The 121,896-nt window shown below is 39.7% G+C and overlaps 1 protein-coding gene across 2 annotated transcripts; it reads right to left on the bottom strand.

The window, feature by feature from the left end:
- Positions 1-8,683: 8,683 nt before the first annotated feature.
- LOC136875767 (uncharacterized) lies at positions 8,684-70,530 on the bottom strand. Of its 2 annotated transcripts, XM_067149356.2 has the most exons (4): positions 69,334-70,530; positions 53,792-53,953; positions 39,253-39,404; positions 8,684-9,075 (listed from the first exon to the last, which is right to left on the bottom strand). In XM_067149356.2, exons 1-4 carry the CDS (start codon positions 70,205-70,207, stop codon positions 8,965-8,967), a joined length of 1,299 nt encoding a protein of 432 aa, XP_067005457.2. In that variant the 5' UTR covers positions 70,208-70,530; the 3' UTR covers positions 8,684-8,964. The 2 variants fall into 2 exon arrangements, with proteins under 2 accessions (XP_067005457.2, XP_067005458.2); XM_067149357.2 differs by lacking the exon at positions 53,792-53,953.
- Between the last annotated feature and the right edge of the window lie 51,366 nt (positions 70,531-121,896).

Raw genomic sequence — 121,896 nt, 5'->3', positions numbered from 1 at the left:
TCCAACATTAAGATAGAAATAGTAAATGTTATGACCCTGACAGGGAAGGCAGAGGAAGTAGTAGATTTCATGGAGAAGGAGAAAGTAGAAGTGAAATAGAAAGGTAATGGAATAAAGAACTTGAGGAAAAGATACACATTATACTGGAGTGGTGGCCAAGAGACAATAAACTGAGTGGGACTAATCATTTCGAAGCAATTAGAGGAGTATGTTGAAGTGGTAGAATGTGTGGGTGACAGAATAATGAAGATTAGACTAAAGATTAAGACTGAAGTGATGGACTTCAAACAAGTGTATGCTGCACAGACGGGAAACAGGGAAGAAGATATTGAAGGATTCTTGGAGAAAGTAGAAAGAGAAATTTCAGGTGTGGAAGTGGTTATTATGGGAGATCTGAATGCACAGGTTGGAAATGAGAGACAAGGAAACAAAGAAGTCATTGGACCTTATGGATATGGGAAAAAGAATCGTGAAGGAGAGGAACTAGTGGACTTCTGTGAAAGGAAAACAGCAGGAAAATTACGAGATATGGGTGGGGTAACAGAAGAACAAAATCAGTAATTGACTATTTTTTGGTGGAAAGGACAAATCGCAGGAAGTTGATGGATGTGACCGCTTTACGAGAAGCGTTTGATGGGGACCATAGAGTTGTGGTGGCAAAATTATGGTTGGGAAAAATGGAAAACTAAAAGAGATAAGAGAAAGCAAAATAAAAGTATGGAAATTGAAAGACAAAATTGTACAGGAACATTTTCAGGAGAGATTGAAGCAACAAATCCCAATTACTGAAGTGGAAAATGTAGGAGTGGGCCAATTTTAAAAAGGCATTTCTTAGTGCAGCAGAGAGTGCTTGTGGCAGGACATCCACAAGAGTGAAAGAAAAGGAGACACCGTGGTGGAATGAGGAAGTGAGGAAAGTGGTGAAAGAAAAGAAGACAGCCTGGCGAGAATGGAATAGAGATCAAACAGAAGAAAGCAAAAGGAAGTATCTCAACAGCAAACGGAGATGTAACAAGGTGGTAGGAGAAGAAAAGAAGAGTTTGGAAGAATTTGCACAAAAAGTGGAAGTGGATGTAGGTGGCAGTGTATGGACTTTAAGAAGTAAGAGGACAGAAAGAGTTATCACAAAGCTAGTGAAAAAGGAAGATGGGGAATTTTTAACACCAAAGAGAAGATGGAAGGAGTATTTTGATAAGCTATTGAATGTGAACAACTTGTGACGTACCCACTTGGCCCACAGATGTTTGACAAAATTATAACGTGGCGGGTCACTTTAATATTAAAATAAATAAATGATATCTCATTGTTTCTCCATAAACAATATCCCATGGGTGGCCAGCCTTCAAGCTTATGGCTTGAAAACGAAAGTTGATAATTAATAATAATAATAATAATAATAATAATAATAATAATAATAATACGTAATGAGACTCAAAAACCTCCCAGGGGTAGGGTGATGGGACACAAATTATTAAGTACACTAACTTGGAATTTAAGGATCATTAATAATAATTTCAGAACATACAAATTAAAACAGCTATTTATTAGGATGAAAAACGTGACATAACGGCGTATTAACGAAATCTGAACTTACGGAAGCAAAAGAAAAATTGAATGAAATTAACTCTAAGAAAATGAACTGTTGCGTGAAGACTTGCAGTAACTTATGCCATAAGCTCACCATATGTAGACTCTGTTGTATAGAAGCTGATGATGGGTGGATCTCTCGTACCGGCTGCCTCATCTGTTGTTGGATTCCAGTCCTACTTATGCTTTTCCTGCCTTTGACACTTTACTCCTTACATAAAGTCGTAATAAGTCGTAATTTTAAGTGCAAAACCACCATGGGTTATGTTCATGGAGAGAATACACTTGTATTCTTCCATATTACAGAACAGTAGCATAGCTAAACTCATAATAAAAGCTCTCCTCCCCTATACTAGTCAAAACCGGTCTCCCGTTGACTACCTCTCGTCATTGAGATAACAATTCCCAATGAGAGTAACTTTTGAGTAGTATATACTCAGATGCGAAGTGAACTAAGTTAAAATCTTCTCCGATGTGCAGATGTAGAATCGTAGTAAGAGTGTCTTCCAAGAGTCAGCATAAGAATGTCCGAATACGAGTGACAATCTGCTTACGAGTAAGAATAAGAATGTCCTCTCCAGCTCTTGTCTACGACATATATAGGTTCAAAAGTCTCCTTCCATCAGCCATATCACATGGTCCAGTAAGATTCGAGGTCTCATCCCTTCTCCTATGTATTGCTGTGAATCCATCACGTTGCTTCATTATGTTCATTTACATAGGCTGAACTTTCCCGCTGAAATAAAGCGTCAGGTAGCGAAGTTCAAAAAGTGGGCGTTTATAATGTATCAACTGTCTCTTCATGAGGTGGAGAGGGTAATATCTCTCGTAAGCTTGATGACGTACTTTTCCTGGAAATGGGCTGAAATTAGCCTGCTGACTCTGGTCACCTCACAACGGCTATTGGAAAATTTACTGCAAGTTATTAATATGAATGATGTTGAAATACTTTACCCAATTATTTGTTCGTTCAGAATACGTTATAGCCGCGATGCAAAGAAATGAAATGATGATTGAAATGGATGATAAAACCATATATATATATAAATTTAAAATTGACCTATCAGTGATTAAATATATATATATCTTATCGATTAATTATATAGTTCAATAATTGAAAACATGCAGTGATGTTCCAAACATCACAAACTGTACAGGGGAGATAGCGGTACAAAAGATGAAGATGGGAAAAGCAACAGGGATGGATGAAATGAGTGTGGAAATGATAAAGGCTGCTAGACCTGTTGGTATGCAATGGTTGTACCGACTACTAACATGTATGTAGAAACACAAATGTGTACCAGAAGACTGGAAAAAAAAGGGATAATAATACCAGTGTTTAAGAAAGGGGACAAAAAAAATTGTGGTAACTACAGAGGAATCACACTTATATCGCAGGTAGTTAAAATATGGTACTGGAAAGGATATTAGAAAGAATGAATGAGAAGAAAGATTGAAGGAGAGTTACAAGAGGAACAATATGGCTTCAGGAGTGGAAGATCTACAGTGGACCCAATCTTTAGCATGGGACAGCTGATGGAAAAGAATTGGGAATATAGAAAGGATCTGGTCATGACTTTCATAGATATAGAAAAGGGATATGATAGTGTCCCCAGAGGGAAGGTTTAGGAAACCATGGTTAAAAAGAAACTGAAAAGAAATGTTAAAAATGGTGCAAGCAATGTACAACAACTGTGTTAGCAGAGTACTGACCCCAGTTGGAAAGACGGAATAGTTTAGGAATAAGACTGGACTAAGACAGGGGACTGTGCCCTCACCTCTTTTGTTTATTATGGTCATGGATAAAATTGTAAAGGAAACAAAGGGAGCCTATAGAGATAAAGAAATGAAGATACTGACTGCTATTTGCAGATGATGTTGTGACCTGGGGAAAGAAGAGCAATAACAACTAGATGTACTGAATGAAAAAACTGAGAAGTATAGCATGAAAATCAGTACAGAGAAAAGCAAGACTATGGTGATGTCGAGAGGGGAAAGGCAAGGAAAGGGCACTGTGAAAATTGGAAGTCAGAGTCTGGAAATTGTGGACAGCTTTAAATACCTAGGAAGTGAATTAATGCATAATGCTAGGGTGGACATGGAGATTAGCAAGAGGAAACAGCAGGGTAATGCATTCAACCAAAGTGTAAGAAAACTTGTTTGGAGCAAAGAAGTACCAAGGAAACGTAAAGAGATAATGTACAAAATGTACTATGTACCCTTACTGACTTATGCAGCTGAGACTTGGACTTTGACTAGCAGACAACAGAGTAGAATTCAAGCCAGTGAGATGAAATTCCTAAGAAGTATGATGGGAAAGACAAGGAAAGACAGAGTGAGAAATGAAGATGTTAGGAAGGAAGTTGGATAGGAAAGCGACATGAGAGAGTTGAAAAGAATAAACTAAGGTGGTTTGGACATGTAAAGAGGATGGAGGAGAATAGACGAGATAGTGGAAGGAAAGAGGAAGATGGAGAAGTACCATAAATACCCCGACCCAGCAGGAGCTGGATAAGGGGAAATGATGATGATGATGACAATACCCGAACACAAATATATTCCTTCCTCTGAAACCATTTGATATACAAGGTTCAAATTTAACATTATGGTTCCCCCTGTATACTTTAGGTTTTAAATAAAATGTGGTTTTAAAATAATGCACACCTAAGAGGTTTTGACTGCTGGGGGATGGGGGGCTGACATAAAAATTCATTTATTTCCAACCGTTTGACATATGGGCTTGAAATTTCACATGCTAAGTTGTCCTATATGTCTTATATTTTGAAAAAGAAGTGGTATTACTGTACTGTAAAACAAGGGGAGGGGGTGAGGTCTTGACAACATAAATATTCATTTCTCTCAAACCATTTGGCATACGAGTTTGAATTTTCACATGGCGGTTGATCTTATACAGCTTAAACAAAAAGTGGTCTTAAAATAATACACCCCTAAAGTGTTTTGACCGGGAGGGAACTGCCTGAACAAATAAATATTCGTATCTCTGAAACTGTTTGAGGTTAAAATTTCACATGATGGTTGCTCCCATATGATTTAGATGTTAAATAAGAAAAGGTCTTAAAACACGACTTATGACAAAATTATTCATCCCTCTAAACCATTTGATGTATGAATCTGAAATTTTATAAGAACTTAGGATGTTGTAGATGTCAAATATGATATAATTCAAAATATTTCATGTATAAGGATTGGGATCATGTAGAAGTTGAAGTTGTAAACCTAACTCTCCACAACAGCCAAGGTACTCGACCAAATTTCCGACACCTTTTCTTTATTGCCAAAATTTTTTGTGTGTGTGTAAAACTCAGGGGTTTAACTGAAATAATCTTCAACTTGATACACAACTGGAGGAACATAGTTTGGGACTGTATACCATTAATGGTACCTACAAATTCTTGCAGACATTGAATGTCTAATATTTAAACCTCTCAAATTACTAATCACTTTTCACAAGTTTAATACATATAACAGGCCTAAATAATAAAGAGGTTTCATCTCAGTTTTGATCAGAGATCAGTGCTGCCCGTTATATACACTAAATTCTATGTCTTATATTTTAAATAAGAAGTGGTCTTCAAACAATACACCCCTAAGGAGTTTTGACTGGGGGATGAGGAATGATGACAAAAATATTCACTGCTATGAAATCGTTTGAATTACGAAGTTAAAATTTCAAATCGTATCCTAGGTGTTAAATAATGAAAGTTTGAAACAAATTTAACCCCTCATAGAGCTAAATGGGGGTTAAGACCCGACAGATATATTCATTCCTTTCTCCCAAACCATTTAACTTACAAATACAAAATTCCAAATAGCCATATATATTTTAAATCCTAGTTGTGAAGTAGGAAATATTTTTAAACATTCCACTCCTAAGGTGTTGAATGGGGTTATCTCCACAAACAAAATTATTCATCCCTCCAAAACTGCTTGGTGTACAAATTTGTAATTTTACGAGAAGGTTCTTCGTTCATGTCCCAAATGTAAAATATCATACACTTCAAAAATATTTCTTATCCATTATTCTGAAACAGTTTCAGGCATGATCTTAAAATTTCTATGTCCTAGGGGTTAAGAAATATTTTTTTAAACATTCACCGCCTAAAAAAACATTCATCTCTCCATTACAGGTTCACAGGTTGATCACTTTTACATCCTAGATGTTAAATAAGATAGGGTATAAAAACATTCCAGTTCTTCTGTATGGGGTTCAAATGTGTGTTGGATAAGAAAATTAATAATCACTTCTCCAAGACCGTTTGATGTATGAACTGAGGGTGTATTTTATAGGCTCAGTCGACAGTTGGCTCTCCAAAATGCAAGACTTTGAAAAATAACTTTCAATTTAACCCTTTACCGCTCCCCATTTAAAGGCAGATGCCCGGCCGTAATTACCGTGTTTTCTGACAGAGTCCCTTAAATCCCAACAGGCACAGCAGGATACATACCACCCTTTAAAAGAAAATAAATAGAAGTCAAACAAATAAAGATATAAATGTAATTTCTTTTGTATTTTGTTCCTAGATGATTAATGCATATAAATGTGTACTCACCCTAATTCTGAATATCCACATTTCGCTCCTGATGGTATTCCAAAAAGCACCTCGTCCTGCACAGTGGTAGATTGCACTGCTTACATTTGAATGTTGTTTGTTTGCCTCTCCCAGAAGCTGCCCTTTTTTCATTTGTAAACACAAAGCACACACTTTGACACGACCAGGTATCTTCACAAGAGAATGAAATAATTTAGGGGTTGGACAGCTGATGGGTAAACTTCTTTTCCTGCCCGTACGTTTGTGGGATGTGAAATTCCCAATCAGCTGTTGCACCAAGTTGCGCCAGAAGTTCAGCTGTCTGTTTCCATGAGTTGTGAGAGTTGTTCGGTTACTCATATCATAAAAAATGAAACTGTTCTAAACGCATCCATTGATCACAAAATGAAAACAAAATTTTCACCATTTTTTAGACAATCGCCCAACTCCATAGTATTCTCTTTTCTGATCACTAATGTCCACGCCACCCATATGTTTTGTGTAATTTATGACAGCACGAGGACATGCAATATCTATTTCTTCATTGCCTTTACTGGTTTTTTGTTTCACTGTACCATCATTCACAGAAACTGAATTTTTGACAGCATAAGATCAGTATGTTTATCTTGCCAGACTGTTGTTGTTACACCCTCATTTTGCATTTTCCTACACTCTCCCCGCTTGAGTTTCAACTGTGCAGGTTTCCTAAACTGATCAGGCCAACCCTTTCTATTTACCCTCGTTGTCACACAACTATACGAGTTATGGTTTAGCAATAATTTCATCAGTTTTGCAGAACTGAAAAAGTTATCAAAGTAAATGTGATGCCACTTTGCTCAGTATGACTCTGTCAGGTGTAAAACCACCTGCTCTCCTAATAATAAATTCCGGTCCCATGTTTCTTTCTTCCCCTTGTAAATCTCCCATTTCAGAAGGTAGCCATTTCCACTGTCAGTAATACCCCATGCTTTGAAACCCTATTTGGTGGGTTTCCCTGGGAGGTACTGTTTCAAGATAAATCTTCCCTTGAAACCTATCATAGCTTTATCTACTGCAAGTTTCCGGCCAGGTGCGTACAAAATTCCAAATTTTTCAGTAAGTTGCAGAGCTGGTCTTGCTTTGTACAGAATATTTTAATGATCACCTTGTGGTGTTGGCCTGTTTACATGGCTACTTAGATGTAAATATTGCCCAAGTTTCCTAAACCGTTTCAGTGTCATTGCCTGCCTTACTAACGGGCACACGCAAAAGTCTCCTAGGAAGCAATCATCTCTTTCAGGTAAAACAACCAATCCCATATAAATTAGAACTCCTACATATGCCCTTATTTCATAAGCGTTAGTGTCTTGCCAGGTAGTATCAACAGTGCCAGTTTTCTTTGTAAATATTCGGCATGAATATTCGTCTGCTCCACTACTAGCTCATAAAATTCCGATCCTACAAATAATTAAAAAATATCTTTTTCAGAACTCCCGGAAGGTAAATCGTGATTTGGATCAGCATTGTTTTCCTATATTTTCAATTCATCAAAATGAATATTGTGACTCCAGATAACACTACATTTCTTTGTAGCCCTGTCCCTTGATCTTCACATAATATTTGTTCACGCTCATGATTCTCAGAACCATTATCACTACTACATTCATCAGAATACAATTCTGAACCGCAAATAGAAAGTTCACTATCTTCACTAACTTCTAACATATCTTCAATTTCGCATTCTTTCATACCTTTCGACACAACTCTGTGATTAGACGACATGGTGTGAACTTGAACAAGAATAATCTCTAACTGAAAGATGATGTTTATAAAGTAGGCCTGCTTGGGAAATGCATACAGGAAATGCTGTCAAGAAGGTCCTGACAGCTTGCTCAGTCAAGAGAATACAGTGTGGTTTCACAAGACCCTTCAATATTTCTCTCAACACACATCTAATGAACGCGAGTGTGACGAGCGCTTTGGAGCGTTCAGCATGGCAGGCGGGTGATAATACTTGAGCGCTCTGGAGCGTTAGGGACGGCAAAGAGTTAAAACTGTAGGAAAGGGTAGCTTGCAAGTTTTATATTTATAGATAATATTGCTGCGTTACCACATTCTTGTTTTATTTTCTCGAAAACTGAACTAATAATTTAAGTATTAATGTATGCTCCAGGAAGTCTGGTAAACCTTCTTTGATTTGGATTAAAGGAGATGACATCTTTCCCCGTGATATGTAAATGTTCTATTCTGCTAATATTCAAGTAAAGAGGCAGAATCTACTACAATCACTTCACAACCCCTTAGAACACAATAAATAAAGTTGCTGGTTTCACATCCCACTTACTTCTTTCACAGTTCTTGGAGATGCTGAGGTGCTCAAATTTTGTCCTGCATGAAATTGGGCTCTACCATCTGAACCACTCTGCTTGGCCCTTAGAACACATTTTTGCAAACTGAACTTGACACCTAGCTCTCAACATCACAGCAATGCTATGCAAAAGATAGTTTCTTTCACCATATGAGGTAGGTTAGTAAGGGAAACTGATGAAACTCAATCTTGATAAAGATAACAGCTATGAGGAACACTATATTTCATTTTAAAAATAGGCAGTTGTGTTACAAAAATACAATATATTGGCACAGTTTAAATATATTTATCACAAACAGATGGTAATATGTTGAAAAAGTAACATAATCCACAACTTATTCACGTAACAAAGAAACAATCCAGCTAGGAAAAATTAAAATCTCTCAACTTGAACTTTGCATATTCTAAAAGCAACATTTGCAACAAAACATCACTCAATAATAATGTAAATTAACAATGGAGTCTTGAAAATATAACAACTCAATTAAATATACCAAGGCTTTTCAGAGCACACTCAGCTGCAGCATTCTTGGCCAACTTCTTCTTGTTTGAAGGTGAGTCAGGTACGAAGGATTCACCTTTAATTGTCACCTGCACATAGTAACAATACAGTAGCATCAGAATAAAACTGTTTCCATTACATACTTAACAGAGATAAACTAACATTCGTTTAACTGGTATCTGAAGGACCAGGAAATATTATTAGAGCACTGCTTTGAGTTACATCAGTAGAGCCAAAAAGTAACCCAACTTTAGTTGGCTCTGAGTTGTTATGTAGCCAAATTCTCTGCCTTCTCTATGTGAAAGGGAAAATTAGGCTCAATGTGTTCTTCTATGTTCAGCGACTGGTATATTTTCAATCAATCAATCAATCAATCAATCAATCAATCAATCAATCAATCAATCAATCAATCAATCAATCAATCAATCAATACTGATCTGCATTTAGGGCAGTCGCCCAGGTGGCAGATTCCCTATCTGTTATTTTCCTAGCGTTTTCTTAAATGATTTCAAAGAAATTTGGAAATTTATTGAACATCTGCCTTGGTAAGTTATTCCAATCCCTAATTCCCCTTCCTATAAATGAATATTTGCCCCAATTTGTACTCTTGAATTCCAACTTTATCTTCATATTGTGATCTTTCCGACTTTTAAAGACGTCACTCAAACTTATTCGTCTACTAATGTCATTCCACGCCATCTCTCCGCTGACAGCTCGGCACATACCACTTATGATACAGATGTTGATTCCCATAGGGAATCTGAATTTTTGTTCCGAATGAGTAAATTTATAATACCATTACAAATGGTCCATTATTGGACATTATAAATTTTCATTACAGATGTTGATTCCCATAGGGAATCTGAATTTTTGTTCCGAATGAGTAAATTTACAATACCAATACAAATGGTCCGTTATTGGACATTATAAATTTTCATTACAGATGTTGATTTCCATAGGGAATCTGAAATATTTTTTCCGAATGAGTAAATTTATAATACCAATACAAATGGTCCATTATTGGACATTATAAAATTATATTATATTACGGGACTAGCTGCTACTATGCTGCCGATTACGTAATGACCTTGCTAGCACTTTTAACCGTCAAATTCTTCAGTTTCAACTGGTTACCAAATTTACCCACAAATGAAATATTATTACACTAGTCTGAATCAAACAAACATGTTCTCAGCATAGCGACAAGTAGCAGCACGCCTCGTAAGGTCATTGACAGCAAGCAAAGAGCAAGAACATGTTTGTTTGATTCAGACTAGTGTAATAATATTTTGTTCGTGGATAAATTTGGTAACCAGTTGAAACTGATGAACGTGACAGTTAAAAGGGCTAGCAAGGTCATTACGTAACCGGCAGCATAGTAGCAGCTCGCCCGTAAGGTCATTGACAACAAGGGAGGACATATTGTTTGGTTCAGACCAGTGTTATGTCATTTGAATTTGTGGATAAATTTAGTTCAAACTGAAGAATTGGACGGTTAAAATGGCTAGCATGGACGGACGGGATTAAGAGGAGGAAATTCCGATTTATATGAGAGGTGGTGAGGTGGTGATTATTGTTTTAAGAGGAAGTACAACTAGGCAACCATCCTCTATATAACACTAATCGGAGGGAAAAATAGAAGGGATCCGACACTTCGAAAAATGAAGGTATCGGCCAAAGGAAGACAAGGGCCACGAAGGGCATGAAAATGAAAGACTCCCTAGCCCTCGCAAATCTAATAGTGTCGGGGTCTCAGAAATATAGCAGACTTAAAGAAAGGAGAAATTTTCAAGAAGAGAGCAGAAAATATTTTATGTTCAACATGGTGACTAACTTAATAGGTGTTATTTATTTATTTACAAATTGAAAATGATTCTATTTCAAGTGTTTTATTAAATGACAACGTACAGAAAATATAAATTTAGACACAAAGAAACATTTTATTTCTTTTTTAGATGTAAATAAGAACGTAAGTTCCAAGAGCAGAGCAGATTTAAAATTTTAGCATACAGTGACTAATTTAATAGATTTTATTAATTTATGATTTGAAAATTTCTATTTTAAAGTCTGTAATAAATGACATAGTAAGTAAGTAAAAGTTGAAACACAAAGAAATATTTTAACAATTTCAAGATTTATATATAATTGTTCTGTTGATAAGTATATTTGTAACAATGTATGAAGTCCAAAGATTATTGATGTTTTGGCACCGCTGAAGAAGAGAGTAGTTAGCTCTCGAAACATGTACGGTAATTAAGTATAGTAAAATATGTAAAGTACTGACAAGGCGGGAAAGTGTTCTATATAAATTTGAATATAGGTCAATAGGACAGGATTAACCAACATGGAGAAAATAATTAATTTTGGCTAAGGCTTGCGCTGCAGTATGCGGCATGTAAATGACACCTGCCCTTGGGGACTAAACAATTTATGCTGATTAATTTGCATATATTTCTGTGCGGTTTTGGCATATGAACTTTGACTACAACCGTCCATCAGTAATTCTATTTATATGATTTGTTAATTTGTACATTCTAATATTTTTGCCCTTCAGGTTTTGTGATTTAGTCTTTGTTTGAAAGATGAAGATTGTATCATTCCCCTTGCTGTGTACTTCAGGTACCTTTTCTCAATATTTTGAAAACAAGCCACTGTCTAAGTAGTTTTCTTGAACTATGCTCTCGCCCTCCCTGATCTACTACATTTATTCTGCTAGTTTATATTCACTTAACTTGATACCCTTTTAATATTTTCTTGTTTTGTTTTTGGGGTGTCCTGATAGCGTAAAATATTGTATCTCTGCACAATTCTGGTATTCCACCCTACTGGACGAGTTGACCGTGCGGTTAGGGGAGCGCAGTTGTGAGCTTGCATCCAGGAGATATAGTGGTTTTGAACCCCACTGTTGGCAGCCCAAAAGACTGTTTTCCGTGGTTTCCCATTTTCACACCAGGCAAATGCTGGGGCTGTACCTTAATTAAGGGCATGGCCAATTCTTCCCACTCTTAGGCCTTTCCTATCCCATTGTTGCCATAAGACCTATCTGTGTCGGTGCGACATAAAGCCAATTGTCAGAAGAAAAAAGAAAAGAAAAGGTATTTCACCTATTTTACAACAAACTTTATAGTTATTCAGTGTTCATTAATTAGAAGTGTTTCTTCGATACAAAATACATTCATGAATGTTAAATAATTTAATGTGCCATGTTAATATCACCTTGTGATCTCCCTGTACTAGTGTTGGCTACTGAATGTATTGATTCGTTCAACTGTGCGAGTGAACTGAATCACAGCAACGGCGAGCTCAAGGCACCCAAGCCAGCAGACAGTGCAGAGTGGCTCACTTGTAGATCAGGGAGACACAACACATGGTTTATTATTGGATCACAGAACACTGATGGGAAGCTGGCGAACACTTGTGTCTTCATAGCAGACTCCTGCTCTCAGTTCACTTGAACATAACACACTCAGTTACTAGTGAAAGTGTGTTCAAGATAAGGTTCTTAAATATAAACCTAAAATAATTCCTGATGCACGTTATCATGTTGCCTGTTATTCTAGTAATTCAGTACAGAAAATTTCTGAGAACTGCAGAAAACCTTAAGTTGGTAAACAAAATTTGAATTGTGTCCCCATGTTATTATCATCATCATTATCAACATTAACTATATAATTTATTAATAAGCAAGTATTGATGTACTGGACACTTAATTTTCTCATGAATTTATTCTTCTTCTTATTATTTTTTTGACTGACTTGGTTGGTATTTACAGTAGAACCTAGATTATACATTCCCGGAAACTATGTTTTCCCGTATTATTCGTTCAAATGACGTGGTCCCGCAAGCATCCTAATTAAATCACGTTGTAAAAATCCTGCATTATCCGTTCCTCGCAGAAACGATTTCCCGGATCAAACATCCAGATATTTCAGTCCCATCAACGCTAAATCCTCGATCACACGTTTTTCAAGAAAGTGTATCTCACGAAAGGACGACTACGGCATAGTTACGGATCATGATGTTAACATCCCATCATTGCGGTAATTTGAGGAAGTAGCCTACTGTAGTGGAAAAGCGATCGGCGGTGAACTTGCATAAGGGACCATCTTAGCATTGCATTCGGCTCGTACTGTTTAGAGAATCCTTGGAAATCATAAAGCAGAGAGTGTCTACAATTGGAAGCAAACAGAGCGCATTTCGGCAGCTCTGCTAGAAGACGGAACGAGTTTCTTCAAATATTCGTACTTGCAAAATGTCTACATTATGTCCACGGTTAATTTTTTTTTTTCCCCGAGTGTTTCACCGAACAGATTTTTGGCACTTCCCTCAGGGCACTGTATAGTCGCTGGGCTTTCAGGAAGGAATTGAAACTGCTCCTTCTTAAGCAACACCAAATACAGTAGAGACAATACACGACACTTACGGATTTCGCCTTGCTAAAATGGGAGACAATTCGACGGTGGCGCTCCTAGTGACTTGACCTGAACAAATTGCGCTAAATTCAAATATCAATGGAAATGTATATACGGAAATGGATAAATAAATTACATCTAGAAATAAAAGTGGTATTGAGATATTAACTTCAAAGTTGCTGAAGCAATTCTGGATAAATGAATGAAGAATTATTTAAAAGGTTATTATTCAAAGACTGAAATTAGACATATAAACAAGGTGTGAAATGGACTGCTGTGAAATGGCTTGACCTTTCATTTATGCATTACTTTTTTAGCTTTAGCATACCTGCCTGAAATCTTATGGTTGGATTTGTCTTTTTTCCTCATTTAGAAACATTGTATCACCACATTAAGACATTTGTCAATAAAACTATCGGCACATTCCTTACACATATGATGCAATGAATTAACATTTAATAGCCTACTAACAGAAAGAAAATCTATAAAATCCCGGCTTTAATCTGAGAAGAGGGATAAAAGAAAGAAAAGTTTGAAAATGTTGTCGATAGTGATGCTTTGAGGAATATTTACGTACAATTAGAGTAAAAATGTAACATACCCTTGGCTGTATAGTCGAGGATTTTTAAAGTCGCTGGCCTGGAAATGATCTGAACAGATCTTATAATTCTTATACAAGCGTAACGTCCCTTCTTTCTTGTACACTTTCTCCAAATCGCTTCTGTGACATTTCAAAACCCACAGATCACACCTACAACAACACATCGGTATTGAAGGTTAACTGCTGCACTATAGAATAAAATATGTGTATTATATTTTAAGCCCGTTAAAACATAGGTCGAGCAGGTCAGAAGATTATGAAGTACTATAAACATCTCTGTCACTGGAAGAATATATATGCAAACACAATATTACTTACATGTTCTTATCACGAGGGAACCTGAAGAACGACCGCGCATTTTTCTCTACTTCGTAATTACTGCAGCCAAACACAGCACATACCTTTCCCCTCATGGTGAGAGGAGATATCAAGAAATGACACATGCTACTATTTAATAATGCCAACTCACTGAAAACGCATAAATAACACCAAAAACTTCACACAAAAATACACGTGCTCTTATGACAGAATCACTACCGTTCAGGTCTATCCGCTAGAGTGAGCTCCAATAGCTGTCCCTCGATATCTCGCTCAGTGTCGCGTATTGCCTCTACTGTATTTGGCAACACAAATTTAGTATTTCAATATTATCATACGGTATACGATTATATTATCGAGACCAGAACAGATGTTGCACTACACAGGCCTATATAAAGTCGAGGGAGGTTTTGGGATTGCCTGTTGCTGTTTTGGTCCTAATATTAGATTGGGAATTTCACGTGTTTGTGTCAAAATATTACAGAAACCGCAGTCATTTTATTTGCGCACGTTGCATTTAAAAACTTTGTATCATTTCGCACTCGTACTGACTTGTACAGCGAGCGCGCTTTCCAGCTGAGCTCAAGGTCACGAATAACCGTAATTTTGGAAGTGTTAATGATAATTTTTCTCTTTCCAATTTGATTGTGATTAGTGACAGGCAGAATTGGGCGTATTTGATTGAAAATAATGCATTCCAGAACTTGAGAATCGATACTTGCATTCGAAACCAATATTCTCAGGTCCAACATAACCTTTATGCAGGATAAGTTCAGGTACTAGAACATCTTTTTTTTTTTTTTTTTTTTTTTTTTTTTGCTAGGGGCTTTACGTTGCACCGACACAGATAGGTCTTAAGGCGACGATGGGATAGGAAAGGCCTAGGAGTTGGAAGGAAGTGGCCGTGGCCTTAATTAAGGTACAGCCCCAGCATTTGCCTGGTGTGAAAATGGGAAACCACGGAAAACCATCTTCAGGGCTGCCGATAGTGGGATTCGAACCTACTATCTCCCGGATGCAAGCTCACAGCCGCGCGCCTCTACGCGCACGGCCAACTCGCCCGGTACTAGAACATCTAGAATCTAGATAGCCAACCAGGGCACAATTCAGTCAATGCTTGACACGATAACATTGACGTGTAAACTGGTAAACTGCGGAAATGCGATATACATATTTCAGGTTGTAGTGGGCTATGGATGTGTGCATTTTCATTTGTAGATGATAATCAAAGACATAATTTATGTTCAAAGTTACTATTTCTGTGTCCCCCTATTGGGGTGACACATGGATATTTGGTTGGCGATGCAACAGAGAAAGCGCTCATCATCACCCCAATAGGGGTGATGGCATTTTCTCCTTTTTGCTGTGGAACACTGTCTTTTGTGTTGTGAGCTGTTGGTTTATGTGCCTTTCAATGAGTTTCTTGTAATTAACAGTTTTGTGACAAGAATTTAATTCATGTTATATGTGTTTCTGTGTCGAGTAAGCCATCATTACCAATAAAGAGATAGAAAAACTTGAAAAGGGTTTGAGTACTGAATCAAGTGATGTTGACATTTCGGATTTGCAATGCGAGGGCACTTTTTCTGAGTTGGAACAGTAGTTTGTGTAGTGAGGATACTAGTCAAGAATCCGGTGCTGCATCATGTGATGATTCAACCATATTACCAGGCAGTGACAATTACTGGGGAACATTCTCAAGTTTGCAGAAAAACTTTTTATTCACGCATAGTCCCGGTTTAAAATTTCCTCTGAGTGCTAAATCTCAAGCAGTTGATTTCTATCGTGCGATAGATCCTGACGGTATCATCAATATGATGGTGCATGAAACAAATGAAAATGCAAGGAATGTGTTGCAAGGGAAACTTGTTTAGGCAGAGTAGATTCATTCAAAATCAAGTCAAATCAAAATCTCTTTATTTGCAGATGAGGTGTCTACCTCGGTGGCAAATGGTACACTAAAATACATTATTGTCAAGCACTAAATTTTAAATTAACAAGAGAAGAAGAAAATTTTCCTAGAATACAATATTATACAATTTATGCTATCAATTTTTTCTATTAAACACACAGCTCATCCTTATAAATTTATATTGTTTACAAAATTCTACTTATAATATCTCCTGTACTCACAAACATAGTCGACTCATATATAGTATGTGGAATTACTTTAAATAATACTATACAACTAGTATAAGATTAAAATTAACATTGCATTTATTTACTTATTTATTTTTTACCCATTTTGGAACCTAAGTAGCATAACGACCTGCTGCGTCTTAACCAGAGCCCCTTTTGCCACCACTTTTCAGAGTTCCTGAAGGGCCTTCACAGCTACCGTAGCGGTCCAAGGGCCCTTGAAGTCCTCACTGTACTTCACCCCTACAGGCAGTTCCCTACTTCGGCTGTCCAAACTCCTTAGACCAGGGGATGGAATTAATTTATTGACACACATTTTTTATTTAAAATATCCTGCACTGATCGAATGCCCTCTAACATTTCATTTATTTTCTCTGTTGCTGTTTATTCTCTTCTTGAATATCTGTACAGATTTTGGAAAAGGATCAAACACTACCCCTGGTAAACTGTTCCACTGCTTCAAGCCCTTCCCAATGAATGAAAATGTACCCCAGTTGCTTCTGCTAAAATTCCTTCTAATTTTATATTTGTGGTCAGTTCTGTCGATATAATTATTTTCCAACTGAAGCCTCTCACGGATTTCTCCCCATGCTTCTTCTGCTGTATAGGCTCTATATAATCCTATAAGTCTAGATTTCTCCCTTCTCTTACTTAAAGTTTCCCACCCAAGTTCCTTTAACATTTCTGATAAACTACTTTTTCTCCCGAAATCCCCTGTTACAAATCTTGCTGCTTTCCTCTGCACACTATCTATTTCTTTTATTAGGTATTCTTGGTGAGGATCCCTAACACTGTTTGCATATTCCAATAATGGACAAACCATATTTAAGTAACTTTTTTCTTTTAATTCTTTGTTGCAACCTTTAAGTAGCCTCATTATGACATGTAACAGTCTGTATGCTTTCCCAACAATGTTATCAACATGACCTTTCCAGTGCAAATTACTTTCAAATCTCACACCTAAATATTTGCACTTGCCATCTTTTGGGATAACTACCTCACCCAAAGTATATTCAAATTCAGTTTTAAAGCTCCTGTTTGTAAATGTTGTAACAGTTGATTTGCCTCCATTAACCTTCATATTATTTTCTTCAATCCATTGTTGGATACTCTCAAGGTCCCTTTGTAATTCTGAACAATCCTCAATGTTATTTATTTCCCTATAAACAATTATGTCATCTGCATACAATCTTATTTTTGATGTTATATTGTTCCCTAAATCATTTGTGTATATTAAAGAAAGTAACGGACCGATTATACTACCCTGTGCAATTCCCTTCCAAACATTCTCTTCCTGTGATATATTATTTCCTACTTTGACTTTCTGAACCCTTGAATTTAGAAATGTTCTTATCCAGCATACAACCCTTACGTCCAATCCTATTCCCTCCAATTTCTTTAATAATATTCCATGTTCCACTCTATCAAAGGCTTTGGAAAGATCTATGGCTATGCAGTCTAACTGGCCTCCTGAATCCAACTGATCTGATATGTCCTGCTGAAATCCCACCAGTTGTGCCTCACAAGAAAATTTCTTTCTAAATCCATACTGGCTCCTCACGAACCAATTTTTACATTACATATCCCTCTGATGTACTTTGCTATTAAACTCTCCAGTATTTTACAAACTATACTGGTCAGGCTGATTGGTCATTAGTTCTCTGGTTTCTTTTTATCACCCTTCCCTTTATAAATTGGTATTATTATAGATTCCTTCCATTCCTTTGGTATTACACTATTATTTATGACATATTCAAAGAGAAATTTTAAATAAGGTACTATGTACCACCCCATTGTCTTTAATACCTCCCCAGTAATTTGATCACTTCCTGTTGCTTTTCCTTAATGAAGCAGTTGGATTTCTCTGAAAATATCTTCATTTGTGAATGAGAAGCTTCTTGTTTCCCTACGTGTCTCTCCCTCTCTATCTTCTGTTACAGTTTCCAACTCCTGACAATCTTCTACTGAATCTCTGAATTCCCTACTAAATAGATTTGCTTTCTCAGTATCTGTTAAATAATGTTCACCCCCTTCTCCCACCATTGTAGGAATTTGGATTCCTTTTCCTTTTTGATTCCTAATATATGAATACAACTTTTTCCATTTCCCTTTGTGGTCATTACCCTGTTGAAGTATGCCTTGCTTCCTTTTTCACTCCATTCAGTTCCCTCATTAGCTGTTTTCTAGTTTCTCTATTCTCCCTACCCTCTTTGATTTTCCTGTTTACTATTCTACATTTTCTTTTTAATTTTCTTATTTCCCTTGTACAATAAACAGGGTCTGAGGTCATTTTACCCTTCTTAAAAGGTACAAATCTCTTCTCTCCTTCCCAAATGATTCATTTAAATTTAGCCCAAAGTGTATCCACATTACTCCCTTCACTTATCCAACAACTGAATTGTGATTTAAGGTTAAGTCCCAAATGCATCAACTTTAGTTTTTCTGTATAATTTCTTGTCTTGTGTGACCCTCTTATTAAGCATTTTTCGTACGAGTCCTACACCCATTATTACAGGCTTATGGTGCCTCTGTGGATCAGCGGTAGAGTGTCGGCCTCCGGATCCCAAGATAGCGGGTTCAAACCCGGCAGAGGTAGTCGGATTTTTGAAGGGCGGAAAAAAGTCCATTCGACACTCCATGTCGTACGATGTCGGCATGTAAAAGATCTCTGGTGACACATTTGGTGTTTACCCGACAAAATTCATTAAATCTCAGCCATAGACGCCCAAGAGAGTTTCGGTTTACTCGGTCTGCCATCTAGTGGGGGCCTAGAGTAAAATGGAACGTCGAAATTGACGAGCAGACAGCCAGATGGCGTCAAATTGATATGTCTGCACACGGTAGCTGAGGCCATATGATTATTATTATTATTATTATTATTATTATTACAGGCTTATGGTCACCTATTCCTTCAATTACCTTAGTTTTATCAACAATTTCCTATGGTTTAACCAAAAATACATCTAGCAAGTTATTGAGATGAGTTGGTTCTTGTACTACTTGTGTAAATTAGCTTATTTGCCAGTTTCTGTTCATGGGCTTCACTTGCAGCTCCATTCCATTCAACTTCAGGCAAGTTTAGATCTCCCCCAATTATTACCATATCATTATTATTGTTTTTATGAGTATAATCTACTATTTTCTCAAATATTTGCATGTCTCTTTCCTCTTTTCCAGGCCTATATGTTCCTATAATTCCCACCTCCTCCATATTATCACAAACTAATTTTATCCCTAATATTTCATCCCTTTCATCAGTAAACCATTCATGTGAACAATAAGTTTCCTTCACAAGAATAAACACTCCCCCTCCCATTTTATCTCCTCAGTCTCTACGACAGACTGTATAACCTTCTGGAAATACAGGGTGTTTACAAATGAATATCAGAGTTTTAATGCCTTATAATATTGAATACATTCAACTTACAGTTATAAATTAAGTGTCAAATGAAAGAGCAACTCAAACACTTTTATTACGAACTTTACAAATGTTCAATGTGACTACCATTTGTTACACGGCATACATCAAGTCTATAGTCGAGTTCTTCCCAAACGTTATTAAGTGTGTCTTCAGTAATCTCAGCAACAGCTGCTTCAATCCGGTTTCTTAATTCAGGAAGGTCAGCTGGTAGCGGAGGCACGTACACACGATCCTTGATGAAGCCCCAAAGGAAAAAATTGCATGGCGTTAGGTCGGGAGAACGTGGAGGCCATGCCAAGCAAGTCCTGTCATTGGGGCCCTTGCGTCTATCCAGTACTCGGGTACAGTGACGTTCAACCAATCGCGAACGTCGTAATGCCAGTGAGGTGGCGCACCATCTTGTTGGAAAATGAAGTTCTCTGGCTCATTTTCTTCCAACTGAGGGAAGAGCCATTGCTCTAGTGTATCGAGGTAAGAAGTACCAGTTACAGTACGTTCACCATAAAAGAAAGGGCCATAAACCTTTCGCCGGGATATGGCACAAAAAACATTCAGTTTAGGGGAATCTCGTTGCATTTGTACCAATTCGTGAGGATTTTCTGAGCCCCAGATGCGCACATTATGAGTGTTTACATGTCCACTAAGGTGAAAGACCGATTCATCACTGAAAACAACACGATTCATAAACTCATAATCATGTAACAACATGTCGTTTGCGAAGTTGGCACGTAATCTGTGGTCTGCCGGCTTTAGAGCCTGTAATAACTGTAAACGGTAAGGACGTAGCTGTAAGCGTTTTCTTATAACTTTCCAAACGGTCGACGCAGGAAGTTGTAATTCATGACTAGCCTTCCGGACTGATTTCTTTAGGCTACGAGTGAATGACTCTCACTCGCTCAACCGTCTCTTCACTTAATCTTGGTCGTCCCTTGCTCTTCCCTTTACTAAAGCAACCGGTGTCTTCAAACGTATGATACCATCTGCGAATGTTATTATCACTTGGAGGATCACAACCGAACTTAATGCGGAACGCACGCTGCACAGTAACAACAGATTCTGTCTTTGCAAACTGCAAAACACAAAAAGCTTTCTGTTTACTAGTCGCCATCTTTGCTACTACCGCTGTCTAGCGGATTGCGGCGAAACCATTGCACGTACATGCTCACTGGTGCCAACAAACAAAACTGTTTGAGTTGCTCTTTCATTTGACATATAATGTATAACTGTAAGTTTAACGTATTCAATATTATAAGGCGTTAAAACTCTGATATTCATTTGTAAACACCCTGTACTTCTCTATTACCCACCCCTTCTTTCAACCACGATTCCACTCCTATCACCACATCAGTCTCATAAGATTCCATCAATGTACCAAATTTTAAATGTTTATTTACTACCCTCTGACAGTTTACGAAGAGCAATTTCAGACCCCCTTCCTCCCTAAAACTTGACTGTTGCAATTGGATAACATTTGACTCATGAGTTGAGAACTTCCCTGGAAGTCGACTGATATCAATTGTGCTGACATGAAAAAGTACTTAGGCTTATTGATGTGGATGGGCTTAGCACAGTTTCCCAAACTACATAATTATTGTTCAAGAAAGAAGAGACTGTATAAAAACTATGTTGGGGGTCATTTAATGAAGTAGGACAAGTTCTAACTGATTTTGCATTTCTGGCATTTCAACAGTGAAGCAAACCAAGATCAAAGCAAGTTGTACCTCTTGTTCTAAAGCTCAATAAGAATTTCAAGGACCTAAATGAGACACAAGAAACAATGGTCACTGACGAATCTATGATCCCCTTCAGGGAAAGGTGAATACTTTGCCAGTTTATTCCAAATAAGGTGCATAAATATGGGGTGAAGGTATTCACACTATGTGAAAAGGATGGCTACATCAAATGTTCTGCACTAAAGGGACGACTGCTAACCCAGGACTACTACATGCTACAGCTGATGTGATGGAACTTATGGATCCTTGTTTGGAAAGTGGATCAACTTCCTTTGCGGAAAATTTGTTCACATCTGTTGATCTGGTGAATAAACACCTGGCACTCACCTGGTTGGTACCTTGCGGAAGAATTGAATTGGGCTTCTGCTAGGTCTAAAAGAAAGAGTCAAGAAATGAGAAATGGTTGCTAAGGAATCATGGAATGGTATCTTAGCACTGAAATGGATGGACAAACAGAGGTTTATGTGCTCTCAACTAAGCACCAGTTAGAATTCGTATCTTCAGGAAAACGTGATAATAATAACACGAAAATTTTCAAACCATCAGTAGATATTGACTATAACAAAGCAAAGGCTGGCGTTGATGTATCCGATCAGCTATCGTCCTATACTGTAAAACATTTGTTCGGAAAACTGTCGGATCGTATCAGAAGGTAGCAACGGAACTACTAATTTAAATGAGCTTGGTAAATTCGTGGACTGCATTCAGAAACTATCAAACAGGGCCAAACCTGCAGAAAATGTCCATCACTACCTTCAAGGAGAAATGTGCTCTTGAACTGATGTGCTTGTCAGATGAAGTAGAAACACCTTGTTACAATCATGGTGTCCATCTCCTTGTGGAGATAGAAAAACTGAAAAAGGCTGGAAATTCCACATGGAAGAGATACTGCAGCATATGCTACAAAGAGGCTAACGAAACTGAAGGTTGAGAAGCTGCAAGGAAAGCAAAGAAAGTAACAAAATACTGTAAACACTGTTCAGACAAAGCATTCTTATGCAAACCACACTATGAGTTGGTTCACAAGTGATGTGTATCTTGCCAAAACTGTTATCCTTTCATATCCTAAGTTCAATGACTAGCATGATGTATTGTCATCTGCGTTGTTTTCTTTTGTAATTTTAATTTTCCTTTGAACAATGGAGCACCGGGGCGAGTTGGCCGTGCGGTTAGGGGCACGCAGCTGTGAGTTTGCATCCGGGAGATAGTGAGTTCGAACCCCACTGTTGGCAGCCCTGAAGATGGTTTTCCATGGTTTCCCATTTTCACACCAGGCAAATGCTGGGGCTGTACCTAAATGAAGGCCAAGGCCACTTCCTTCCCACTCCTGGGCCTTTTCTACCCCATCGTCACCATAAGACCTATCTGTGTCAGTGCGACGTTAAGCCAAATGTAAAAAAAATGGAGCAATGGTCTAATATTAATAATACTTTCTGAAGTTACGTAAGAATAGTTTGTAAGAATAAAGCAAGAATTGACTTCAACACACATTATTTTCCTTGCCATTAATAATTTAATTCTGATGGTTTGGGGTGACAAATGTCAGTGAAATTCCACTGCCTGTTATGCAATGCACAATGTACTGAGAAAGGAATGGACACCGCGCTGCACTCTACGAACATCTTACGTGAACAAGCAATGCAATACAACAGCGAATGGTAGCGCCAGTTTCGCATGAGAGCATAAAGTTGAGAGGCCTGGACACAGTACCATATCACCCCATGAGGAGTGACAAACAATATTTTGTATGAGCGTCCATCACCCCACAAGGGGCGACATAATCTTCAACGTTTTAAAATGAAAGGTAAAATGTTGTTTATGGTGGAAGATACTACAAAAAACAGAAGTAAAGCAGTCAAAATAAGTCTAGAGGACAAGGAATATGAGTAATATCCAACGGTGCAATTTACGAGTTTTTTTCTGGTTGGATTTATATCACGAAAAATTTAAAGTATTCTCAGCTTTTGTATATTTTTTACTTTTACGTATGTTCAGATAAAATACTACAAATGGCAGAAAGTTGAAATACTTATCTATAGTACTTCTAAACATGCTGCATCTAAAGCTATCCTGTCGGCTTCATCATATCAACATATGCCATCAGGAAAGAAACAATTTCTAAAATATTTGCTTCATTGTTGATGAGTGAAAAACAAAATTCATAAATATTAGAGAATCTCAAAACCAAATGCAGTAATGAATAGTCACCTGCTTATTCTTCAATGTACAAAGTTTCAAATCCATAGGTTTTGACCTTCCGTCGGGCGCAACCGATCTAATAGGCAAGGGTCACACACTGCATCCCTTCTCTTGCTTTCTATTGGGTAGCGCTACTAGCACTGGTGAGTAGCTGCGTCTTGTTTATTGTTGTTTGAAAACATCCTTCTCTAGTGCATGCTATGACCATAGCAATCTCCCAGGGACACTGTGCCCGATTTTGGAATATTATGTAAGGAATGATTTTCCAAGATTTATTGATTAAAACACGTTATCTTGCTCATTTTATAACCAAGCAATGTATGAATATATCAATAATTATATAAACAAGTATGTTTCGTAAGCTGGACTATCAAGCACATTGTGCCCGATCAAGAAATTAATGCTTCTGTTTTTTATTTTTTCACAGGTTTTATGCAAACATGTCCAAGAAAGTTTACAATCTGACCAATCCTGTGTATCTATCCGAAATAACAAGTTATTTAGAAAATAATGACGATGAAGACTTCTTGAATGAGGAATTTGGAGAAGAAAGTGACATCGCTTCAGAGGATGAAGAAGAAGAAGACAGCTTTCGTGGTTCTGAAACGGAGCAGGAGTGTGAGGAGACTGATGATGAAGATTTACATGCAGTTACCAATTACTTTCTGGGAAAAGATCGAATTACTAAGTGGAGTGATAATCCACGAGATACACAAATCAGTACATAGAAAGCATCAAAGATAGTTTTTCCAGAGAAAGGGACATAAAAACCATGGATGTTATAGAAATTAAGGCTTTCATCAGATTACTGTACCTAGCAGGGGCCTACCTGAGGAAACAGGCAGAGTCTCGAGGAACTCTGGGGGAGTAATGGGGATGGAATAGAAAAATTCGGCCTTGTGATGAGTATTAAAAGGTTTAAGACTCTGATGCGTTGCTTACGTTTCAATGATCGTGATACTAGAGCAGCAAGAAAAGCAGAAGACTGGCTTGCTCTAATACGTGATATTTTCCCCACGTCCGTGCGCAACTGCCAGAACTCTTATAGTCTAGGGGAAAACATAATTGACAAAATGCTTCCCGGTTTTCTTGGTAGATGCCCTTTGCGACAGTTCATATCGTTGAAACCAAACAAACATGGATTAAAAATGTACACTCTCGTTGATTCAAGAATGTTATATTCCTACAATTTGGAAATTTACTATGGGGAAACAACCTCAAGGGTCTTTCCAGTTTAGTAACAAGCTAATTGAAGTAGTTAGATTGGCTGAACCCTTATTTGGTTCGGGTTGTAACAACTGCGGATAACTGGTTCAGAGACCTGGAGCTTGTCGAGGAAGTAAAACCGAAAAACCTGTCCATTGTTGGTTCTCTGAAAAAAATAAAAGACAGTTGCCACTTCCTCTCAACCACTGATAGCATCCTCCCTTCCAAGATGCCAGTGAATACTTTGCCTGGTATACTAATCAATGAGATACCTGGATAGTTGTTGCAATCCTTCCTGTTCCCTTGCTTATACATAGGTGTAATTACTGCTTTTGTTCCAGTCTGAAGGTACCTTACCAACAGTCCATGTTAATCTTACTACTGTATGAAGCCATTTCATCCCAACCTTTCCACTATACCATTTCAGGTCTAATCTCATCTATTCCTGCTGCTTTATGATAATGGAGTTTATTTACCATCCGTTTCACTTCCTCAAGCGTAATTTCATCAACATCATTTTCCTCCTTTCCATGAGCTCCGTTGTTTGCAACACCACCATGAAGATTTCCTTTTACATTGAGAAGATTTTCAAAATATTCCCTCCACCTGTCCAGTGATTCCCTGGGATCTATTATGAGTTCACCTGAATTACACAAAACACTGTTCATTTCCTTTTTCCCTCCCTTTCTTTATTACTGTCCGGAAAGGTTTCCCTGCCGCTTGACCTAGCCTTCCTAGGTTATTACAAAAATCTTCCCACGACTTCTTTTTGGATGTAAAATAAAAACCCTCTAATATTGTCAACATACGCGAAAATATGTAGGGTAAAAATTAAATGCTATGAACTCGGGAGCCTAATTCTCCAAAATTTTGAGTTCTCAGACAGAAACGTACTAGGGAAAAAATGTTGTTGTTTGAGTCATCAGTCCATAGACTGGTTTGATGCAGTTCCCCATGCCACCCTATCCTGTGCTAACCTTTTCATTTCTACGTAACTATTGCATCCTACATCTGCTCTAATCTGCTTGTCATATTCATACCTTGGTCTACCCCTACCATTCTTACCACCTACACTTCCTTTAAAAACCAACTGAACAAGTCCTGGGTGTCTTAAGATGTGTCCTATCATTCTATCTCTTCTTCTCATCAAATTCAGCCAAATCGATCTCCTCTCACCAATTCGATTCAGTATCTCTTCATTCGTGATTCGATCTATCCACCTCACCTTCAGCATTCTTCTGTAACACCACATTTCAAAAGCTTCTATTCTCTTTCTTTCTGAGCTAGTTATCGTCCATGTTTCACTTCCATACAATGCCACGCTCCACACAAAATTCTTCAAAAACATCTTTCTAATTCCAATATCAATGTTTGAAGTGAGCAAATTTCTTTTCTTAAGAAAGCTCTTCCTTGCTTGTGCTAGTCTGCATTTTATGTCCTCCTTACTTCTGCCATCATTAGTTATTTTACTACCCAAGTAACAATATTCATCTACTTCCTTTAAGACTTCATTTCCTAATCTAATATTTCCTACATCACCTGCCTTCGTTCGACTGCACTCCATTACTTTTGTTTTGGACTTATTTACTTTCATCTTGTACTCCTTACCCAAGACTTCATCCATACCATTCAGCAACTTCTCGAGATCTTCTGCAGTCTCAGATAAAATAACAATATCATCAGCAAATCTCAAGGTTTTGAATTCCTCTCCTTGGACTGTGATTCCCTTTCCAAATTTCTCTTTGATTTCCTTTACTGCCTGTTCTATGTAAACATTGAAAAGGAGAGGGGACAAACTGCAGCCTTGCCTCACTCCTTTCTGGATTGCTGCTTCTTTTTCAAAGCCCTCGATTCTTATCACTGCAGACTGATTTTTATACAGATTGTAGATAATTCTTCGTTCTCGGTATCTGATCCCTATCATCTTCAGAATCATAAATAGCTTGGTCCAATCGACATTATCGAATGCCTTTTCTAGATCTACGAATGCCATGTACGTGGGCTTGTCCTTCTTGATTCGATCCTCTAAGATCAGACGTAAAGTCAGGATTGCTTCACGTGTTCCTACATTTCTTCTGAAGCCAAATTGATCTTCTCCCAACTCACCTTCAACTTGTTTTTCCATTCTTCTGTAAATAATACGTGTTAAAATTTTGCAGGCATGAGATACTAAACTAATGGTGCGGTAGTAGGGAAAAATTTATAATTACAGGGAAAAAATATGTAATTGTAAAAGAATCCAGGCTCTTAAGGTATCACCCTATGGTATTTTGGGCAAAGTTATGTCATGAAAGTCATAAGATGACCAGCTGAATCTAGCAGTCCCTGGAAATGCATCTAATTATTTTTAACCCTTTGAGCCGGTATATCAGATATTTGAAACTCAAAATCTCCTGTTGGGTTTGTATGTTGGAAATCTTCCAAAGATATCTGTACTAAGAATAGCGCATGTTAATGTAATGGGCTGTGTTGAGTACAGTAACAGATGGAGAAAGGAAAGACAACAAAAAGCCCACTTCTTTTTTTGTAAAAAAAGCGCCTGTTTCAATAAAACTATGCCTTCATGAGGTGTTCACTCTAAGATGTGCTACAAGGAGAGTAAAAGTTTAATACGAGAAAATACCTACTAATTCTACATTTCCAGCAATTATTATTATGATTATGATATGATATACCGGGCGAGTTGGCCGTGCGCGTAGAGGCTGTGAGCTTGCATCCGGGAGATAGTAGGTTCGAATCCCACTATCGGCAGCCCTGAAGATGGTTTTCCGTGGTTTCCCATTTTCACACCAGGCAAATGCTGGGGCTGTACCTTAATTAAGGCCACGGCCGCTTCCTTCCAACTCCTAGGCCTTTCCTATCCCATCGTCGCCATAAGACCTATCTGTGTCGGTGCGACGTAAAGCCCATAGCAAAAAAAAATTATTATTATTATTATTATTATTATTATTATTATTATTATTATTATTATTAAATGGATCAGAGAAGTAAGAGAGGATCTGAAGGAAATAGGCCTTACAACAGAAGACGCCACAAATAAGATAAAATTGAATACAAAACTCAAGAATACAAACCTCCACTTTACCCTTACACAAAACAAACCAACAACATGCATATTTTCAACTGAGGAAAGGGCACGAAGATCGGAGCGTCTGAAGAAGTAGTGGGAGGACCGCAATGCCCGAACGATCCCTTCAAAGAGATCTGAACGATGGACTGACTAAAGTGATCCTATGCGGTCATAAAAGAAGGATTAGAAGAAGAAGAAGAAAGTGGCTTTATTGTGGTGAAGTTAGGGCTCCCGGCCCTTTCTTACATTTAACCACTTCATGTACATAAATGAGTACTAATTTACATAGGTTGCGTTTCGATGCACAGGAATTTCTAGTGTACAGCCTGACCGTATATTGAACAGTAGTAGTGAACTAAGGTAGCAAAATCTGGTAGATAGGTAAGGAGGAGTGTTTTCAGAAAGTACTTGATACACCAAAGTAGTTGCATAGAGGCTACGTCTGTCATTCAGTCGTAACCAAGATAACTGTCTACAGAATGGGGATACATGGGTATATGGACGTATGTCGAATGCATACCTGATGCATGCATTTTGGGCACGTAGCAGTCTCATGCCCTGCTCATTATTGATATCAATATAAACTGTATCATAGTATTTGAGAATTGGAAATAAAAGTGACTGAATGAGCTTTATTTTCAGGGACCAAGGAAACATATTTTTAAACCGCTTCAGAGGATGCAGGCTTTGATATATCTTTGGCAGACTTTTCACCACATGTTGCGACCAGTTCAATGTTTCGCTTATAGCCACACCAAGATTCATAACTGTTTCAATGGAATAATGGTACTGTTTAGTGTTACAGGAGGAATTTCGTATTGTTTTAAGACGTGTAAGTTTTTCGAAGTGCCAATGATTATTGCTTGTGTTTTAAGAGGATTAATTTTGAGATTGTTACTCAGTGCAAAATTACTTATGAGACATATCTGCGTTAACTTGTCATACAGCACTCTGAATATTATCAGTTCTTGAGTAGTAGTAGATCTGCAGATCATCAGCATAAAGATGATACTAGCAGTGTATGAACGATTTGGCAACATCGTGTATGTAAATTACAAACAGCAATGGTCCAAGTACAGACCCTTGGGGGTCATCGGGGGGTTTCTTGAGCCACTCAGATCTGTTATTATTTACTGTGACACACAGACAGCGATTTTTGAGGTACGAAATGAAAAAGTTTATTGCCATCTTGCTGAAATTTAATGAGTCCAATTTTGAAAGAAGCAGTTGAGGAACAACAGCATCAAAAGCACTAGAAAAATTGAGTAGAACCAGTACAGTCACTTGTCAAGTGTCCACTGCATGTTGGGTATCATCAATTACTTTCAGTAAGGCAGTAGTTGTGCTGTGTCCTTTCTTGAAACCAGATTGGTAAGGGTCAAGCAGTGAGTGGTTAGTCAAGTACGTAAGGACTTGTTTGTGTACCAAGTGTTCTAGTACTTTGGAAAGGGGTGGGAGAATGGATATAGGGTGATAATCTGATTGTAAACTAGGAAAATTCTTCTTAAGAATGGGAATGACGATACCATACTTCCACACAGTTGGGAATATTCCCTCTATGAGGCAATGATTAAATATATGTGTCAGAATACGTAATATTGAACCAATAATATTTTTTATGAAAGATAATGGTATGTCATCATTATAATACCAATATAAAGGGTCCGTTATTGAACATTATACATTTTCCAACTAACTCATTCCTGGTTGCCAGAGTTTTACCCCCGTGTGCTAGGTTGGGCTCATCAGTTGGTGCCTAGCACACCTACCAAGACGCATGGCTAGTGCATACTGTGGAGGCCACTGCGTAGGCTACTTGGAGCCATCGGCAGTGCCAATGCACTTGAGACTTTGTCTCATTACCAAAAATTGATGCCTGCTTAGCCATCAGATGATATAGATGTTGATTCCCATAGGGAATCTGAAATATTTGTCCCAAATGAGTAAATTTATAATATCAATATAAATGGTCCGTTATTGGACATTATAAATTTTCCAACTAACTCAACTCCTGGTTGCCAGCGTTTCGCCTCCGTGTGCTAGGTTGGGCTCATCAGTTGGTGCCTAGCACACCTGCCAAGACGCATGGCTAGTGCATACCGTGGAGGCCACTGCGTAGGCTACTTGGAGCCACCGGCAGTGCCAATGCACTTGAGACTTTGTCTCATTACCAAAAATTGATGCCTGCTTGGCCATCCGATGATACAGATATTGATTCCACATGGAATCTGAAATATTTGTCCCGAATGAGTGAATTTATAATACCAATATAAATGGCCCCATTATTGGACATTATACATTTTCCAACTAATTCCTGGTTGTCAGTGTTTCGCCCCCGTGTGCTAGGTTGGGTTCATCAGTTGGTGCCTAGCACACCTACCAAGACGCAAGGCTAGTGCATACCATGGAGGCCACTGCGTAGGCTACTTGGAGCCACCACAGCAGTGCTAATGCACTTGAGACTTTGTCTCATTGCCAAAAATTGATGCCTGCTTGGCCATCAGATGATATACATGTTGATTCCCTAGGAAATCTGATTATTATTATTATTATTATTATTATTGTTGTTGTTGTTGTTGTTGTTATTATCATCATTATTAGTATAGTTAGTATCATGGTCATTATTATTAGTAATATCATTATTAGTGTATGCTGCTTTCGTAAAATGAGAATTCAGATCATCAAGTGGTATACTGGGTGTCTACTTGGACAGGTTGCGACTTATACCCATCTGATGCAAATGTTTCCATATTAGTGCTGGACTTCCCCTGTTTATTATCTCTTGAATATATTTATACTTGCTGTTACGAATTAATTGCTTAACTTTATTTCAAAGAATACAGTAATTTCTGAAATCACTAGTGCTTTCAGTTCACCTAAATCGCCGATACCATGCATCACGATTTGCCATGACCGACTTAATTTCATTTGTTAGCTAAGGAGACGAAGGGTGAGAAACTCTCATTTCTTCTTCGGTGCACATTTGTCATGCAGTCCTAGTATTAATGACTTCAGTCTGTCAACGTTATCATCAATCTCATCAGTCAGTAGAATGTCATTCCATGGCAGTTGATGTGCTTCATTTTGTATTACCTCAGTGTCAAAATGCTTAAAGTCCCTTCGCATTACGCACCTGGTTTTGTACTTTGGTACCTTGAGAGAGTAACATAAGTATATGAGACTGTGGATCGAAATACCTGGTACAGCAAGCTGTCCATGTTTTACCACTTTCTGCGGATTGTTTGTTGTAATATGGTCAATCAGTGTGGGAGACGTGTCGTGGTGGTGGTGGTGGTGGTGGTGGTGGTGGTGGTGGTGGTGGTGGTGGTGGTGGTGGTGGTGGTGGTGGTGGTGGTGGTGGTGGTGGTGGTGGTGGTGGTGGTGGTGGTGGTGGTGGTGGTGGTGGTGGTGGTGGTGGTGGTGGTGGTGGTGGTGGTGGTGGTGGTGGTGGTGGTGGTGGTGGTGGTGGTGGTGGTGGTGGTGGTGGTGGTGGTGGTGGTGGTGGTGGTGGTGGTGGTGGTGGTGGTGGTGGTGGTGGTGGTGGTGGTGGTGGTGGTGGTGGTGGTGGTGGTGGTGGTGGTGGTGGTGGTGGTGGTGGTGGTGGTGGTGGTGGTGGTGGTGGTGGTGGTGGTGGTGGTGGTGGTGGTGGTGGTGGTGGTGGTGGTGGTGGTGGTGGTGGTGGTGGTGGTGGTGGTGGTGGTGGTGGTGGTGGTGGTGGTGGTGGTGGTGGTGGTGGTGGTGGTGGTGGTGGTGGTGGTGGTGGTGGTGGTGGTGGTGGTGGTGGTGGTGGTGGTGGTGGTGGTGGTGGTGGTGGTGGTGGTGGTGGTGGTGGTGGTGGTGGTGGTGGTGGTGGTGGTGGTGGTGGTGGTGGTGGTGGTGGTGGTGGTGGTGGTGGTGGTGGTGGTGGTGGTGGTGGTGGTGGTGGTGGTGGTGGTGGTGGTGGTGGTGGTGGTGGTGGTGGTGGTGGTGGTGGTGGTGGTGGTGGTGGTGGTGGTGGTGGTGGTGGTGGTGGTGGTGGTGGTGGTGGTGGTGGTGGTGGTGGTGGTGGTGGTGGTGGTGGTGGTGGTGGTGGTGGTGGTGGTGGTGGTGGTGGTGGTGGTGGTGGTGGTGGTGGTGGTGGTGGTGGTGGTGGTGGTGGTGGTGGTGGTGGTGGTGGTGGTGGTGGTGGTTTTTGTTTTAAGAGGAAGTACAACGAGGTAATCATCCTCTCTGAACAGATTAGTGGAAAAGAAATTTAAAATAAAAAAAAACAAGATTATTTATTCAACAAAGGAATTTAAAAACGCAGTACAAAATAAAACAAAAACAATTATAGAATTAGGCCAAAAAAATTACTAATGAATCAAAAGGGAACGTGCGTTCCCTGAGTAACCGTAACGGTACACTTGTAATTTATACATCCTTGATAAGTCCACTGTCACACATAAAGCGGATGACAAGATAAGCAGTAGTCGCGTCATCGGCTAGTATGCGTTCGAGTGTTTCCTGCAGGCCGAGGCTCCGTCTTAGGCCAGAGAGATTGGCGCACTCTGTGAGGATGTGGGCCACGGTGAAGTCGGCACCACAAGAACACACTGGGGGGTCTTCCCTCTTTAGGAGATAAGAGTGCGTAGATCGTAAATGACCTATCCTCAGCCAACACAATACTATGGACTCTCTCCATGAAGGTCGGAAAGAGGACCGCCACACGGTAGTTGTCTTCTTAATTGCTCTAAGCTTGTTGGCAGTTCGGATAGCTAGCCACTCCGATTCCCAGGACGCCAAGATGGTTCAACGTAGCTGACAACAAATATCCTTAGTAGGTACATTGACAGGTCTTGGAGGTAAAAGTACAGCTTCCTTTGCAGCTTCATCCGCAAGTTCGTTTCCCGCAATCCCAACATGGCTTGGATGCCATGTGAAAGTGATTATGGTGCCAGCATCACTTAACCTGGCTAGAAGGTCATGTATCTGCTGTACCAGTGGGTGCTGAGAGAAACAGGTTTTAATAGACTGCAGAGAGCTTAATGAATCGGTTCACATAAGAAAGTGGCTTCTTTCGTCATGCAGTGCAAACTGCAGAGCCTCTAAGATGGCGTAATGCTCTCCAGTATACATGCTACATACTCTAGGAAGTGAGATCTTCATGCTCATATCATCAATGACGAAAGAGCAACCAACATTATCTCCAATTTTAGAACCATCCGTGAAGATACGTCTCGCAGCCAGATATTGGTGAACGAAGTCCTGGAAATACCTCCGATAAACGGAGGAATCTGTGTTCACCTTGGGTCCCTGGAGCAGATCTAGACATATATCCGGTCACGGAACCAACCACGGAGGTACTTCGCTAAGAGTTGTTCAAGAGAACCACGAATATCGATATTCAAATCATGACACAAGCTATCAATTCGAGATCCAATCGGCTGTGTGGCATTCGGCCAGTCTTGGCACCTCTGGTGGTATTGGGTATGATAGATGCACTGATAGCTTGGATGTAGTGGCATTTCACAAATTTTAGTAGCGTACGTGAGGAGTAACTGCTGCCTCCTTATCCGTAAAGGTGGAACTTCCGCTTCAGCGAGTAGGCTGGGAATGGGGCTAGTACGGAAAGCTCCCATTGCCAGCCTAACTCTACTATGGTGAATACTGTCAAAAAGGCTCAGCGTAGATTTTGATGCTGAACCATAAGCCGCACTTCCATAGTCCATTCGGGAGAGGACGGTCGCCGTGTAAAATCGTAGCAGTACCGCACGGTCAGTCCCCCATGAAGTGCCGCTGAGAAACGTAAGTATGTTAAGTCTCTTCATGCAGGCAACCTTCAACTGATGGATGTGGGGCTGCCATGTAAGTCTCTTATCAAAATGGAGACCCAGGAATCTGCAGGTGTCAACCACTGGTAAGACACTGTTTCGCAAGCAGAGCTCTGGTTCGGGATGCACAGGCCAACGTCAACAGAAGTGTACAACTGAGGTTTTCGCTGCTGAAAATTGAAAACCATGTTGCAGGGCCCATCTGTCAACTCGGTTAATAGCTTGCTGTAGCTGTCTCTCAGCAAACGCCACCCTTCCGGAGCTGTAACGTAGAGCTAATTCGTCTACATACAGCGATGGAACGACTGCGGGCCCAGCAACGGCAACTATGCCGTTGATGGCGATTGCGAACAGCGTGACACTCAGTACCGATCCCTGAGGTACTCCATTTTGCAGAACGTAATATTGAGAAAATGCATTCCCTACACGGACTCGAAAGAGACGGAGGGACATGAAGTTCTCAATAAACGTTGGCAAATTTCCCCGAAATCCCCACTGGTGTAGAGTGGAGAGAATCCCATATCACCAGGTAGTGTCGTAAGCTTTCTCCAGGTCAAAAAACATGGCGACTAGGTGTTCCTTCCGGAGAAAGGCCTCCTGATTGGCACTCTCCAGTCTGACCAGAAGATCAGTGGCAGACCGACGAGAGTGAAAACCACACTAGTAGTTAGACAAAAACCCTCCTTTTCCATGGCCCACACAAGACACCAGTTAACCATCCTTTTAAATAGCTTACAGAGGCCATTCGTAAGGCATATTGGCCTATAACTATCCAGAAATTTTGGCTTGGGAATTAGTATCACAATTTCCTCACGCCATTGAGATGGAAACACTCCCTCACTCCATATTCCGTTGAATACGGTGAGGATATCCTTGAGGCAGCTGTCACTCAAATGCTTAAGCATTTGATTATGGATTTTGTCCGGTCTAGGAGCCGTATCTCTGCATAGCGTGAGTACACTCTGCAACTCCTACTCCGTGAAGGGCACGTTGTAGGGATGTGAAGCACTAGAGGCAAAAGACAGATGGTGTGCCTCTGCTTCGCGCTTAATTGGAAGAAATGCAGTCATATCTCCTAGAGCTGGACGTATCTGCGAAATGTGACGCGATGTGGTCAGAAATGACTGAAGGAATCGTAACTATATCTCAATTAATGGAGATTCCGGGTAATGAGGGCACATTCTGTACTCCGACAATACGGCGGAGTTTTGTCCACACTTGTGATGACGGAGTATGTGCCATGATGGATGACACATACTTTTCCCACGTAGCTTTCTTACTTTCTTGAATAAAAAAAACAGGCCTTTGCGCGCAGACGCTTAAAAGTGATATGATTGGCCATCGTAGGATTCCGATGATAATGTTTAAAAGCCTGTCGGCAATCACGTATGGCTGCTGGAATTTCGTCCGTCCACCATCGGACCTGTTTCCGGCGACGAATACCAGATGAGGAAGGAATTGTTTCCTCTGTAGCAGCCAAAATTCCAGTAGTAATGGAAGAAATGTGGTCGTCAACAGACTTCAGCATATAATCAGCCATCACTGCGCGTTTCGAAAATTCTGGCCAATTTGCCCGCCGAAGTAACCAGCGCTTGGGTACTTCAGACTGTCTTTGATTCAGGAGAGATAGAATTATCGGGAAGTGGTCACTATCACAGAGGTCGTCGTGTACTTGCCACCGTAGCAGGGGAACTAGCGCACGGCTGCACAAAGTGATATCCAGGTGTGAGAACGTGTTATGTGCGCTGCTGAAATGTGTCGGTTCCCCTGTATTAAGCACGCAAAGATCAAACAGGTTGATCATTCGCTCGAGCATCCTCCCCCTAGAACAGGAAGACAGAGAAGCCCATAGTATGTTACGAGCGTTCACATCTCCCAGCATGAGGAAAGGAGGAGGCAACTGAGTGCTCAAATCTTGTGCACAAATTTCAAGGTCGTAATCCAGTGGAATGTGCACTTTGCAAACCATTGTCATTACTGGCAACGGAGTGTGAACTGTAACTGCATCTAGCTGAGTACGGAGCGGTACTTCTTCGCTGAAGATGTCGGAGCGAACTAGGTACAAACGCCCCCAGTTGCCGCTCCATCCACAGCTACTCTGTCTTTGGAATAAAGACGATATCCTCTCATAGTCATGTCGTGTCCAGGTCTCAAACAAGATTCCTGTAGACAGACTATGGAGGCCGCATAGACGGATATCAATTGACGTAACTCAGCTAGGCGACAGTGATAACTACTGCAGCAATATTGCCACTGTGTGGAAGGTAAAGCTTCGGATTCAAAGCAATTTCTTGCCCTTCGTTCGGTCCATTACCTGCCAAATTACGCCGTCTTTGTCGGTATCATTTTTGTCACACTCACCATCTATGACAATGAGTGGTTCAGTCTCCATTGTCTCCTCAGAAGAAGGAGGCGCAGTGACTGGACACTCCACGGACGGTGATCTCATTGATCGGGAACAGTGGACCTTCTTCCTGGGAGAACTAGGTTCTCCAGAAAGTGATCGAACAAGGAGAGCGTCGGGGCCTCTCGCTCTTCCCCACTTTTTCTGTCTTTTTTGGAGGAGAGCCAGCAGATGGCTTGCCGGATTTCTTCCAGGATCCTGTGACCCCCGATTGAGTTGGAGAAGGCTTCTTCTCCAATTTCTTAAGGGAGCTCTGTGGCTTCACCTTCTCCTCCTTTATAATCTGGACATTGGAAGGAGGGCTGGACTTTCCAGCCCTATTTGGGGAAGTCTTTCCCCCCGCCCTGTTGGGGGAGGACTTCCCAGCCGAGCATTCCTGGGAAACAGCCTTCCCAGACAACGTCGGCAATAACGCACTTTTCGGTCCTTGTGCTTTTGAAACTCCAGTTTCTTTAGCGATTATCTTTTGTTGCTGGCTTTGACTTATCGATGCGTTTTCAATACTGCTGTTCTGTACAAAACTCTGTGGAGTGGTCCGCACGTTTGCGACCTTTTCAACAAAGGAGATGGAGAACTCCGGAGCAGCCATGGTCTTGAACTTCCTCCGGACGTCTGTGTAAGATATCTTTTCCAGCGTTTTTATCTCCTGGATCTTCTTCTCCTGCTTGAATGTGGGGCACTCCTTGGAGATTGGAGCATGCGCACCCAGGCAGTTGACGCACACAGGTGGTGGTGTGCAGTCAACCCCAGCATGCTCGCACTTCCCACACATTTTGCAGGTCGTCGAACCTGTACATCGCAATGTGTGGCCAAACTTTTGACAGTTATAGCACCTCACTGGTGCCGGAATATATGGAGGAACAGTCAGACGATACATTGCCACTTTTAACCATTCAGGTATGGTCTCGGCGTTGAAGGTAAGGATGAAAGCACCCGTATCGAGTAGCTTATCACCCACATGCCTCTTCAACCTCTTCACGTCGGTTACACCCTGACGTGCTAGGTACTGGATCATAGTATTATCAGAAGACTTAACCAAGTCCCTGTGGAATATAACTCCCTTGCAGGAGTAAAGGGTTTGGTGCTTTTTGATTTTCACCTCTACCTTTCCGAATAACTTGGCTTTAAGTAGCCGTCTGGACTGTTCAGCCGTAGATATCTTTATAAGTACGGATCCATTGCGGAGCTTGCACATCTCGTCGACTTCACCAGCAACAATTTCTTCGATGGAAATGCTGATCATGAAAGGACATTCATCAAGAAAACTCTAACCATCGACCCTGGAAACAACCAGGAATCGAGGAAGACGTTCGTCACTTACATAATCCACTGGAACTGGAGTATAAGGCTTACGTTTCTTACCAATTTTCGATGCTGTTTTTGAAGGGTGCCACCCTTTGGAACAGAAGAAATAGAAGAGAGAGGTTCCCTTTTTGGTCCCACGAGTACTCCGGAAATATGAGATCGACCTTCGGCAGAGCCAAGGAGATGTACCGAAGGCAAGGCTATATACTCCAGAGGGCACCCGGTATCTGGAGCGGGTCGCTAGGAACTACTCACCCAGTAGCCATGCATCACCTCGCCACGACCCGAAACTTGTGATTGGGGGAGGATATAACCTCCGTACTAACTTATTCTAGTTAAAATTGAAATAATAAATAAAGAGGTTCAACCTATTCAATACTAAAGAATAAGAAATGCAGTGATTACATTCTTATTTAATAATAAGTAGAAGTAGTACCGGTTTCGACCCTAGTCCAGGTCATCATCAGCCGATTAAAACATGAAAAACGATGCATAGGAAAAAGAAAATAAAAGATCAAGTTCACTCCGGATCAGTAGAAGAGGCGATATAAAAATGACGGGGGTAGACACTGTAAAATTCAGAAGAAGTAAAATGTAAGTCACTTAAAAGAAACAGTGCGTAATTTTCTGAACGGCAGTATGGCACACGCAGTGTTAGGCAAAGTCTTATAATGTTTATGAAAAGCGGAGAACGGTTAAATGAGCTAGCTTGTATACACTGTCAGGCACAAAGTCATAACATCTGAGGCCATAACTATTTTACTTTTTAAGTCGCTATGACAATATATAGCGCAACCGTCCCCTACACGATTTAAACGATCTAGGCAATGTAATGTTTAAAGAGATCATATTTGAGCGACTGCTGTAACCATGTCTCTTTTACACAAATACAATGCAAATTACTGTTTCCAAATAGTGCCTGTATTTCGTCAAAGTGACAAACACTGAAAATATTTTTGGTGGGGAGCTAACCTTTCCTTAAGAATGTCTCCTGCCACAGCTGGTGAGGAGGGGAAGGTAGGGGTGAAGGCGGTTGGCAATGAAGAGGAACGGGGTCAATGACATCACGGACATTCTGTTCGGTATAAATAACTGACTCATTTACATTAGCCATTGTCAACAGAAAAATTCAAACTACTCACCCTAGTTGTTTCATAAGCACCTCCAGAAATATTCCAACAATCACTTTCACACACACTATCACTTCCACATACACAAACATTACACACTATTATATAACTCATTGTTATTTTCCCAGTCAATCTCGTGCTCGCTCACATAAGGCTTATTAATTGTGCCATGCTGCTAATAAACACTTTCTGCCTATTGTCCTTCAAAACAACAATGTGGCCGTCCTGTGTCCACATCCGCCGGAGCCCAAAGTGATCACACAACTATGTAATCATTTAAATTATTTTATTTCAGTTTGACATTACCATTAAAAAAATATATCCTTAAGATTATTTAGCAACAACTTACACTCAAACTTTTCTGGAAAAATTTATACCAATAGTTAAAACACCAGCCAAATTTACTCAACCCCTTAATTTTTGTACAGGTATATCTACAATGAAATCAGCAGCAAATTTCTGGCTTGAAGTATTTCATAGGTAATTTAGATCACTATCATACTTATTTAAAGAATACTGCACCAATGGTATCTTACCTTCATCAGGAAGCCTGGAGAATGTCCAGGAAAGTAGCTTTCAGTAACAAGACTAAATTCTGGAGATCCCCATTTCAGCTTCTGACAAAGCTCATGTAGGGCTGTCACAGGAGTCTTGCCTTTCAGGGCAAGAGATAAAAAATACAGCTTGCCTGAAAATGCAGATATTAAAAGTTTGTTATTTATAATTCAGTCCAGTACAAACACAAATTACATAGGAATTTTGAGAATTGGACTCTAATACTAGTCGACACATCATTTAAAAAAATAACAGTGAAATATACACTAGCAATTCATTTCTTCTAAAAAATTTAAATAAACAGTGAAATATACACTAGCAATTCATTTCTTCTAAAACATTTAAATAAAAATGAATTAATGTTATTGGTTTTTATGTCCCACTAAGTGCTTTAATGGTGTTTGGAGATGCCGAGGTGCCAGAATTTAGTCCTGCAGGAGTTCTTTTACATGTCAGTAAATCTAATGGCATGAAGCTGATGTATCTGAGCACCTTCAAATACCACTGGGCTGAGCTAGGATTGAACCTGCCAAGCTGGAGTCAGAAGGCCAGCACCTCAGCCATCTGAGACTCATCATTTAAACAGAGTACAAGAGTAAAAGCAGGTGTATTCATATATAGTGTCTGTTAAGTCGTCAGTTCACAGCCTGGTCGGATCCTCAAATAGCACCACCAAAGATTACGCAGTTATAGGCGCTAAAATGAGACCTACTAGGCAAGATGAGGAGTGAGGTAGTGTTTCACTGGACCAGAAAGGGATACTGAAGCATGACTGGCTCTATTGAGTAGTACTTTTCATAACATCCAGACGCACAAATTGTGATTCAAATGCCATTACTCAGCACCGTCCATACCTCAGCAGCTTGCATAATTGCCATAAGTGAGACTGAGACCAGTGGAAGTTACAATTTGCTCTGGCAATACTGCATCCATCAAGAAACAGCAACAGGTGCATCCTATACAATATCTACTGGTAATTCATAGTTGGATTCTTACAAGTAAGAGTATCTGACCAGTATGGCCTCAGGAGAAGCCTGGTGCAGATCTTTTTCTAGTAGACAACCTGCACATCTGTGAGTGGTGATGGTGGTGATTATAGTTTTAAGAGGAGGTACAACAAGACAACCATCCTCCTTATAACATTAATCAGAGAGAAAAAATTGGAAGGGATCCGACACTTCAAAAAATGAAGGTATCAGCCAAAGAAAGACAAGGGCCACGAAGGGCGTGAAAATGAAAGACTCCCTAGGCCTCGAGTGCTCTAATACCATAATCTATTAACTTCATTTTCCGTTGTTGATTCTCTTATTTTAAGTTCTAAAACATCTTATTACTAAGTTAAAAGGTACTGTGGTTTGTAAAACTTGCGTCAGTAGGAATTTAGAAATAAATTATCATGTCTTGATGTACAACGAAACAGGTGTGAGTCGCATGTTTTGAGCAAACAAATATAAAATCTTGTGGTTTACTCAGGGTCAAGTTGTCTGGGATTGATGTCCCATTATCTAAAGTGAGAATGTTCCCTTCTTCATAACTGCGATCTGTTGGACCGTGTCAGATTATTTGCTGTTTTGGTCTGTCATTTGTGTGATTGTTGGGAGCGCGCTGTAGTTTTAATGCTCATTGTTTAATTCCTCTGGTTCGGGGACTGGGTGTCTGTGCCATCTTCAACAATAGAATTCATCTTAGGGAGGGCTCCTCCTCACAGAAGCAGAGGTCATCTGAGTGTCAACTCGAAAGAGCTGCACCTGGCCTCTCCTGAAGCCATAGGTTATTGTTATTGCCATCAAAGAGGAAAACTTTACAATAACCTGGGTATTCCACACAATGTACAACAGTGACTTTCTAGCTCCACCAGTGAACTTCATCAGCTGATGCATATTAGTATTAGTTAAAGGTGATTAGTCACATCTTCGTACGCACAAAAATCATGAACTTGTATTCAGTACTGCCGTAATGAAACAGTGTGTGTGTAATATTCCACCTGTGGCTACTTGCTGATGGATGCAGTATTTTTGCACCTGTCTCTTGGCAAAGACCAAAGCAAAATGTACCTTTCACTGAAATCTCAGTCTCATTTATGCCTGCCGATTTATAAGTGGTGCTGACATGGAAAATGCCGAACTGCCCCGGGCATTGCACAACCGGGGCAGGTAAAAAAAAAAAAAAAAGTTTTAAAAAAATCCAAAATCATCGCTGATCTGTGTTTAGGGCTGTCGTCTAGGTGGTGGTTCCTTATCAATTTTTTACCTATTCTAATCTTTAATTACTCTTCCTATAAGCGAGTATTTGCCCCTATTTGTCTTTGTGAATTCCAACTGCATCTTCATATTATGATCTCTCCTACCTTTAAAATCTGAGCTCAAGTTTATTCAACTAATGTCATTCCACACCATCTCTCCAGCTCAGAACATACCATTTAGTAGTAGCTCGCCTCCTTACTCCAAAGTCTTCCCAGCCCAAAGTTTGCAACATTTTTGTAGCACTACTCTTTTTGTTGGAAATCCTGCAGAAGGAATTGTGCTTCTTGTAGCAAGTAATCCTGATGTGGGTCCCATACACTGGAATCATACTCTAACAGGGGTAATACCAGAGACTTACACGTCCTCTCCTTTATATCCTTATGATAGAGCATAGGCTGATATGGATATGTGCCAAATATTACAAGCGATGGATTAGGGGGAGCAGAGAAAAAGTGCCAACTGCAATAGCAATTCACATTTGGCATGCTTTATTCCCACAAAGAACACTTGGCACAATATATACACTGTCAACATGGTCTCAGCGGATGTTGCTCTACATAGACACACATCTGACAGTCAGCTGTGCGTTCACTGCATGGAAAGAATGTAACTGTGTGATTGTACGACAAACTGAAGCAATATTAGTTTGGACTTTACAGTACATTTGACAGAAATTAAATTATACTTAAAATTAAAATACTTAAACAGAACCAATTCAGTGATATTAAAATAGAAGTTCCTGCAAAAACTACACAGATTAACTTTAATAATTGAAAAATATATTACATTTATCCTATTCAGTGAAGTTTGATATATTTTTAATTTTCTAATTACAGATTTAGTACAGCATTTTACAAGAAGACGTCCGTATGAGGCCTTTAGTAATTGTCCATCTCTTGGCATCACATTTCAGCTTAACAGATAATCCTTCAGCAGCGGTGGAAGTCCTGATTTTTTAAGAAATAAAATGGGTACATGAAGAGGAGGAAGATATTATAGATGAAATTACAACTCTCAACATCATGGGTGATTCAAAAAGTGATAATTGCGATAGTGCCACACCACTTGTCAAGATGAAACGGACCAGTATAATCAAGAGGGCAGCGGATTGTCATATCGTCCTTTACCTAAAAGAATGTCAATGAAGCCATCTGATGATTATCTTAGAGATGCAGACAAAATATATAATGAAACAGCCATGTGCAAAGGATGGTACTTTTGAAACATCTGTACGGTAAGCACCAGGACCGGTGACTGACGGCTTAACAAGGGTGACGTTTACATAAAATCAGCTTCATGGTCCGTATCGCACTTCAATAGATTCACAATTAAGTATTTATTTATTTTCCACCTAGTCGATAAGATTGCAATTTTTAAACTCTAAAACAACTAACACACTTCGGTAATACAAAGACGACTCAAAACAGAATGGAACTACAAAAATAAGCCCCATACAGCAACAAACTAACTCGGAACTTGTGCAAGAAATTTGTAAAGTTCGTGCTTGAGGTGGTATTGTTCAAAGTGTATGGGCAATTCATGTAAAACGACAGCTTGACCCAAAGAACTTGCACTTATTTCAAGTGCTAGTATCATGGCTTAAGCAGTTCTAACATCAGCACCAGCTTGTAAGCCATAAAATAATGCTCAAGTGTTAAAGAAATATTCAAGCAATGAAAGTAACTTGGAGAAAGTGATGTCTACCTTTATGCAGGTAAACCAGCTAATTCAGCGTGTACAACTGAATCCATCACAGGTCGCTAACGGAGATCACAGTTGCTTTGATAAAAGAGATGCATTCAGGGTGAACGCTAGAATTCAATGGAACTAAACGCAATCCGGCCCTAACCCATACATGTATGATAATGCCAATTTTAAAGATGGATGACATTTTAGCACCTCTCATTTATGAACTGGTTGTGGAACCAACTGGAAAATGGACATAAACTTGCAGAACATATCAGAGCTTTCACTGGCTGTATAGTACACATGAATAAAAGAGATCTGGACGCGTTTCTTCAAGAAGTGCTCTGGCTAAATATGCAAGGCGAAGCAAATGTTCTCCTTTCAGTAGACTCATGGACTCCGAACAAAGATGATACACTTTATTCTGCTTGTATTGGGTCAATGCATAAGTTCGTGTGGTATTCCGTTGTTTTAACTAAGTTTGGAGTTTGTGTGTTGTGAAACACAGGTTTTCTCGATTGTGAACGTATTATATGTGTGTATTTCAGACAAACGGATATGGAATGTGTTGAAAAAGTGAGCATTTCCCACACATTTTACTCTTCAAGTTTAACCGAGGATCCAGTGCATCAGGAGCTGCGAGAACAATTTGTGAAGAGTATGGGAATGACACAATTGCTGCAAGAACAGCACAAAAATGGTTTTCCCGCTTTCAAGCAGAACAGTTTGACTTATGTGATGATCCACGTTCTGGAAGACCTTCATATTTTGACAAAAAGCACTTGAATGAGTTGCTTCATGAGAATCGTCAAACAATGCAGGAAATGGCAGAAGTTTTTGAATGTGATCAGTCAACTATTGTACGCCATTTGCATTTGATGGGTAAGGTACAGAAATTGGGTATATGTGTACCACATGTGCTAAATGACAGTAACAAAAATCAACGGGTAAACATCTGTTCATCATTGCTTGCCCGGCACCGGTTGGCTTGTGATAGGCACGAAGCATTCCTTTTGAACATTGTCACCGGTGATGAGAAATGGTGCCTGTTTGTCAACATGAAGAAGAGGAAAGAGTGGCTCAGCCCATCAAAAAAAGCAACTCCCTGTGCCAAGGATGAATGCCTCTCCAAGGAAAATCATGTGTGTATAGTGTGTATAGTGACCAGCTAAAACGGCTTGCCATTGCTACTGACAACAAAAGACAAAGACAACAACCAGTCTTATTGCTCCATGATAATGCTCGTCCACATACAGTGCAATTGACCAAAGGTGTGATTGCTGAACTTGGCTGGTAACCTCTTCCTCATCTTCCCTATTTCCCTGACCTTGCCCCCTCAGATTTCCATCTTTTCCGCTCTCTTTCTAACCACATTTAGGGGCAAGTGTTTTGTGACGAAGCTTCTCTTGACCAGATTTCTTCCAGTCAAAACCAAAACAGTTCTACAGGCGAGGCATTCAACTGCTATCTGAATGTTGGCAGAAGGTCATAGAGAGTGGAGGTGAATACATCACTGAGTGATTGTGATCGTGAATTACAGTGCGTGACCGTGACAGTAAAACAAAATAATATATAAGAACCGCATGAACTTATGCATTGACCCAATACTCCTGAAGGTGTTACTTTTCACAAAATGTACAGGACAAATTTGACCAGCAGATGTGTTCTTCATATACTGTTTTACTTTCACATGACATTAATTTTTGGCATAAAGACTATTGGAAAATGGCTCTGGTACATCCTTTACCAAAGACTAAATTTCTAGTAATTACAGACCCATTAACATACTGTCAATAGTAGCCAAAGGACTTAAACACATTGAGCATAATTAAATCATAACTTATCTCAACAATAATAGCTTACTAGATGCACACCAGTCACGTTTTTGACACAATCACAATACATGTATTGCTTTACTAAGCGTGACAGAGGACACGAGTGAGAAGCAACAATATTTGAATTATTGGACTTCTGCAAAACATTTGACTGCACAGACCAAGAGAGTTGTTCCTATCCACACTTTATTGCCTAGGTTTCTCCGACAGCACTCCGAGTTGGATGGGAGCCTATTTTCATGGATGTTAACTACATGGCCTTAATCACAGTACCTTTTCATCATGGCAGCATGTAAAGGCAGGTATCCCCCAAGGATCAACCCTGGCTCCTTTGCTGTTTTCAGTATTTATCAATGATTTAGCTAAACAACTGATACACTGCTGACGATGTACAATTATAGGCCTACATCCATGCAAAACCAGTAGATGTTTTGATGGCAATTAAGCAAAATAAACACAAATCTTGAAGCAGTACGCAACTAGTTTTCTCAGCATGGACTTATAAACCTGGACAACTCCTAGACCATAGCAATTGCCTTACCAAGAATCATTTCTAACCATGACCGCATGTCTTTCCCTGACGTACAACTTCAAAACCAAGTTTTGCCTTTTAGCCACAGTATAAAATATCTGGGAATAACCACTGACCAGCACCGCTCTAGGTTGGACCACACAATATCTGTATATAGACAAGCTTTTGCAAGGTTACAAACATTAAATAATTTCAAATTTACTTTTCTTTTCAGTCTTGAGAAGAAACTAGTCAAAACCACTGTTCTTCCAATATTTGACTATTGTGACTCATAAATAGAACTTCAAGATACACTACACCGGGCACAGAAAGCCAGCATGAGATTCAAATATAACTTGAAATATTCTGATGCTGAACAAAGATGGTGTTTGCTTCAAATACATTTGTAGTTGCTTTCCCAGACTGAGTATAGAAAAATCAAAAGCAGGTATTTTTGATGGCCCTCAAAGTCATAAACAATTCAAATTTCACAAACTGTGTCACCAATACTGAAGCTTCTGTGTGGTGCAGCTTTGTCATGGTTATCTAGAAATTCTTGGGTAACCACAAAGTACACAATTATGAGGAACTGGTACAAAACATGCTCTAAGAATTTTAAAATGTGGGTGCTAATATGATCATAAAGTTGCACTATCTCCATAGCCACTTGGATAGATTTCCAGAAAATCTTTGTGATTTGAGTGAAGGACAAAGGGAAAATATTCCTTCAAGACATAAAGGTGATGAAGAAAAAGTATCAAAGGAAATGGGATAGATACATTATGGCAGACTATTGCTGGAGCCTACAACATGACCTTTTCTGTTTTGCCAGTTGTTTTACGTCGCATTGCCACAGATAGGTCTTACGGCGATGATGGGACAGGAAAGGGCTAGGAGTGGGAAGGAAGCGGCCATGGCCTTAATTAAGGTACAGCCCCAGCATTTGCCTGGTGTGAAAATGGGAAACCACGGAAAACCATTTTCAGGGCTGCCGACAGTGGGGTTCGAACCTACTATCTCCCGAAATACTGGACAACATGACTGTCCTGATGGCCAATATAGAAGAAAATCATATACGGTAAATTAATTTTAAAGCAATAATTATGATATTTTTGTAAATATACTGAATACAATGGCTTTAGGAATTTCATCTATATAACCATTGTTTCGTGTTGCATGTGATTTTTTAATAGCTTTTACATCATATTTTTTGGCTTTTCCAAGGTTTTCACGGAGGTATTTGTTATACTTCAAAATTAGAGCCAATTTGGTTAAACCAATGCAATATTTGGAATCTGTTGACAAAGTTCCTAAAATGACTTTAACCCTTAACTCATAAGGCACGTACATCAAGAGGTCTGGCCTCTCAGACATGCAAATAAATTTTTGTGTCAAAAGTAATGTCATTAAGTTATGATTATTATTCTTATCTTACATGGTGTCACTGTTTATGCAGTGTTCATAGTGTTGTCCTAACATGTGTTCTGTATTTTCAACCTGAGTAGTTTTATAAAATGCTAAAATTCTGGATGACATCAGAATTGAGAGGAGGGGAGGGGAAGAATCTCCATAGGATCAAGTAAAATGTTGATTACTTATTGCCTAGGTTTCTCTGACAGCACTCCGAGTTGGATGGGAGCCTATTTACATGGATGTTAACTACGTGGCCTTATTAGTCAAAGGAACTATACATAACAAATATGACTAAGTTCAATTCCAAGTTTAGAATACAGTAACACTCATTTTGTAGAAATACAGACATTTTTGATGTCTGTGTTTCCACAAAATGAACTGTTTATAAATAACTCTAGGCACATAAAATTATAAATATTGACAATAAAATTTAAAATGATCTAAATTCAGATTAGAGGATGTTTTACACCCTATTACTGTCCTTTAAATAGCGAAAACAAAGTAACATGTTACAAACATTCATAACTTATATCCTATAGTAAAAATGAACTAATCGAGAAACATGTCAGTTGGGAAAATGAATTGAGAGTCAAGATATTAGAAAAGAGACAATAGTAAAAACAATATTATTTACACTAACTTTTTTAAATTTTTTTTTTAAAAATTTGCTTTACGTCGCACCGACACAGATAGATCCTATGGTGACGATGGGATAGCAGAGGCCTAGGAGTGGGAAGGAAGTGGCCATGGCCTTAATTAAGGTACAGCCCCGACATTTGTCTGGTGTGAAAATGGGACCCACAGTAAACCATCTTCAGGGCTGCTGACACTAACCTTTATCAATATCACAATTTATTTTAAATCTGCAGTGTTATCACTTTCAGCTTTTCACTCAAGAATTTCAACAGCACACTTCTTGCAAAGTTTCTTGGTGCATTCAAGACTCACTGGATTCTTGCAGGCAAAGCGCTGGTAGCCAGTTCAGATATTGAATTATGATCACTTTCAGCAACGTGTAATTTGGATCTGTATATGGCCCTCCCACATCACTGAGGTCTTCTCTAAACATCCTTCTGTATACTGTTCGTACTTAGCCACAAGCACTAACCTTGGGAACGCCACTCATTGCCACGACACTACACTACACTACCCACAAGGTCTGGTCTGTGTGACCGCCACAAAGCTGAATACCTCCCACTGCTCAATGTAGATTGCAACTGACCTCAACAATGCAGAGAGGAGAGGTGCAAAGAAGGCAAACAGCCAATCAACCACTACAGAATGTTGATTTGAGAAATTGAAGCAGTCACAGAGACTGTGCCTCATGATTTAGGGGTTAATGTGATTTTTTTTTTTTTTTTTTTCCCATAACTTCGGTAAAGTTAGTTTTGGAAGACCAAAGAGCCTAACAGTTATAAATTAACTGAGTCGAAACTGAAAAGAGATGGTTTCAGATATTACAAACAAGTTAATGTGATCAACAACAAAATGTGTAATTCTAACGTAAGTGCTCTGTTATTGGAATGCTGAATCAGGACAAATATTTCATGCTCCCTATGGGAATCAAAATCTGTATCAACAAAATGTGTGTTGACCAGTGTCATTATTACTTATAACCGAAGAGATATTGCAGAAAGACAGTTCATAAATTAACATAACTTACACTTTCACAATGAATATAGAAGAAATTTTTCTTTCCCTGCTTGTAGACCATAATCTAATTGAGCTTCTATTGAAACACTGGAAGGTAAAAATCCTACAAGCCTGTAAAATTTACTCTGTATCTGTGACAGCCACCTTTGGTCCAAGAGGTACTGGGTTTGATTTCTGACTGGATAATTCCTCTGGCTCGGGGGGTGGATGTTTGTACCATCTTCAGCATTAGAATTCATCTTAGGTCAACTCAAAAGACCAGCACCAGGCCTTTCCGGAGGCCACACACCATTATTATTATTATTATTATTATTATTATTATTATTATTATTATTATTATTACTAGGGACCACATGTCAATTTCAATTCATCCTTCCTTGCTGCTTCCTCTTCCATTCTTTCCAGTATTCCTTCATCACTGCACTATCCTTTATTCTCTCCTCAGACCACTTTGGACCAGGTTTCCTTTTCATTCTTTTTTGGAATCCTTCCTTTTTTTTAAAAATCTCTCTTACTATAGTTTTCTCTTTTCTTATTTTATTTTTGTAATTTTTTTGACCTCTTAAATATTATTATCTGGAAATGACACCTTAAGTTTGGAAGTGCCATTTTTATTTATATTTTGATAATACATAATATAACAACTGTTTTCCTTAAAACCAGAAGTCTCTAGCTAGAAAACTGAGCATTTGCTGCATGTTTAACATTGTTAGTTTTTTTTAACCAAATTTGTTAGTATGCATTATCTGTCTCAAGGAGCTTTTTAATACACTGATAATGGGCTCTGGAGACCTCTGTATTACTGTGGCAAACAGAGACTGATGGGGGCCGGAAATTTTTTTTCTTTTTACACACGGGCAATATGTGCAGCTTGCTGTATTACCTGCTGAATAAACTTTAAAGTATGTGCAAGCATGTTATGGAGTAGTGGGATCGTAGATGTTAGTGTCGATAAATTCGTCCACTTGCACGCTCTACACGTATACAGGGACGTTCTTACATGCCAAGAGTCAATATACCAGATGGCGCGCACATGGCAACGTGCCTTGTGTGATGACAAAATATTTCTTCACGATTTATACGCAGATTCATTATCTGATGTGCCACAAGGGTGATGAGTCCTGAGAATTCTTGTAGTTTCTCAGCCAACAGTAGGTGGCGGGCTATGAAAACTCTTGTTTTTATGCACCATTGCTAAAAATTGGTGGTAAGATTATAAGTGTGTAAGAGTGTAAGGCAGCTATCGTTGTATCATTCTTCCTTTAAACCTTTATGTAGTTAAGAAAATAATATCAGAAATGTAGCGCTATGCCCTGGAGCATCAGTGCAGATGTCAACTTGGTGCAATTTCTGATGGATACTGATATTTGTGATTAATTATGTGCAGACCAGTTATCAGATGTACCGAGTGACAGTGAATTAGGCATTTCTAATGATGAAATGAAATGTCGTATGGCTTTTAGTGCCGGGATATCCCAGGACGGGTTCGGCTCGCCAGGTGCAGGTCTTTCTATTTGACACTCGTAGATGACCTGCGCGTCGTGATGAGGATGAAATGATGATGAAGACAACACATACACCCAGCCCCTGTGCCATTGGAATTAACCAATTAAGGTTAAAATCCCCGACCCGGCCGGGAATCGAACCCGGGACCCTCTGAACCGAAGGCCAGTACGCTGACCGTTCAGCCAACGAGTCAGACTGCTGACTATAAATACACTGGCACTACAGTTCTGCATTTCTAATGATGAACGGCCAATACTAAACCAGGAGTGACTGTAAAGAAAAATCCTTGCTTATTTGAATACAATAAGTACATGAAAGGCACAAACAGGCCATTCCTACTACACTATGCTGATAAATAAATAAATAAATAAATAAATAAATAAATAAATAAATAAATAAATGTAATCAATTAATAATAAACAAGCAAACAAAAACAGGTTAGAAACCCTTGTTTAGGCTCCATCATTAATGTGCAAATGCACTGACAGTGTTGTTGATGTTACCTTAATGTAGTCTAAGGTTCACCTAACGCATGGTGCTGAAATAAAAAAAATAGATATTTTTCAATACAACATCATGCCTTTTCCTTGTCCTGTAAAATCTTGTCGCATGATTTAAGGTACTTTTTTTTTTTTTGAGTGTGTAACATTTATAATTCATTAACAGAGTAATTTGGACTTGTACTAGAAGCCCACATTTTTTAGGAACTATCAAGAGTTATCTTGGATATATGAACATTTGAAAAGGCATACAATTATATTATAGATTCACCTGATATTCAATTGAAGGGATACACTCATAACTGGGGTCACTAATCTTTGATCATTAAAAATTCTGGCTAAATGAATTTGCCATCAACTAAATATCTAAGGACACAAAAGAACTGCCCTTTGCAAGTTGTAATAACGATATATCGCTCACTTATCTGTTATCAAACAGCTTCTATTGAAATACTGGAAGGTAAACTAGCCTAACTAGCAAACACTACTTGCCAAGCAACGAACAGCAATGCTCTCTGCCAATACAAGCAGTATACTCCCTAGAATATACATAGGCCATTTCATAAATCAGGGCAAAGGTGTTATATTATTCAAACATGTGCAGCACAGTAAGTGTGGTATTATGCTGGAAACCCAGCACATATTACCAATGGCCATCAACAGATCACGTCAGTGGGCACAAGTGGTTAAGTGCTAGTCCCCGACACACTCATTATGCATCTAGCTATGCTCCGAGATGCAAGTAAAGTACGAGGATGGCCCAGAAAATAATGCACCACAATTTTTTTCTCAGACCCCAACAATGGTACGAATGCAAAACTTTTATGTTTTCAGAGTGAGCGCGCAAAGTTTCCGTTTCTTCCAACAGGCAGCATACTTGCAGCAATGGTTCAACATGGTGTCTGTAAGTGATGTATGTTACAAGCAGCGTGTCGTCATTGAATTTCTCACTGCGGAGCAAGAAACAGTTGGAAACATTCATAAACGTTTACGTGCAGTTTATGGAGCATAACCAGTCGACAGAAGAACGGTTAGTCGCTGGGCACAGAGGGCGAGGCCATCTGAAAGCGGTTCAGCAGAGCTCTAAGATTTGCAGCTGCCGCGGTTGTCACACCTGACAATATGCAGTGTGCTGATGTACTCATTCGTGAGGACCGACGCAGAAAGACTCGGCAGTTGGTGTGAGAACTGCCAATCAGCAAAGGAAGTGTAGGTGTAATCATCAGTGCTCTTGAATATTGAATTTTCACTACCGCATTGTAGTCTAAATCGACTTTCAACCTATTAGGTCGTGTTACGTACATTTAGTACGTGTTGAAGAGATGTTAAGTACAGAACAAAAATGGTCAATCGGACACCAGTGGGATTCGAAACCACAACCTCATACGAAACATGACCTAATAGGTTGAAAGTCGATTTCGATCGGTGCTCTTGATTATGCAAAAATGTGTTCATGATGGGTTCTGCGCCGTCTTACAGAGAACCACAAAACTCACAGAAAAAAAAAACATTTCTTCTGAGTTGCTGCAACGTTTTAAAGCTGAGGGGGAAGCCTTCTTGTTCCCAGATTGTGACAGGTGATGAAACCTGGGTTCACCATTTTGTGCCCGAAACAAAATGGCAATCGATGGAATGGCGCCATCCTGACTCTTCACAGAAGAAAAGTACAAAGGAACTGCTCCTGCTGGTAAGGTCACTGTGTTTTGGAACTATGATAGTGTCATTGATGTGATGTCAAGAGGCACCACCATTAATTCTGAGGCATATGTGAACACATTAACCAAACTCAAGAAGTGCTTCCAGCGACTTGGACGCCATAACAACCCAGGTGATTGTTTCCTTAAACATGATAATGCATAGCCTCACGTTGGAACACATCATAAAACAGGGTTGGACAGTGTTACTCCATCCACCCCATAGCCCTGAACTAGCTCCCTCAGACTTTCACTTGTTTGGGCCATTGAAGAATGCCATTCGTGGGAAAGATTTTGAGGATGACGAAGAGGTGATTCGCACAGGGAAGAAATGGCTTTGTGAACAGAACAAGGAGTGGTACCGCCAGGGCATACACGCTCTTGTATCTCACTGGAGGAAGGCCATAGAACGGGAAGGAGGTTACGTGGAAAAAGACGGAGTGTAGAAGAAACATCATTCTTTCTTGTGTATGTTTCATTGTGTTCAATAAATAATTGTTGAAGAAAAAAAAGTGGTGCATTAGTTTCTGGCCTACCCTCATAGAACAGAGGTCATATGAGAAAATTGCAGTTAACGGTCATCCCCACGATGACACAAACCAACATCCACAAAATCATTTGGTGTATGACAGTCAAGATATTCCTGAGTGCTACACCATCAATTCCCAGTACTACTGCATATTTCTGCAAGGACATCTGCATTGTACACTTTGGCAGAGATGTCCAGCACAGCTGGACAACGATCCATGGTAACGCTAAAGCCCACACTGTGGCCTCCGTCATGGACCTTGTACAGCAGTGGAGCTGGGAATTCTTAGAATACCCTCCTTACTCAGCAGATCTCAGGCCATTGATCTCGTTTCAAAACTCAAGAAACCGTAGAGAGGTGGTGGTGATTATCGTTTTAAGAAGAAGTACAAGTGGGCAACCATTCTCTATTAACATTAATCAGAGGGGGAAAAAAAGAGGTCTGACATTTTGAAAATGAGGGATGCACTTTGCATTATAATGATTTACTGGTGACAGGTGGTACACACTGATGGAACCAACACTGCTGATGGTATTTCAACGCCATCACCATTGCTGGCAACAATGCGTTATGCCTTGGGGGAATATCTTGTAGGATGTTACCTGTATGTAATGCAAGTTTGTACATAATAAAATACAACAGTTCATTGTACTGTATGTGCACATCTCTTGACAGCCCCCCCACCCCAGTCGTTAGCTCTTTCACTCCTACCCCATTTGATACCAGCACCGAGATACACACTGCCTTGCTTTTCCAATGCATATCACGGATTTCCCATGATGTAGCATTATCGGACACTATAACATAGTTGCCATGACTTATGAAATGACACCTATATGTAGGATTACCAGGAAGTAAAGAATGCAAGTAAGGCACACATCCTTCTGGATGAACGGCAGACTTATCTGGGTTAACTACATTAGACTGGAAGCAAGTAAGATAATATTTACCATTAGGTCCAGTCAAAAGACAATTTTGAACAGAATCTGAATTGTTATGGCTCATACAGCGGGACAGGATTAGTACAATTCTCTGAGGCAACAGGTCGGTATGAGGCTTCTTCTCACGTGTCGTCAACTCTGAGGAAGCAGAGGTTCTTGCAATATCCGGTGCTAGAACAATTCACAGTCGTGAGTGCAATGAATATATGGATATTGTTTATCAATGGAGTTATGAAACACGAGAACACATTTAAATCTTTAATGAAATGGAAACTACACACTTAAAATGACAGTGAAGGCATTTGAATTAAAAACCAAACATGCCATGTTACTCCTACTGGTGACAAGAAAACTCTCTACTAAGTTCACTGTTCTCTCATGGCAATGTATACAAGACGAGCTTATTAGTCTGTCCCTATCAAACGAATGTGTTTGTGAGTTGTGTGCTGTTCTCTTTTGTGTATTATGGCTCAGTTTAGAGGGTGTTCCCAAACAAGCATGAAGTAATCAGGGGTGGAGAGTACACCCCAAATGAATTCTAGGATATAAATTTCATGGTTTTGATCCATACTAAATTGTGATCACAATAATAACTAAACTTATGTCGTAATAGTCCACTTTTTCAATACTATATTATGCAATGTTTACATTACATTTTTAATCTAGGAACTAGTTTCAGCCTTGGGGATGGCTATTATCAGCCTAAATACAAAACTGTACATACACATCTAATGACTAAAACAAATGTACAAACACATACAAATGACGTTAAAAGGTATCAAAAGCATCTGGGATGAACTATGTGCACAACATGTAAAATATATGATGAAATTAAAATAAAGTTCTAAAATCCTTAGATGCGTTGTGTCGTATTAAAATGTTTCATTAGTGCTTCCTGATAAGATATCTTGAAAAATGCTGAAAAGTTCCTCTGCTGGAAATTGTCAATGGTTGAGTCAAGGACAGCACATGAAAATATGATTGCAGCTGGTAGAAATTCGCAATTCAGTGCGGCGTCATGAAGTTAACCTAAATAAATGATAGACAAAAATTAATGAACTAAAAGGAGAGAGAGAGTGCCAATCAGACAGTACAGGTTATACGAGACCTCCCTTTCATTGCGGCAGGTGATGTGTGGCCTACTGTTGTGTGCCTCATACTAATGGGGAGGAGTTGAGACTGGATCGTGAGATTCAAAGGGAAACATGGAAAGGGAGAGGGCGGGGAAAGGAAAGGGGAGAGAGGGGAAGGGGGATTAAGGCAGGGCCGAAGGATATGGGGAAAACAGATGGCTGCTGAGGAAAGATGCTGTGAATATTGTGATATTGTTTGATATTCAATAAATTAGATATTAGATTATAGTGATTACCCACATATAATCTTTTCCAGTTTGATACAAATTTCGACTGATGGTAGCTTGCACCTGCTTTCCTATGAGAGCAACAGCAGTGCTTCAGCACTGCATGAGAATAGCATTTGAAGCTAGTCAGTATGAGCCTAGAGCGGTAGTGACACAACAGTCCCTCGACCAGACTCAAGAAAATTCAAGGAAGCCTGGACCTTGCAGTAGCATATTACTTTGCCTCACCTCCTTACTAACATACAAGAAAACTGAATTTGCCATTGAACAACTATATGAGACTTCTAAAACACTCCCTAAAGCAATCCTACTGACTGAAAATAGCCTATTGCAGCATATACTGTATTACTGATCATTATTCAATTTTATTCCTTATCGTGTAGTTTTAATTTCAGAAAATCTAGGAGGTTTTCATAACATTCATCAGTGCATCAAATTGTTAGCATTGATGATGTTGTTTAAAGGGGCCTAACAGCAAGGTCATCAGCCCCTAATGGTACAAGGTGCAATGAAAAGAAAATTTAAAAATGTATCCACTGACTGGAATCCAGAACGAATGATGATGGAAAAAAATGATAGTGAAAAAAAAAAAAAAAAATCATCAAATCCAATTCACAATGTCTAAATAACTGGGATGCTGCTTAATATCTAAAGAGGTCCAAAATCCAGATCACCGGCCCCTCATAATGGTAAAAATCACTGGTAAAGCAGTATCATGGTGTTCTTTCTATAGTGGTACTAATCACAGGTAATGTAAACCCATGGTATGGCACCACTCACAGGTAACACAAACCCAGGGCGTTTCACACATAAGGGCACCACTCACAAGCAACGCAGACCCACGGTGTTCCTCACATAGTGGGACTAAGCACGAACGCTGGTATTCCTGTGGTGTTGCTCACATAGTGGTACTAATTATAGGCACTGTAAATCCATGGTGTATGACACATTTTGGTAACGCCCACAGGTAACAAATCCCATGGTGTTCTTCACATAGTGGTACTAGTCACAGATGCCAGCCAAACCCATGGTGTTTCTCACAGTGTTACTAATCACAGGCAACGCAGACCCATGGCATTTCTCAGAAAATGGCAGCGGAGACCCATTCTGAACACAGGGGAACTGACATATTCCAGTGCAGCGTTATGGCACATGAACATTATTCTGTGCAACCGAATGCCCCCTGCCCCCACCTTGGTGGAATACACATAGTAGTACTAACCATAGACAACGCCCAGACCCATTGAGTTCCTCACATAAGGGTACTACTCCTAGGTAACGTAGATCCATGGAATTCTTCACAAAATAATTGTTGAGCCACGATGTTCCTGACATAATGACGCTAAACACAAGTACTCTCATGGTTCTAAAATCATCATCCCTTGGTCTCCCCTTTTAGTCGCCTCTTACGACAGGTAGGAGATACCGTGCGTGAATTCATCTGCGTCCCCCACCCACAGGGGGTTGTGTATTTGGTCTGCAAGAGCTATTTTATTTCTCTCAAGTCTGACGGCAAGCTGGTTAGGACCCCCCCTATCCGCCACGTGGGAGTATCACCTCTCCCCCTGCTACACCAGCGTAGTAGGTTCATGGAATTGTTAGCATTTGTATAGGAAATGTAATTGGTAAATTCTGTATGTTTATCTGTAAGACTAACAAGAAAGTATTTTTTTCCCCAGAAAATTGTTACAAGTTAGGAAGAAAATGTGTACTACATTCTTTTTTTTTTCCTAGGAAATTGAATTCTAATACACTTGGCAGGCTCTATTTTTTAATAAAACTAAGCATTTCACTTTCCTCTGACTTGCTTCTCATTTTCTTCTGCTGCATGGCCCCTTAAGAGACTGCATTATAGTAAACAGCCTATATGTTGATCAAAGGTATCAGCTATAAGCTTGACAAATTTGACATGGATCAGTCACGGCAGTTTTTAGATGGAAGAAAGAAGACAAATAGACCAGCATTCAGATTTATATATTTGTAAAGATTTTATTCAATTAAATATTATAAAGAAAATAAACATTTTAATATTCTCACTGTTTCAAAGATGACATTCAGATAGTGAAATGCAAAAGAGGGGGAGGAGGAGGAGGAGGAGGAGATGCTATGAAATAGCTCTTCCATGTGTCTCTGCTACAATACCCTGTTCCTTTCTGGCTTATTTAACAGTGTTTAGATAAATATTTTGGAAGCAGTACAGCAGTGGTTCTAAACTTTAGTGGGGCTGTGCCCTCTTTGCATCTGTAAATTATTTCACACCTCTCTAATGAATTATTGATTTACAAAAGTTCTACTTTTCTGTTAGGGTTAACATCTCAAAAAAGTTGTATAATGATTTTAATACAAGAAAATAAAACAAATGACCGTGAATATATTATGGAGGATTCTACACTCCCTGCAACTAACATCTCAAACTACATCATTTGATTTGATGGTGTAAGAACAGAATTAATGACTAATGAAAGGCACTGCTGAAAAAAGGTGCTGTGAATATTGTGATATTGATATTCAATAAATTAGATACCGTACTAGATTACAGTGATTAACCAGCAAATAATTTTCTTTCACAAGTTTCTTAATGTTTAGTTCGAACTGTGATATGCACACACAGATCACTTTCAACAACTAGCCATGCTCCGTCCTCTGATTTGATGTAAGCCAGCGTATAAAACCCACATTCACATAGATATGTTGATAGAAATTGCACAACACAACTGAAAAATAAAGTAAAAAATAAAATTATTTCCTGTAAATTTGTCATAAATTCGTATTTATCAGTTGATTTATTACATGTAGAAAAAGGTTTATGTAAAAAAATTTACTATACTTCATGATAAAATTTATTGTATTTTGTAACGTGTTCAAATCGCTTACCTTATTTTTCTTCTATGCTCAAACCCAACGCATCGTTTCGCGACACGAACTGTCTGCCTTCACGCCTGCCACTTGACTGTCTGGACTGTTTCATCGCTCCACGCGAGGCCCTGTGACGTCATCGCTTCTCGCATGTTCTACGGCGACCTTGGTTCCGTATATATACGGGCTGCATGTGCTTGTTCGATGTTCAGGTGTGGATCAAATGTTGTGATAGGTAGTGGAAGCTCTGGAAGTGTGCGCGGCTGGCCCGTGTACATACTGGTTTTAAAATTTCTCCGTTCAATGTACTGGGTGAGCAGACTTCATATTTCTTCTCATATTAACATTCATTCTATTTTGCCCTTTTCTTCGGCTTGTTAATTGGAATCCGAACTTTAGTCCTTTTTTTTAAGGGCATTACGAAATTGTCACTCTGGTAAAATTCTAACTCCGAACTTGAGATAGAAAAGTGAATCGAGAATGTGGACTGGACTCGCGATGTGTGATGTGTGAACTTTGCCTTCCATTCATGTGATGTGGGAGCTTCGCGGCCTGATCAGTACTCTGTCTCCTTATCCCTCCTGATTTTTCTTCTTTCTTCGCCTCATTGCCCTCCTTTTGCCTTTCCCTTCCTTTATTATTTTGTCCTTTTGTTTACCTTTGTTATTTAAGATGGTGTATCGCGGTCTGCTAACCCTTTTATGATCTATCTACACTAGGTAGCTTCGATGTTCATATGTTTTCCTATATGGTCTAAGCTGAAACACGAATCTGGGGGATTGTGGTAGTATCTTGCAAAGTACTCCTTTTTTTGTATTGTAAACCTCTCTTCAATTAAAATTACTGCCAATTGTTTTTTAACTATCTTATTCCGGTTCATCAAATGGCCCTCCTATGGGAGCTTGTATGTAAACAAGAACATTGATTTGCTCAGGTTTAACCTTTTCACTCGAATTTGTACGAGTCAAGATATGTGTAATTCATGGGGCATTTACCCCTTGGTTGTACCTCAAAGACAGTTGTAATTCTCGGGGTTTTTATCCCTTGTTGTAACCAAAGATAATGTTGATTTTTACGGGTCATTTTACCCTTCGTTGTAATTGTGTGTGCCTATCTAAACTAGATTATTGACCATTGAAATAGTCCCTCGTGATCTGTTTTATATCTTTTTGGTGGATCTATATTTTGTATTTTTGAAAACTTTGTTCAATATATATGTTATCTTTAAGAAAAAGAATTCTGTGCTTTGGGAGTTCTCTTTTCTGGTATTCCTTTCCTGTGATTTAACATGGCCCACCATTAATGTGTGTTTTTTTTTTAATGTTCCGAAGTACGGCTTTGTGTATTATGCCTTCCTCTGCGCTCCGCTCTGCTGAGTTTATTGCCTTGTGAGTTAGAACTTGTATACTGGAGCATCCTGCCTCTTACGCATTGATCTTGAGTTTGATACTTGCGAAAGCCGTTTCTATTAACGCTCGGCGATATAGTGGAATCGACCTTTCATTTTTGATCTCTTCTAAAAGGGGATCGGTAAGCTCTGGCCAGAAGTGTGTAACTTCATGACATTTTACAACAAAAGTGTACCTAACAATTTTTATAATTTTTTACATATTTCATTACACAATTCAAAAACACAAATTCCAACGTTACTATAAAGCATAATAATTTGAGGTATAATAATTTTAGGAACAACTTCTTTTTCAATTTAGCAGTGATGAAAAGTTTTTGTAGTAAATTCTTTTCTTTATCATTGCTTACCACGCCTCCCTTGAAATTCTCCAATGCCTCCCCAGGGGGGGGGGGGGCGCACCCCCCAGGATGAGAACCTTTGCAGTACAAATATATTATCACAATGATGCCATGGTTCAAAACCTTTACGACTACATCACCCATGCTGCATGAATCGGATTTTGAAACACTCCAAAGATAACTACTGCGCTGCTAGTAACCAGAAAAGGCTAAGTTATCACAGATCTGTCTTTTTAAAATTTATTTAACAATTATCTATGAATATATTCTTACAGGTACGCAGAAATGAGCTTCTCAGCAGCTGAGAAGAAATGGATGTATTAGTAACGGCAGTGATAATGAGAGTGGTTGTTTGTGAAAAGAGGGAGATGGTGGTTCTCTCCCTCTGTTATGTTGCATCCTTTTCGTCTCGCAGACCAGTCAATGTGATTATATGTATACCTTTCTTTCCCCCATTCGTGGTATTTGTCTTTTTGTCCTTGTTTTCATGTTTGTCTTTCCTCTTTGCACTCAGACCTGTCCCTGCATTTAACTGTCTACATACACGTTCCTTCCTCGTTTGTTACCTTCCTATTACTAATGCTATTAATTTGAGCTGCAATGGATACATATTTCAAATAATCTATCCTTTTTTCTTATGAAATCTAGATCTTTTATTTACAGTATTCTAGTAAAGTTGTAGCCTAAATCAATTATGATTGTGGGAAACTGATGGAAAATAGGAGACTGCTAAAAATCAATGATGGCACATCACTTTGTAAGGGTCCACCGGTATCCTACAACAGTCTTTTCTAATACATGCTTTAAAATATATTATTTGGTTTTCTTAACACATAAGTCTCCACTATCTGTTGCAGAGATTTGAAAGAGTTTATTTATGGGTGCCAACGGCCGTAGCCGTGTTGAAACACCGGATCCTGTGAAATCTCCGAAGTTAAGCAACATTGGGAGTGGTCAGGAGTTGGATGGGTTGCCATGCGCTGTTGGTGGGGGGTAAGGGAATGGAGGAGCGGAAAGGAACTGGCCACCCTACCGCACGTAAACTCTGGCTCAGGAACACCTCTGCGGAGTTTCAGACCTGCTTCGGGCAGAATAACCCTTACCTATTTATGGGTGGAAACGAATGAATACCAGCCCCCTTAAGTACAAGAGGAGAAGTGTAAAGTCTACAGCTCAACCATTCTACGACATCAAAGAAAAATGTATTGTAAACTAATATCTACTTAATGACTTAATGACTGATGCTAGAGGGACAATACACTTGAGGTTTGTCAATTTCAGTAAAAACTTGGCATGAGACATACTTTATTAATGAAGTATATCTAAATGCTGTAAAGGTTTCGATAAGTGTCTTTAGGTGGTGGTGGTGGTGGTGGTGATTTTAAAAGGAACTACAAGTGGCCAAAACCATTTAGAAAGCTGGAATTCATGAGCACCAGGGCACACAAATTAAATTATAAGGAATTTATTTAAGTTTTGGATGATTTTTGGAGATGCCAGGGTGCTGGAATTTTGTCCTGCAGGAGTTCATTTATTCACCAGTAAATCTACTGACCTGAGGCTGACGTATTTAAGTACCTTCAAAACCACCAAACTAAACAGGGATTGAACTCACCAACTTGAGCTTAGAAAACCAGCAGTCTAACATCTGAGCTACTTAGCCCAGTAAGTAGAAATAAATTATAAATTTGTAGTGAAAGAAATGAAGAAAATTACACAGGAATCACTTAGGCAGCTCAAGGAAACCTTGATGAGAATGCAAGACACCACACCAATATCAAAGTCTTAGTATATTAAGAATGGACAATAAACAGTTGCACAAAAAATCTGCTTTTAAAGGGAGTGATTCCTCTAAATCATTTTACGAAACTAAAAGGGGCAACAGAGAAATATTTAACAAAAAAGATACCAGTAATCTCAAACTCAAATATAACTCTAAAGAAAAAAACCCAATCCACTTCTAATGAACAATCTACCACAAGAACTTCTGATTTGAAAAGCACTTTTGCAACAGTTCATAAAAATTATCTTCAATTTGTAAACACACAGTAGAACCTTTGGTACTGAGGGCATGGTCAGAACACAAGACAGGTTGGATTATCAGAGCAGCAATAATATCTACAGTAATACTAATAAAAGTACATACAATAGTACATACAATACAATAATAAATAGGCATACCTTAAACACTTAAGAATGAAAAAGTCAGTAATGGTGTTTGTCTGATAGATGACATTCAAGATTTTGTTGCAATATCCTTCCATTTCCTGATCCTTATCCACAAAGCACCATAAGTGTGGAACAAGTATTCTATTCAATGTACACAAGAATTAAATCAAAGTCTGCTTGCATGGGATACTTGACAGGGAGATTTGTAGTTTTCATCAAGTCTTCTTTATCAATATCATCTGCACTCTGGATAACAGCTGCAGTGATCTGACCATCGCCTATTCCTTCTTCTGTTGTGTAGTCAACATCAACGTAACCATCAACATCGTTGGTTTGAACATCAGCTTTCTTGATTTGCAAATCTTGGACGATTGCCTGTGTAAATTCATCTTCATTTTGATCAATTTCAACTGTCATTCTCGGCTAGAGTTTACACCATGATTTTTCATTTGTGGATGCCTTTAATTTTTCCCAAGCCTCAGCAACTGTGTAAATATGAGGGATGTTTCAGAAGTCATGACACTACATTTTCTCTCTTGAAAAAGCTCCAACAAAGGAAATTTCCTAAGTAAAATTTGAAAATGTATGACAAGGACTTTTAAAGGTGACACCACATAGGGGTAGGGTTGCAGGAATCCCTGGTAAGGTAAAAGGACAAACATGGCATATTGAAATCACTTTATTTGTTTTATTCTCGTGCAACCTGTACACAATTTTTTGTATGTATCTTACAAGCTGTTTAATATCCTTTAAAGTAGCCATCTAGGTTGTCTATGGGTCACTGCCATCAATGAGGAAGGCAGAAAATACCATCGGCTGCACATGATACGTCAACATATGCTTCAAAACATCAAAATGCTTGTACGATTTTTATTAGTTGGCAAAGCGATTCCTATGCAATAGCTATTATAACCCATCTATCAGCAACATTATGAAGTTCAAGTAATGCAGTTTCAAATGTATATATTACACAGCATCCTTTATATTAAAATATTTCATTGCCTCACACAGGTTGCTGCCTTCTTCCGTCTTCCCCAAAATTGATGCAACATATTTGCAGTGGTATGTCCTCTTTAACTCCGCCATTGTTCGGTCCCAAGTCCAGAATGAGAAAGGAGGAGGGTCGGCTGATCTGGCACCCAGCTGTAAAACTGCTAATGCCAAGTGTTGGGCGGTGGTAAATAACCTGAGTCCCTAAAGGGACCTACGGCTCTGGGAGGATGAGCCCCTTAGGTGGGGTGATGGTCCCCTCAGTGGAGGAAATGACACTAGAATCCATCACTTGAAGACCCAATGGCAAATAAGCGAAGGAGGCGGATGAAGTCATGCCAGATGGACTGGCTGTGAAGGCGCTACTCACCGAGCTACTCAGCCCAGTACGTAGAAATAAATTATAAGTTGGTAGTGAAAGAAATGAAGAAAATTACACAGGAATCACTTGGGCAGCTCAAGGAAACCTCAATGAGCATGCAAGCCACCACACCAATATCAAAATCTTGGTATCTTAAGAATGGACAATAAGCAGCTGCACAAAAATCTGCTTTTAAAGCTCCTGATTCCTCTGAAATCATTTTATGAAACTAAATGGGCAGCAGAGAAATATTTAACAACAAAGATACTAAAACTAATCTCAAACTCAAATACGACGATAAAGAAAAACACAATCCACTTCTAACGAACAATCTACCATAAGAACTTCTGATATGAAAAGCACTTTTGCAACAGTTCATAAAAATGATCTTCAATTTGTAAACATACAGTAGAGCCTTTGGGACTGAGGGCATGGTCAGAACACAAGACAAGTCGGATTATCAGAGCAGCAATAATATTTACTGTAATACTAATATAAATACAATAGTATATACAATACAATAATAAATAGGCATACCTTAAACACATAGGACTGAAAAAGTCGGTAATGTATGTCTATCTGATAGATGACGTTCAAGATTTTGTTGCTATATCCTTCCAGTTCCTGATTGTTATCCACAAAGCACCATAACTGGAGTCTGGGGCAGTCCACTGCAATCTTGGTGCCTAACCCTGCACGTCTCATCTCACATGTGCCACAGAATATAGCTTTGAGACCATAGTGTGAGGGTCACTTCCTGGCAAGTTGTGATCCTCCTTAAACAAATCTACGCCAGTGGCACTTTTCCTGCTACTTTCTTCACTTCGATCAAATCCAACAGAGGATGGTGGAGGCAGGTTTAGGGTAAACTGGGAGCCTCTAGTCCGGACCTGCACATTGGTGGCAGATGTCTGATGGTCGTCTTCATGAGACCCGGTGGCTACTCAAACATCTGGTCCTGCGTGTGTGTGGGCAGGCCTATTTAGGACCACTGCTGCGCACCCCAAATGGAGAAGGCCCTTGAAAATGTGGGCTAAACATCAGAAGTCACCCTTTCGCCTGGCTGGACAGCTGCACCCAGCAGGTGACCCCACACACGGTTGAAATATGGCACATGAATGTAAAATTATAACTGGATCCTGGAATGTCAGAACACTGCTTGATAATGACAACAGTGACAGACCGGAGAGAAGAACAGCTCTCATCACCCATCAGCTTGCTAGACTTAACATAGTCGTTGCTGCACTGAGCAAAACTAGACTATCAGATGAAAGGAAGATCATTGAGTCCGGATCGGGCTATACTATCTTTTGGAAAGGGAAGGAGAATGAAGAGAACCGTATTCATGGATTTGGATTCACAGTTAAGACAAAACTGGTAAATGATTATCAGCCCACTCCCACTGCATTCAGTGAAAGGCTCATGTCACTCCGTATACCACTCTAAAGAGATAGGTCCATCACACTAATCTCTGCATATGCCCCCACCCTGAAAGCCGGTGAAGAAACTAAGAACCATTTCTACCACCAGCTGAACTCCATCATCACCAAGATAGCACCATCAGACAAACTGCTACTGCTTGGGACTTCAATGACAGTGTGGAAAGGGATAATTGGTTGTGGGAAAGTGTAATGGGCAAACATGGTATTGGTAACTGCAATACCAATAGTCTGCTACTTCTCGGCCTGTGTGCAGAATATGAGCTGTTCATCACTAACATTCAGTTTCACCTGCCTAACTGTTACAAGAACACATGGATGCACCCACGATCTAAGCACTGGCACATCCTCGACTACGTCATCACCTGACAGTGTGACAAGAAAGATGTTCTCATCACTAAGATTGCAAGAAGTATTGATCATTGTTGGACAGATCACAAACTTCTGATCTGTCGACTCAGAATATTCTTCCATCGGAAACCAACTATGCATCACCCAAGTAAGCCCCGACGTAAGTTTGCCGCTTTCAAGCTCTCAGAAAAATCCACATCATCAGACTTCCAAAATGCGATCATGAACAGATTGGAAAGCAATCCAGTATGCACAAATGAGGTGGAGCAAAATGGTCAACACTCCAAAGGGCCATCATTGAGTCACTGAGGAAATCATCGGCTACGAAAAACGAAACAGGCAAGACTGGTTCGTGGACAACAATGAAGAAATTCTGAGCCTTATCAATGCCAAACGGGAAGCCTACCTATCCCTTCTTCAAAATCCATCATCCAGTGTGAAGAAAGCTGTGTTTCAAGAATTGAAACAGAAATGTCAGACTCAAATAAGAGAAATGAAGAATAACTGGTGGCATGAGAAGGCTCTAGAACTCCAAAGACTATCTGATGCCAGAGACCTGTGGAACTTCTATGCAGGAATAAAAGAGATCTATGGTCCATCTCGCTCTTCAGTTGGAACTCTGAAGACAGTTGATGGTGCTAACACTCGTACCGATGGTAGAGACATCCTGGAGCGTTGGAAGGAACATTTCGCCACTCTTTTAAACCAAAGCTCCACTGCTGACTATGACTTTCTACGGAATGTACCGCAACTCACCCCTCAAACATGGATGGTGATGCCACCAACTTATCAGGAATTCACTTCAGGAATTCAGGCACTTGATAGGGTGAAACCTAGGAAAGCACCTTGACCAGACAACATCCCTCTGGAACTAATTCAAGGTGGAGGCTTACCCCTGAAAACAAGGCTCTTTACTCTCATACTCTCAATTTGGGAAATCATGAACAGCTACACTTACTAACTGCTGTTTATTTACAAGTCTCTCTTCTTTGGGCACAGTAGGCAGTCCGGCCCATTGGTTTTACCTGGGGACAGGAATAATCCTTACTTTCACTTCTCTAAGTCGAGTCACCCCATACAGCAGCTGCGGGCAAACTGCTGGGTTTGAATACAGTGCTACTGGCTACACAACACGCAATTACTATTTCTTGGTTCGACTTGAGAGATAGTCCAGTAATTCACACAGTCAGACACAGTAAACAACTAAACAGCTACAATTCGACAGTACTAAACAGCAGAACAGTACTCACAAAACAATTATTAATGCAGTTCCAATTACATCAACGATAGCTGCTTCCCTCGCTGGCTCACGGCAGTCCTCAGTCCATAAAAGTACACATACACGAAGTACTCTTGGATAGTACACAGTCTTCCATTCCGTATGCCATCTTCAGCCCAGCTTCTCGCTGGACACTCCTCGTTCAGACCTCGGTGGGACACTAGCAACAGCCAACACCTTTGTCGTCCTCTGCCCAGCCACTGAACCCCAACACACTGAGTCTCATGCTGACTCCAACAGAGTCCCACAGTTACTCTAACATTGGCTATACCACGGAATCCAACACCGACCCCACCATGGAATCCAACACTCACTCTACCACGCATTCAAACACTAATATTGACTGACTGTCCGTGACTAACCTCTCTTTTTATAGCTCAGGTGATGTGTACCAGAATATTTGCGACGTGGCTAGAGGCGGAACATTCTCATTGCTTCTCCCGGAAACTTACGAGGGTCTATTGTACATAGAAGAGTCGTTGATGGAAATAGCAAGGGAAGTGCCAGACCTGATGTTACAATTATGAAATGAGGACAAGAAATGGAATTTTAAAGAAATGTATATGGGCAGATCTTCACTCAGAGTTCAATATATCAAACTAAGTACACATATGAAACTTCTGTCGCCTGCCGGGCTTCAGCCAGGAAATAGCTCTGTAGATAGGGGAGTGTAATAATTCAAGTTAGAGGTAAACCAGCCAACGAGAATAATAATACAGAAGCCTCTCTATTTTGTGTTTAATGATCTGGAAAAGGCCTTCGATAGTGTTCCAAGACTCGCTATGTGGGCAGTTCTGAGACGCTTTGGCTGTCCTGAGCATTTTGTGGGCCTGGTGCAAGCACTTCATGATGGTATGACTGGACAGATTCTCCATCAAAACAACTTCTCCGAATCATACTCAATCCCACATGGACTGAAGCAGGGTTGCGTACTTGCTCCAACTCTGAATGCCTTATATCTGGCGGCCATGCTTTATGAAACTACAGACATCCCCGGTGCAAAGATTACGTACCGCTTTGATGGTGGCCTCTTCAACTTGCCCAGACTTCACTCGCGAAGACATACCGGTGTTACTAGAGTAGCTGAAATGCAGTATGCTGATGATACCACATCACTGGCTCTTACACCTGAGGAACTACAACAGTCAGTCAACAGTTTCAAGGATGCATATGGCCTTTTTGGCCTCACCATCAACACCAAAAAAAAAAAAAAACAACAACCAAGGTACTTGCTCAGCCTGCACCAGGGACTAACATTTGAGAATTTAACAGTACCATCTCAAACACCAAACCAGAACAAGTAGACCACTTCAGTTCTAGAGCCTTCTCCTGCCATTAGTTGTTCTTCATTTCTCTTATTTGAGTCTGACATTTCTGTTTCAGATCTTGAAACACAGCTTTCTTCACACTGAATGACGGATCTTGAAGGCTTCCCATTTGGCATTGATAAGGCTAGGTCAAGCAACGAGGAAACCTTTCTAGACAGTAATAAAGAACTGTAGAAAGGGATGGGAAAAAGTAAATGAATAGTGTTTTGGGTACCGTAAATCAGGTGAACTCATAACAGATCCCAGGGAATCACTGGGAGAAACTCTTCCGTGATCTGAGACACTGTTGTACTACTTGTATGCTTGTCCTGTGTGGGTCAACTCTGTCCATTCCAAGAGATTGCTTTGAACGACAAGTGCCATGCAATTTCTGGCTGCCTCAAACCAACAAAAAATGTCAAAAAACCATTCCACACTTGTGGCATAGCTCCACCTTCAATCTGGCAGCAAGTAGCTGAAACTGAAAAACTCAAACAAGAGGTGGACAACTGTTATCTTCGCTATGGTCTTGAACAAGATGGTTTGGCAATGGGATCGCAGGCCTCGGATATTTTGGCAGAAATATACCTAGATTTCCTTGAACACAATAAAATTGACAATAAATTTGACAACATTCACTTCTGGGCTGCGTACGTTAATGAGTTCTTCGCAATCATGGATGAAAAATCAATCAGCGCCTCAACCACCCTCATTAGGCTCAGTAATATCGATTCTCATATCAAATTCATACTAGAAACAGAAATAGATCAAAAAATAAACTTTCTAGATTTAACTATTACAAGACACTCAGATTCTTTAACTCAGATTCAGGAAACCTACTCAAACCGCTTCTACTATCTGCTAAGATTCAACGCACGTGTTGTATAATGGACTCGGTCTATAATTAATGATTGGCCGAATGGGAACGCCGGCCTTGTGTATTTTAGGGAGAGCTTTAGCTGTAGGGAGACCTTCATACTTATGAATTTAGCTTTCTCTTGTTCAGTAAACAGAAAGGATGTGTTCTTCAGAGTTTGTTTGAGGAGTCTTGAAACTTTTTGAATGGGGTTCTTTTTAATTATGGAAAAGGAGCTGTCTTTAAAGAAGTTTTTTGTTTCACTAATATATTCGTTTTTGTCTAAAATCACTGCTGTGTTGCCTTGGTCACGATAAGTTTGTTGTCTTTGAAATCTTTTTGAGGGCATACAAGCGTTTTTGTTCACAATTCATCCATAGTGAAAAATGATACCGGTACCAACCTGATGTTAACTTTTGAAAACAGTATGCTTCGATTTATGCCTTACAAGTATTAAATCAAAATTAGGTATACTAGGCTATAGAATAATGCACCTATTTTTGGATTTGAAAAAGTAAATAACTCTTACCACAGTACTAAAATCTGAAAGGAATGCAAATGGAAGAGGATATGTAACTTAGGAGAATAATGGATTTAGCCATGGAAGGTAAGAGATGCAGAGGAATACCTAAGAGACATTAGTTAGTCTTGGTGCTTGATTTCAAAGAAAGAGGCACGGAATCAGTTCAATTGCAGCAAAGAGATCAATGAAAGTCTGCAACCACAAGTATGTAGGCTAAATTAAAAATAACAGACCACAACAAACATAAATGAGTGAACTATGACTGTCTTAATTCTTAGAAAATTAACATGACTATCAAATTAAATAATTACCTTCAGCAGCAGAAAATCTGGGAAGTTCAGAATGCGTTCTGGAGGTAGTACTGGTAGGCAATGAACAATCTGAGGAATGTTTGTTGATCACACTATTCCCTGCTTGAGTGTGTTTAGAATCTGCAGTGTGTGAAGTCTCCAAAAATGTACTATCATTTACTTCCTTACAAATCACAGTCATGTTTGGTTCACTAGAAGAGCATAAGTCTTCAGTTTTTGCCATGTTTGCATCAATGCTTGGGTGCAATACAAGTTGAGTATCATCATTTTCACTACCGTGATCTGATTTTTGGTGTTTGTATGATCTGTGTGTCCTACTGCTCGATCTTGACCTGGAATCACGATCTGAAGATCTCTTTCTTTTATGTTTCTTTTCCTTATGCCTGGATTTATGATGTGAACTTGATTCCTCCTTAGGCTTAGGAATGAAAATTGCTTTAAGATGTGCACCATCACATATTTCCTTAGATTTATCAAAATCAACCCAAGTATTAAATTTTGTATTATACTCCTGAAACACAATATGGGATTTACGGACAGATTTCTTGAAAATAGGGTCACCTTCGAGAGATTCTAACAGCTTCTGTTCAATCTGATAGAATTCACCCTCTTGAAGAGTGATAATTTTCTTTCTATCATTATCCAGCAATATTAGTACTTCTCTTGTTGAATGTGATGCTGATGGGGTCGATAATATTGTGTCATCAAGTTTATCTTTCCCACTCTCTTCCACCACCACTTCCTTTATTTCCTTAGTTTTAAGGCCATCACCGTCTTCCTCATCTTCATCAACCCAATCAAGATTAGGTAGTTCGAAATCAGCATCAGTAAGGTTAGATAAGATGTGATCATCCCAGTTTTCTTTCTCTGTCATCTTCCAGTAAGCATCATATATGAAGTTCCACGGTGTATGTCGTATTATTATCACGTATATTTCATAATACGAAATATGCTCCTGATTTTGTGTTCAGAAGTCATGGCCAGCACAATCATCAAAAACGTATTCAATAATGAGGATTATAAACAATACACGTCTGGGTCTAGCAGAACGACAATAATATTCAACTCCGAACTTTACCCATATTTAATGAGTCCACTATCCATACTGACAGCAATCCAATTCGTCACAAAACAACCGTGGAGAAAACCACGGCTTAGATGCAATTCGGTTCTTCATTTTGCATGAATGAGATGAGCATGTTTGTAAACAAATAAGAAATTCTCTGACATTTCCTATTCACGAGAGTAACCTAGTTTTACAAACTCCCGCTTATTCTTGAAATTCTTGGAATAAAATGAGAATATGACCTCTATGATTACAATGATTAATAACGACTTAACGTAGCTACAACAGACATCACAAGAATAACAGATAATCTATCGACAGTGCTTTATGCCTACGCAGATGACATGATAATAAGATCGAGAAACAGAGAAGACCTTCAGGTCGCTGTAGATAGATTACAGGAATGGGCCGAAACAAACGACTTCCAGGTTAACAAGGACAAGACGTTGGTTTTCAGAAAAGGAGGAAGAATAGCAACGACAGATAGAATTTCATATGCAGGGCTAGACTTGACTACCGTAAATAAGTTTCGTTACCTCGGCATCACTTTACAAACGTCAGGATCTTCGTTCAAAATAGATGTGAGGGAAAGAGCAGCAGCAGCAGCAGCAGCAGCAATAAGAGGAATTTAATAATTTATTTAACGCGCACAATGTGCAAAGAATTACTATATAAAACATTAATATTCGTTGCAAAATTTCACCAGTGATTCTGGTCGCTGTTTACAATTTAAAACATGGTACCTAGTACAGTGTGCACCACATCTTAAACATACACAGTTCAAACCTGGTTCATGATAACGCTTTATATTACACAGTTTATAATGGAACCCATGAACGGAGAACCTTGTTAGCAGGTGTCGCAGTTCATATCCACATTGAACCCACTCGCGATTTAGCATGGCATCGGTAGAGTAGAAATCTTCCCAGATGTCAGCCTTCTTCGATCGTAGGTCTCGAAGCAGATGTATATAGGGTGTTGTTGCTGGAAGTAACAACAGTAACCTTAGCTCTTCCACATAAAATCCCTCTCTGGATAGCTCATACACGAGCCGGGAAGGAGAATATTCCGAGAGGCACAGAGCCCGTTTCAAGTAGATTGCCTTCAACTTCTCGATTTTATCTAACTGTTTCATACTCAAATGTTCCCAAATGTTTTCCAAGCCATGTGTTGCTATAGGGCTGATTTTTAGATGAAAGAGTTTTATGGCCGTTTCTAAAGACAAGTTTCTCAGATGCTTAATGTCAGATATTGCTTTCATAGATGCATTTAGACGGTCCATGAGATGGAGGGTGAAAACATTACCTTGGGTTTGAAAAATTACACCCCAGTATTTAAAATGCTTTACGGACTCAAGTTCTTGGTCTTCATAATAGAAGATTCCATGAGGCCCCCCTCTTCTAAACGTCATGGAAACTGTTTTTTCTACATTCAGTTTGAGCTCATTTTTATTTATCCAGCCTACTGTTTGGTTGAATGATTCCTAGAGTTCCTTCTCTGACGTTGATGTTAAGACCATATCATCAGCGTACATTAATAGTTTGACGCTTTCCTGGTTTACCAAATCTACTATGTCTGCTGTCGCAATGATGAATAATAATGGACTTAACGGGTCTCCCTGCAATACCCCGGTTGTTTGTTCCAAAATAATAGATTTGGTAATGCCATTATCTACTTCTATTGAATTGTTGAGCAGTAAGTTCCTAATCAGCGGTATAAGGTAGTTCGTACTACCAATGATACTCTCCAATTTTTCTAACAGTATGGTTCTGCTTATGGTGTCAAAAGCTTTCGAATAATCTATAAAGATGACATGCAATTTACCCCCTGGTTTCTTTAAGGCTTCCTCTATGTCATTCTGGAGACAGCGGATAGCTAAAGTCGTTGATTTTCCTTTTCTAAATCCGAATTGCGACTCCGGTAGGTTATTTTCCACCAGATTAATGAGACGTTTACCTACTAATGAAGTTAAAGTCTTTAGTAGAGTACATTCTAGCGCTATTCCTCTATATGAGTTGGGATCTGCGGTATCACCTTTGCCTTTATATAGCATTTTAATAGTCGATTTTCTCCAGTTGTCTGGTATCCTACCTTGCCGCAAGCATTCATTCATTAGGTGAGTGATGGATTCACCCAATTTTGGGAGAGCAGCATTAAGATGTTCATTAAAAATGTGATCTGGGCCACATGCCTTGTTATCTTTAGATGCTGTAATAGTTGATACAACCTCATTAATTGAAAATTCGTCAATTTCAGGGATTATTTGAAAAACTGGCACGAAATAATTAGTAGGTCGTGTGTCTCTCTCTTGAAGCACTGCACTCAAGTGCTTTTCCCAAACTTCCATTGGTAAGTTCCTGGAGAACTTCGGTTGTCTACGCTTCAGAGCCAGGTAAGGATCTAGACTGACACGTTCTATAAGTTTCTTTTCTTCTTCCTCTCTATAATGATTTTTGGCTTCTTTTAGTAGTAACTTGTATGCTCTCCTTTTACTGGCATATACACTGACTGACCGAGCAAATGCAACACCAAGAAGGAGTGGTTCGAAAGGGATGAAAGTTGGGGAAAAAATCAGAGACGGCACGGACGAATAATTGATGTTTATTTCAAACCGATATGCAGGTTACACAATGCGCACGGCATAGACTCAGTAGGATGTAGGACCACCGCGAGCGGCGATGCACGCAGAAACACGTCGAGGTACAGAGTCAATAAGAGTGCGGATGGTGTCCTGAGGGATGGTTCTCCATTCTCTGTCAACCGTTTGCCACAGTTGGTCGTCCGTACGAGGCTGGGGCAGAGTTTGCAAACGGCGTCCAATGAGATCCCACACGTGTTCGATTGGTGAGAGATCCGGAGAGTACGCTGGCCACGGAAGCATCTGTACACCTCGTAGAGCCTGTTGGGAGATGCGAGCAGTGTGTGGGCGGGCATTATCCTGCTGAAACAGAGCATTGGGCAGCCCCTGAAGGTACGGGAGTGCCACCGGCCGCAGCACATGCTGCACGTAGCGGTGGGCATTTAACGTGCCTTGAATACGCACTAGAGGTGACGTGGAATCATACGCAATAGCGCCCCAAACCATGATGCCGCGTTGTCTAGCGGTAGGGCGCTCCACAGTTACTGCCGGATTTGACCTTTCTCCACGCCGACGCCACACTCGTCTGCGGTGACTATCACTGACAGAACAGAAGCGTGACTCATCGGAGAACACGAAGTTCCGCCATTCCCTCATCCAAGTCGCTCTAGCCCGGCACCATGCCAGGCGTGCACGTCTATGCTGTGGAGTCAATGGTAGTCTTCTGAGCGGACGCCGGGAGTGCAGGCCTCCTTCAACCAATCGACGGGAAATTGTTCTGGTCGATATTGGAACGGCCAGGGTGTCTTGCACATGCTGAAGAATGGCGGTTGACGTGGCGTGCGGGGCTACCACCGCTTGGCGGCGGATGCGCCGATCCTCGCGTGCTGACGTCACTCGGGCTGTGCCTGGACCCCTCGCACGTGCCACATGTCCCTGCGCCAACCATCTTCGCCACAGGCGCTGCACCGTGGACACATCCCTATGGGTATCGGCTGCGATTTGACGAAGCGACCAACCTTCCCTTCTCAGCCCGATCACCATACCCCTCGTAAAGTCGTCTGTCTGCTGGAAATGCCTCCATTGACGGCGGCCTGGCATTCTTAGCTATACACGTGTCCTGTGGCACACGACAACACGTTCTACAATGACTGTCGGCTGAGAAATCACGGTACGAAGTGGGCCATTCGCCAACGCCGTGTCCCATTTATCGTTCGCTACGTGCGCAGCACAGCGGCGCATTTCACATCATGAGCATACCTCAGTGACGTCAGTCTACCCTGCAATTGGCATAAAGTTCTGACCACTCCTTCTTGGTGTTGCATTTGCTGTCAGTGTATTTCAAGGAATTCTTTTGTTTTCTCTCTTCGGGCTGTATGTAATGCTTCCAGAACATCTCTACGACATTTATAGCATTCCTTGGTGAACCAGGGCTGAGATTTCCTGATCACAGGTATTGTTGGTAGAGTAGCATTCTGGAGCAGCACTTCTAGATATAATGCAGCCTCATTAAGATTACCTTCTCGTAATAGGTTAAGTATCGTTTGATTATCTTCACCACAGATAAGAGACGGATAACTTTTTTTACTTATTTTTGTACGGTCTCCAACTGTATCAAGCGTACGAAGCCTATTCTCCAGCTGTAAGGAAGTTGCAACTGGTAGGTGTTTCCGTTGCGCCTCGAGAATAACCTCCTGCTTGATCGGCACAAACTTAGAGTTTATAAACACCAGATCTATTGTGCTAGCACCATTATGAGACATGTAGGTATTCATTTCAGAGGCATTCACCAACCGAAGACTTTCCTCTTCTAAGAAGTCCAAAACTTCTGTTGATTTTCGTTGTTCTGTATCGATGCGACAATTTAGGTCTCCGGCAAGGATAATGGCATCATCCCTCGTAGTCACAGTTAAAGCTTTACTACCTCAATAATCTCAGTTGATGAGAAATCTGGCTGGAAATATACACAGACACATACACACGGCTTGGTTCGAACTACTAAAACGTTCGTAGATCTGTATTGTACACTAAATGGTGAGAATTGATCAATGAACAGACATGCAATGCCTCTTTTGGGCCTCCCTACTGGAGGTTTTTCTGCCATGACGAATGTTGAATAATGTTTACTAGTTTGCCACGCATGCGTTAAAAATGTTTCCACTAGGATTATTACATCAAATTCCTGTATCATCTCTTCTAGTGTGTTTGTCATGCTCAGCAGTCCTTCAATATTCCATAATAGTAGCTTAATCTTTGATGTAGGCAAAACGTTGTCGTCCTTATCAGGATTTGGTTGGGAGCATTGTACCCGAGCCGTTATGGGGTCGAAAATTATACCTCCTCACCAACATTTATGATATACAAGACCCAACCAAAATATCAATTGGCTCGCCAATGAAACTTTTTCATGCAAAGATACTACCCATTCTGACATATGGCATAGATTTAATATGGGACAAATTATCAACATCAGACCTAACTACCCGTGAAAAAGTGAAAGCTACCTTTCTGCAAAGAATATTAGGTATTTCTAAGATATATCCATCTAGACTAGCTTATGAGTTATCTTATGATATCTTTCTGTATCATCGACACCTCAAACCATTGCTCACCTAAATCTGAGGTTAAGAAAAAGAGAAGAAATCTGGCCGGAGTTTCACGTGACGGATGCTATGACAAGCAAAAACTGGATGAGCCCAAATAAGAACATGCGCAGTGCTATCAACAGGCTGGCTGTACACGGATTTCATCATGAGCTATGTGTAAAAGAGATATATCACGAATGCGTGTGCAAATTATGTGGGAAAATATGTGAACGATATCACTTCAACAAGTGTAGCAAAAGAGAAAAACCTTACATGAATATAGTAAAGAGTAGAATCAATTTATATATGGCCATTGGCTGCAACAAAACTTTATTATAACGACTTTATACAGGAGACCAGCAGAAATATCCATGACCTAGAGTGGACTATAAGAAACACAATAGATCAATAAATCGAACATAAAAAAGATAGGAGAGCGAAAGCCTGGTTTGACAGTAAATGCTACGAGGAAAGAAGAAACACTCTCAAGGCATTGCATAATGCAAGAAACACGATGTCGATGGAAGTCCTCAGTTTCTACCACAGAGCAAGAAAGAAATACAAGCAACTGCTGAATAACAAGGAGGCAGCCTACAACGAACAACAAGCTAATCAGCTAGTGAAAGAAGCTGAAGAAGACATACTCATAGCCCTCAAGCAGAGGGAATTATCGTCATCAAACCATACACAGCTGAGCACGTGGGATCCCCCTGTGGGTGGGGGCGGTAGAATAACACCCACGGTATCCCCTGCCTGTCGTAAGAGGCAACTAAAAGGGGCCCCAAGGGCTCTGAACTTTGGAGCGTGGGTTGGCGACCACGGGGCCCTCAGCTGAGTCCTGGCATTGCTTCCACTTACTTGTGCCAGGCTGCTCACTTTCATCTATCCTATCCGACCTCCCTTGGTCAACTCTTGTTCTTTTCCGACCCCGACGCTATTAGGTTTGCGAGGGCTATGGAGTCTTTCATTTTCACGCCCTTCGTGGCCCTTGTCTTCCTTTGGCCGATATCTTCATTTTTCGAAGTGTCGGATCCCTTCCATTTTTTCCCTCTGATTAGTGTTATATAGATGATGGTTGCCTAGTTGTACTTCCTCTTAAAACAATAATCACCACCAATCACCACCTGAGCACGTGGGAAGAACACTTTAAAACAATACTAACTGGAAACACACTCCCTTGTAAAGAAGAGGACTATCACAAGTGAGTATAGTATGGAACAAATAACGGAGGAAGAAATCAAGGAGGCCATATACTCTATAAAGTCTAAAAAAGCGGCAGATAAACAACTTATGGCAATCGTATGAAGACCTAAAGGAAATTTGGTCAGAACTCCTAAACAAATGCCAACAAGAGGGACATATATCAAAGAACTGGAAAACATAAATCTTTAAGGTTTTGTATAAGGGAAAGCGGGGCATTAATAACCCGAACAACTACAGGGGAATAGCCATAGAAACCGCTACTATGAGAACTCTAACTAGAATTCTCACCAAAAGAATATATCAGCTATCAATCCAACATACACCGGAAGAACAATGCGGGTTTAGAAAAGGAATCTAAACAAACAACGCGATCACCCAAACTATTTAACATATTCACTGCAGATATACTTAATAGAAAGCAAAAGGGAAAAGGAAGTAAACACATACATGTATGCCATAGGCTCAACTAACAAAGAAAAACTACAGGAAGCACTCAATAAAATCTCAGTATGGACAGAGAAGAATGAATTACAAATAAGTGAAAACTAAACAGTGCAAATGGTTTTCCGTAAAGGTGGTAGATTAGCGCACGAAGTTCACTTGGAAATAGAACGCAAACCACTTGAAATTGTAAATCAGTTCAGGTATCTAGAACTCACTTTACAAACAACAACAAGATCATTCACACTTCACATCATAGAAAGGACAAGTGCAACATTGAGAGCAATCTTCGACATAAAGGAACCTACCAAACTGCCAATAAATACAGTCATCAGACTATTCCATGCAAAGATCGTACCAATAGTTACGTTCTGCCTAGAATCAATGTGGGGAATATTAACAGTAAGAGATCTGAACTCAATAGAAAACGTAAAAGCGAGATCCCTGAAAAGGATTCTGGGAGTATCAAAAATGACACCTCAAGGATGGATTACGAACTGGTGAGGGAACCGTTTCTAATAGAACATCTAAGGTGGAAGATGCTGTCATCTGAGAAACAAGAACGGGAGCACCTAAGAATCAGAAGACGTAAGCGGAATGAGATTGACCCGGATTTCTATACTTCGGATGCAATGATATATAAGAATTGGACTGGGCCAGACAACAGTATGAGAAGCGCCATTAACAGATTAGCCATACATGGCTTCCATAACAAACTATGTACAAGACCAGGATATCACGAACCAACAGAGGAATGCGTGTGCGCGTTATGTCAAAGCAAGTGTGAGCGTTATCATTTTGACAAATGTCAGAGGAGAACGAAGTCCCTCAACGAATATACAGTAGTACCGAATAGAATGTATGTAAATATGCTGTATTATTATATAGATTAATTTCTAATCGGAATATGTCATATATATACACCACTATGGCCATTCAGCCGTAATAAATTCTTTATTTAATAACGACTTCGTAAAATGTAAAATTCCTGTTAATGGTTGTGTACAGACATTTCCCGCATGCACTTTTTAACGAAATTTTCCCCTTATTTATTGTCTGTCATGCTAATGAGGTTAATTATTACCAAATACACTATAGACAATACGGGACACTCGCATTCTCCCATACTGAACTGCGAGAGATGTTGACAGTGGCGCACCTGACGGCCTGAGCTTAAACGTCAGGTGGTAAGATTGAACCTACGCAAGCTGCATGTTAAAATTAATAGAAATAATGAAGCTAAATAATTATGTTTACGTTGTTCTACTACGAAAGTTGAATGTTAATACTGATAGAAATAATAAAAGTCAATGATGATTTCATTTGTCCGAATTCTTGGCTGAATGGTCAGCGTTGGAGCCTTCTCTTCAGAAAGTCACGGAATCGATTCCCAGCGGGATAGGAAATATTAATCGCGTCTAATTAACTCTTGTGTTTCTGGGAATGGGTGGTTGTGTTTGTTCCAACACTTTCTCTTCATATTCAGGCAACACACTACACTTCCAACCATCAAAGAAACATGCAATACTGATTACTAGTCCTCGGATTTTTAGGTGCAAAAATGTAATTTAACTGTCTAAATAGGATATCAAATATTTTTAGGCAGTTTCAATTTTACGTATTTTAATAGGCATCAATTAAAATACCCGGTACCATGTTTATTTTGCTAAATTGGTAATAACGCGTTAGTGGGGAATATAAAACAAGCTTCCCTCACCGGTTTGCTGCAAACGTCACAGATTATAATTTTATCATCCGATGTGAAATGGAAAAACTCTTGCAACTTTTTAATTAAAGGCGACTTGGGAATTGACACTTTCGGCATAATTCACAGACTGAACAATACCGAAATGTTCACACAGAATGAGATGGAGTTTTTCAGTGGATGCTGTCTTCAGCCTCGTGACAGACTACGGAAGTGTTCCCTGCAGGAGGTTTTTAAGGCTTTTCGGGGTGTGTGGCTTACAGCTTTCCGATTATAAGATTTTGTTTAAGAATACTGAAAACGAATCAGCAAATATTGTATTTTCTCTTAATATATTAAAAGCATGGTAACGGATTTAGTGATAAAAGAAGGAATTATATTAGTATAGGCAATTATCGGTCCTAATGTCAATTCAGGTACTTTTAGGCACTATAGAACCACCGTTTCTAACATTATAAATACATGAAACGTATAAATACGACTTCAATTGAAGTTCTGTCTTCTAGAACAAAATAGGCTTTTCCCTAAAATCCGAGATCTAGTGATTACATCCCTCCATCTAGGGTTGCGTGAGGATGGGCATCGGGCCGTAAAATAGGGCCAAATCCACATGTTCGACACAGCTCGCACCCACGACCCACAGATATGGGAAACGGTAGAAAAATAAGTATTTTTGATGTATGTATTTTGTTTTAATTTTCTTCATTTAAGTAATCTATAAGTACCTACTTGACAACTAAATGTTAAACCTAATGTGATGTGTACACTAATATTTTACAATATTGAAATTTACTTACAATGTTTTGTCTCGAGGAAAACGGAAGAAAGGTTTCTATAGCTGAGCAAGTTCAAAGTTATTGCAGTCAAAAACAGCACAAATTTTACCAAACATGGTTCAGTGCTTGTATGATTGTAATTCCAAAACTTTCTGTCACCGGATAAATGACATTTTCATGGAAATCTTAACACAAATCCAATCAAAATTTCACACTGCATAAGTTGATCGATATTACTACTACACTCAATTTTATGATCGTCCCGCGTCTTGCGATAGCTCGCGAAGTGTCACGTATTCTCTATAGTGTATTTGTTATTACTGATTATATTATTACAAAGCATAATGTGCACAATATATCATAGTATACATAGTTTTTACGTATGTTTTGCACCTCATAGATTACAGAATTTAGAGGCCTTTTCCGTACGTGGTGAGTGTGATAGTTTTTTTTCGGACAGTCCTTCAGATTTTACGCATTTCTTGTTGCACAGACAGCATCTCCACTGAAGACCGGTGTGTCGTGACCGATGGTCATGGATATTGTATTTTCTTGTATTTTATTTCATCCAGCTGATCATACAGTGAGATTTTTAATTTAATTTAATCATATGGTGATTATAACTACAAATTTATAAGTCCAGGTCCAAGTGTTTCAGTCACTCTACAGCACTTTCTGAAAGATGAAACAGGTCGCTGGGGCTTCCGGAGTAGGCATGAAGAGGGCAGCGCAGGATAACATTGTCCATGGTCTGCACCTCTTCATTGCATTCACACATTGGAGAATCCATCCAACCCCACTTATGGCGTAAGAAATTGCAGCGTCCATGCCCAGTTCTCAGTCTGTTGAGGCGACACCATCGTTTTCTTTGGAGGTCGAATCCCTTCATTTTCAGGGTTGGATATAGGTCATAACCATTTGTTCCAGATGTTGAAATTGACCACTCATCCCTCCAGCTCTCGTTTAGATTAAAATTATCCCTCAAGATTCGGCCAGCGAGTATACTTGCTGGTCTTCTAGATCGAAGTCGTCGTGGCGATAGGTAACAAAATTCCTGGTGAACTGTTAATGAGGGAGATGACCAGATCTTCTTTGCTTCTCTCAGCAGAGCTTCATTTCTCCTCAGGTGGGGTGGTGGGATATGACTAAGCACGGGTAACCAGTGGCGATGTGTTGACTTTACAGTACCAGTTATGATCATTCAACTTAGTATCCACTTTATGCACAAGTGCACTTTCCAGCCGTACTGGGGCACAGTATTCCGCTGCAGAGTAGACAAGACTGATACTCGTTAATCGTAAGCAGTCAGCCGAGGCTCCCCAGGAACTGCTACAAAGCTTGTGTAGGATGTTATTCCTTGTAGCGATTGTGTGAGAGAGCTTGGTGAGATGTTCTTTGTAGCTCAGAGTTCTGTCCAGTGTGACTCCTAGATATTTCGGGAACGGATTGTACTTTAGTTTTTCACCCAGGAATAAGACAGATGACTCATAGTTTGCGAGTCGGTTGCTGAGATGAAAACATGAAACCTCGGTCTTTGAAGCACTTGGGATCAAACGCCAAGATTTGAAGAAAGTTTACATTTTGACCAAGTCGACTGAAAGAATGCCTTCTCCATCCTCAAAATTTCTGCTTTGAGCTACCCATGCAATGTCGTCTGCATAGATGAACTTAGTAGCTGTGGTTGGTGGTAAGTCATGGATGTATAGGTTGAAGAGAATTGGGGCCAATACTGATCGCTGTGGCAGACCGTTATTTAATTTTCTTTTGCGACTTTTAGAATCATCTAGGTATATTACAAACTATCTCTCTCAGAGCATGCTGGAAATTAGGTTTGCAATTTCCAAGTAGGGAATTACTTCCAACACGCTAAGAATTAGTCCATGTTGCCAGACAGTATCATATGCACTTGTCAGATCAATAAAGACAGCTGTTGATTTTAACTTCTTTTGGAAGCCTGCCTCGATGTGAGTGGTAAGAGACAAATCTTGATCAGTGCAGCTACGATTTTTTTCTGAAACCAGCTTGCTCTGGGGGAATTACAGCGTCAATGAGTGGTGCTATCGTAGTGAGGAGGACTCGCTCCAAGAGTTTATAAGTGCAACTGAAAAGTGCTATTGGGTGGTAGTTTTCAGATCTCTGCTCCGACTTTCCAGGTTTAAGAAAGGCGATCACCTTTGACTGTTTGAACTGCTTCGCCAGGTTATTAGTCTGAAGGATGTAAGTAAAAAAGAAAAGTGATCCATTTTATGCTATGTTGATCTATATTTCGATGGAATACGTTGAAGATATTATCAGGACCAGCAGCCTTACCGGTTTTCAGCATTTTGATAGCAGCTTCAACTTCCTGAATAGAGAATGGTCTAGACAGATCCTCATTCTTCTTTGTTCCATGTTTGAGCTCGGTGAGCTTACGTTTCACAGTTTTCGTATGGCATTTATCTCTCTTGGCTCGGGTGACTTCAACCATTCTATTTGCAATGGCATCTGGGCTCAAGTTAGTGCACTGCTTTTTAGAATAGTGTTTTCCAGTAAGTCGATTTAAGACTCTCCAAGCTTTTCTGCTCGATTTTGCAAAAGTCCATATCTTTCACTGTTCCTTTCCACTTTTCTCTTCTATTCTTTCTAATGACCGTAGAAGCTATGAACCTATTTCTTGGCTGCCTGTTGTTTGATATTCTTCATACAGGGCCGCACTTTCTTGATTCCAACCAAGCACATAATATTTTTGAAACCTCTCGGAATGTTCGATTTGGCAGCTGAAACGACTAAGCTGACAAAATCATCATAGTTACTAGCAGTTGGTTCTAGATTTGTATCACACAGCTTCTGATCAAGATCTTTAGAGAATTTATCCCAGTTTGCACAATTAAAATTCCACCTGGGTACAGGTACTGACGTCACCAAGGGTATTTTCATACCTGCTTCCAACAGGACTGGTCGATGCTGGCTATTTGGAAAACTCGACAGTATACAGTGAGATGGGACACGTCAATAACCATATTTACAGTACGGTAACAAAGGATAAAACAGTGATATACATGCCATGAGGAATAAAGAGATATATACAATCTAGTGAAGAGGCACAGATAAACAAATGATACATAAGTTAATTTTCAAGAGCCAAGTATTCTTCAGTAGAATAGAAACAAATTTGAAGAATGTTTTCTTAAATTTTGAACATCGTTTTATATGTTTAATGAAGTCTGACAGTTTACTAAAAAAATTCACTCCTGCAAAACTCAAACTTGATTCATTAAGCTTAGTTTTGTGTGACTTTACGTGCGGACTGTATCTATATCTAGTATTACACCTATGTACATCTGAATTTATAATGAAACTGATTACATTCTCTCTCATTTATACAAGTGCTCGGAAGATATAAAGGCTAGGCAATGGTAAAATAGAATAAAGTTTAAAATATTTATTGCAGCTTGTCCTCCTGCCGACACCGGCCATTTCTCTAATTACGGCATTTTTTGTAACATGACTTCTCTATATCGTGAATTTCACCAGTAAAGGATTCCATAGGTTAGTATGGGATGGACACACGCAAAATACATTATACGACAAACCTCTAAATTAAAACTAGTTTTCAAAGATACACACACACATACATACATACATACATACATACATACATACATACATACATACATACATACATACATACATACATACATGCATACATACATACATACATACATACATACACACATACATATATTATCATTATAGACCGTTATGTCTTTCAGCGTTCAGTCTGCAAGCCTCTGTGAATTTACTAAACGTCGCCACAATCCTCTGTTTGCAACTAGTGCTGTGCCTCATTATGTTCTATACCTCTTATACTTAAATCGTTAGAAACTGAGTCTAACCATCGTAGTCTTAGTCTCCCTCTATTCCTCTTACCCACCATAACAGAGTCCATTATTCTCCTAGGTAACCTATCCTCCTCCATTCGTCTCACATGACCCCACCACCGAAGTCGGTTTATGCGTACAGCTTAATCCATTGAGTTAATTCCTAACTTAGCCTTTATCTGTTCATTCCGAACACCCCCTGACATTGTTCCCACCTGTTTGTACCAGCAATCATTCTCGCTACTTTCATGTCTGTCACTTCTAACTTATGAATAAGATATCCTGAGTCCACCCAGCTTTTGCTCCCGTAAAGCAAAGTTGGTCTGAAAACAGACCGATGTAAAGATAGTTTCGTCTGGGAGCTGACTTTCTTCTTACAGAATACTGTTGATCGCAACTACAGAATACTGTAGATCGCAACTGCGAGCTCACTACATTAGCTTTACTACACCTTGATTCTATCTCACTTACAATATTACCATCCTGGGAGGACACACAAACTAAATACCTAAAATTATTTACCTGTTCCAGCTTTGTATCACCAATCTGACATTCAGTTCCGTTGAATTTCTTATCTATTGTATTGTATTGTATTGTATTTTATTTCGTCCAACTGATCATACAGTGATATGGGACACGTCAATAATCATATTTACAGTAACAAAGGATAAAACAGTAATATACATGCCATGATAAATAAAGAGAAATATACAATGTGGTAAAGAGGCACAGATTAAAAGAAAAAGTGATACATAAGTTAATTTTCAAGAGCTAAGTATTCTTCAATAGAATAAAAACAATGGTTAGAAACAAATTTGAATAATTCTTTCTTAAATTTTGAACATGGTTTTATCTGCTTAATGTAGTCTGGTAATTTATTAAATAAATGTACTCCTGCATAACTCAAACTTGATTCATATAGCTTAGTTTTGTGTGGTTCTATGTGCAGACTGTGTTTATTTCTAGTATTATACCTATGTACATCAGAGTTTATGGTGTAGCTGTTTACATTCTCCTTCATATATACAAGTGTATGGAAGATATAAAGGCTAGGCAATGGTAAAATAAAATAAAGTTTAAAGTATTTCTTGCAGCTTGTCCTCCTGCCGACACCGGCCATTCCTCTAATTATTTTCTTTTGTAACTTAAAGATGACTTCGCTATATCGTGAATTCCCCCAGTAAATGATTCCATAGGTTAGTATGGGATGGACATATGCAAAATACATAATTTGGCAAGCCTTTAAATTAAAACTATTTTTCAAAGATATTATCATGAAATAAATTCTACTAAGCTTTTTCCCTATAAACTCTGTATGTTTATCCCAGGTTAATGATTCATCCATCCACAAGCCAAGAAACTTTGTTGATGATGAGTACTCAATTATGGTCTCTCCAAATGATATTGGACTAACTTCCATATTGAAATTAATCTAATGGTGAAATCTAATCACAGAAGTTTTCTGTTTACTTAAAATTAATTTATTATCTTCAAGCCAGCTCAGGATATTACTCACTATATTGCCTGCCTTCAATTCCAACCCTTCAGAACTTTCATCAGCTACAAAAACAGTAATATCATCTGCAAACAAAGTTAATTGCACTCCTTGAATTTCATCAACAATTTGGACGATATCATTAATAAATACTAAAAATAATAATGGTCCTAAAACTGACCCCTGTGGAACACCATGATTTATGTTTCTGGCACAGGAATACACATTCTTAATTACATTTTTGCTCAAATCAGTACCGGTATATGATATTTCAACAATCTGTCTTCTATCCCCTAAAAATGATTTGAACCAGTCATAAGCCATTCCCCGAACTCCATACATGTAGAACTTTTCTAAAAGCAAGCTGTGGTCAATTATATCAAAAGCTTTTGTTAAGTCCAAGAAAATACCTAAACATGCACCCTTCCCATCTAGTGTGTCATATATCCGTTCAATAAAGTTAATGAATGCTGTGGTAGTTGATCTATTTTTACGAAAGCCATTCTGGCAACCAGCTAATATATTATGCTTCTCTAAGAATGATAACAGTCTATCGTACATAATTCTTTCCAGTATTTTGGAGAATACAGAGGGGAGGCAGACAGGCCTATAGTTACCAGCATCTTCTTCACTACCCTTTTTATGTATCGGAACAACTTTGGTTACCTTGAATTTGTCTGGAAATTTACCAGTGGTTAGTGACAAATTTATCAAGTAACAGAGAGGCTTGATTATGTATTGGTAACAGCATTTAATAAGGTAGTTTGAATAACCATCTAATCCAGAAGACTTCTTTTTACCCATCTGTTTTATTACCTTATCTATCTCTTGCTCAGTCACAGGAGTAAGAAACATGGATGATACATTCCTGTGAACTGTATTCAAGTTTGTTCTTGTCACTGATGTTTGAAAATTTTCTGTTAACCTCAGAACTGCTTCTATAAAATAGTTACTAAATATTTCTGCAACTTCTTCTGGATCACTGATTTCTTTCCCTGCATCTGTAAGAGTAATATTATTTTTTAATGGAACTAGAGTACCTTTCTCCCTTTTTATAATGTTCCACATACATTTAGACCTGTTTTTAGAATGTTTTAGCTCATTTTCATTATGCAATCTTTTGGCAGCCTTCAAAACTTCTTGATATATGTTCTTATATTTCTTATAATAATCCTTCAATTCAGATGAGGTGTTACTCCCTTTCACACATTTGCTTAAAAACCTTAATCGTCTACTTGAATTTCTAATTCCTGTTGTAATCCACCCATTCCTATAATTCTTTACAATTACCCTTTTGACTGGTATTGCCACTTGATAATAATAATCGAACAAACCCAAAAACTCACTGAAGGCCTCATTAGTTGAGTTATTTCTATATACACTCTCCCAAGTTTCCTTGGCCAATAACTGGTTAAAATATGAAATATTTTCCGTGTTGCACATTCTAGTTTCCCTGTAAATTACATTGTTATTTTTTAAATTATGGTTTCCTGTTACCCTAAAAGTTAGATGCACAATTTGAGCAGAATGATCTGAAAAACCTGTATCATAAACTTCTATTTCATAGTTCCACATTTCCTCATTCAATACAACTTGATCTACTGCTGACTTTGTATCCCCAGATATTCTAGTTGGTTGATTTACAACTGCCTTTAGACCGTACAAGGAAAACAACATTTCTAGCCTTTGCTTATATCGCCCACCATTATTCCCTAAAAAATCTACATTGAAGTCACCCATGATTATTACATTTTTGTTATGATTCTGTAGGTCATCTAAAATAATTTCAATATTATTATAAAAAGTTTCAACATTACTAGAAGGATTTCTATAAATGCATATAAGTATTAACTTATAATCCACTAGTTCAACAAAGCTAGCCTCGAAATGCTCCTCTACATTCAGATATTCAAATTTATCCAACTGCTTACATTTGATATTATTATTCACATATATACATGAACCTCCACATTTCATTTTCTTTCTACAAAACTTACTTGCAAGAGCATAACCTTCTAATACAAAATTTGAAATCTCATCCTCTATCAACCAATGTTCAGTTAAGCATAAAACATCATACCCTTGTAGGTTATCTGCCAACAGAACCTCCATACTTAGAATTTTATTTCTTAAAGATTGAACATTCTGGTGGAACAAATTTAGCTCTCCCTTTAGATTATAACTATTGCTACCTTTTACCGTAAAAAAATCCTGCTCTAGTAATACTGGTCGTTTCCTTGTCCTACTTGACGTTCTTATTTCTGGTTGTTTAGCTTGCCCTCCTTCAGTTCGTCCTGATGGTGCTCCAACATCCAACTTCTCCAGTAACTCCTCTCCTCGTTCATCCAACTGACTGCTACTGACGATCTCAATGGTTTCCTCACAAGTTTTCCCTGGGTACTCAGTGCTTTCTGGTGTTGCTGTCTCTGATGATTGTGGTAGAAGCACATTAATCCCTTTCAGCTGATTTTCTTCTCCTAGGCATCCTTCTTTAGTGGTAGCACTCACCTCAACTACTTCCTCAACTCTTCTTACTTTCATTACCTGCAAATGTTCTGCAACTTCCTCATCTTTATCGACATCAATTTAGACTTCGAGAGGCTAATTTTCATACCATACTCATTGCATCTATTTTCAAGTTGCAGGTTTTCGGCACAATCTGCCATTAAGACAAAGTCGTCAGCATAGGCCAGACTGCCTACTACATTTCAAAGATATTATCATGAAATAAATTCTACTAAGGTTTTTCCCAGGTTAATGATTCATTCATCCACAAGCCAAGAAACTTTGTTGGTGATGAGTACTCAACTAGGGTCTCTCAAAATGATATTGGGAAAAATTATATTTAGATTAACCTTATTGTAAAATCTAATCACAGAAGTTTTCTGTTTACTTAAGATTAATTTATTATTTTCAAGCCAGCTAAGGGTATTACTCATTACATTGCCTGACTTTAATTCTTACCCTTCAGAAATTTCATCAGCTACAAAAAACAGGAATATCGTCTGCAAACAAAGTTAACTGCACGCGTTGATTCTTACCGACAATTTGGACTATACCATTCATAAATAGTAAAACTAATAATAATTCCAAAACTGACCCCTTTGGAACACCATGATCTATGTTTCTGGCACAGGAATATACATTCTTAATTTCATTTTTGCTTAAATCAGTACCGGTATATGATATTTCAACAATGTGTTTTCTATACCCTACCAAAGATTTGAACCAGTTATAGGCCATTCCCCGAACTCCATACGGTACATGCTTAACTTTTCTAAAAGCAAGATGTGGTCAATTATATCAAAAGCTTTTGTTAAGTCTAAGAAAATAGCTAAACATGCACCCCTCCCATCTAGTGCGTCTTATATCCGTTCAATGAAGTTAATGAATGTTGTGGTAGTAGATCTATTGTTACGAAATCCATTTTGGCAACCAACTAATATGTTATGCTTCTCTACGAATGATAGTAGTCTATCGAACGTAATTCCTTCCACGATTTTGGAGAATACAGACGGGAGGCAGTCAGGTCTATAGTTACAAGCATCTTCTTCACTACCATTTTTATGTATCGGAACAACTTCAGTTAACTTGAGATTGTCTGGTAATTTACAAGTGGTTAGTGACAAATTTAACAAATAACAGAAAGGTTTGATTATGTATGGTAACAGCATTTAATAAGGTTATCTGAATAACCACCTAAACCAGAAAATTTCTTATTACCGGTTACTTTATTTTCTCTATATCTTGCTCAGTCGCAGGAGTAATGAGCACGGATGATACTTTCCTATGAACTGTATTCAAGTTTGTTCTTATCACTGATGTTTGATAATTTCCCGTTAAACTGCAAACTGCTTCTGGAAAATAGTTACTAAGGAATTCTGCAACTTCTTCTGGGTCACTGATTTCCTTTCCCACATTTGTAGCAGTAATATTCCTTTTTGTTGGAACTAGAGGACCTTCCCCCCTCTTTACAATGTTCCACATACATTCAGACCTGTTTCTAGAATTTTTAGGTCATTTTCATTATGCAATTTGTTGGCAGCCTTCAAAACTTCTTGATATATGTTCTTATATTTCTTACAATGATCCTTCAATTCAGATGAGGTATTTCTCCCTTTTACAGTTTTGGTTTTTAACCAATTTACTTGAATTTCTAATTCCTGTTGTAAACCACCCATTCCCATAAATCTTTACGATTACTCTTTTGACTAGTATTGCCACTTCATGGTAATAGCTGAACAAACCCAGTGGCGGCCGGTCAATACGTGCTACCGGGCTCCAGCACGTAGCTTGGAACTGTAAGGAATATTATTTATGTACAGTACAATTACCCTGGTGCCTTTTCGTTGTTTTGAGTACGATATGAATTTGTGTTTTGTGAAAATCAGGACGAGATCTGTCGAACACCTAGCGCCGTTCTCCCGGGGAACAAAGCTCGTGCTCATGTGAAGTGAGCCCTTGCCTGTAGCCTGAAGGAAGCAATACGCAGGCGCAGCCAAGCTTGCAACACTCCCCCTAGCCGGCGGAGTATACCGTAAACCGGGATCAACTTTCACTGATCCCGTCTATAGTTACTTCCTCTCCCGCAAGGGGGTAGAAGTACTCGATGTCTCCTGCTACCTTGATGTTGAACGTGGTAAGCGAGTCTGCCACTAGAGAGTAGCATCGTCTGGGGTCGAAAGTAAAGCGTAAGTGGAGGCAATCTCTCTCACACATGCTTATTAAAATATCCATCTTCCTTTTGTGTCAAAAATAAGGAATTCGTAGGTGAGTCAAAGAATATTTGACTGACCCTAAATGTTATCCCGCATTACAATGTAATTTACTCTGGTGAAATGAAATAGCGTATGGCTTTTAGTGCCGGAAGTATCCGAGGACATGTTCGACTCGCCAGATGCAAGTATTTTGATTTGACTCCCGTACGCGACCTGCGAGTCGTGATGAGGATGAAATGATGATGAAGACAACACATACACCCGATGATTGTTAAAATTCCAGACCCTGCCGGGAATCGAACCCGGGATCCCTGTGACCAAAGGCCAGCGCGCTAACCATTTAGCCATGGAGCCGGACATTTATTCTGGTAATAGGGGAGGTCTCAATGAATCAGTTGGCAGCTCTTTCAGTTGCTTTGTGCGGTTTTAAATCTCGCGGTTATATTACTGGTGCGTGTTTTTTCTGTCATTGTATTAGTGCTAAAGTTTATCATCATCATCATCTGTTTACCCTCCAGGTTCGGTTTTTCCCTCGGACTTAGCGAGGGATCCCACCTCTAGCGCCTCAAGGGCAGTGTCCTGGAGCTTCAGACTCTTGGTCGGGGGATACAACTGGGGAGTATGACCAGTACCTCGCCCAGGCGGCCTCACCTGCTATGCTGAACAGGGGCCTTGTGGAGGGATGGGAAGTTTGGAAGGGATAGGCAAGGAAGAGGGAAGGAAGCGGCCGTGGCCTTAAGTTAGGTACCATCCCGGCATTCGCCTGGAGGAGAAGTGGGAAACCACGGAAAACCACTTCCAGGATGGCTGAGGTGGGAATCGAACCCACCTCTACTCACTTGACCTCCCGAGGCTGAGTGGACCCCGTTCCAGCCCTCGTACCACTTTTCAAATTTCGTGGCAGAGCCGGGAATCGAACCCGGGCCTCCGGGGGTGGCAGCTAATCACGCTAACCACTACACCACAGAGGCGGACGCTAAAGTTTATACGGAAATTTATCATTATTTATCCACTGCAGTATATCATCATCATCATCATCTGTTTACCCTCCAGGTTCGGTTTTTCCCTCGGACTGAGCGAGGGATCCCACCTCTACTGCCTCAAGGGCAGTGTCCTGGAGCTTCAGACTCTTGGTCGGGGATACAACTGGGGAGTATGGCCAGTACCTCGCCCAGGCGGCCTCACCTGCTATGCTGAACAGGGGCCTTGTGGAGGGAGGGGAAGATTGGAAGGGATAGGCAAGGAAGAGGGAAGGAAGCGGCCGTGGCCTTAAGTTAGGTACCATCCCGGCATTCGCCTGGAGGAGAAGTGGGAAACCACGGAAAACCACTTCCAGGATGGCTGAGGTGGGAATCGAACCCACCTCTACTCAGTTGATCTCCCGAGGCTGAGTGGACCCCGTTCCAGCCCTGGTACCACTTTTCAAATTTCGTGGCAGAGCCGGGAATCGAACCCGGGGGGGTGGCAGCTAATCACGCTAACCACTACACCATAGAGGCGGACCACTGCAGTATATATAAAGTGAAATTAAATTAGTGTTCTTAGTGAGGATCTATATTCCCACGATTCTATTTGCACTGATGTAAGTTGCGCCATTAGGTTAGCAAAAACAATATTTCTCGAATGAATTATTTATCTCGTAGACAGTTGTCGAAGTATTCATCTGCTTCCAAATTAATGTTGTTTTTGTTTGTTCTGAGTTATAAATTGTGAGAAAAGTTGTATTATTATTATTATTATTATTATTATTATTATTATTATTATTATTATTATTATTATTATTATTAAAAAGTTTGAAGTATGCGTTGTTCATCATGGCAATATGCAGATTTAAAACAGCGTATTTAGCTTGTTTTTTGTAGCACGTAGGACGATTTTTTCACGAGCCGCCACTGAACAAACCTAAAAGCTCACTGAAGGCCTCATTAGTTGAGTTATTTATATATACACTTTCCCTAATTTCCTTGGCCCAAAACTGGTCAAAATATGAAATATTTCCCTTATTACTTATTCTAGTTTACCTGCAAATGACATTGTTATTTTTTAAATTAAGGTTTCTTATTACCCTAAAATTTAGATGCACAATTTGAGCGAAATGGTCTGTAAAACGTGTATCATAAATTTCTATTTCATAATTCCACTTTTCCTCATTCAACTTGATCTACTTCTGACTTGGTATCCCCAGATATTTTAGTTGGTTGATTTACAACTGCCTTTAGACCATACAAGGAAAGCAGCATTTCTAGTCTTTGCTTGTCTTTCCCAGCATTATTCCCTAAAAATCTACATTAAAGTTGCCCATGATTGTTACAATCTTGTTCTTATTCTGTATGTCATTTAAAATATTCTCAATATTGTTATAAAAATTTTCAACATTAGTAGAAAGATTTCTATAAATGCATATAAGTATTAACTTACAATCCAGTAGTTCAAAACGCTAGACTGGAAATGCTCCTCTACATTCAGATACTCAAATTTTTCCAACTGCTTATATTTGAGATTATTAATTACATATACAGTATACACAAACCTCAACATTTCATTTTCCTTACTTGCAAGAGCATAACCTTCTAATACAAAGTTTGAAATCTCATCTTCTACCAACCAATGATCAGTTAAACATAAAACATCATACACTTGTAGATTATCTGTCAACAGAACTTCCATGCCCAGAATTTTATTTCTTAAAGATTTAACATTCTGGTGGAACAAATTTAGCTGTCCCTTTAAATTATTACTATTGTTACCTTTTACATTAAAAATCCTGCTCCAGTAATACTGGTCGTTACCTTGTCTTACTTGACGTTCTTAAATAAATTTACAGTTTACCGCCTATAATCTCAGCCACCCTACCGCAGTTCGTCCTGATGCTGCTCCAGCATTCAGCTTCTCAAGTAATTCATCTCCTCGTTCGTCCAAGTGACTCCTACTGACGAGCTCAATGGTTTTCTTACGAGTTTTCCCTGTGTACTCAGTGCTTTCTGGTATTGCTGTCCCTGATGATTGAGGTAGAATCACATTAATCCTTTTCAGTTGATTTTCTTCTCCTGGGCATCCTTCTTTAGTTGTAGCATTTACCTCAGCTACTTCCTCAGCTATTCTTACTTTCATTACCTGCAAATGTACTGCATCTTTCTCATCTTGATCGAACAGCAATGGTATGGCATTATTAAGGCATTAATCATGATAATTGTTCCTGGATTTCTCTTTTTTTATCATATTCCATAGCTGCTTTTCCCCTCTTCTGTAAAAATGCATGCCATGATTAGTGATATATCCTCGATCCATATTTCCCATATCAATTATTTCAGTATTTTGAAAGCATTTGACAATCTTCTGTAGCCGCCTGTTTGTATCATTAACTAACTTATTTAGACAAGAACATTCATTTAAATCATGTCGATGTGGAATATTACATAATATTACATTGGTGGTCTTTCATTTACAAAGTGTTTTCTTCACACCAGAAATAACATTTGATGCTTCATTTCTAGCAATATCATTCATCCCTGCCATAATAATCACGTAGTCATTCTCAAAGTGTTCTCATCTCTATCTTATCTGACTTAAATACATCTTCGAACAGAGCATCTGGCTTGACAAAACCTACAACGGCATTCATCGGTAGCATACCTCCAAGTTCGACAGCAATATCCCAACCATGACTATGCCCGTACACAACTACCTTACATTTCTTCTTCCTCAACCCCAGTGCAGGCTTCCCTGCAATGCCTGGAACGTTATTAGTCTTTACACATTCTTCTCCACTAGACGTAATTGATTCAAGGACCTGGAACTTTTTCCTTAGTTCAATGCCTAGACCTGCGCCTCGATCATGATTAGTTTTAGGCCTACTGTTACAACTCCTCGTAATTACCTGCGACCATATCTCAGTTTGCACTTCAGTCACATCATTTAACCTAAGTCTCTTACGTTTTATATTTTCAATGTTCTCCCTTAACATTCAAATGATTTCATCCCTTGAGGCCAGTTCGGACAATACATTAACACAGTCAACATAATTTCCTGCCCCGGCATGCACGATGCGTGCATCATATACACAAACACTTCGCGAATTATTTTCCCTTCGGGCTATGTCACTACTGTTACTCTGATCCACACTTCCACTGGTATTTGACACCTTCTTCCCGTCATTAAATTCTATACACTCACTATTTTCCATTAAACTATTACATTTCTGAAAATCCTCAACACCTTGAGGTGCAACACTGCTGGTAGACACCATTTTACTTACCATATATTCCAGGAATAGAAGCTCTACACTTAGCACTAAACCTTCCAACTGATGAGTGTTTACAAGCTTGTGCCAAATGAGGAAGGAGTACAGAGGTATCATAAAAAATAAAGGAAGTGTACCAGGAACAGGAAGATAAACGTCTAACTGAGGAGGCGAAAGGAGACCATACAGAGTACTAAATCTAAGGCAACCGGAAAATCCTAGAAACATTCCAATGAAAGTTTAGGAGAATCATCTTAGTAGCGCTCTACAAAAGAAGATAGCGGCCCATTACATAACGAAGCAAGCAATTCGGGAATCATGGACGATCCAGGATTTTTCACAATTGAGGAAGTGGCGGCAGTAATTGACAGTTCTAAAGACAATACGGCTTCTGGCCCTAACCGCAGTTACAATGAGCACCTGACGCAAGTGTAATAGACTGATATAACTTGAAAACAATATTTGTAACCCATGGGTGAATAATGCAAGTATCGAGTTCGAATTATTATTATTATTATTATTATTATTATTATTATTATTATTATTATTATTATTATTATTATTATTATTATTATTATTATTATTATTACTTGTGAGGTATGGCTATGAAGTGTTTACATCCATTTATTAGTATTAGTATTACTATTATTTACGTACTTAGGTATGGACGATCATATTATTTGTGAGGTTATGTCATGAAACATGTGCTGCATATATATTAATATGAGTTTAGTTAATGTAAGAATCCGTAATTAATAGTATATGATTTATTATTTCCTGTATATATGATGTATAATCCACCGCAATATCCAGGATGTACGACGAGAACTATGAAGAACCTTTCTTACATTGTAACTATGCGATTGGACACTCTAGAATTCACGAGGAGATATGTTGTGACATATTCTTCTTGAAGCCTGCCCGGGAAAATATATAAGGAGGCAGTCTTGATGGTGGAACAGGAGTTATTGTTTAACAGGATTTGTTTTGATGAGACGTGTGTAGAAGTCATGTTTGAAGTATGTGAATTGGCTTTGTTGAGTTGATAGTTGACATGTCTCTGGTGCAGTCTCCTTTTTATGCTTCGCGATAGGCAGTTGTTCAAAACGGTGTTTCATTGATGTGCGTTTAATGTAAAAATGAGTTGTAAATAAATTAGTGTGCGTCTTTGTGAATATATCACACCTTAAAAGTGTACTGCTCCTGTTTAAACAACCCATTACTTCAATCTTAACACATTGCTGACCGGATGCTTGAGCTTGTCACATACCCTGTGGACCGGACATTTTTCTACTAAGCATACTTGGGTGCACTTGATTATAAAAATGTACATAAATATTAAACCAGTCAATATTTTATCTTTAAAGTTGGTATGGGTACTCTCCAATGACCCTAGTAGTAGTCGATCTGCTTTTACAAAACCATCTTCAGCGTCAATTCCTAACACATCATTAATGTTTACATCGTTATCGCCGTCGTCAGAATCACTTGAATAAATAAGTACACTACGTAAATTACGGCCTGTACAGGTTTGAATATCACTTCAACTATCACATTCAGTTTCCACTAATTCATTAGACTATTTCCATTTGAAGGATCATCGGCATATAATTCTTCTAAAATATCGTCGTGAGCTAACACCGTATTCCGCGGACGCTCCATCTTGTCATTGACTGAACCGGCAGAAAGAAAGTTGACGTTTCGAAACTAAATGAAAGAATAAAAGAGGCCGTGAATAAAAGAAAAGTGGCAGATATACATCTACGATTTATTCTACTCAATGTGCACGGCCGAAATAGTTCAAGATATGGTCAAGAGATGTCACAGGAAGACCGATAACAATGTCGTGAATAAAACCGAGATCTCAGGGCCCGTCACCTACCGCTGGTGAGCGTACTACGAGATTTCTCGGGGCCCGTCACCCATGTGTTAAATTGCTGTATTCAACAGGCAATGATTCCTGATTATTGGAGGAGGTCTACTGTTGGAATGTTCTATAAGGGAAAGGGAAATACGGAAGACCCAAATGTCTATAGAGGTACCGTGTTGCTCTCGCGTGCACCATTTTCAAGCTCATCTGCAAGCGTCTAAATAGAGATGTCGTTGCCAGACTCCCGGAGGCACAGTTTGGATTTCGGAGAGGAAAGATCAACAACACACGCTATTCAATGTCTTCAAAATGATATCGAGTCTGCTCTAGCAGTTTCAAGAGGAAAATTACATCGCATTTTTATAGATTTTTCCAGGGCGTTCAACATAATTAACAGGAAGGTCCTGTTTGAAAAATAAGGACAATTGGTAGGGAATAACAGTTGCATAACACGGCTCTACAGAACAAACCACTGACGTCTTATCGGATGATCCACTGATCCCGTTGTTGTTTATCATTGCGACTGCGAATATTGCAGAAAATTTTCCAGAATAAATAATTTTGCACATCTATGTAGATGATTTGGTGTTGGCACCTTGATCATAGCAAGCAGCATCCGACCTGTTGATGGCATGGGCGGAAAACACTGAGCTTCATCTAAACGAAGAAAAGACAGTGTCGATGACGTCGTTTGGAAGGGTGGAAGGTCAATAATTTTCAGCCCAAGGAACGGAACCCTGAAAAAGTGAAAACATCTTCAAGTACCTGGGCGATATATTACCGAATTCTGGCAATGATTTTACACGGCACATTAGAAATCGAGTAAATGCGGTACTGGTGATCAAGACAAGGAATGACATCCGGCACCCAAATAGATTCATCCTAAGGACAGCTCCAAAATTGTTTCAGATGAAGGTAACACCCGTTGTAGCAAAGGGCTTGGAGATCGTTTGGCCATATCTAAAGAAGAAGCACTTAGCATTTTTAGAAGAAGATAAAGCGACTAGGTTGAAGAAGGTTTTGTGTGTTTCAAAGTACACTATTTCACGACTGGTTTAGGAATTGACAAGGGAACTATTCTACATAGAGGAAATTCATGTCCAAATATATCCGCAATCCACGCCAGGATACTAACAACTATTGCAATAATTACAATTAAAAAAGAAATACATCTGGAGAGACGTTTATGCCACTGATGCAATGGCTTATAAAGATTGGATGTGCAAAGTGTACGAATTAAGATATACAGTTACTAGGTATGTCATGTCAGGAACACCCTGCTACCGTATGTGTCTGGCCGAGGGTCACATGGTCAGTACCAAACCTGGCAAACTAGGGGAGAACCAACGGCTACATGCGGATGAGCTCTCCCTTAGTAGGTTTGACGAAGCCTTTGTGTAGGAAATGACACATAAATTCATCATAGTTCAGGGCACTCTCTTGCCCTTGGGGCAGAAAACTTCCCCTAAAGGCGGATGAACCGTATTTGGTCAACGGCATAGAAAGTCCTCAACGGCGGACCAGGCGTAAGGACAGGAAGTCTCTCCTCGGCTGGAATGGCGGACGAAGGCTGCAGTGAATAGGAACACTTCAATCGTCTTGCATCTGATTGCCATTGAAAACAGTTCCTTAGTCATCAAGTACAGTGCGATTGTTGAAGTGCAGCAACAATCTCTCTCTAATAGACCCTCACGCACAGCAGTCTTGACTCTTCCAAAAGTCCTGCGGCGATCAGAAAGTTGCGACGGGGGCAGGATTGTGATGTCTGGAAGCCTCTAGTGATAACCTGGCACGTAGGCGGTAGATGTGTGATCGTCGTCTTGCTTAGGGTTGTGGCTGCAGAGCAATTCGGTTGCTGCATCTACGATCGAGCAGTCCTATTTAGGGTCCACTCTGCTCACCTCACACGGGGAAGGGAATGGAAAAGTTTCCCTAAACATAGCCAGCCATTTCTAGTACCGATTGGATAGCCGCGTTCAATGGTATCCCCTCAATAGTGTGGAACAAGAAAGAAATTATATTTTGCTACATGGAACGTAAGAACACTTAATGATGGCCCTTAAAATAGAGATCCTAAAGGAGAACAGCCCTTGTGGGTAGATAGTTACGAAGATATGATATAGACATAGCAGCACTCCAGGAGACCCGCCTTACTGAAGAAGGTCAGTTGAATGAAAACGGTGCTGGATACAATTTCTTCTGGAAGGGCAAACCTATCAACGGACACCGAATACATGGAGCAGGCTTTGCCATCAAGAATAAGTTTCTCACAGACCTGCTGGAGCTTCCAACTGGACATAATGACCGCATCATAACATTAAGACTTCGATTAAATGCCGACCAGCATGCCGCAATAATTTGCGCATATGCCCCCACATTAGACTCCGATGATGACATCAAAGAAACATTCTATTCAGATCTGAATAGCATCCTATCAAACGTCAATCACCTAGACAAAATCATCTTGCTTGGTGATTTTATTGCCAGAGTGGGTAAGGACCACAAAGTATGGAATGGTGTCATTGGCAAGGAGGGAGTTGGCAGTGAAAACTCCAATGGTGTTAGACTCCTCTCAAAATGTGCTGAACATGGATTGATAATCATCAACACTATCCTTCGCCAAAGGGATTGCTTCAAAACATCATGGCAGCATCCTAGATCGAAACACTGACACCTCATTGACTATGTAATCGTCCGCAAGCAAGGTATGCGCGACATTCTCGTCACCAAAGCAATGACGGGAGCTGATGACTGTTGGACAGATCACAGACTTATTAGATCAGGGATGCTTTTGTCACTGTTCACCCAGAGGAGGAACAACAGAAGAGCTGCAGACATGCTTTTGAAACCGAGAAGTTTGGCGATACAGAAATTACTTCAAAATAAAAGAGAGCTCCTTCTTCGGACTTTGCCTAAGGAATATTAGCCTGATGTAAGGCAACACTGGGAGAGTCTGAAGACCACTATTCAAGATGCTTGCAAAGAAACAGTAGGATATAAGACCAGAAAACATCAGGACTGTTTTGATGAAAATGATGAAGAAATTGAAGCATTGATCTCAGAGAAGAGAAAAGCCTTGCAAGCATGGCGAAAGGACATAAACTCCCACTCTAAAGAAGCAAGGCGTAAGTATTGTCAAAGCAAATGTGCAAAGAAAAACCCGTGAGCTCAAGAATGCATGGCGGAAAGCAAAGGCAAAAGAGTTGCAATATCTAGCAGATAAAGATTCACGACAGTTCTTCCAAGCGAAAAAAGCAGTTAATGGTCCCACCACGGTTAGGAGGAATCCCCTTTGGTCCAGCGATGAGAGTACATTTTAAAAAGATTAATACTCCATCATGAATAGGTCGAAAGAGCATTTTGAAGACCACTCTGAACCAGGAATCGATTATTGATGAACAGGTGTATGATATATTAAAACAAGCTCCCATCAATGAAGAATTTGGCTCCCGCCAACACTAGATGAAGTTAAGCATGCTGTCAATGAAGAAAAGCATCACAGACCCTCTGGTCCTGATGGTATACCAGTGGAAGCTCTCAAAGAAGGAGGCGAGGAACTCATAAGACACATACATGACCTGATTGTCAAAATTTGGAGCACTGAAGGAATACCTCCTGATTTCAGAAACAGTCTGGTAGTTCCCATATTTAAGACAGGGGATCGAACAAACTGCAATAACTAACGGGGTATATCCTTACTGTCGTGCCTGGGAAACCTTATTGTTCGATTCATAGCAAATCGTATTGTACCCTTGGTGGAGAAATTACTTCCAGAGAGTCAGTGTGGCTTTAGGCCTTCCATAGGAAGCACAGATATGATATTCACAGCTCGTCAACTTCAGAAAAATGTAGAGAATAAAATGACCTCTTTATATTGCCTTTATTGATCTTACTAAGGCATCTGACTCTGTGAACCGAGAATCTTTGTGGAAAATTTTAGCTCTATATGGTTTTCTGAAGAAATTTATTGCCATCTTGAAATTGATCTATACTGATATGATGGCAGCTGTCATTGGCAACGGCTCTATTGGAGAGCCATTCCATATCAATACCTGTGCTAAGCAAGGCTGTGCGATAGCCTCCACTTTGTTTTCTTCGTATGTTGCCGCTGTCATGGAACTTGAAAGAGATGATCTCCCTCCAGGAATACATATGACTTACAGGATGGATGGTAAACTTTTTTATTTGAGCCATTTAAAGGCAGGAATTCGGACATTCTCTGCAACATTAGTTGAGTTTCATTACGCTGATGATATGCTGTCGTAGGTCAGACACAAGGCGAGCTTGTGATAATCCTGAATGGTTTTTCCGCTGCGTGCAACAAGATTGGACTCAAACTGAATACCATCAAAACACAGATCCTGTACCAACCAGCCCTGGGGAAGGTCAAAGAGATATCAATGTCAGAATTGATGGGGTGATCCTTCAAATAGTACATACCTTCCCATACCTTGGCAGCACCCTCTCATAGAGCGAAATTATAGATTCAGAAATCCAACACAGAATTAACCGTGTAGGAGCATCCTTTGCTAAGTTAAGAGCTCGAGTTTTTGACAATCATGATATCAATATCGCAACAAAGATTCTTGAGCACAATTCTGTTGTACTTCCAACCTTACTCTACCGATCTGAATCCTGGACATGCTACAGTTGACACCCTAAGAAGCTGGAAAAATATCATCAGTGTTCTTGAAGTGGTACATACCACCCGTATAGAATTGATGAAATGACGCCAGCTATGATGGTTGGGGCACGTAGTTTCCATGCCCAATAATCGCATTCCCAAACAATTGTTTTACTCTGAGCTATCAGTAGGTAAACGTTACGTGGGCGGTCAGTGGAATCGATTTAAAGATGTAATCAAGGCTAACTTGAAGAGATGTAACATTGATGTTGATAATGGGGAAAACTTAGCCCTTGACCGTTTATACTCGTTTATACACTGTCTTTGAAGAAAACTGCCGACGTACAGCGAATGATAAGAGGCAACTTAGGAAAGAAAGAGAAATGCTGAGGAGAAATATAAACAACATGACTGCTCCATCTGGGACTACCTGTCATCACTGTGGCAAATTATGTAACTCCCGCATCGGACTGTAAAGTCACCTCCGAACGCGTAGATGGAGAGGCATCCTGTCTGGAATACAAACCTACTCGATTACTAGTGTTTGCTATCAATCATAGTTACTAGATTCGCCGTCCATGGTTTTCATTATAAACTATGCGAAAAAACGACTCCATGGACCAGCTCCGGACTGTGTATATGGTCGTTGTAGAAATCTTTGTGAACGATACCACTCTGCTGTGAATCCTGGAAGAAATTCTGTTCTGTCGAGGTTAAATTGTCTAATTTTATAGTGCATTATTTTGTGTTATATTTGAATTGTAATATTGTGTATTTCATTATTCATAATAGCCATAGGCTGCAACATATGTTGGCGCTGGCAGCTAGTCTCGTTTATACGTGTCGTAGTCGGAAATTTGGTCATTTCCAAAGGTCTGTTTGGAGATTGCTGGGCGCTAGCGACTGGTCGGCTTTTTCAGGAGCTTTGTATTATGTTAGTAAACAAGTAGTTAATACTTATAAAAATTTAGTCAATTGTGTGTGTGACTGTGTGTGCTCCATTTAGCTCTATACACTTTGGTGCTTAATGTTTATTTGTTATAATTGAGATTAGTGATATTTGGATTTTACATTTGAGGGGCTGACGTGGGAAAGCACTTAAGTCCAAAAATCCCTTTTTTCGCGGATATGCAAGTAAGAAGCAATGCTGATGGCGTGGAGAAACCCGTAAGTCCGTCCCTCGTTTAGGTCAGTTCCTCTGAAGGTCGCTAGATGGCATCAGTTATAAGTTCAGACGCTTTGGCATAGAGAAGCACGTATGTCCGTTGAGTCTTGTCTGTGTTAGGCGAGAGTGGTTCTCATCGCTTCGTGTCATGATAATGTGTGGAGTGGCAGAGTTGTTTATTGGCTAACGGTGACGAATTTGCATTATAACACTGGAGGGTTTCTTGTGATAAATACCTAACTTAAAATGCAACCAAATCGTCCCCTTGACTTCCGTCGTCCGTTTCAAAAGGTAAGTACTCGATGAGCTTTGAAAGTTATGTTTACTTGCTTTATCTTTTCAACTGGTGTGATAGGCTATAGCAGTGCTTTCCGTCTTTCCAGTCTAATTGCAAAAGGTGTAGAACAAGTGTAGAACGAACGAGGACCTGCTTCAAGGAGCTAAGACATTGCATAACGATTTCTGGAAAGAGGATTTCTCAGCGCGCTGTAACTTTCTCATGGGACTGATGAGTTTAATCCGCACTCAGAGAAGTAGAAAGAGGGTTTCAACAACTGAACAAGTGGGTGACACACAAACTACTCGCGATCGTCAAGTAACTGTGGTTTATAGATTACCAACCTGTGCAGACCACGTTAAAGTTTGCGGTAAGGTATTATGTGGTATCTTGGGGATATCAGACAATCGCCTGGGTCGTCTAATAACTAAGAAAAAAGAAGGGCAGTTAGTCTGGAAGGACACAAGAGGGCAAAATCCACGCTCACATGCCCATAAATTCAAATATACTGATGAATATAGGGATCTCATGAAAGCCCATATACAGTCTTTTTCATCGGAAGAGACCCATTATTCTAGGCGTCTATCGTCTCAGCTTTACTTGAGCCCGGACCTTAATGTCCACAGGATCTATAGGGCTTATCAAATAAAGCATCCTTAACGTCAAATGAGTTACAGATTTTTAGCAGGGTTTTCAAGAAAGAATTTCCGAAGTTGAAATTTCATCGTCCTCGCACAGACACGTGTGCAACATGTGATCTTTTGAAGCATAAAATAAAATCTACTGAATGGCCTGAAAAATTTGGTTTAATAGCAAAGCGTGAAGTACATTAGCGCAACGCTGAGAAGGCAAAACAGCTACTGGACAGTGATTGCTCCCAGTCCCGATCACCTGCAAGTGCTGCTTGCACAGTGAGTATAGATATGCAGCAAGTAATGTTCACACCCTCACTTACTCACTCAAGCATGTTCTATTGTAGACAGCTTTCCAATTATAACTTGTGTATTCATGTTGGAGATACAAGCAACAGTTACACGTGCATGTGGCACGAAGGCATTGCTGGGAGGGGGGGAAATGAAGTAGCATCATGCATCGTGAAAGTACTGAAACCAGAGTTCATCCATAAGAGACACATAGTTATCTGGTGCGATAACTGCGCAGGCCAGAACAAAATTCGCATGGTCTTGATGGCTCTAATTTATTTGATTGCGAAAGACTATTTTGAAACTATTGAACTCAAAATTTTAGTTTCTGGTCATTCTTACATGCCTTGTGACCAGGACTTCGTAATAATTGAAAAGCGGTAACGAATCTGCAGAGCAATGGTTCCAAGCGAGGTGGGAGACATGGTCCGGGACTGCAAATTCGACCAACCTTGCAATGTTTTTGAGATGGCTCTTGAAGATTTTCGTGACTTGTCTTTGGTAAGTGACCGACTTCTGGACACAACCAAGATGAAAATAAGTACACTGTGATGGGTGAAAATTACGAAAATTGGATTCCCTATCATCCTAACTCGAAAAATTTTCAACTCAATTGAGGAGAGGAAGCGATACAGGATCTTGAAGAAAAACTGTTCCCTTAATGATGTCGCTAATCTTCGAGAACTTCCACCAATCCAGAGTACTCCAATAATCAATGAGGCCAAGAAGAAGGATTTACTTTCGATGGTGGATTACTTAGATGATGAGTACAAGGAATTTTACCGCAACATTTGCTTATAATTCAAACTATTTATGCAATCCGTAGTCTTTTTCGTATTTTTGAAATTTACGATGCTTTTCGTATTACTGTTATAATGAATAAATCATTCAAACAAGACATTTGAAACAGTTTTTCAAATAAATTATTCAAACAAGACCTTTGAAACAGTTTTTTGCTTCTCCTGTAAAATTGCTCTTTTGGATTTAAGTGCTTTCCCATGTCAGCTCCTCATTTAGTTCCGTAGGCATTGGGCAGATTAGGCCTACGTGTTGTAAGATAAGTTTCACTCTGTTTCGATTTTCGATTAGAAGAAATAATATTAGCTGTTTTATTTAAATATCCGTACGTTAGTTTATAGAATGCTTACAAAAACAGGATATTATAAGGAGTTGTAACTTTCGCAGCGTTTACATTTGTAAAGAAAAAGACACAGTATCTCCAAGCGCCGGTTCCATCTATCATGAAAGCAATAATTTCTTTAAATAACACGACGAAAAGTTATACTAGTTATCTCTATGGTCTCTGGAGCCACCCAAGCACAGTTTGGTTTTGGCTGGGGGTTTAAGACCCGATGTCTTTTCTGACGCCATGTAATTCTTGAGAAGGAAATGTCGACCCAGAATCGAGCAGGATTCGAATCGAGCTACGTACCCCCCTAAATAACACGATTACCCACGTAAATTTTATTTAAAGAAAAAATTCAGCTGACAATATACAGTATTTCTCTGGAGAAATAGTTAACGGACGTTGTATCGTTTATTAAAGTCTTGGTAGTCAAATATTGCATTGTTAGCCATGATCGAGAACAAGGGTATGGTATGGCCAAATACAGTAGAGATATAAACGCGACACTCAGCGAGATATCGAGGGACAGCTATTAGAGCTCTCTCTAGCGGATTGACCTGAGAACTACTGATTCTGTCATAACAGCACGTGTATTTGTGTGTGAAGGTTTTGGTGTTATTTAAGCGTTTTCAGTGAGTTGACATAATTAAATAGTAGCGTGTGTCATTCCTTGATATCTCCTCTCAGCATGAGGGGAAAGGTATGTGCTGTGTTTGGCTGCAATAACTATGAAGTAGAGAAGAATGCGCGGTCTTTCTTCCTTTTCCCTCATGACAAGGAAATGTAAGTAATATTGTGTTTGTATATATATTCTTACAGTGACAAAGAGATTTTTATAGTACTTCATAATCTTCTGACCAGCTCGACCCATATTAAACTGGCTTAAAATATAATATGCATATTTTATTGTACAGTGCAGCAGTTAACCTTCAATACCTGTGTGTTGTTGTAGGTGTGATCTGTGGGTTTGATTTAATTCAGGAAAATACATATGCATATGAGTGTGGCTGGTTGTGTTCCAAGTTACCCCATTTGGAATACCGAAATGCGTTGTCAAGCACTGAAGAAAATATGGGTGATTTAACAAATCTACATATTCTGTTGAAACAATATGATGATGCAAATTTGCTTTACCCTAATGTAATGACATTATGGCAAATATTGCTAATAGGGAAAGTTTGAATCTTCTTGAGGCTAAATTTATAGATTTTCTTTCTGTTAGTGGGCTTCAAGTTAAAAGGAAACTTGTCCAGGTCTTGAATGTAAATTCATTGAATCATGTGTGTAAGGAATGTGCCGAAATTTTTTTGACAAGTGTTTTAATATGATGATACAATGCTTTTAAATTAGAAAAAAAGAAAAATCTAGCCGTGAGGGTTCAGGCAGGAATTCTAAAGCTAAAAAAGTAATGCATAAATGAAAGATCAAGCCCTTTCCCAGCAGTCCATTTCACATTTTGATTATATGTCTAATTTCAGTCTTTAAATAATAACCTGTTAAATAATTCTTCATTCATGTATCCAGAATTGTTTTAGCAACTTTGAAGTTAATACCTTAGTAACTCTTTCTAGACGTAACTTATTTATCCATTTCCATATATACATTTCCATTGATATTTGAATTTAGCGCGAATTTTCAGGTCAAGCCACTAGGAGCGCCACTTGTGACTTGTCTCCCATTTTAACAAGGCTAAATTCGGAAGTGTTGCGTATTGTCTCTACTGTATTTGGTATGGTGAAGAAAACAAAACAAAAATCAGCTGATTCCTGTTTTCCGATAACTTACGTGTAGTACTGCGTAGGTAATTCAAGTCTATGGCGTAATTTATACTTGCATCCTCAATCTTTCAGCAGCCTTACTTTCTGTTAGCTTGTAGGAATAAGACTAAAATACTTTCTAATAACAATTTAGTTTGAACTACATTTCTGTTGTTTAAATTAACCAATTGTAATTAGGACACGCATAAACGCAATTTAGAAATATTGCAGAGTAGTTAGTTATATTATTAAAAATTATCGTGTTACTGTTTCATTGCGTAATATTTTTCTAAAAGGGTAAACATTTCTCATCTGTTAGCGCGTTTGTAGAATAAGAATAATAACCTGACGCAGTATCAAGTCTTTGGTGTTAACTCCGGTCCTATTGTTTCAGTTAACATATTATACTTGGGATACGCCTAAGCGCAGCTGAGAATTGTAGTGTAGTTATTTGATTAGATAGTATCTTGCCTGCTATAATCGTGTGTTATCCTTGTGTACAGTAACCCTTTCGATAATTCAGTATTTAACTACACGACAGTTTTTACTTCTATTAGAGCATGGTATTAGGGTAAAATAGTAATAATTATTACAACCATCTGTTTAGCTTTGTTGTGAAATCCTTGCGTAGTTTTTCCAAATTTCAACTTTTAACAGCATTTTCATTTCTTTTGGGCGTAGTAATAACCTTTTCTAATTAGGATACATCTGAATGCAGTACAGAGTAGTGTTGTTATTTTCTTGAAATTAGCGTGCTTAATTTTACTATTGAGAAATATTTTCTGAGCAGCTGGGGATCAAACTAGCCTTCGGGCTGAATACCCAACATACTACGGACGAGGCTACATACTAGAGATAAGGCTTTTTGCGGATGATGTTATTCCGTATAGAGTAATAAATAAGTTTCAAGATTGTGAGAAACTGTAAAATGACTTCGATAATGTGAGATGGACAGTAGGCAATGGTATGATGATAAACGGGGTTAAAAGTCAGGTTGTGAGTTTCACAAATAGGAGAAGACCTCTCAGATTTAATTACTGCTTTGATGGTGTGAATGTTCCTTACGGGTATCATTGTAAGTACCTAGGTGTTAATATAAGAAAATGGGATTGTAAATAAAGGGTGCAGATCTCTGCGCATGGGCCTTTGCTGGCGAGATGTAGTGTATACAGTGCACTATGTTTTCTGGTATGGGCTATATCAAATTTGTTACTTTCATTGACCTGTCTCAGTCTCATCCTTGCCTTTGAACATATGAAAGCGACTGAGGTATGAGTGATGCTATTAATACAATTCCTTATGCAGCCAGTCCCTGTTATGAATGGTCTGAAAATATCGCTCATAGGGTCGGTTGGTGTATACATTTCAGTGGGCTTGGCAGACTGATATGTAATAGCAATGGCTGGCTCGGTGAGGAAAGCAACGGGAAACTACCTCACTCCTCATTTCCCTAGTATGCCTCTTCAGTAACGCCTAGGCTCCACGAACCTACTACGCTGGCGTAGCAGGGGGAGAGGTGATACTCCCACGTGGCGCGTCCCAGGTGGCGGATAGGGGGGTCCCAACCGGCTTACCGGCGGACTTGAGGGAAATAAAATACCTCTTGCGGACCAAACACACACCCCCTGTGGGTGGGGGAGGCAGACGAATAATACACCCACGGTATCCCCTGCCTGTCGTGAGAGGCGACTAAAAGGGGCGACCAAGGGATGATTGGATTAGAACCATGAAACTACTTGTGATCAGTACCATCACGCGGGGAACACCATGGGTCGTTATAACTTGCGCGTAGTACCACTATGTTAGGTACCAAATAGGTTTGTGATTAGTAGCAATCAGGAGCACCGTGCGGTCAGGCTTTTACGGTACCTGTGATTAGTAGCACTATATGAGCGACATCAGGGTTCTGGCTTGCCTGTGATTAGTACCCACTACATAAGGAACACCACGGGATAGTACGAGTCCCTGTGGTTAGTACACGTATGTGATGAAAACCATAGGTTTGCGTTGCCTGTCAATGGCGCCGCTATGTGTGAAACACCATAGGTCTGTATTACCTGTGCGAATTTCATTACCTGTGAGTAGTGCCATAATGTGTGGAATACCGCGAGTCTACGATACTGTTGATTAGTACCGCACCATGTCAAATACCATGGTTCTACTTTCCAAGCGATAAGTACCATTATGAGAGTGCGATGACCTGTATTTTAACCCCTTTAGCTTGCAAGCATCATCGATTTAGTATTGAGCTATAGAAGCAGTCCCTTGTTCAGTATTACTATTATTTTCCGTCAGTTTCTGAGACTGAGGCATTGCGGGTCGGCTCCACTGATTGTTTTAACTTCATTTTTTCGTCCTCACGTTTTGAATTCTGGTCAGTGGAGGATTTTGTGTGTATTTTTATTTTGTCATTGCATTTCGTCTCATTTCGTACCATTAGGGGCCGATGACCTCGATGTTAGGCCCCTTAAAACAACAAAGATCATCATCATCAACGCCTAGGCTATTTATGACAGCTGTTGGCGGAGCTGCAGAGGATCAAACCAGCCTTCGGGCTGAATAACCAACATACATACAGAGTATAGTTCTAGTGTATGCGACCCTAACCAGGATTACTTGATTCAAGAACTGGAAAAAAATCCAAAGAAAAGCAGCTCTATTTGTTCTGGGTGATTTCTGACAAAAGAGTAGAGTTACAAAAATGTTGCAAAGTTTTGCTGGGGAGACTTGGGATAAAGGAGACGAGCTACTCGACTAAGTGGCATGTTCTGAGCTGTCAGTGGAGAGATGACGTGGAATGACATTAGTAGACGAATACGTTTGAGTGGTGTCTTTAAAAGTAGGAAAGATCACAATATGAAGATAAAGTTGGAATTCAAAAGAACAAATTGGGGCAAATATTAATTTGTAGGAAGAGGAGTTAGGGATTGGAATAACTTACCACGAGAAATGTTCGATACATTTCCAATTTCTTTGCAATCATTCAAGAAAAGGCTAGGAAAACAACAGATAGGGAATCTGCCACCTGGGCTACTGCTCTAAATGCAGATCAGTAATGATTGATTGATATCTCCAAATACAGTAGAGACAATACCAGACACTTCCGAATTTAGCCTTGTTAAAATGGGAGACAAGTCGCAAGAGGCACTGAAAACGCACAAATAACACCAAGAACTTCACTCACAAATACACGTGCTCTTATGAAAGAATCAGTAGTTCTCAGGTCAATCCGCTAGAGAGAGAGCTCTATTAGCTGTCCCTCGATATCTTGCTGAGTGTCACGTATTGTCACTACTGTATTTGATATCTCTCTAGTAATTTAGCTCTCACTAGAATTCCATTGTTGCAATTAGGATATGCTAAATGCAGTTTAGAACTGTAGCATAAATATTCTATTAGACATACTGTATCTCATTCCATGTTAAGAAAACACTATTGCTCTTATGACAACAGGGTTGCCATATAGAACGGCTCTGCTCAACACCATCACGGGAAAACGGCGGCACATACATTTTTTAAATTCAGCACTTAAGTTCAAGACAAAAAGCGAAAGAAACTAATCTTCAAATTATGTTTATGAACTAAAGGTGATGGGGGTTTGGAGGGCCTATTTTTGGTTTGTACAGAATCAGAGGTAAAGTAAGACATATAAAAAACCTCAGCATTGAAGTGTAAGTCAAATTAGGGGAGAAAATAGACAAATAATGTTTATGGGCTCGAGAGGTGATTGAAGCATTTAATTGCACTTAATAAATTTCTCCAGGCAATAACGGCTAGAAAACCGACGCAAAAAATAAATTTTGTAGATGACTCTACAAAAGATCACAGTATTAATTTTAAGAAAATAAATCACACACGTAGGCTTATCGCATAACTCTCACTCAATACAAGACAATTACGCACTGATTTAAAGCCTATAAACACACACGCAACAAATAAATACTGTAGATGACTTCACTACAGAAGTGAGCTGCCGGCGGTTCACAGAGTGAGGGACTACACGAGGCTTGTACCAGAAGAAGGAAAATGAAAGAAGGCAACGATGCGATGGCTGTTCCAGTCATTGTGCTTCCTCCCTACAAATTTATTTATGAAAAAGAAGATGTTAATTAGTTATTTTAATACATCATGGGCAAAAATGCCTCTAATACATTACAAAGTACAGTATAATATCCCTTAATCACGAAGAATTATGGGTGGCTCAGACGGGGTGTGTTCACTCCTTGTAGGTCCATAAGAGCAATACTGTTTTCTTAACGTGGAATGAACGTTTTTAAAGTAACTTGCTTTCTTTTTCTGTTTGCAAATAATAATAATAATAATAATAATAATAATAATAATAATAATAATAATAATAATAATAATAATAATCTCTCTAAAATCATACGCACTTAGTGTAACTTTATATATCTCTAATTAGCCTCTTATGGGCTGTAATGGGATGAAATATCATGTTGAAAGTTTCACAAAGAGGAAAAGTCCTCTCGGTTTTAATTACTGTGTTGAAGGTGGTACCTCATGGGGAACACCTGTAAGTACCTAGATGGGGTAATCATATTAACAAGATTGTTAAGGAAAGTTACAGGTCTTTCAGATTGTTATGACAGTATATAGGGGTTGTAGAAGAGGATAGGGTGTGTAAGTCTCTGGTAACACCACTGTTAGAGTATGGTGCCAGTGTAAAGGAACCTCGCCAGGACTAATGATACGAGAACTGGAAGAGATTCAAAGGAAAGCGGCGCGATTTGGTCTGGGTGATTTCCGCCAAGGGATTAATATTGCGAAAATGTTGCGAACTACGGGCTGGGAATACTTAAGAAAGAGGAGACAAGATGCTCGATTATGTGGTATTTTTCGTGCTGTCAGTGGGAAGATGGCGTGGAATGACATCTATATATACATACAATAAGAGTTTTGTCTGTAGATTGTTCAGAATTTTAAAAGAATGGTATTTATGTATCGGTCATGTCTGCAGTAAAAAGGAAATGCACTTTTTACTTTTCCGCAATTTATGTCTGTCTGTCTACATGTATGTACGCGCATCAAGAGGAAACGGTTAAAGAGAATTCAATGAAAATCGGTATGTAAAGTAAGGGAATGAGCCACTACAATCTGGGCTATAAATAATTTTATTCTTGCTGAGTGAAATTGTAGGTTAGGGGAAAGCCTAAAATGCAATTGTCAAATATTTGTTATTAGTGGTCCTATAGATAAATAAATTTCCGATCATTTATGTCTTGTACATTTTTACCGTACCGATTATTATAACAGATATTCATGAATTCGTATTTTTGTTGCTAAGTCCAAGTCAACGCCGAGCCACGAGAAAGTGGGTAAAGAGAATTTAATGAAAATCGGTATATATAGGCGGGGAATAAGAAACTACAGTCTAAGCTATAAACATGTTTTTCGCCCTGGATGAAATGGTAGTTTAGGGGAAGGCGCCTAAAATTTAATTTTTAAATACCCATGTTAATGGTCCTATCGAAAGGTACTACTACTTAACGATATTTATAGAGAATACAATTTCTGATCATTTATGTTTTATTCAGTTTCACCGTACCGACTGTGATAAGAGTGGTATTTCAATGTCGAAATAAAACTAAATGTGAAGACCTATAATATCGAAAGCTCATAAAATTGATGAACAATAACATTACGTTGATCAATGTTTGTTGTAACATTCTTTGTCTCTTATGCTGCCACTCCTCTCCGATAGATGGAATTACCGCCGCGTACCGAGTATAACAGCCTGTCTGAATATTGGCGGGAAATAGCTGGGGAGTTAGATAACTTCCTTCTTTAGCATGACATTCCTCTGGTTCATACATTTTCTGATAATGCTGGTACGTAACACACTGGTTCATCATAGTATTCCAGGTACTCGATCCCTACTCTGACGCACTGATTGGAATGATCAGTGTGCACACTTAACGCAATAATGGCAGAGACTCACTTGAGACCTGGTCCAGAATTACAATTTCGTCCCATTCCAAATTATAACACCACAATTCACTAAGTAACTGAAAATTCAACTCTGAAAAGAGCCGTTTCTTAAGAAAAGCGTCTTCTTCTTCACTTTTATTAAATTCTACATTCATTTTATTCCAAATTAGCAGCGAAGAGGGGGTATTTCTTCTGAGGTGGAGGGAAAATTTGCCTTCAACTCAGATACTTTTCTAACCCCGCCCGTGTAGTGAATTGAGATGTTCTGACTCATCGGGTACTCCTATTAAACAGATGAGTAAAAGGGCATAGTTTTTGCCTTAGGACTCTACACTATTCGCAACCCCCCTCACCCCGAAATTAAAGAGTGTTCACGGCTCTCTGCAGCCTGGTCATTCCATCTCTGGAACTTTGGACTGTTAGATCGGCAGCGTAATACTATTCGTTAAAAGTGAGAAAATGTGTGGTTTTTCAGTTGATCGAATATTTCATATGATAGTATTGCTTTCAATCGCGACATTCCTACGGGAGTTATTGTAATGACCTATGTTGATTACAGTTGGGAAAACCACTAAGACAGTCTTTCTGAGGATGTAAAAAAGGCAGGTGGAGAGTGAATGTCTGCCATAATAATGAAAACTCCCCAACTTGATTGTGACTGATGGTAGGCAAGAGGGCCTACCATTACAATGAACATTTCCTAATCCAGTCTTCACATAAGAAAAGACGTCTGGTGACTTCCCGTTTCATTTCTTGGGTAACGTTAAGAGCTATGCAATGTAATACAATCTTATTCACAACGTGTGCACCTACCTAACCTAGAATTCTATATACAATATAGAATTCCGTAGTCAAGTAGGGGTACAACAGTTAGTTCATAGATAAATAAGCTCGAATAGAGTTTTGAAAAGTAGGAAATACAAATAAAGTTCTAGAGGGTCCGCTTTCTGTAATGCCATTTATTTCACCATATTTAACTTATTTACATTATTGTTATTTATTTATTTATTTATTTATTTATTTATTTATTTACTTATTTATTTATTTATTTATTTATTTATTTATTTATTTATTTATTTATTTATTTATTTATTTATTTATTTATTTATTGTTCAATAGGCATTTCTGCCCACTTATACAACGCAGAACATTTCCATTTCTTATTTCTAATGTTATAAATAATATTCAATACAAATTAAAATATGAAACTTAATACTATATTTATGAAATATGGACAGTGGTAAGTGTGTGTTTCAACTTAGTATTTTAATTTCTCCTAAAATATATATTGTTAATTTAGATGAAATTTTGTATGAATTCGCGTGTATTGGAGAAGGTGTGTCGCTGAGACCAAAGAGTTAGTAAATAATACACTATACTCGGAGTCAACTCAAGTGTTAAGCGGCCCCTTTGATCTTATACATGTTATATAAGGAGCATAACAGGAGAGTTCGAGCGTCGCCACCGCCGCAGGCCCTCTGCAGAGGGCCTCCGCCGCCTCCACCTCCACATGCTCTCGGGAGAGGGCTCCGCCGCATTGACTGCGCTGGCTAAGAGCGCGAGCCTAACCTCACATCCGCCATCTTGGAGGAGCTTAACCTAACTTTTTACGCATAAGAGAGCTAGTCTAACCTCATGGAGCGGCCTAACCTCAGATTTACGGCCGGATGCCCTTCCTGACGCCTAAGAGAACGAGCTTAACCTTTCATCCGCTATCTTGGAGGAGCTTAACCTAACCTAATGGAAGGGCCTAACCTCAGTTTTACGGACGGATGCCCTTCCCGACGCAATTGCACAAGATGGCGGCTATACACGGCTCCTTATGAGACGCCTTAAGGGTGCTTGCGCAAGATGGTGGCCGCAAGATGGCTGCTATACATAGTCTCTTATGAGACTCCCTAGGGACGCTTGCGCAAGACGGCGGCTGTCAAATTCCACAAGATGGCAGCTATACACAGCTCCTTATGAGACTCCTTAAGGGGGTTTGCGCAAGATGGCGGCTATACACGGCTCCTTATGAGACACTTTAAGGGTGCTTGCGCAAGATGGTGGCCGCAAGATGGCTGTTATACATAGTCTCTTATGAGACTCCCTAGGGACGCTTGCGCAAGACGGCGGCTATCAAATTCCACAAGATGGTGGCTATACACAGCTCCTTATGAGACAGCTTAACGGGGCTTGGGCAAGATGGCGGCTATACACAGCACCTTATGGGACATCCTGAGGGCGCTTGCGCAAGATTGTTGCAATACATAGACTCTTATGAAAAGCCTTAGGGGCGCTTGCGCAAGATCGCTGCTATACAAGGGCTCTTATCAGACGGCTTAAGGGCGCTTGCGCAACGTGGCGGCTATCTAATTGTACAAGATGGCGGCTAAACATGGGCTCTTATGAGACGCCCTGGGGTCGCTTGCGCAAGATGGCGGCTATACATAGGCTCTTATTAGACGGCTTAATGGCGCTTGCGCAAGATGGCTGCTATATATGCGCTCTTATGAGACGCCCTAGGGACGCTTACGCAAGATGGCGGCTATCAAATTGCTTCAGATGGCGCTAACAGCGGCTATCTATAATCAACAGAGCACCGTGCTGCTATCTTTACGGCACTAAACCTTACGGCTACTACCTTATGCACGTGCTGGCGGGCAATTTGTAATTCCACATGCTCTTGTTTGTATACAAAGCCACGTGCTTTTTGACAGCTGATAGCTGCCATCCTTAATCAACAGAGCACCGTGCTGCTACCTTTACGGCTACTACCTTAAGCACGTGGTGGCGGGCAATTTGAAAAATTCCCTGTGCTTTTTTGACAGCTGTCATCCGCCATCTTTAAACAACAACGCATCGTGCTGTCATCTTTACAGCACTAAACCTTATCCTTAGGCGTGTACTGGCGGGCAATTTGAAAAATCCACGTGCTTTTTGATAGCTGTCAGCCGCTATTTTTTAACTACATGAACATGGCTTACTGCTATCTTCACGGAAGTAAACTTTATAGCGCGGGACTTAGCCACGCCGCAAGCAAGCAAGCTGCCCTTTACAACTTACAATTATCTTATAGCAAGCTGCCCTTCTCAACACACTATTGTCTTAGATTATAAAACCAAGATGCTGTTAGAGATGACGGCTATGGGCGATTGCACCAGATGGCGGCTATACACAGGCTCTTACAGAGAAAGCTAGCTGAGAGGCTACTGCACAAGATGGCGGCTATGCATAAGATGTTATGGCCTTCTCCTCTGTCAACGCATATCTCTATCGAATAAGTTTAAACATGCATCGCGAAGGCAAGAGTGAGCACGTGCTATTAACCTGCAGCGATGACGTCATCATAGTTGTGCATGTTTAGACTTGTTCGTTTTCTCAAGCATTTAGAGTAGGTGCGAGAAATGCAATAAGTACAACATTTTGAATGCAATCAAATATTTATTTACAATGTGCTACAACAGTGTTCGTTTTGCTGCTGACAAGGTTGCTATGCTTCTTAACAACGTTGTGTGAATAGTTAGCATGCTTCCGAAATGCCTTCTGCAACATTCAAATTAAACAAAAATATTTAGAAATATATTATACAAGGTAGATAATGCACTTCTTACCTTGCTATTATGCATGTGGTTTATTCCTTTTCTGAATCATCGTCATCAGGTACTGGAAAAAGTTCATCTATACACTGTGTACAGTGTTCAATCCTCGGATTTGGTCCATCCCATTCACCATCAACATTTTCCCCTCGATTCTTGCAATGACGCTGACAAGTTCTGCATAAAGCTACATCGATTGACATCTTACTGTGTAGAGGAAGGATGTCCCAAAAATCAGGTACGTAAGGGGCAGCGTACGTAGATGAAAATCCTGGCGGCAAGTATTGAATAAGATGTTTTGGCATCGAGGTTCTATATTTATAGAACATCTTAATAGCCTCACTTACTCGTGTGAGATAAATAAGATGTTGCGTTAAGAGCATGCAAACAGCATGCACATTTACAGTTTTGTTTGTTGTTCTGTTCCATAGCGTACGATGCCGAAGCACACACTAATGTTGATGATAAAGGACTATTCCGTAGGAGGAGGGATTGAGGTAACCTTAGTAACTGCGAGGGGGAGGAGGAGGAGGAACGTAGCTGACCTATGAAGCGGAGGAGAAGGAACATGTCCATTCGGAGGAAGAGGAGGAAGCTGTTATCTTAACAGCTGTTACATTAAAAAAGTAGTGTCGGGAAGGGAATATGTTACACAATAATACGCTTACGGCGTAATTCATCTCCTATGTCTTGAATCTCTCGTACATACACTGTGTATGCAACATCTTGATAAGCTCTTAGGAGTTGTAATCGTTCAACGAGTAAGTTCGTCTTTACAGTATCTTACATGTGCATAGGGTGACCGAGTTTTGCTAATACATATAGACAGTTGATGTGTAAACAAGGGAAGAACTTGTTTGGATGCGGTATGTGCTTCTGCAATGTTATCAGCAGATAAATACTTAACACGGTTTGGTTGAAAAGAAGCGGTTGAATCTTCTTATTTTTCTTCTACTGATGCATCCTGCTTCTCTTCTTGAGATGTTTGCACGGCTACAGAACACGTTGCTGGGTTAGAAAATAAAGTAGAATGATAAAGCTCCGATGGAAAAGAAACGTTGTGTTTTGTTTTTCTTCCTTATGCATCTCCTCTTTATCTGGTGGTGTGAGATTAGTAACAGAAGTTATAGTAAGCTGTGACGATGTTATATCGTTTCGATCACTCTTCTTTAAACAAATGTGTTTAGCATTTACATGTCGAGTGAGATTATCACGTCTGTTGAATATAGCAGTACATTGTTTGCATGCATATATTTCGAAGTAATGCTTTACAGCTTCATGTCGTTCAAGATTGTGTAACGTGTTCAAATAGCTTACCTTATTTTTGTTCTATGCTCAAACCCAACGCATCATTTCGCGATACGAACTGTCTGCCTTCATGCCTGCCACTTGACTGTCTGGACTGTTTCATCGCTCCACGCGAGGCCCTGTGACGTCATCGCTTCTCGCATGTTCTACGGCGACCTTGGTTCCGTATATATACGGGCTGCGTGTGCTTGCTCGATGTTCAGGTGTGGATCAAATGTTGTGATAGGCAGTGAAAGCTCTGCAAGTGTGCGCGGCTGGCCCGTGTACATACCGGTTTTAAAATTTCTCCGTTCAACGTACTGGGTGAGCAGACTTCATATTTCTTCTCATATGAACATTCATTCTGTTTTGCCCTTTTCTTCGGCTTGTTAATTGGAATCCGAACTTTAGTCCTTTTTTAAGGGCATTACGAAATTGTCACTCTGGTAAAATTCTAACTCCGAACTTGAGATAGAAAAGTGAATCGAGAATGTGGACTGGACTCGCGATGTGTGATGTGTGAACTTTGCCTTCCATTCATGTGATGTGGGAGCTTCGCGGCCTGATCAGTACTCTGTCTCCTTATCCCTCCTGATTTTTCTTCTTTCTTCGCCTCATTGCCCTCCTTTTGCCTTTCCCTTCCTTTATTATTTCGTCCTTTTGTTTACCTTTGTTATTTAAGATGGTGTATCGCGGTCTGCTAACCCTTTTATGATCTATCTACACTAGGTAGCTTCGATGTTCATATGTTTTCCTATATGGTCTAAGCTGAAACACGAATCTGGGGGATTGTGGTAGTATCTTGTAAAGTACTCCCTTTTTGGTATTGTAAACCTCTCTTCAATTAAAATTACTGCCAATTGTTTTTTAACTATCTTATTCCGGTTCATCAAATGGTCCTCCTATGGGAGCTTGTATGTACACAAGAACATTGATTTGCTCAGGTTTAACCTCTTCACTCGAATTTGTACGAGTCAAGATATGTGTAATACACGGGGCATTTACCCCTTGGTTGTACCTCAAAAACAGTTGTAATTCTCGGGGTTTTTATCCCTTGTTGTAACCAAAGATAATGTTGATTTTTACGGGTCATTTTTCCCTTCGTTGTAATTGTGTGTGTCTATCTAAACTAGATTATTGACCATTGAAATAGTCCCTCGTGATCTGTTTTATATCTTTTTGGTGGATCTATATTTTGTATTTTTGAAAACTTTATTCAATATAAATGTTATCTTTAAAAAAAAAGAATTCTGTGCTTTGGGAGTTCTCTTTTCTGGTATTCCTTTCCTATGATTAACATGCACTTACCACGATAACTCCTCCTGGGTATGGCCCACCATTAATATGTTTTTTCTAATGTTCCGAAGTACGGCTTTGTGTATTATGCCTTCCTCTGCGCTCCGCTCTGCTGAGTTTATTGCCTTGTGAGTTAGAACTTGTATACTGGAGTATCCTGTCTCTTACGCATTGATCTTGAGTTTGATACTTGCGAAAGCCGTTTCTATTAACGCTCGGCGATATAGTGGAATCGACCTTTCATTTTTGATCTCTTCTAAAAGGGGATCGGTAAGCTCTGGCCACAAGTGTGAAACTTCATGACATTTTACAACAAAAGTTGTACCTAACATATGGTAGCAGATTACCCTCTATTTTGATTATCTTTATTCTTCCTTTTCTTTTTCTTTCTTCTTCCTGGTCGTATTTATGGCTTGCTTTTCCGATAACTTCCCTTTAGGGGAAGACTCTTCATAATTATCTTCTCCGCTACCACCAAATTTATCATTGCCCAAACCTCCTGTACCGAATTTAATTTCCTTTCCTTCTGCTTCGTCTTCTCCCTCCCTATACCCGTCTTCATCCAACCACACACCTGATTTTCAATCTGATGATACTAAACCTTCCGTTTTACTACATCACATGGCCCCACCCCTTCCCCCTTCTTCTCAACCACCAGTACCTACTACCCCCTCTGTTGATTGTGCACTTAATGTACAAATTATTAAGCAGTCATTATTACAAGTTCCCCAGCTATTAGCGACAGATCCCCGAAATCTTACCATTTGGCTGTTTTCGGTTCGCAAGTTCTTAAACATAAAAGTTGCCTCTTTTTCCCAATTAATTGGCCTCCTTTCCACCGAAACTACGGGTTTTTTCCACCTTTTGGCTGGATAATATGTCAAACTTTACAAATTGGTATGAATTGAGAGATGCGGTACCCAATTATTTCTTACCCCTAGAAGTCCGTCACAAACTAAGTACCGAGTTCATCAGACGCCACCAGCTACCCAACGAACCTGCGCACGACTATTTGGACTCTATTATAACTTATAGTGATGTTTTAAATATTTCATATAATACTTCCGAACTGATCTCTATTATTCAGTTTTATGCCGCCCCATCATTCCGCATGCTTTTTAATGTTCTTGCTCCCCCTGTTTCCCTCTTTCAACTCTGCAATCTCGCTCAACAGCACCCTATAAATTTTTTAGGGGATTGTTCCTACTATGCTTCCGTCTCTCCTCCACCTATTACTGCTCCTCCCGTACGTTCTTCTTTGCCTGCAGTACCCCCCCCCCCTTAGTGTTCGTCCTCCCATAACCTGCTATCGCTGTAAATTACCGAGCCATATTGCCCGTCAATGTACTAATGTGCCTTCGGGAAACGCCCTCCACCCGCGTCCTTAGGCAGTAGGCGTTCACATGGGGAAAATCTGCCTCATTCTTCGCAGCTTACCTCCGTATTAGCATCTTCCCAATCCATACATAATTCTGTTTCCTTTTTACCCCCGAGTTGTCATGTTTTACTTACTGTTAATAACCTTCCCTCTGTCGCGCTCCTCGATTCTGGGGCGGCAGTGTCACTTATTAGTTCCCAATTTTATGAAGATTTACTTCACAATAGTACTCATTTGAAATATCTTCCATCTTCCCTTCGATGTCTTTCGGTTTCTAATCAACCCTTACAAATTTTGGGTAGTATCTTGTTACATATTAAACTACAGCACCTTTCTTGGCCTTTCACTTTTCAGATTGTTGAGGACTTGTCATTCCCGGTTATCTTAGGATATGATTTTTTTTCGCATACTGGTCTCCTCGATTCCGCCCAGTCTAAAGTTTTTTTTCCCTTTTCGGACAAGTTTGTTCCGTTGATTAGCATATCTGATTTTCCTTTTCGTTCACATTCCCTACTTCCTACTATTAACTCTATGTATTCTGATCAGGTTCAAGCTTTACTTACCGAATTTTCTGATGTTATTACCTCTGATTTGGGAACAGTTAAGATTTTTTTTGCACATATCGATTTAGTGGATTCTACTCCGGTTCGCTCTTCGCCTTATTTTCTTAGCCCTCCTCGTATGAAAGTTTTAAATCAGTTGCTTCAGAAAATGCTTAAAGACAATACTATTATTCCATCATCTTCCGATTATGCCTCCCCCGACTTTGTGGTGGATAAGCCTGATGGTTCTGCGAGGTTCATTGTTGATTACAGGAAGCTCAGTGAGAAAATCGTCTATGACGCCTATCCGATGCCTAAATTGAACTCGGCATTCCAACATTTTTTCGGTTCCAAATTTTTCTCAATTTTCGACCTCAATTCTGCCTACAATCAGCTTCCCTTAGATGACCTCAGTTCTCGGTATACGGCGTTCATTACTCCTAATGGGCTCTATCAATTTAAAAAAGTTCTTTTTGGCCTTAATCTAGGCTCCCAAATAATGCAGCGTTTTGTGGACTCCCTTTTTGCTGACATTAAGTATAAATATCTTTTTCCTTTCGTTGATGATATCTTAGTTTTTCTCCTGATTTTGAATCGCATTTGTCTCATGTACGCGAAGTCCTTACTCGTCTTCGCAATGTCGGTCTCACCGTTAATCCCTCTAACGTTTTGATCGCCCAAACCTCCGTTAAATTTCTTGGCCACATATTGAGCTCTGATGGTATTGCTGTTGACCCTGACCGTGTCTCCGCCATTAATAAGATACCCCCTCCTACTAACTTGAAACATTTACGATCCTTTTTGGGAATGGTCGGCTTCTATGCCAAGTACATCCCTAATTTTTCATCTATTGCTGATCCATTGAATAAGCTCAAAAGGAAAGGGGTGAAATTTCACTGGTCCCCTCAGCAACAAATGGCCTTTGATCTTCTTAAATCTAAATTATCCCATCCTCCCCTCTTACAAATTCCGGACTTTAATCTTACCTTTGAACTATCCACTGATGCCTCGGACATTGCCATTGGCGCTGTCCTTCAACAAACTGTTAATGACCGTACGTTTCCTGTTGCCTATTTTAGCCGCCTGTTATCCCCTGTTGAACAAAAGTATTCTACTTACGAAAAAGAAGCCCTGGCTCTTATTCTCTCAATAGAACACTTTTTTGAATACCTCGACCATCGTGAATTCATTGTCAGCACTGATAACCAGGCTCTTTCTTGGCTACTACATAATGCCCCAAAAATAGGTCGTACTGGTCGTTGGTTACTCCGCCTGTCTCGTTTCAAATTCTCCTTAAAATTCGTTTCCGGTTATAATAATTCTGTCGCCGATGCTCTTTCCCGTCTCTTTGATGACCACCACCTTCAACCCTCCGAGCTTGATTCCCTTCCCGTTAACTCTGTTATTTCCGCCTCTTCTTTAACTAACTTTCCCCTCTCTTTTCAATCTTGCTTGCACCATCAACAGCTTGACCCGTACTGTCAACAAATTTCTCAAGAAATTACTTCTCCTAATTATTCTGGCCCATTTCGGGTCCATCACCAACTCCTTCTCTTTAAACCTACCCCTAAAGCTACTCCTCACCTGGTTCTTCCTTCCACTCTCCGATCTATGGTATTTCAATATTTTCATGATTCGCCTATGGGCGGCCACTTTGGGAGAGCTAAGACCTACGCTCGCCTTGCCTCCTAATTTTTTGGCCGCAAATGCGTAAAGACATTTTTTCGTGGGTTCGATCTTGCCCTTCTTGTCAGAAACATAAACCGTTAAATCACCTTCCTTACGGCTCCTATGCCACTTCTCCTGCTACTTACTCGTCTGAAAAGTATTACATTGACATTGTTGGGCCTATTGTCAAATCCTATAAATCCAATTCATATATTTTCACTCTGTTAGATGGTTTTTCTAAATTTCTTATTGTTCGTCCTTTGAGAAATATCTCCTCACAAATTGTTATCAATCTTTTGTTTAATTACATCTTTCCTATCACTGGTCTCCCTAAAGTTCTCATTTCTGATAATACTTCGATTTTCACCTCTAGACAGTTCTATAATTTTTGTTTTTCTCTCGGCATTAAAAAAGTTTGCACTTCCCCGTATCACCCTCAGGCAAATACCATTGAAC

The sequence above is a fragment of the Anabrus simplex genome, chromosome 6 (assembly GCF_040414725.1).
Source record: "Anabrus simplex isolate iqAnaSimp1 chromosome 6, ASM4041472v1, whole genome shotgun sequence".
Classification (NCBI taxonomy): Eukaryota; Metazoa; Arthropoda; class Insecta; order Orthoptera; family Tettigoniidae; genus Anabrus; species Anabrus simplex.
Note: the sequence above shows the minus strand (reverse complement) of the source record. Positions and strands in the feature narration are given on the sequence as shown.

Coding starts and splice junctions, on each gene's coding strand:
- LOC136875767 (XM_067149356.2), bottom strand. CDS start 70,207: ATGACAGAGAAAGAAAACTGGGATGATCACATCTTATCTAACCTTACT. Junction 39,405..53,791: donor TCTTTTGACTGGACCTAATG/GTAAATATTATC, acceptor CTGCATTTTCAG/GCAAGCTGTATTTTTTATCT. Junction 9,076..39,252: donor CTCCAGGCTTCCTGATGAAG/GTAAGATACCAT, acceptor TACTATGTGCAG/GTGACAATTAAAGGTGAATC.